This window comes from Brassica napus, chromosome C2 (assembly GCF_020379485.1).
Source record: "Brassica napus cultivar Da-Ae chromosome C2, Da-Ae, whole genome shotgun sequence".
NCBI lineage: Eukaryota > Viridiplantae > Streptophyta > Magnoliopsida > Brassicales > Brassicaceae > Brassica > Brassica napus.
The window spans coordinates 24,436,161-24,558,056 of NC_063445.1; the positions used below are offsets into that span (position 1 = coordinate 24,436,161).

The 121,896-nt window shown below is 35.2% G+C and overlaps 6 protein-coding genes, 1 long non-coding RNA gene and 5 pseudogenes across 10 annotated transcripts; 5 read left to right on the forward strand and 7 right to left on the reverse strand.

Annotated features, from left to right (window-relative positions):
- LOC125581728 overlaps positions 1-2,946 on the reverse strand; it is a 2,993-nt pseudogene extending 47 nt beyond the window's left edge.
- Positions 2,947-9,120: 6,174 nt separating this feature from the next.
- On the reverse strand, positions 9,121-10,794 carry LOC106416170 (60S ribosomal protein L6-3-like). The gene is made up of 4 exons (XM_013857008.2): positions 10,433-10,794; positions 10,016-10,122; positions 9,554-9,735; positions 9,121-9,463 (listed from the first exon to the last, which is right to left on the reverse strand). The coding sequence occupies exons 1-4, from the start codon at positions 10,687-10,689 to the stop codon at positions 9,311-9,313; spliced, it is 699 nt and encodes a 232-aa protein (XP_013712462.1). The 5' UTR covers positions 10,690-10,794; the 3' UTR covers positions 9,121-9,310.
- A 6,295-nt stretch (positions 10,795-17,089) lies between these two features.
- Positions 17,090-18,449, reverse strand: LOC106416296 (peptidyl-prolyl cis-trans isomerase CYP26-2, chloroplastic-like). Its single transcript, XM_013857153.3, has 3 exons — positions 18,096-18,449; positions 17,451-18,025; positions 17,090-17,370 (listed from the first exon to the last, which is right to left on the reverse strand). Exons 1-3 carry the CDS (start codon positions 18,363-18,365, stop codon positions 17,262-17,264), a joined length of 954 nt encoding a protein of 317 aa, XP_013712607.1. The 5' UTR covers positions 18,366-18,449; the 3' UTR covers positions 17,090-17,261.
- Positions 18,450-21,788: 3,339 nt separating this feature from the next.
- On the forward strand, positions 21,789-26,049 carry LOC106379414 (transcription factor MYB122-like). The gene is made up of 3 exons (XM_013819372.3): positions 21,789-23,352; positions 23,584-23,713; positions 24,091-26,049. The coding sequence occupies exons 1-3, from the start codon at positions 23,220-23,222 to the stop codon at positions 24,749-24,751; spliced, it is 924 nt and encodes a 307-aa protein (XP_013674826.1). The 5' UTR covers positions 21,789-23,219; the 3' UTR covers positions 24,752-26,049.
- An 11,731-nt stretch (positions 26,050-37,780) lies between these two features.
- On the reverse strand, positions 37,781-39,251 carry LOC106415773 (cytosolic sulfotransferase 16-like). The gene has a single exon (XM_013856546.3). The coding sequence runs from the start codon at positions 39,066-39,068 to the stop codon at positions 37,920-37,922; it is 1,149 nt and encodes a 382-aa protein (XP_013712000.2). The 5' UTR covers positions 39,069-39,251; the 3' UTR covers positions 37,781-37,919.
- Positions 39,252-57,270: 18,019 nt separating this feature from the next.
- On the reverse strand, positions 57,271-77,561 carry LOC106414744 (annotated as a pseudogene).
- Positions 77,562-87,236: 9,675 nt separating this feature from the next.
- On the forward strand, positions 87,237-90,155 carry LOC106414601 (annotated as a pseudogene).
- Positions 90,156-91,620: 1,465 nt separating this feature from the next.
- On the forward strand, positions 91,621-93,418 carry LOC106413510 (annotated as a pseudogene).
- Positions 93,419-95,177: 1,759 nt separating this feature from the next.
- LOC106415326 (protein LONGIFOLIA 1) lies at positions 95,178-99,995 on the forward strand. Of its 4 annotated transcripts, XM_013855992.3 has the most exons (6): positions 95,296-95,591; positions 95,945-96,268; positions 96,654-96,724; positions 96,797-98,608; positions 98,701-98,836; positions 98,928-99,995. In XM_013855992.3, the coding sequence occupies exons 2-6, from the start codon at positions 96,133-96,135 to the stop codon at positions 99,767-99,769; spliced, it is 2,997 nt and encodes a 998-aa protein (XP_013711446.2). In that variant the 5' UTR covers positions 95,296-95,591; positions 95,945-96,132; the 3' UTR covers positions 99,770-99,995. The 4 variants fall into 4 exon arrangements, with proteins under 4 accessions (XP_022551899.2, XP_013711446.2, XP_022551898.2 ...); XM_022696178.2 differs by having other exon boundaries at positions 95,178-95,300; positions 96,654-98,608; XM_022696177.2 differs by having other exon boundaries at positions 95,331-95,591; positions 96,654-98,608.
- Positions 99,996-100,326: 331 nt separating this feature from the next.
- On the reverse strand, positions 100,327-105,041 carry LOC106413511 (annotated as a pseudogene).
- Positions 105,042-114,161: 9,120 nt separating this feature from the next.
- LOC106413512 (receptor-like protein 15) lies at positions 114,162-121,282 on the reverse strand. The gene is given in 7 exon segments (XM_048747658.1): positions 114,162-115,652; positions 118,059-118,347; positions 119,302-119,876; positions 119,974-120,048; positions 120,196-120,270; positions 120,338-120,493; positions 120,709-121,282. Coding segments are annotated over 7 exon segments (2,697 nt in total). The 5' UTR covers positions 120,902-121,282; the 3' UTR covers positions 114,162-114,318.
- LOC106412044 lies at positions 115,633-117,799 on the forward strand. The gene is made up of 3 exons (XR_001282481.3): positions 115,633-116,078; positions 116,391-116,620; positions 116,715-117,799. It is a non-coding gene; the product is annotated as an uncharacterized LOC106412044 (long non-coding RNA).
- Positions 121,283-121,896: the final 614 nt, after the last annotated feature.

The window sequence follows — 121,896 nt, forward strand, 5'->3', positions numbered from 1 at the left end:
GACCATGATATATGGTTGTGACCTTTGACATTCAATAAAAAAACAAACTTCACATATATGGTAAACACCGGCGGCCTTCAAATCAGAGATCTAACCATACTTTTAAACAAATTTAAAGCTTAAGAACTCCAGCAAAAGGGCCAGTGAGAGTCCCGATGTATAAACTACCATCGAATTCGTTAACTTCGCTAAGCAAAGTGTCCCCAAATTGATCTTTTAGAGGAATTGTTTGAAGCACTTCACCATTGGAGTTCACTTTGACCGCTGATGGGTTTGTCGGCACAACGATCTTGTTCACAACCGAAGCGATCCAAAAGTTTCCTGTAGAACCAATCCTCTTGATATTGTCAGGGTTTGAGACCGAGTTTGTGAAGTCTTCAGATGAACCAGCTTTAGGTCCCTTGATCCAATACCTCTTGATGTTACTCTTTGTGAACTGACTGAGAAGCACGAACGAACCATCCGAGCTCACGGCACAACCAGCTGAGCCACTTAAACCTTCCATTAATACGGTCACGACCTTTGTTGATGGATCGTACTTGAAGAGTTTTCCGGTCGCGTCCTTTAATCCCAATGCAATCAACACTTGACTACATACATAACCAGAAAAAATAAGTATGTTATATAACAAATGGCTAGGTGATAATCCGCGCCGGATGAATTTACTAAAATAATTATATTTGGTGATTATAAACATTAAGTATTCTACTATACATTTTTTTGAATTTTAATAATAGTAAACAAATATATACAATGCCGAATAATAACCACTTATCCGCACTTTTCCCCCGGTATGAACATTGATTACTTTATATATTATTACTTATTTTACGCTTTTTAATAAAAAATAAATATATATATTGGTGCAAACACATAAATCAAATAAATTATTTTTGTTTATTTACCATCATTTTATCATAAATAAATATAAACAATCAAATTTGTCTGGTTTGCATATAATTAAATTTAAATGATATTAACAAATATATATATATATATATATATATATTATATTTTAATATGGTTATCTATTAAACGAGACTTTATAATTGTATAGTTTTATGATCAACCATATCTTTTTAGAACAAATTTTTTAAATCATTGATAACAAAAATTTTAATGTGAGACATTTAATAAGTTTCAAATTTATAAATGTTCTTGAAAATTTATTACAAATTTTGAAATTAAAATATTTATGTATTTATATATATATATATATATATTATTTCAAATGTATATTAAATAAGACTTTTAACTCATAAGATTTTAAGATTATGTGTATCTTGTTATAATAAAAATATTAAACCATTGATCATAAAAATTTTAGCATAAGACTTTTAACAGTTTTAGTAATTTATAGTCTTTCTAAAAAAACCAAAATATAACATATATGAAAAAAATCTATATTTTATTTTTATAATTAATTTGATTGTTTAATTTATTTTAATCATATAAAATTAAACGAAAATGATGGAAGATACACAAATTGTGATTAAATCTTAATTATTAAAACTATTAATTTTCAAAACACCATTTGTAAAAAAGTTTCATAAAAATATTTTGGAATTAATCCTTATTCTATTTTTTTTCTTTTGAAATTACTAAACATGTCATAAAGTCAAAGATATATCATTTGTTACCTTAAAATTATGTTAAAAAATCTATTTGCCATAGACACTTTTTGTAAATATAATTAGGAGGAAGAAAAATACATTGGGGTATAGCGTGAGCTGAAGAGAGAAGAAAAATACATTGGGGTATAGCGTGAGCTGAAGGAAGTGAAGTAGACGACACCAGTAGTTGGATCAACGTCAAGACCGTCGAGAAATTTAAAGGGCTTTCCATCAACACTGTCGGCGATTTTTACGGCCAAGCCACCGGCGGGAGACACAACGTGAAGACCCAACGGTGCATCGGCGACGTAGAGCTCACCTGTTTTTTCATTGAAGGCTATCCCCGCCGGTCGACCGCATCTTCCGGCTAAAGCCGTCCCAACTACACCATCGCACCATGAAGAGTTCCTGAATAAGTAAATAACAATCGAAAACAAAGAAATTAAAATATATAAATTACGTTAGTACTACGTAACATATCTCTAGTTTTGTTTGTGTGTGTATGTTTAGACTTTTGGTTTTGACTTGTTTCAGGAAAAGGCATGTGCGCCGGTCGTCGATAAGCACGAGGGAGAGGAACTTTATGGTTGCATCTCGTCCACTCATCCCCTAGATGTTAAGTTCTTAATCGTTCATCAAATTTTACCGGTGGATAAAATAAATAAACATTGTTTCTTTACAGTTTTTACCCCATTTTTGTGAAATACGCAACACATGTAGCAAGACTATTATATGCATGTGAAATTGTCATCATTTAGTGAAGTCTACGTTTTCTACGTATACTTGATCATGATCTAAACCAAATATTCCAAAACAAGGGATTCAAATCCAATTATGATCATCTTTTTGAAAAAAATTAAAGTAATGAATTAACACCTCTAATCACTCGTAATACCAAAGTGGTTTCCAAAATTTGCAGTAAAATAAGGAAATGATAACGATTCACTAGATATTAATCACAAAGAAATGGGTGATATGTTAATGACCTTAGATTCTAATTTCAACCAAACCCAGAAGAAGCATATATTGTGATTAAATTACTATGAAAATATGATATTTGAGATCAAAAGAAAAAACTTACGATGATTCTGTGATCTGTGCAAAATCGACATAACCCGTCTCAGGAGTATACTTCAGTATTTTTCCACCAGAGACTCCGGTGTAGAATCCTTTTCCGGTGGAGTCAAAGGCGAAAGCTTCAGGGCCTGACCTATTTTCCGGCACCGGAAGTTTCTGAAAAGACTCGCCATCCGAGATAACCACCGACGACAGAGAGAAAAAGAAGAAGCAAGAGAGAAATTATGGAGAAAAATGACATCATATCGTTTCTTTAGTTTTTGTTCTGTTTGTCTATTATTATTACATGAGGCTATGTAATATGTATGTAAGCCTATTTATAAGTTTTATTTTCTTTTAAATTATATATAATATTTATTTATCTATATATTCCTATATAAATTGGACACACACGTTTGACCAAAAAAAATGGAGACACATATTTCTTTATCAGATTTTCCAGAAGTGTGAAAAATTCAAATAGTTGTAAAATCCAAGTACATTACTGCGTATTATGGTAAAATATTCACAATAGTAGTTGTATTTATGATGACGTCGTGTATTCATTTTTTTCAAAGCATATTCTAGATTGTTTGGTAAATTTTTGTTAGGGCTTTATGTAATCATAATTAATGATATTTATTCTACATTCTACTGTGTGCGTTTACACTTACAACTGTTGTTCGAGACAAACACACGATTTCCTAGCAAATGATTTGAATTTTTGAAATTGCCAGTTTCGTTATTATATTATACCGGCTAATATATCTGGATCGCTATGTGCTCCGTTGTAACGTGTAACTTATAGACCGAAAATAATTAGTGGAGTATAAAATTTTGTTGGGTGCACAAAAAAATTAATCAAGAAGGTTTATCTGAGTGATTTCCGACCTCTCAGTTTGTTTTGCAATAAATATATAACGATAATGATAAAATAGGTTGCTGTCAAATTAGAGAGAGCTAAAATAAATTGGCCACCTAAGATTTGGTAGCCACTTTTTGTTCTCGTAGATTTTTCTAAAACATGGTGGCCTGTATGGTGGGCCCTTTACTCGATATTTGAAGTCGCACCCGAATCCGACTTGAAAAACCCGAACCGAAATCCGAATCGAAGTAGCAAAATATCCGAACGAGTATTAAATTAGGAGAGATTGGATATCCGAATCCGAATGGGTAATATCCGAACCCGAATAAATATCCGAAGATAATCAAAAATATATATACTTACCCTTATATTTCTAGTTTACATCTCTCATTTTTTTTAAAATATTTATATTGATGTTACACATACTTTAAGATCATAAGTATATATATAATTATGGAGAAAATGATTTGATATTCATTTAAAATGCATGTCAAACTTTTTGTTTCATGTATTAACAAAAGTTACATTCAAAGTTTAAAAACAATACCCAAAGTATATCTATTTGTTTTTGAAATATTATCTCTAAACCTATTAATCATTCGATCTATAAAAAAATAAAAAATCAGTTAAGTGAAATCTATATTTTTAAATACAAGAAACTTAAAAATTGAAAATTTTAATTTTTTTTCTTTTTAAAATCTAAATATCTGAACCCGATTCAAAATAACCGAACCCGAACTAAAAATATCCGAACCCGAACTAAAAATATCCGAACCCGACCCGAAGTACAGAAATACCCAAACGGGTTCTCTATCCCTATACTGAAATACCTGAAAATTCGAAATACCTGATCCGAATCCGAACGGGTATCCGAACATCCACCCCTAGTAGCCTGGTTGGCTGACAATTTAGAACCAGTTTATCATAATCGTTTTTAGTGATTGTCAGCTTAAAGCATTATTATCAGTTAAAAATCTTAAAATATACATAATATTGGTATAATTTTATTGTTAACTTTTAAGTATAATTGAACCAATCAGAAAATAACACATATACAGTATATGGAAGTTCTTAAATATTTTTAAAGGTACTCAACTAAGGAACATTTTTCATACTTTTCAATTTCTTCTAGCCTTTTTTATTATTTTAACTTTAATGTTGATTGAGATACCAACAATTTGAATATTTCAATTTGCAGATATATTACACAATTCCCAATTTAATTATGTGTTTGTGTTCTCACTTTTCTCATAGACAATTTGAATTTCGATAGGTAGCCGGTTAGACTTCAACAAGATTTTAGAATTTAAGAAATATACGAATACTATATAGCCAGCCCATTGTTTTGTTTTGTGTGTCCAAAGTCAATTGTTTAACTTAGGACCAAAATCTCATATGGACCAAAAGGTCAAAAAATAATCTACAGCATCCAAAAAAATCTGTATGGACCTCTATCATGTAAATTACTTTAACACCCTTAATGAAACTAAATTAAAATAAAATTAAAAACACAAAATTAAAAAAAATTGTGGTCGCCGGCGTAGGGTTTTCTTCTTCCTCATTCTCTGCGTCTTTTCTTCTACTACTCATCGTCTTCAACCATGTTCCACTGCATCGGCATCAAAGATGAAGCTTGTTATCCACCATGTTAAATGGCGTCAAAACTCGTGACATCCCTTGCTTTATCTTGAGCTCTGATGCCACAACCTCTTCTCAGCTTTATTCTCCAACTCCTCCGCCGGTTTGGTGAGCCACAACCAAACCTGATTGAGACATCGATCCCAGCGATCCCAACAGCTTCGGTGCTCAGCATGTATTCGACTCCATGACATCTGCATCGTGGATGAAGCTCTTTATCCACCGTGGCCTTCTCTCTTCCAAGACCAGAGCTTGAAATCTTCACTGAACCCATGTGCCTTCACCACACTACGATTCACCACCACAGCTTGTCCTCTCTAAGTTCTCTATCCGTCACTTTTCCCTCATCTCTCTTATGTGACCTCTGGTGATCCCTTGTGTCAAAGACGAGTATAGCATACTCGACATGCATGAAAAATCTTGCTTTCAAGGCCTAAGTATTGAGAAATGGAAGCTGAATCAACAGCTTTTTCAGGTCCTATACCAAGACTGAGCTCTGTCAAAGATACATCTTCAATAAGAGTGGGATCAGTCAGAGTTTTGATGTTAAGCCTCTCGAGATAAACACTTCACTGAAAATTCTTATAAAAATTAAAGTGGCCTTTTGCGTTTTTAACTTATGATGTGTATTGAAATCTGCAGCAATTGGATGGTCTCTCTGTGGAATGTAGGAAGTTTAAAGATGTTTTGGAGAGTAAAGTACTTATAATCTCAAAAGATATGAAAGATGACAGGTCTAGTAAAAGCAGCTAAGTGATCAGTGTTGGCTTACCAGCTTATGAAATTATCTATGAGATTTTATAGTCTGTCAAAGTCAATACATCCGGCTTGTTACTTAATAAAGTCTCAACCTTTTATTTTGTTTTCTTACTTTCACTTCTGATGATTTTTTTTTTTGTCATCTACTTCTGATGATTAAACAAAGAACATAATATTTTATTTATCGGCACGACACTCCCAATGTTTTACGTGACTGCATTTATGCTAAAGACACAAAAACAAAATAATTTAATGATTATCATTTACGTAACATATGTAACTATAACTTTTATGAATATATTTGATTTATCTTTACAAACATCAAACATATTTTTACATGTGAAAGTATTAGTAAAAGCCCTAAAACTAGATATATAAACAATTGATATACTTTTATTATATATTAGATGAGTATTACTGGTACAACTGGTACAAATTTGACATTCAGAAATTGATAAAATAAATTTGGCATTCTACATGAGAAAACAATCTCATTCCCAATTGGTATGTATTCAAAAAGTTTCTCTTAATTTATTTGAAATTTTGGAAAAACAATTATTGCATAATTTCATAAGTTTACATGATCTACCTTATACTTTTAAGGTTTGTTAACTTATTTGTCTACATAATTTTTGGAAAACATACATGAAATGTATTTATACGAAATTGATGATTTCATTGTAACCGGGCAATGTCATGTAAACATAAAGAAGTGGTACAACTAAGGTAATTGTATTTATTATGAGGTACAACTAATATTTTTAGATTTTACTGCCAAAGTACAACTATGCACAAACTGGTACAACTAAAAAACTAGTACAACTATGTATCGTCGGTATAACTAGAAAACTGGTACAACTATTTATTGTTTTATTTAGTATTGTTTAAATGTGTATTACGTTTTAAACAAGTATCATGTTTTAAACATTGTGGTTGAACACTGACCTCGAGTAGTTGTACTAGTTGTACCATTCATATATATCATTATCACTTGTCATTATTTGTTTATGCAAAAAGTAGTCAAATGACCAAATTAGTGTGTGTTTATAATGGTCTCTCCTAACAATTTTATTTTTTAAATGTTTTTTGGCAATTATTTACAATATCTCATAAGTTTCCATGTTCCACCTTATATTTTAAGGGTTTGTTTACATGTTTGTCCACTATATTTTTGAAAACATACACCGAATGCATTTTAACAAAATTTATGATTCAATTATATGTGATATCAGATAGTTAAACATATAGAAGTAATACAACCGGGGTATATTTATTTTTAATGTGGTACAACTATTTTTTTTCAATTTCACTGTCAAAGTACAACTATGCACAAACCATTACAACTCAAAAACTAGTACAACTATGTACAGTCGGTACAATTATAAAGTGACTCTGAAAGTGATGATACACATAATTTACAACAATTCATTTAGTAATTGATGTAAAAATATAAATTATTTGCATCAGTTCATTTTACAAAAAATTAGTCTCAACTTAAGAAGTTATTCAAAAATATATATCATTTAAAACTACTGATTTATATCATTTACTAATTAAATGTAATTTTAACAAAATTATTTGATTAAAATGATTTATTTTGTTAAATAATATATTCTTTTTCGACTTGTGATGGCTTATGCATCATCTTTTGTTTTCTCGGTGAAAGTATATTTCTATTGATAAAATCCAGAGTTGGTTGGATGGCTCTTTGAGACATGCATGCAGGGAAGAGTGAATTTTGGAGATTTTTTTTATCTAAATCAGCTTTCTCAATTGGATCAGCCGCTATGGTGATTGAGATTTTTAAGGAAACTTCCAAAGTATTTAGGGATTTATCGTAAGGATCCATTCTTTTTTAAGGATTTTTTAACTCAACTTCCAGATCAATTTTTAAATCTAAACTATAAATACAAACTTATAATAGGTTATTAATAACGAAAATAAACTAATATTTTCATATCAATAAGCTTTTTTATATTTTCATTTTTATTTGGATAACTTAATAAAATTTCATAATATTCTAAAGAATCACAAATTTATGTAATGTTAAAAAATATATGAGTAATTCCATCAATTTTTTTAAAAAAATACTATCAGATATTTTGTGTTTTTAGCGGGTTAATAGTGAGTTTTTGGATTTTTACCGGGCTCTATCTAATTTTTAATTAACGTTTTTTTTTCATTAAATATGAACCGGATTATGTATAATGTATCGGGTCTATTGATTTAACCACGAATCCAGGTCGGATATGAAAAAAATTCTTAAAACTCAAATATTATTATAATCGGTGTTTTACACTTTCTATTTAAAAACAACAATGCCACAGCTATTATAAATTGTATAACTAGTTCAAATGTACAATTAGTACTGCTAGTACAACTGATATAACTGTATAACTAGTACAACTGATAACTGTACAACTGGTATAACTGTACAACTGATATAACTGTACAACTAGTACAACTGGTACAACTGATAAAAATAATTTTAAATATTTAAAGTTAAATGAATATGGGCCGGGTTTTGGGTATTGAGTTTGGGTTCGGATTTAGTTGGTTGGGTTGGTAAATAAGTTAAAGTTTTTAGGTTTGATGGACATTTTGCTGACTTTTCATATTAAATTTAATTCTAAAAGAAATTCAAATTATAAGGGGTCCATAATAGATTTTTTCAGATGCAAGTGGTCCATTATAGAATTTGATCCTTTAACTTATGACATTAAATCAACAAACTCTTTGAATCATGGAATATTGATATCACTTAAAAAACATTAAATTTAAATAGCTTACCTAAGAAATATATATAGAAAAAGTAATATGTAATCATTAAGTCATTAGTTATGGGGCTGTCTGTAGATTGCGAATGTTTTGAATTTTGATTACACACAAATCAAAGTTGAACACGAAACACAACTTACATGTGACTCAAATGTTTTCCCCATTAGGCCATTACGTGCTACTATGGTCAGCTTTTATCCTTTTAAAGCTAAAAGATAAACAAACAAATTGGGGTAAAAGGAGAGTAGAACTCGCTCACGACTCGTTTCCGGCCACAAGATTGTCAAAAACTCCGAGCTATGCATCAAAAAGATAATGGTCGACAAGTGTCTATATTAGTATCAATCACATTACAACAAAAGACTCAAAAGTGGAAAAAGCTATGCTCTCATCTAAGTTAGTTTTTCAACATAACAAGAGTACTACTATCTATTGAAATATATTGCTTCAAAGTTTACATTAAGATCGATTGTTTATACCAAATGTGAAAACATAAAATATAGAATGTATAAGCCAAAATTCTAGCAAGTGGACAAGAACAAAAACAAACGTTGAGAGTAAACAATACTCTAAACACACACATAAAAGTTTATATTGAAATCTAGAAAACAAGCTCATGTGGCTTCATTCCTTGTTTCAGTGAAAACCTTGCGCCAAGGTAAGTCTTCAACTCAGGAACTGACTCAATGGCTTTGATCAATGCTCCATCCACAGCTTTCTGGTCATCTTTCTTCCCTTGTGGGAACACCTTCTCCTGCGAAGGAAATATTATATATTTTAGATGTGTCATATTATATATTCATCAAAGTAGCTGATATAGAGATATCCCAAAGAAGATGATCACCTCTTTCTTTACTTCGAAGAACTCGCCTTCTCCCTTCTTGTTCTTTTTCTCAGCCACCTTTCCAAAATACTTATCATCGAATTTCTCAAGGCTAACACCAGAAACATCAACCTTTGTGGACGTTCCGATCACGTAAGACTGGTTAACACGTCTCAGAGGAACACCATTGATCTTGAACGGTCCTGAAGGGTCAATTACAAAACAGAAACAAGTTAGATGACAAGAAGTAGCGATCCGAAGGAGCGATCCGAAGGAATACTTCGGATCGATAATCAGGGCCGGTATAGATGAATATTCAAGGCAGCAAAGCCTAATGAAACATAAGGTTTAACTCCCAAATTTATTTAAAATTAATATACATAAAGTTTTTTAGTCTCTAAATAATATATATAAAAAATTATTAAAGCTCATCTTAAAATGTTAATGGTCGGCAAAGATCATGAGAAGTAGAAAAAAACTCACCGGACACAAGAAGCAAACCAGAGGAAAGCTGCTTCAAGAAGACAACTCTCTTGCCCTTGAACCTACCAGCAAGGATGATCAGCACTGTTCCTGGGGTGATGCTGGATCTGCAATACAGTCACAAGGAGATTGGATTAAATCAGAAACATAACTAAGAAAAGCTGAAAGAGATTACAGCGTATAAATATTCAATATACATCTCATCCTCTAGTTACATATACAAATTAAATCAAATTAATTTGTCTTCACATCATGGAACAAAGCCTAATAATATACATGAAAGTATAACCAGACCAAACAATACATGTCGGACTTTTAACTTAACTCCACTAACCAAACAACCTAACACATAGAAGACAGTTACATCGAACTAAGTTTCTATCTAAGACAACGGGACAGTGTGTATGATAAAAGTACCTGAGCTTGGTCGGATTTGCCTTGCGCCTGTTGGCGAGAGGTTTCTTAACATCTTCAGCTGGATAGAACTTTGGTGGTTTCTCAGCTACAGCAACAACCTTCGATTTAGCGTCGTGGCGAGGGAAAACGCCGCCGTTTTTGGCCTTGATAGCCCAAAGACCCCTCTTGTGGTACATCTGCGACCTCGAGTATTTACCGACTCCCCTGATTAGATCAGGGTTTCTGCTGACCTTCGGCGTCCTCTGCTTTGCCGGCATCGTTGCTTCCTCTTGGCGCTGATCGTAGAAGGAGTGGTATAATTTCCGACTGCGAAAATATAAGGGAAATGGAGAGACGCTGAAAGTGTGAAACCCTAAATTAAGGTGGGCCTTTTGTGGGCTTTGAAATTATGTTGGGGTTTAGATGTGAACCAGTTTTTATGAGCTTTGTTTTTCAGTTGATTTTTGTGTAAAACTCGTTTGAATTTTACTTTTTTGTTTTTTTACAACGAAATTTATTTTTTGTTTAGATAAATTACTTTGTACTTATTTATAAGTTTTTGTACAAACTTCCGATTTATAATTTTTAAAAATTTTATTTTAAATTTGAAATTCATATAACAATAGAAAAAAAAAACATGCAGAGGGAGACCCACCGAAGAAAAAGATGGGTCAGTTGACACAGGTTAAATCTCAAATACATTTGTTTTTGAATTAGAACACTATAGAATCAGCGGGTACTGACACACCTTAACTCGGGTTAGAATCTCCGTTCGATATTTTTGTTTTATAACACAGGTAAAAGTAAATGCTGGGTCTGTCCGCCACTGGAAACATGGCCATCAGATTATCCGTTTTCAAATAGTTTTGACCGTAAGCTTCAAAAAGTGATCCCGCCACTGGAAACATGGCCATCAGATTATCCTTGGACGTAGCCTGGCATCAAGTCAGATTTTGCAAGAAGTATAGAGTGGACTCTGCATACTCAGTGCGAATGGTTGTGTTACCAATGTGACATTAAGGCAGCCAGCTTCATCAGGAGCTATTGTGACATTACATAGACGTTTTGAAATCCTTTCATTGCTTGGTTCAATCTTGCCTCTACCAGCACCGATTGGCAGAACCGGTCTGACCATTTACTTAGTCGGACCTCAAGGACAGCTTGTTAATGAACTTGAGATAATCCTCTAATTTAATACGATACTTATTACAGTGTTTTGTTCCTGATGAGTCCCAACTGAATGTTCTCCAATAATGAAAGGCATAACATAACAAGATGACTACTATATTACATGTGAAGAGTCATACAAACTGGTGATTTCTCATGTTTATGATTGGATACTTTCATGTGCAAATGCAAAAACTACCCCTCTTGATATCTCCAAATGGTGTAGACTCATACTCTCTCTCTCTCTCAGCACCTTGTATCCTTCTTCTAATGGAGTCTTGACCTTTTTACTCCCAAGATTTCCCGCCTCACTTAAAATATCAAGTGTGTACTTCCTTTGAGATAAGAATAACCCCTCTTTAGAGCGGCAGATCTCAATCCCAAAAAAATACTTCAACTCTCCCAAATCTTTGATATCAAAGGCATTTTTAAGAAAAAATTTAGTTGAGAGAATACCTTCATTGTTGCTACCAGTGATGATAATGTCATCCACATAGACTAAGATGACCACAATACCTTGCTTACTAGTTAATGTGAAGAGGGTGTGATCAGCTTCTGACTTTACAAAGCCTCTTCCATTGAGGGTGGTGCTCAACTTATGGTACCAAGCCCTTGGAGATTGCTTCAAGCCATAAATTGTCTTCTTTAATATGAGAACATTTCCTGGCTTCACCATGTTCTCAAGACCAGGAGGTGGTTTCATGTAGACTTCATCCTCTAATTCTCCTTGAAGAAAGGCATTCTTCACATCCATCTGCCATAAATCCCACTCAAGGTTGACAGCAAGAGATAAGAGAATCCTTATAGTGTGAAGCTTGGCCACTGGTGCAAAAGTGTCTAGATAATCTTCACCATATACTTGAGTATATCCCCTTGCAACCAGTCTTGTATTCTTTCTTTCTGGTTTTCCATTGGCTCCATACTTGATAGTGTAGAGAAGCCGGCTTGTCACTGCCTTCTTTCCTTTTGGAAGTCCAGTCTCAAACCATGTATCATTCTTGATCATGGCTCTCATCTCATCTCCAACAGATTCTCTCCACTCCTTGTGTTGCATAGTTTCTTCATATGTTCTTGGAATGTATTCCTGATCCAATTCACTGATGAGGACTTGATGCTCTTCTGGATATTGAGCAAGGGAGCATACTGCATTTATTCGGTGAGCTACAGCTTTAGCATTGAAGTAAACTTTTGTGTTGATCCACTGTGAAGGTTTCCTGATCCTTGTACTCCTTCTCAAAGGTTGTATCTGCTCAGGTTCTGCTTCATTTCCTTCACTTGGCGCCTCTACTTGAGTCTCAACATCTGATTGTGATGGCATCTCATCTTGATCATGAGCTACTGAGTTCTCTTCAGGTTGAGCTTGTGTAGACTGCTCAACATTTCTACTGCCCCCCTTATGATCAGGATGAGTGCTCTCAACACTATCAGCTGCAGTAGATGGTACATTTTCAGGGACAGGTTCCACCCTTGGTAGAGAAGGCATACTGATTCCCAGGCTCTCCATTACTCTCCTAAGGTTGTTTGCTCTATCTAAGGCTGATTGAGAAAGATCTTTGAGCTCATCCCAACTCTTTCCATCATAATAGCCTCTGGATTCTACAAAATTCACATCCCTTGAGACAAGAACCCTTCTTGACTCTGGATCATAGCACTTATACCCCTTCTGAGTTGGAGAGTAACCAATGAACATAGCTTTTGAGATTTTAGCATCAAGCTTTTTCCTCAGCTCCCCAGGTATCATCACAAAACAGAGGCATCCAAACACACACGAGTGGTCCAAAGATGGATTGGTCTTGTTTAGGACCTCAAAAGGAGACATGTCGTTGAGGACTTTAGCTGGAGTCCTATTGATCAGATAGGTAGCAGACATCACAACATCACTCCAGAATCTTTTTGGAACATTGGTGTGGAACATCATTGATCTTGCTACCTCCATCAAATGTCTGTTCTTCCTCTTAGCAACTCCATTCTGTTGAGGAGTGTAAGGACAACTTGTCTGGTGAGTAATCTCATGTTGAGCAAGATATTGCTTGAATGCATGACTTGTATACTCTCCACCATTACCTGACCTTAGAATTTTCAGCTTGGCATTGAAATGGTTGCAGATATGGGTCTGGAAATTCTTGAAAGCATCCAACACCATGTCCTTAGACGGAATCAGTGTCACCCAAGTGTATTTGAATTTCTCATCAATAAAGGTGACAAAGTATTTGTGGTTCTCTCTGGACACACATGGAGCAGTCCATACATCAGAGTGAACTAGGTCAAAACATCTTTCATAGATGGTGCTAGACTGTGGGAAGACTGTTCTACAATGCTTCCCCAATATGCAAGCTTCACAATCATCATTCTTGAAGACCACACCTGGAAGCATCAAGTTTAGGGCTCTTGTATGAAGATGTCCCAACCTAGCATGCCATAGTGTGCTATCAACCCCGCTGGATGTACTAGCCAAACACTGAGAAGTAGATGGTCCGGACATCTCTGTTTTCTGAAGATGATAGAGTTCGTTGTGAACGTGCCCCTTTCCAATCACTTGGCCTGTCTTTAAGTCTTGGAATTCAACCACATCTGGTCTGAAGACAACCTGACAACTCAGATCAACAGTAGCATTTCTCACAGATAGCAAGTTTCATGTAAACTGAGGTATATACAAGGTAGTAGATTCCCTATCAAATAACCTAAGGTTCCCTATCCCTTATATCTTAATCTTATCACCATTTGCTATATGAACATTCCCTGAGGCAGGTTGGACATCACTAATCAAGTTCCTATCACTAATCATGTGATGGCTTGCTCCTGAATCTATAATGACAGGTTTAGGGTCAAGAGAGTGTGTACCAGCCTTCTTGAATGAGATAAAGGCTTTGATAAGGGAATGTAGGTCACTCATGGTTGTTGGACCATCAGTGTTGGCTGCACTATCAGTACTTCTCTATGTTCCTCCTTCATTTGAACCACCAATAACAGATGAATACATGGTTCGACCTTGAATCGATGGATGCTCAAACTCCTTGATTACATTCCTGGCTTGATTCAAGTCACTTCTTCTTGGCATATTGCGCTTCTTATGTTGTTCCTTAGCCTTCTTGTACTCTGGAAACAACACCATGTTGGAGTTCTCCCTCTGGAGAGATATGGTGGACCAGTGGACAATCTATTGTTCCTACTGGTTTTGAGATAAACTGGTCTTTGATGAAGCTTTTCCTGATATGGTTGAAGCTTTCTTAAGTTCCAGAGAATAGGGTACTCCTCTTTCTTGAGTTCTGATGAGGTTCTTCTCTTTTGAAAGACCTTTGGACCAGTGGATAAAATGATGTATCCAACAGATTTTGAAGATAATCTGAGAAAGAAATAGATTTGCAGAAGCTTTTGTGAGGTTCAGGAGCTTAATGCTCTGATACCATGTTAGAATGAGAGAATTATTGAGAGTTTATTTCTAAGAACATGAAAAAGATGAGAGAAAGAGAAAGAATGAGAGAGATGTAGATTTCAAAATGTAAGAGAGAGAAGGAGATAATAGTTTCCTTAGATTTAGATCTGTGTACAAAGAGAGCTTTTATAGCCAAATACATAGACATTAAAGATATGGAGAGAAGGCAAAGAACTGAGATTCCAACAGCTATATTTTTGAATTTTGAACTTCTTTTGGACTGTAGTGAACAGTGCCGCGAACAGTGCCGGCCCAGTATCATTCTATGCCTAAAGCAAATTTTAAAATTACTGCCCCTTGTAAGTATTGAACCCATCACCTAAAATACATTTTTAGAAACTACAAGCAACCATACCAAAAGAAAATGCATGTAAATGATGCCCCTAAAATGGTTATAAACCTTGGTGCCCAAAGTCCATGCTTCATGAGCTTTATCTCAGGGCCGGGCCTGGCCGCGAATCTCTACAGCACCAAAGTGCTCAATGCAGGTTTATCAAAGCTCCAACTTTGGTATTGTAGGTAATCTGCTTTTTTTCTTCAAAGTGTTCAATGTAGCTTTTTCAGAGTGCCCACTTCATTGTTGTAAGTAGACTCAACGTCTTTAGTTATTTTCTTCTTCTTTTGCTTACATCTCAACACTCTTGCTCTTTATTTTCTTCATGTCAACAAAGTAGAACTGTTTGCTATAGTTTTAGTGCTGCGAACATCATGTCCAACATTGGTAACTAACATGTAAAAAATGTAAATCAATGTGGTCATAACACATACTGAGATTGCTGAAATTGTTATTGGGAGAGTTGATCATCATAATTAGAGGTAATTAAGTTAATAGACCATAATAAGATAGGTTATAGTGTAGACGAACAAAATAATATTCTTGTTAGCCAAAATAATTCTTAAGCCATTAAAATGTTGACCGAGCAATGGCTTGGCACTAAGAAAATATTGACCCAACAATTAACATGTACATGCTAATATTTTTATAACCAAATATTAATGCATACATATCTAGTCATGATCTAAAATTTTCTAATATTAACTTTTGCATTGAATTGTAGTAACTGTAATATTTTGTCAAAGATAAAAATCCCATTTTTATTTTTATTTTTTATTTTTTCTTTATTTTTTCTTTTTTAAATATATTTTATATCTTACTAAAAATGGAAATCTATCTTGGATTTTTCACTTTACTTTTTGATGTGTAGAATTCAAAGATTTCCTGAGGATTTTTGTTGTTGAACATATCTCTTACAAAATAACATTTGTAGAAATTTAAGAGTACTTTTGACAGTCATATAAATAAAGCACTCCCACAACAAAATCGACAGCAGTGCTGATCGCAATGCAACCACTCCAGAATTCTACAACATCAAAAACTTGTCTATAGATGATGATTGGGGTACTTACTTGTTCTATGGAGGTCCAGAGTTTACTCGTGTGCAGCTTCTCTAGCCATGAGTTCCTATTTTTGTATTAGTTTCATCATTTTCTTTATCATTCAGATTATTTCCATATCCTATTTTTGATTTAACCCTGAGTTGTAAGTTAATTGTAACAGATTTAGATGTAATATGAAACATGAAATTATTTTGTATTGAGTAAAGTTAAAGTCTGTTTACAATGTTGGCGAACTGGTATATAACACAAGTAAGAAACTCTCAGGTTATTTCCTATTGACGTCGATCAATTAGAACAACCCTTGTCCCAGTTGTTCACCACACCCAATAAATTTTCCAAAAGGGCCACAACTGATGGTGTAACATGTTTCTCGGCTCCAGACTCATAACACTATGCGTTCCACGCTTGTCTAGTTATTAAAAAATAATTGATTCCACTGCCCCACATGGGAGTTGCCTTCGTGAAGATCATGCCATGAACACAATCTCTTCACTTGCGCTCCACCCTGATTAGAATCTTCTATTGACGGCCACTTTTTCTTTTTACGTCAGGATCGGCTCTTATTGGTTATCTGAATTGTTTTAGATAACTTTTTTATATTGTTGGCAAAAAACGAGTGATTATGCTAGTATTACATTCATATTATCGATTCAAACTCGAAAATATGTGCCAGTGAGATATAGATGGAAAAATAGCAATTACAAGCTAATTATATAGATTTTTCTTTCAGGCAAATCATGAAGTTAATCCATTTATCATACATTTTAAATCTCAAAAGAGAAAAACATTTCAACAATACCACACAAAAAAAAAGTCCCCAATAAACAAGGATTTGACCGAATGCATGAGAGACTATTGAGACTCAATGAGACCACAATTGGTGACTTGAACCTTTGTATAAGGCCGATTAAACCCTCTCTCCGCCACCACGGCTCTCTTATCTCCGATCACCTTAGCCACCCTGTTTCACCACCAAAACCACAACCATTAATCTCAAAAAAAAAAAAAATTCAAATCCAACGGTCAGTGTCCAATCGTTACTTGAAGTAAGGAGAACTCGTGTTGTCCCTCACTGTCTTAACTTCCCTCATCTTCTCCACAACTCCCATCCCTTCCAACACTTCCCCAATCACCAACACCGACTCCTCCAGCTCCGGCGAATCCACCGCCGTTATAACAAACTCCGTTCCGTTAGGCCCCACCGCTACCTCCTCCTCCTGCACCTCCAGCTTCCCGTTAGTCGCCACCAGCTTCGTCTTCGGCGGCGGCTTCGACGGGTCCCTCACCACGATCCCCACGCTTCCCGCCTTCACTTCCTTGCATCTCTCTCCTCTCCTCCCTCTCTCCCATTCTTCCACTAGGTTCTGCAGACTCCCAGCTGCTGCGGTGGCTCGCTCTGCGTCGGCGCCGTACGACTTGATCCCGCCGTGCTGGACGTAGCCTGGCATGATCTTCACGAACTCTTTTCTCCGGTAACTGATTCCGGCTTTCCCGCTCACAATGCTGCAGAATCTTGCCGTTCCCGCCGGCACATCGTCGCCGTATAAACCGATCACGATACGTCCAACTGGTTCTCCGCCGATGGAGACATCGAGGAACGCTTTCTTGGTCGGAACCTTACAAAGAAATCGAATTTAAGACATTTTCTAAAATTTCAGACAAAAAACTGAAGTCAAGATTCCTTACTCTGTCTCCACAACTTGTCGGATTATCAGTTACTAAAGAGATTGTATCTGCTTGTGCTTTAGAGAGATCGAGCAATGGCGTCAGAGTAGTCTGAGTGCCGAGGAGTAGAAGCAACGAGGATTTACTTAGATTCCGGCGTGATAATTTACAGCTCAGTTCCAGCGACGGAGAAGCTCCTGCGGCGGTTCGACGGCTGTGCTGCGGTGGCTCTATAGGCGGCGGTAGAAACTTTGAGGTCGGGGTCGAGAGTTTTGCATTGGGTAGCATCATTGTCTTTCACTTTCTTTACTTGATAAGTGTGTGTGTGTTAATTAGGCTTTGGTGGAGGAACAAAGATGGTTTAAAGATTTTTTGGATAAGAAATCGAACATGAGCCATATATATATGTGACATCATCATCTCATTCATCATCACAAATTCACAATAGTCACACCCTCGTCCTTTGTTCTTTTTAAGCCCAACCCAAATTAGAGTAGTTCATGTCCATGCTAAAGCCCAACCCAAACCCAAACACAAGCATGGTCAACCAAATATGTAATTTTACAGTACTTAACAATGCCGGTCAGGTGAGGAAGAAGACCTCAAACAAACCGGTCAGGTGAGGAAGAAGACCTCAACTGTTTGTTGTCAAAGACTTTGGTGGTTTTAGGACATTGTGACGTCACACTGCATGATGCATCTTTTGGAACAAAAATGTTTCAGAGCTGTACCTCCAAAAGAGACTCCTTGAAAATTCTTCATTAAGGAAAGTTTATATTATTTTGTAAGAGTATCTCCAACCTCACTCCATAAATTACTGCAAAATGGAGTGGAAAATGGAATGATGAACAATAAAAAAACCTATTAGTCCATTTATACAGTAATCACTTTTTTGTTTGTTCATCACTCTATTTCCCACTCTATTTTGCAGTAAATTATGGAGTGGGGTTGTAGATGCTTTAAGTCCATATTCTACGTAAGAATGTGGAAAATATTTCTAAAGCAGAAACTGATTTAACTATATTTTATGATTTCCTTATTGTTTTCATCCCATGGATATCGATATAATTATACGTACTTGTCCAGGTCCATTGTTTTTAAGACAAAGTTTGTAGGTTAGTAGTTTCTTAAAAATTGCAACGAAGTAGACTTTATAAGTAGATTTACCACTTTCCTCGAATTTTCAAGATTTGTATAACCAGTCCAGACCGCCAACTATTTTCTTAAGCCGTTTTGTATTTCTTATTTTGTCAGTCGTGTAATGATTTTTTTAAAAGTATAATGGTTTTGATTCTCAATTCGGTCAGTATAGAAAAGTCTCTCGCACTCCATCTTTTACAGTTGATTTTATTGTGACAAGGAACTTTTAGTACACGTACTTGTTTGGCTTTTTTGCTCTGCATATCTCGAGGTAAGTTTATTTTCTCCACGATTCGTGAGACATCAGGCCGTGGTAAGCTATGACTTTGGCCAAAATTTGAGCACAACTAGTTGATATTTATTTATTTTTGCTAACTTTTGGGACTAGTGGATATTTATTTGTCTGGAAAGTATCTAAAGACTGATGAGAATATTCAACCAAAATAAAATATGCAAGAGTACTATAATACATTTGATGTGTTGACTGACTGTTCATTCGGATCACTAAACTCAGAGGGTCCGCTTTTATTATTTATGGTAGAAGTGAGGGGTGGAGCAGAACAAATACAATCAAATTCTTTAAGTATTTGTGATTTGATTTGTATTTTATACAATCAAATTCTTAAGTATTTGTGATTTGATTTGTATTTTATAGATATCTATTTTTTCAATTTTTTTCTTCTGAAAATACAGATTCCGAAAAACCTGATGTTTGAAAATTTATAGATATTATGTGGATATTACAAATAATTACAGATATTTTATCAGATTTTCTTAGTACAAATAATCTAGAAAAATATGATAGAAATTTGTTCTTAAAACAATATTTGCATGATATATAACCTAAAATCAAAAGTAGTGAAGTTATATGTTTTTTAAATTTTGAAATTAGTTAAAAATATAGAAAGACAAAACTTAAACAAAAGTTATAGTTGTCATGGAGTTTTTTTATTTATTTAATAGTTTTATAAAGAATAATGTGAATAAATTTTATCAAATCATATGTTAGAATAATAATTATATAAGATTTTTGGTCATAAGTTTTTATATTTAAAACTCTACATTTAATTTAGATATATATGTACTTTATATATCTGTCAGAGCAGAGCGAAGCCAAGCGAATATATGCTTTCTATAATTTTATTATTTGTGATTTATTTTGCTTTAAACAGATAATTGGTTTTAGTATTTGATTTGTTTCAAAAATTTGTGAATATTCATTTTTTTTAAACTGAGTCGAAAAAATATTGGATGAAATTAAATTTAGCGGATAAAATACTTAGTCCTAGTCTTTATAAAAGTTTGCAGCAGCCACATGCTGAATAGTACATATCCACCGGTCTCATATAATTTTTTTCTAATACTGTATCTCAAACCACGTATAGAAAATAGTAAATTATATAAGAGTTGTGACATATAAAAAGGTACAAATATTTGATGTTCCTATTTTTATTTGTCCAATGATTCTCAAAGTTTGGATTCAGAAGAGTAGAAGACTAGTCTCTGTCTCTCTTCTAAAACGTAAGATGTTTTTGGTGAAATACAAATATTTTAAAAGAAATTATTTAACTTCAAAATAACACTAAAATATAAATTAGAATTAATTCAACTAATTAGAAAATAGACTGTAAATATAATTTTTTTCATAGTTTGTAATAAAATTGAAATTTATCTAAGAAATTAAAAAATAATTTATGTTTTAAACGAGAGAAGTTTTCATATTACCAACCTACTAGAAGATAACCCGGGTGCATGCGCAGAGTAAAATTTTATACTAATATTTATTCATTAAATGGTTATAACATTTTGCAACACTATAATCTTTATCGATTGTAAAATGACGAATACAAATGTTGGTCTCTTAAATGTATCATCGTTGTTGAATAGTTAACGTACTACAACTCACGTTAATTATTTTAAGACTTCATATGCACAAAATGAATTTAAGTTTTGCGACTGACACAAATCACCAAAACCAGATAGACAACATCGATTGTAAAATGACGAAAGAAGATTAGGTTTTCTACTCTCGATTTGTTTACTATTGACTCTCCATAAGTGATTTCATTTTCTACCTCTATAAAATTTTGCTTTCCTTCTCGTTTATGTTTCACTGATATGAGTTTTGTTTTTTTTTTAATTTCTTCTCTGAATTACATAAGTGTTAATTTGAAACAAAAAGATGGACATCTGTAAAAAAAAATAGTTCAATTCGAGATACATATCTAAGAACCAAAATTTTGAAGAAAGTCACTGGCAAACTCTATTCACAGGTTAGTGTTCAAATCTAATATATCAAACTTTTATAGAATATAAGTACAAACTCGAAATATAAATGGATGTCTAATATATATTCATCAGTTCGGTCTAAAAATAATATATTTTTCTATTAAAGAAAAACCATCATGAACTCTAACTCTATTATCTTTTGCAATCGTATTATTGTATTATTCAGATTTAATCTTCGTGTTTTCTTGTGTTATGGCTGAGTATTCATCTTGCTTAGTCTAGGGTGTTAGGGTGTTAGATACGTGAACTAAACATAAATAAGTTATAAATCGATTGTCTTTATTCATTGTTGTGATTAAAGCTTGCATTAAACTGATCACTTAGTTCATGACCCTTGGTTAACTTATTCATCAAAAGTGTAATAGGCTGCTAGACATAACTTGAATGAGTATTGCATCCATAACCAACGAGAGTAGATGTTAGGGTGTATTTTGAATAGATCAGACTTGATTCCTAATGTTTGTTATCGCATCTCAGTCCAGATGAGAGTTTAGGTATTGAGATCGATCTACAAAAGGTGAAGCTCCTCGAGAGTGCGCTGATTTACTTGTAGTGTTCCGAGTTCCAAACTTGCTTTTTTTATTGAACTTGAATAATTGTTTGGCTCACAATTGTTTGACACCCGATGAAAAAATCCTAGGCTAGCATCTTAATCATCGGAGAACCACCAATCAAACCTGTTATTTGTTCTTTACGCAATCTTAGTTTAAATTCACCAAATTGTTTTAGCTTGACATTGATATCATATAAGTAAAGTGTAAATTAGTCCTCTGAAATTGAATCTAAAATATTACAATTACTACTATTAACTTGACAGTGACAAAGATTCAAATTTAATGTATCACTCATCTTTTATATATATATGTGCGTGTGTGTAATCTGACTATATCAAATAAAACTTCATTTATTTTCATATGGTTCTATGATCATTTTGATCTTGTTATAATAAAAATTTTAAACAATTGATCACAGATTTTTTAATACGAGACTTTTAATAATTTTGTAATTTATAGTTGTTTTAAAGTTTAAAATGATAATATCTAAGAAAAAATCTAGATTTTATTATATGGTTAATGTGATTTCATATATCTTCTCTCTTTGTATAATAGTTTTCTGGCTCCACCAGTGACAATATTGTTACTATAATTTGGAAAGGCTATGAAAAAAAGACAGAAAGAATTGGCTAGGAAAATAAGATACGTACAAGAACCTCCATCTCAATCTTTTCCACTGAAAAATTCTACACCTTTAATAAAAAGTAATATCTATAATCAATAGAATTTAAAATCTATGTGGCAAACACTGAGAAACGATGCCGTCGGCTGCACATGATCCATGCACGCATACACAATATAAAGCTCTCTGCTCCTTCCACAAATTTCTCACTTGCCTTAGCCAGCCAGTGAAAACAAACAAAGCTCTCTCTTCTCTCTATGTTTTTCATCTCAAAATACGAAATTATATCAATTTTTTAGAACAATATATCAAATATTATGAAAAAAAGAAATAGAGAGTCTCGAGCAAGAACGAGATGTCGATAAGACGTATCTATCGATGCCTTACTGTTCTCATCAAAAGATCAAGTCCTTCCTTCGTATGATCCAACACAAAACCACAACACGTTAATCTCTCTCTCTCTCTCTCTCTCTCTCTCTCTCTCTCTCTCTCTCTCTCTCTCTAACTTCAGTTATTACAATCACGAATCAAGATTCAAGAATGGTACGGACACCGTGTTGCAGAGCGGAAGGGCTGAAGAAAGGAGCATGGACTCAAGAAGAAGACCATAAGCTCATCGCCTACGTCCAACTTCACGGTGAAGGAGGCTGGCGAACCCTTCCTGATAAAGCTGGTATACCTTTTTATTTTCAAAACTTCAAATTTCTTCGTCAACAAAATGAGTTCATATGCAAGTAAAAGATAAAAATAAAAACAAAGATTGAGGATTAGTTGAATAACTGATCATAACAACTCAGCTTGTGCATACTTTTCCTCTCTTTTTTTTTGTTCCGCCAGTTTGGAGCTTTTCTTTGCATTACTGTTTTATTAACGTTTAGTGCTTTCAATCATAACAAAATTATAGGTCTCAGAAGATGTGGCAAAAGCTGCAGACTGAGATGGGCCAATTACCTTAGACCTGACATTAAGCGTGGTGAGTTTAGCGAAGAGGAGCAAGATTCCATCATTAGACTCCATGCCATTCATGGCAACAAGTAAGTTAATAAGTATAGAATATTACATTTGCATCAAACTTGACTCGATTGTTTCGGTATTTGCCTTCCTTATATTCATTAAATGATTCTCTACATAGTTGTTTATGATATCATATCATATTTGAATTTGTCAAATTAAAATATATGTCAGTTAAAAACTATAAAAGCAAATACCTAAACCAAACACATTATATCATTGTTATAAAATTAAAAACATTGAACATCATAATTTAGTTCGTGTAAAGGTGAACAAAAATGAAATAAAACAAATTATCCCCATATCAATACTCATAAAACATTGTGTGTTTCCATCACCGCCACGCTATTATAGTGGCGATTTGGTATCACTTGGTAATAAATAATGCTTTGTTGATCAGATGGTCGGCGATAGCTCGTAGATTACCAGGAAGAACAGATAACGAGATCAAGAACCACTGGAACACTCACATCAAGAAACGTCTGGTCAAGAAAGGTATCGATCCGTTGACCCACAAATCACTTAATGGTAAATCATCTGACCATACCGAGACACCACCGGATAAAAGCAGCGTTCATCAGGATGATGATGATCAGAAGTCAAACAAGAATAATGCGTTAGGATCATTATCAGCTCGGTTCTTGAACAGAGTAGCAAACAGATTTGGTAAGAGAATCAACCACAGTGTTCTGTCTGATATTATTAATGGAAGTGGTGCCCCATTTACTAGTCACACTACTCCTACTACAAGTGCTTCTGAATGTGAAAAGTCATCGAGTTCTTTCTCCACACCAAACTCTTCAAATCTCCTCATTAATGAAAACATGGTCCTCGATGCAACATCTTTGTCCTCGTCCACGTTCTCTAGCGACACCTCTGACCCCTCAGTATACGACCATATCTTCGATGACTTAGAAGATATGACCACATTTTCATCAAGATTTTTGAATGATGTTGTATCTCATGATGATGTAGATTTCTTGATGTTGGATGAATCTTGTTTGGAGAATACTTCGTTCATGAGGGAACTTACAAGGATTCTTCAAGAGGACTACGTTTAGTGATAGTCGTGTGACACCGATCAGTGAAGTTGATGTCTCCTTTGAAGGGATTGACAACTATTTTGGATAAATTAAACATAAATGTCAAGATTTTAATACATTTATAATGATGATGATGAAAATTGAGTTTGGCATGTAAAATCAATCATAATTGATTTTGCTGTGTTTTTTTAAGTTTGTGTGGTTTTCTGGCTTATAGTGATGTTGTTCGATTGGTAGGAACTAGGAAGCTACGAATTGATAAAACTAATGTCAAATGCATGGTATGTCTGAAACGGAAGAGACATTCAAACACTGATTAACGAAAGAGTTAGATTACACTAAGGAACACTTTTTGACTTTCTATTACTCCCAGATACACTTCTGACATGTGACATATTTTGTTGTGGGTCAGCGACAGATTGTGGATAATTTTGCCCTTAATGGAAATAACAATTGTGGATGGGTGATTTGGGGACGAGTGATGGGTGATGAGTGGTTGGGTGATTTGTGGACGGGTGATGTGTGGATGAGTGATGAGTAATGTGTTGACATGTAATGTTAATGTGTTTATAGTAGATAATGTGGACAAACTCTCTGTTTTGATTCCATAAAACTATACAATAATATGTGGACATGGTCTCATGTTACTAAAATTATACCATAAAATGTGGACACGGACTATGTTATCTCCAACACAAGCACTTGGCTTCTTCAATCTAATTGATAAATTATATGCAATTAAACTTCAATCAAGATGAGAAAGAGATGATATTGTGAGTATGAGCGGAGAAGAATCGAAGAAGCGTCTACCTTATGTCGGAGAGCAATAGATCTTACAGGTCAGAGATTTCCGATCTAAGGAATTTGCGCTTTGTCGTGATGTGGATCGATGTAAATTTGATTAGAGTTGAATTTAGATCCCGAGATGATGAATGAAATCGAAGGAATATTGTCCATGTCCACAACTAGTTTATAATTCTGTTAAGAAGTCAATGTCCACAACTAATTTATAATTCTGTTATCCTTGCTTTGGTGTCCACGTCCACATTTATTTTTGTTTACACATTAATATATATGAAAATGGATCTTAAAAGATAGAGAATTTTATATATAGTTTATTATGATAATTATTTTTGTTTAATATATTTTAGAACTCGAAATAAAAGTAAATATAAACTTAAAGTAGAATAAGAAAAATAATAAATTAAATAAGAAGAGGAGATATGTTTTCTTTAGTTTAGGGTCATAAGAGTTTTTTTGACAAAAGAAAGTGTGTCTCATCTGATAATTGTCTCGTAATATAATTTGAACTAGGGGGGGTGTCCGCGCTTCGCGCGGAATATTGTTTTATTATTGTTAAGAGCATGATTTTTTTTGGATAATGTAATTATGTTATCGTTTTTATTTGTTAAGATCATTATTTGATGTTTTTAGTTTGTTATGTAGTAGGTGACAAGTTAATAAATATATATATATTTTTTTTGAATAATGTGTTGTTGTGTGTATAGTACTTGTTAGTAGTCAAATGAGCCTCTAACGTAAACTAATATTGAATTTCAATAACTTTGCATCTACGCATTTGTTGATTCTAAGATTAACGGTTTCATCGTCAAAATTGTATTATATTTTTTTCATATTTTTAAAAATTATAATTTTTAAGATGTTTTTTGCCCTCTCCCCATGTTTTAAACTTGAGCCATCACCATCTATGTATTTCGTTACATTTCTGGTGTGCGGTGCTTCTCACCATCACCGGAAAAAGACTCACATTTTCTCTTGTTTTTCTTGCCTTCTTCACCTATGAGATTATATGGTATTTGTTGCAGATCGGGTTTATGAGTTTTCAGTTGTTCGGTTGCTTCCCACGGCATTGTAGGCTGTTCCAGTCAATATTGATTGCTCCTCTTCTTCCTTAGATTTCAGCTGATGTTAGGAAGTGCATCTCCTTGGTTGGGTCATAGTTTATTCGTCTTTGATTTTGTATTCCTCGTCGTTGGCTTACCGTCAATAGTCTCTGCTCGTTTTGGTTTTCAAGATCTAGTTTTTGGTGTTCTGATTTCTATGCTCTCTTTCATAGCGTGAGGACGGCTCCATAGTTTTCTGATTTCGCTCTGTCTCCCTTTCCCTCTTTATTCTTGCATCTCTTTGCAGCTTTCATCGCATCTCTGGTGGCTCTCCCTTTCACCATGTTTGCCACTCGAGATTTGGATAATGTTTTCGTTCGTGTATGCTATGTGGGCTTGGAAGGTTATTTCTGGTCTCAAGTTTAGTCTCTGATTTTTTGGTGGTTGTCTTCCATTCTCCCTCTCTCAAGTTTTTTTCTTTTCTTTCCATGTTTTCCTTGGTATAGGTGTGCGGAGTTAGTCTCTTGGAGCTTTGGTCCCTTCTATCCAGAGCTTTGTGGTTTTTCAGTTGGATGTCGTCTTGTATGTTCTTGTTTAGTCTGTGAGGTGTTTCTTACTTTTTAGCTACTGGTTGTGATTCCGGTGTTTTAGGCATATATTTTCCTGCTTTTTGGTGGCTTTGGCCTTTCGATTATTATTCTCCCTTTGACCCGCTTTCTTAGTTTATGTGTTGGTTGTCTAGTTTCTTATTCTTAATTTGATTATCTTATGATACTAATAGTGAAATAAATATAATTTGTAAATGAAATAATAAAAATTAGTAAAAATAATAAAATGATGAAAAGTCTTGCTATTTTTAGGTGTGAATAAATTAAATATTTAAAATATATTTATATTATTTTATTTATTTCTTGAATTTTAGAGACCAATAAGTGTGAGAAGGATTAGATAATACACAATTAGAAATTGATGGAGAAAATTACAATAATTTAAAAGAAGAAGAATTTAAATACAAAAAAAAAACATGAGGACACATGTCAACAAACCCCCCTTCCACATGTCATAAGAAGGGAAAAAGTCAACTTTATATATATATATATGTGAGAAAGTGTCTCTAGATGTAAACACACTACATCGTTGAGTTCATTTAACATTCTCGGAGATATCCATAATTACTAGTATTATTGTTTTGGTGTACTATGCATAATTTTCATTCCACTACTGCTTTGGTGACTCATATGTGGACAAGCTTAGCTAACTGCTGCTCGCCGTCGGCAAGCAGGTGAGATTCATGATAATTGATTTACATATTTATTTTAATATGATCCTTTCCGTTCCACTTATGTATATTTTAAACCGGTTCCACTTAATGTTTTGACCAAAAAATGTCGGATTTGAAAAAAAAAAATCACACAAATAATATAATTAGACTGATTTAATTGTTTTTTTAAAGGGGCATAAAACTGATTTAATTGTTGTAAATGAATCCGAATGAATGTGTTTAAGAAAAATGTTATGTGAAATGATATGATTGTTTTCCTCGTAGAGAAAATAACGAATTAAAAACACCACATAAAGAACAAAGGGAACAAATCCTTTGTAATGCTTATTTTTTGTAACAAGTAAAAATGACCTCAACAATGGCCGCATGATCTTATTACCCAAGAGGACATGCTCTAGATGTCACATGTTAATCATATTGACTTGCTCGTGTACACGCATTGCATAGACACGAACATACTTGCAAATCACATTAAATGTGGTCATGTCTTACGCCTAAGTCCTCCACTTCATGTGGAAGTACGGGCATGACTTCTATATTCACACACGACGGATTCCGCAACCTTATTTTGTCAATAGGAGACGCGCAATATTCGACTGTGTCAAGAATACTCGTATCTTCTATTTAACCTATCACATCAAAATTGTCTTCAGTTCATCAATCCGTGTATGAATATGATAACCTGGTCAACACGCCCTAAGTCATGTTATCCTCCATTTCGTACAAACATCGTCTTAGTCATCTTAAGTCTCAGATCGAACATTGAACATTCTTGAGCTTTTAATCCTCTTTTATTGACATTTTTTCAAACATACTATTCAACAACGGCAGTCGGCATGACAATTCATCAAACTTCATGTGAACTCGTATTCAAAAAAAAAAATATCACTTTATTTGATTCACCCATACAATTAAACTTTTTATATATTCATTACTCAATCTCCATAAACACCAATAAAGGCAACTATATTCATAACTTTTTTGTATCTCATTATTTTTTATCTCACGTGTTACCAAGTTCAGTATCATTAACGCAAGCTATGTTAAAACCTACAACAGCCATATTGACAAAATATGTTCAAAAAAAAAACAGCCATATTGACCGACTCATGAAATTCATCTTCTATTTAAAACAATTTCTCATTTTCATGATTTTCCAAAAGAAATTATAACTTTTTAAAATAGTATGGATGCTACAAGTACGTATGACAAATATAATGTTATATGTCTATATATATAATGTTATTTTAACCAAGTCAACTTGGCTTAATAGTAAAGAGGTTTCAGCTGAAATTTTTGCCATGGGTTCGAGTAGTAGTATTGGCTATCCATAGACATTTTAAATGACAAAAAACTTGAATTTTTATGGACCTCGTGGAATTAGTCTTTGAACCTAAAAATTTTTTACAATCTCCGCAATTATCAAAAAAATAAAATAATATATATATATATATATAATGTTATTTAAATTTAGTTGAAAATACACTTTTAGATGATATTTTGATAGCTTTTAATATCATTCGCGAAAGATGCGGAATTTGACCCTAAATTTTCTGCCAATTTTAACTTTACATTCTCTCCGTTACACGAGCGTTTAACAAAGTAAACAATTTTAAAGTAAATAAGTAAAAAAGTTATTGTAATGTAATTGTGATATTCTGATACATTGACATAAAGCTAGCAAACTAAACGGAAGGTGTCATTTGTTTGAGAAATAGTATAAAAATACTAGTATCCCACTAGAAACAAAACAAAACTGTTTTTTTTTCTCATATTGAAAGGATCACATGATTTATGCCTAACCTCTTCAGTTCACCTAAGGGGCGGTAAAGATTCCAAAGTAAAGAACATAGAAATGGGCAATAGTCGCTTAATAAAAACAAAAAGCACAAATGCTAAGATAGTCCAATTCCAACGGCAACGTGAGTGTTGATTAATTAACTGACTACTGGTGATAAACGATACGAGATATGCCCACTTTTAGAGAATTAGACAAAGAGTATCTAATATATAAAGAGATATCCAACGCTAATTTATAATTAGTACGAAACCTTATGGGATAGAGCCTAAAAGTAAATTCATGCGGGCAAGCCTCTTAGACCCAAAGTGGACAATATCGTTCTAATCGGATAATATAGAGTTGGACATGGATTTAAACAATTGCAACAATTGGTATCAAGAGCGGTTGACGAGAAATCTGCAAGAACACCAAACTACCTTTTGAGTAGAAACGGGACCCATCGAGTTAGGATTGAGAGATATGTGGCAGAGATCAAGTCAAAAGATCATAAAATTGGTTGTGAGACACGTGATGAATATGGTCCTTAGTTTGAGGGGGAGTTTATGAGATATCAAACTAAGTTCCACATTGGAGAATTAGACAATGAGTGTCTAATATATAAAGAGATGTCCAACTCTAATTAGTACGAGTCCATTTGGAATGGAGCCCAAAAATAAATTCATGCGGACTAACTTCTTAGGTCTAAAGTGGACAATATCATACTAATCGGACAATATAGAGTTGAACATAGATTTAAACAATTCCAACAAACAATATTATTACATCCTGTCAACGTTTTACAAGGTAAATTGGTTATTTGTATCCTCTTAAAAATTGTTAAAACGTCGTGAAACTCTCGGATTTACAGTAAAAACTACAAGATGATGTGAAAATGTGTATGGAATATATTAAAGGAAAAGGCGAAAATAATAGTGAATTTAATAATGTTCCCTTGCGGTACTTTTGAGGTGCGGTGATAAGTGTGTAAAATCTTCATATTGACTCAATATCGCTATGAGCTGTGGTGCTAAATGTGCTTAAGATATGGTACTGGTTAAAAGCAAGAGTTGGTACTATTGCTTTTCTGTTTCAAATTTTCATGGAAGGTTTGTTTTATGCGATATTTAAGAATTAGCATATAATAATTTTAGGTCAGAAAAGACTATCCCTAAACCCAAACTCTTCCTTATTAACAGAAAAAAATTCATATTGACTTCAAAGTTTAGATGCGTCATTTGGAGAGAAGATCCCACATTCAAAATAGTTAAAAGATTTGAGTAATATATAAGAGACTTGGTCACTCCACTTTGTTGACATGAAGCAGAATTAAGTAGCTAGACTTGAGAATTAAGCTGTCAAACTTGAAAATACTTATAAGGTTTTATATGGTCTTATAAAGGTTTTATAAGGTTTTATAAATGTTTTATAAGGCTTTATAAGAAGCACCAAACTTAAGTTTAGAAGCAGAAGACCAGACTTGAGAAGCAAAGAAAAAGAAGAAGAAAGAAGAAGACCGTTGAGTATTTTTAAACAATAAATATTTTATTGTATTATGTATAGAGGCAACTTGCCTTTAAAAGACTTGGATCTAGATCCACAATTTGAATTTTAAGGGAATAGACTTTCTCTCTCTCTTTCTCTCTCTCTGTTCTTCAATGTTCTTCATCTATATCTCTTTATCCTCACATTCTTTCATAGTATCAGAGCAAGTAAGCTCCTGAGATTCATTCTTATCTACTCTATTCTCTTTACTTCCACAAATCTCTAATTTTCCCTTTCTATTTTTCGTAAAGTTCATCCTGTTCTTGAGTTGTTCTTCATTCCCAAAAAAAAAAAATGGAAAACTCATACACGGATGTCTTTAAATCCGTGTCTATTCTGGTTACCCTCAAGGGAACCAACTACTTACTATGGTCTAGACTTGTCAAAACCGCTCTTGGAGGCAGAGGTCTTTGGGAGTATGTTGTTGACGACAAAGACACCAAGAAGACCATACTAGGAGAGGATAGTAAAGAAGTTGTTGCTGCGGCTAAAGGAGGAGGAAAGAGAAGTCAGAAGGATCTCATGGTCCTTTCCATCATTCATAATAGTCTTGAAACCTCTATCTTGGAAGCTTACTCCTACTGTGAAACTTCCAAGGAGCTGTGGGATACTCTCCAGAAGGTATATGGAAATATATCTAACATCAGTAGGGTGTTTGAAGTCAAGAGGGCTATCAACACTCTCAGTCAAGAGGACACTGAATTTTCCAAGCATTTTGGGAAGTTCATATCGTTGTGGGCCGAGTTAAAGATGCTAAGACCGGCCAGTCTTGATCCGGATGTACTTAATGAGAGAAAGGAGCAAGACAAGGTCTTTGCTTTGTTGTTCACTCTCAACCCGGGTTATAGTGATCTAATCAAACACATTCTAAGAAGTGAGAAGCTTTCATCACTTGAGGAGCTTTGAGCTCAGATTCAAAAGGAGCAAGGCTAAGTGGGACTCTTTGGTGGCAAAGGAGACCTTATCATAGCTAACAAAGCTGAAGGAAATGAGCACAAACATGAGGGCATAGCTAACAAGGGGTATTACAAGCCAAAAGACAAGAAAGTGTGGGTGTGTGACCATTGCAAGAAAAAAGGTCACGTCAAAGACAAATGTTGGATCCTTCACCCACACCTCAAGCCTCAGAAGTTCAGGACACCTTACTCTGATGCAAGGGGGAATTTCTTTGGTGAAATGGGCGAGCCATCTACTCCTCGTCCCATGAACTCGGTTGCGGCTGGAGAAGGGAAGACCTTGGGATTCAGTGGCTGTTTTATCATGAGGACTACCCAAGATGAGACAATCAAGAGGTCTGACCTTGATGCTCTCATCAAAGCCCTCAAGGAGAACTCTGGTAACACACTTGGTTTATCTTTGAATGCCTCTTATAAACTGTCCAATGCTCTTGTTACAACCTTGAATGCATCTGATAGCTTTAAGCCAGTAGTTATTGATTCTGGAGCTTCTCACCACATGATTAGTGATGCTAGGTTAATCAGTAATGTTAAGCCTGCCTTAGGCAATGTTATGATTGCAAATGGCGATAGCATACCAATAAAAGGTGTAGGAAACTTGAAACTATTTGAGAAAGATACTAAAGCATTTTATATGCCATCTTTTGCATCTAATCTATTATTGGTCAAGAAGGTTGCCACTGATCTTAACTGCAAGGTTATTTTTAGTCCTAATGATGTCGTATTTCAGGATATTGAGACTCTTAAGATGATCGGAAAGGGTGTTACTAAAGAGGACTTGTACCTGCTTGAAGACACCACGACTAGATCATGTTTACCTTATGCTTTTAGTTCAATCCCTGTCTTAAAAAATGATGTATTGTGGCATGCTAGGTTAGGCCATCCCCATTCTAGAGCACTGAACCTGTTATTGCCTAATGTTTATTTCAAAAATAATGGATGTGAAGCATGTATTCTTGGCAAACATTGTAAGACTGTGTTTCCCAAGTCATCTACTATCTATGAGAAATGCTTTGATCTTATACACTCTGATGTCTGGACTGCACCATGCACTTCTAGGGAAAATCATAGATATTTTGTCACCTTCATAGACCAGAAATCTAAATATACATGGCTGACTATGATACCATCTAAAGATAGAGTACCAGATGCATTTATAAACTTCCAGAGCTACATAACTAATCAGTTCAATGTTAAGATCAAAGTATTCAGGTCAGATAATGGAGGGGAATATACAAGCACAGCTTTCAAATCCCACTTGGCCAAGCATGGAATAATCCATCAAACCAGCTGCCCTTACACTCCACAACAAAATGGTGTAGCTGATAGGAAAAACCGACATCTGATGGAAGTGGCCAGGTCCATGATGTTCTACACCAACATGCCTAAGAGGTTCTGGAGTGATGCAGTCATGACAGCATGCTATCTCATCAACCGAACTCCAACAAGAGTCCTTGATGATGCCACACCTTATGAGGTATTGAACAAAAGAAAACCATTTATTGATCATTTACGGGTATTTGGGTGCTTGTGCTATGTATTCCAAACAGGTGATCATAGGAACAAACTTGAGGCCAGAAGTATAAAGGCAGTGTTCATTGGGTATTCTACCACTCAAAAAGGTTACAAATGCTACTCTCCAGAGACAAGAAGAGTCTTAGCATCCAGAGAGGTCAAGTTTGTGGAATCTAGAGGCTATTATGAGGAGAAGAGTTGGGACAATCTCAAGGATCTATCTCAAGGGGCCTCAGATAGGGCAAACAACCTACGGATTATCATGGAGAGCCTAGGTATCATCATGACACCAAATGAAAGAACTACTAGTTCAACAAATAGTTTAGATCAAGCCAATGGTATGGATGCGGCTGAAGAGGCTGCTCATCCTAATCCTGAAGGGGGGAATCAAGAAGATTCGTCTACTGGTCAAGAGGAACCACACATGGGTCAAGAGGATCCGCAGACGACTGATCAAGAGCAAGAGGTTCATGATCAGGATGAAAGCCAACAACAAGAGGAATCAGATCAACAAAATGAAGTTGAAGCTGAGATTGTTGGAGAGGTCCAACCGCTTAGGAGAAACACAAGGGTGAGAAAGCGTCCATCAAATTGGAAGTATTTCAACAGTGAAGCAGTAGCCCATCCCACTCAAGCAACTTGCTCTCTTGCTTACTATCCAAGAGATCATCAAGCCTTCATCACCAATATAGATCAAGAGTATATTCTGAACACCTATGAGGAGGCAATGGAGATAAAGGAATGGAGAGACTCAGTAGATGATGAGGTCAGTGCCATGATCCGAAATGGAACTTGGTTTGAGAGTGAGCTCCCCAAAGGTAAGAAGGCTGTCACAAGCATGTTACTATTCACTATCAAGTACTTGGCTAATGGGCAACCAGAAAGAAAAAAAACCAGACTTGTTGCAAGAGGCTATACTCAAGTCTATGGTGAAGATTACCTTGACACCTTTGCACCAGTAGCTAAGCTTCACACGAATTGTACTCTCATTGGATGTGAACTTAGAATTGGATCTGTGGCAAATGGATGTCAAGAATGCTTTTCTACAAGGAGAGTTAGAAGATGAGGTCTACATGAGACCACCACCTGGTATGGAACACCTTACCAAACCAAGAAATGTATTGAGGCTGAAGAAAACCATCTATGGTTTGAAACAATCACCAAGAGCGTGGTACCACAAACTAAGCACCACACTCAATGGAAGAGGTTTTGTCAAGTCTGAAGCTGATCATACCCTATTCACCCTCACTAGCCAGCAAGGAATCATTGTCATTCTCATCTATGTTGATGACATTATCATCACAGGCAGTGACAAAGAAGGGATCATCTCGACCAAAGCGTTCCTTAATGCTTCATTTGATATCAAGGACTTGGGAGAGCTCAAATACTTCCTAGGGATCGAGATGTGTAGGTCTAAGGAAGGGTTGTTTCTATCTCAAAGGAAATACACCCTTGACTTACTAAATGAGGCTGGAGATCTTGGTGGAAGAGCTGCCAAAACACCTCTAGAGGAAGGATACAAAGTGATGCGTGAGGGGGAGATTGAAGACAAGTCATATGAAGATGTAAAGCACTATAGGAGAATGGTGGGAAAACTCATTTATCTTACCATTACCCGACCAGATGTATGCTTTGCAGTAAACCAAGTAAGCCAACACATGCAAGCTCCCAAGGTACACCACTGGAACATGGTTGAGAGGATTCTCAGGTACCTAAGAGAGGCACCAGGCCAAGGAGTATGGATGGGATGCAATAGAAGCACTGAGATTGTTGGGTACTGTGATGCGGATTGGGCAGGAGATCGAGTTGATAGGAGATCAACTACTGGATATTGTACCTTCATTGGAGGCAATTTGGTAACATGGAAGAGCAAGAAGCAGAAGGTGGTGTCTTGTTCCAGTGCTGAGGCAGAATATAGAGCTATGAGGAAGCTCACAAGCGAGTTGATTTGGATCAAGGGACTTCTTAAAGACTTGGGAATTGAAGTTACAACACCAATCACGATGCATTGTGATAACCAGACTGCTATACACATTGCTAGCAACTCAGTCTTCCATGAAAGGACCAAACATATAGAGGTAGATTGCCACAAAGTGAGACAAGCCGTGGAGCAGAAGATCATATTGCCGTGCTACACAAGGAGTGAAGATCAGCTAGCTGATATCTTCACCAAGGCAGCAAACACTAAGGTATGTGAGTTCATTCATCCAAAATTGGGACTCACAGACCTATCATGTCAATGATCTATCTTTCATGAAGTGTTCTACTCTTTTTTCTTGACTTGGGTTTTCTCCCAAAGGGTTTTACCTAGTTGAGATTTTAATGAGGGAATACTTCATGGCTTCCAAGCTTGACTTGTTCCACATGGTCAAGCTTGAGGGGGAGTGTTGACATGAAGCAGAATTAAGCAGCTAGACTTGAGAATTAAGTTGTCAGACTTGAAAATACTTATAAGGTTTTATAAGGTCTTATAAAGGTTTTATAAGGTTTTATAAGGTTTTATAAGGTTTTATAAAGGTTTTATAAGACTTTATAAGAAGCATCAGACTTAAGTTTAGAAGCAGAAGACCAGACTTGAGAAGCAAAGAAGAAGAAGAAGAAAGAAGAAGACCGTTGAGTATTTTTAAACAATAAATATTTTATTGTATTATGTATAGAGGCAACTTGCCTTTAAAAAACTTGGATCTAGATCCACAATTTGAATTTTAAGGGAATAGACTTTCTCTCTCTCTGTTCTTCAATGTTCTTCATCTACATCTCTTTATCCTCACATTCTTTCATACTTACCACCAATTGGTTTTAAGTTGGAAGCCCAAGAAATTTGACATGGTATCAGAGTTGATCCACGTCCTAATAGTTACACACACCATTATTTCTAGAGAAAGTGTTGGAGAGAAGATCTCACGTTGAAAATATGTAAAAGACTTGAGTAATATATAAGGGACTTGAGCCACTCCACTTACTGCCAATTAATTTTAAATTGAATCTAGAAAAATCTGTTCATTTGAACGAAATTTCATCTTCGGAGACAAGTAGTAAAATGATCTCAAACATTCGGTTCACTTAAATCACATTTGCCCGTTTTCGATCATGATTAGGATCAGATCGGCTCTAAGGGATACTAGCAATTTCGAGAGTTAGACTTATCTCCATTTAAATTTGAACCATACCATCTTTAAACAGACAATAACTAATATGATTAACCTATTTAGTGTATATCATTCTTGAATAATAAGGAGCATAAAATGGACGATTACATATTCTACAAGTACTGTTTCATGCCCACACACTTCGACCTACTTATAATCTTATGCTTAGATTAGGATGTAGCTTTGATATTCTTTTTTGAAACCTTTATTTAACCTTGTACCGTTATTGCAAGTACCTCAACTTCTCAAATCCTCTCATCAGCTCAAAGTTTGACTAAAGAGCATGTGGATGGGCATTTGGGATAAAATGTTTCCAACCTGATAGAAGCAAACGTGACTGCTATCATTACTGGCAAGAGAGGAACTCCTAAGAAACGCTATGGAAACCCTGGATGTTTCCTCCGGGGATATAAAATTTATACGGTGATAGGAACTGGATAAATTCTTTTATTTAAAGCATTTTTTGATTCTTTAAATACAAAAAAAACTGATGCACTTGATGTAAATAAGTTTTTGGTTGAATAAATTTTACATTCATTCAAAAGAAAAAGAACATCAACAACATGATGACCAAGAGAGTGGCTGTGATTCACTACAATGCGAACAACCGTGGCTAAAATGTTCAATTACTAAGTAATTAAGCATAAACCTTACTGGTACAGAAAACTGAACCGGGAGTGGAGCCACTAAGAAGCTGAAAGACTTAGACTTGGTTTTCTTAATCAAGTCATTATGGAAACATACATTACATATAGTCACGTAAATTCTTACACAGCTTTATTAAAGAATAGCAGCAGACTGTGCTAGTGAAGACTCAAGAGTGTACTAATATGTTATATACTGAAAGGATTTGGCTTTGTAGTCATCCATCTTTGCTAGATGTGTCTTGAACTTCTTTTCTATTATATATATATTTTTTTTGGCAGCACTTCTTTTCTATTCATGCACAGAGGTGAAGTAGCTCTGAATGTTTATTAACTCAAGCATCAAAGATCTTTCTCTGGTTATAAATATGATGATACAAATTACAAACAATACAGAACCGAATAGAAAATCAGAGCAACCTCTGTTTTGTACCAAACAACAAAAGGACCAGAAGAGATCAAAGAAAACACATTTCACTGATCATGTTCAAGCAAGCCAGTATCTCTAAACTTCTCTTCCACTAACCCATCGATACGAGCAGCCATCTCCGGAGTCAGAAAATTCGCCCAATCTCCAACCTTCCCTTTCCTAAAATAAGCACTATTCGCATAAACAGCAGGACGGTCCTCCCTCTCCTTATCACCTTTATTAGCTTCAAGATTCTTCAACGTCTCGAAACTACAAAGCTTCACAACATTCTCAGCAACCCCTTTCTCCTCTTCCTCAGCACTAAACCCATAACCCATGAACTCAGCCAACCTCTTCACAAACGGCAAAGGATTAGCTCTCATCGTCTCGTACCTAAGGAACAGAATCCTCTCGGGGTTCTCTTGGTAAGCCTTCCAGTAACCCAACACATGATCCAGATAAGGACCGTACACCGACAAACCTTTACAGAACATATCAAAAGACTCTTCAAGACTCGCGAGTTGACCTTCTTGAGACTTCTCCTTGTGTAAGAAAGTCCACATGGAGATGAACGTGTCCTTGGGGTCTCTCCAGATGTAAACCATCTTGCAACCGGAGTTGACAATGGACTCGGGTAACGACCCGTTTGGGATATGGGTTGAGAATAGTGGGTTCTTTTGGTCTTGAAGGACGTCGACGGTGGGGTAAAACGCGAAGTCTATCTCCACGTAAGGCACGAACTCGTGAGGGTTCCGTTTGAGGAGTGGGTTCGTGGCGTCGTCGAAGCGAGAACGGTTGACGATAGCGTAAGTCAGGGCTTTGAGCCAGGTGGTTCCTGTTTTCGGGTAGCTGCAGACGAGGAAGTCGGTGGGTCGTGCTTGGAAGTGGTCTTTGGCGTGGAGGAGGCCTTCGAGGAGACATTCTTGCCACCAGTGTCCGCCGTGTTGGATGAGGATCTCTTTGGGTCTCCAGCCTTTGCTCTTTGGAAGGGAAGCGATGAAGTCTTGGTACTTCTTCTGGGTCTTCTCGAACTCCGAGAGTTCGTGTTCGGATCCGTTCTGGGTCGTGGTTGGTTCCATTTTTTGTTGAAACAGAGGATGGGCTGTGTTGTAATAAGATGAGAGAAGATGGAATGGGATTGTTGGGAGATGAGAAAAGGTTTTTATAATAGAATAAGATAAAGATATTTTGGTAGGTGATGATGGTTTATGCATTACAAACTAAAAATAAACTGGTTTTAGTGTTTATAAAAATTCAGCATTGCGTTGGAAAAAAAACATTTTTTTTTTGTTGGTTTTCAAATTCGTTTTTAATTGTATTTGAAATTTTATATATTAAGTCTCGTTTGATAGCTTAAAAATAGATTATATATTTGTATGTAAATAAACTGAATATTTAATTACGTGGTTGTTGTTGGAACTAAAAAACACGTTTTAGAAATGGACATTTGTAGGTAGAAGCTTGGTTGGTCTACCGAGTTCGGTCAACGTTTGTCTCTAGCCAGATGCTGAAGTTTCTGTGCAGTTTCCATAGCCTGCAAGTTGCAGGCTGCAACACTTTAGTCTCTAATAAAATAAACATTTTTCTCACTGAATTGTTAATGCAGTGCGGCCCAAAAGGCCGATATATCTATGTACAGTATCACATATTTCTTTTTGGTGAGGAATGCTAAATTTGTCGAAGAAATTCCATAGTACTTCTTTTTTAGTTTTTATCGTAAAAATAGTCTTCAACGAAAAAAAATAACCAAAAGAAGTTTTATTAAAAAATAGGGTACATTTTTGAATTTAGTGTTTCAAATTTTAAAAAATAAAAAATAAATATTAAAAACTTTAAAATAAAAAAAGCTATTTTGTTCATTTTTTTACTGAAAGCTATTTTGTGACAAAAAAATTTAAAAATAACTATTTGAGAAAATTGCCCAAATTTATTCATCAAAAACCTTTTTGTACAACATGTATAACTTGTTTGAAAGAAGAAAAATAATAATACTTTTGGTTATCCTGATCAAATTTGTTTACACCTTGTTGAAGATTTCTTGTAAGATTTTCTTTTGTAGTCTGCATTAATAAATCAATTTTCTATAATCTGCAAAAAAAAATTGCATAGTATGGGATTCGAACATTAAATTTGGTGTTGAAGTCTTTAAACCTTAAACAGTTTGCTACGGTGCTTACTCAATTTATTCTTCAAATCATAGTTGATGACACTGGTTTTAGTGCATCACATATTCACATTCTACCATATACTTATTCAATTTATTCTATACAATTATTATAAACAATATACTTTTTATATACTAATATTGCAATATACATTGGAGGCAATATACATAATGCCTCCAATGTATTATTTCCTTTTTGTCAACATGTGAGAATCAAGTTTTATGCTTATCCATTTAGTTAAATGTATTTTAGTAGTTAAGTAATTAGAAAAAGTTTAGCCAAGCACGAATTAAATAAAAATTCAATACGGAAACATTTTACTATATTTGAACTTTTGGAAAAACACTAAAGTTGACATTGCGATCTCTTTGAGCTATTCCATATTTTTAATTCATAAAAACATAAATGATGACAAAAAAAAAATTCATAAAAACATAAATTACAAAGATTCACATAAATTCAGTTATATATTTGTAAAAACCTATAAATCTATTTAGTTATTTGATCGCATATAAGAATTTATTATACTAGAAAAAGTCCAATAAAATTATCACATAGATGATTTAAGTAGAATATTCTTAGATATTATTTTAACAAATATATTATTCCTTATATATAAGAGAATATACAGATCAAAATTTGATAGTATTTGTTACTAGAAATCTATGAATCATTTATTAAATTTAAATTTAACAAAATTCTGAACCTAAACTATTAAAATATAAAATAATATTCTTAAAATAAAATTGATATTATGTGATATATTAATAAAATTTTATAATTGTGTGTTTATTAATAATTTTGAAATTCTATAAATATTTAGAAATGTATATTTTGTCATTAATATATTTTTAAGAGAAATTGCCAAAAATACCACATTCATAGTACTACTTTTTATGTTTACACTAACCGTTTTTACCCTCACTTTTAATGAAGCATATGAATATTGTTAACTAATCTAGATTTAGGGTTTAGAGTTGAGGGATGACGTAGGGTTTTTGGAATGTAAAATTTAGATTTTAATAAATATATAAATACATTGTTAAAAAATGGAATTAAAAAAAAATAGTTTCAAAAATAAATTTTGAAAAATAAAGTTCGAAAAATCATAAAAAAATATAGAAAAGTTTCAATTTGAAAAATTATAATTCGAAAACATAAAAAAATTATTATTATTATTATTTATTTATTTAAATAATTATTTATTATATATATATAGAGAGAGAACAAGGGTATAAAAATTTTTTGGCACTTAATGAAGAAGATATTTTTAAAAATATCTCTTTAGTGGTGATAAACATGAATAAGTGGCAAAAATGAAAGTTTCCTTATTTTTAATATAATTCGGATTAACATAACTAATTCTCTTTTTAGAAAACATTATAATATATAAAAATTATAAACATAATTAAATTATTATATCAATTAATAAATATAGGTAAATCACGTAATGTAAACATTAATTAATATCAGTAATTATATATAAAATAATCACTTATTCGCCGATTCACATATTTAGAAGGAAAAATCGTATTAGATCTTTAAACTAAATTGGTGTAAACGGATCCGGGTTTAAAATTATGTGGCTCTTAAATGAAATGTGTTTAAATAGAGCGGGTTTACTTATTTTAACATCCATAAAAAAGTATTTTGTATGTTTTTAATAAATTTTTACAAAGTAAAATATCTTACTTTAAGCGTGAATTAAAATCTAGTGTATACTATTAAACATAATATCTACTAAGATTCTTCCCTTGCTTTTTAGAGATAATTACGTTACCATGCCACTGTTTTTTTAGAATCAACACAATAATTAGGCTTGGTTCTCTCTAGAGCATGACACATCAGACTTTAAAATGCATGAGGAACTGACATGTCATTAACTTAAAAAACTTGGAGAACCAATTAACTTATTTCGTTTCTACACGTCATTTTTTCTTCTCTATTGAAATCAAAATCATATCCTCAAAGATGGTGGAGTGAACAGATTCGTGGGTCTCTTGATTCATCTTTAGTTCACTTTCTCTGTCACCGGATTTCATAGTTCGACTCATCTCTTCCAGCCTTGTGGCCAGCTTCATCTCCTCATAATTCACCTCTGTCTCGAGCTTCCTCTTCTCCGTCGCAGTTCGTCGTCTGTCTCGGGCCTGAATCGTGACCTCCATCTTCTTCTTCTTCTCAGGCTTGGCTCGTGGTGGTGGTTCGGTTTGTGGTCCAGCCAGCAGCACCGTACTCGTCTTCTGCAACTCCGGTTATCACTCCGTCGTGGCTGAGCTTCCGATTGAGAAGCTCGACAACTCCTCCAATGGGTCTCTCTTCCAAATCGCCTACTCCGTCGTACTCTCAGCCATCGCAATTGTCGGAAACAGCCGTGGTAATCGCCGGAATTGTCGGGATCGAAGTGAAGAAGAACGACAATGGTGATCTTTAGCTGTTTTGCACATATAGTCCTTAACGTTTTCGACTATTCACGATTTGACCCCAAAACTCTTGATATTGCAGATACACCCTCTCAAATCAACCTCTGTACTTTCGATTGTGAAATTTAACCCAACCAAGAATTGTGAATTTGCAGCGCTGGTCCCTGAACTTTTGTTAAAATCACATTGGGCCCAAGACTTCCATAATGTGCAATTTAACCCATGATTTTCGCCATAAACTTCCAAATGTTCATTCCAAACTCTATCAAATGCAATTATGTATGAAAATGCAATATAAAGACCTAAATACAACCTAGAATGATTAGAATGAGCTAAATGATATCCTAAATACCATTAAAATCATGTTATATCATAGATGAGAGAACACGATCCTCCTCCATCTTCTTTCTCGGAGAGTGAAGAGATTCGTGAATAAGTGTAGAGAGTTTTGGGTGGGAGTTCTAGGGTTTATGGTAACGGTGCAGATCTCTGGTGGATTGTGAAGATTCCAGCATCCAGTGATGGTGAAGAGCGGCAGCTCCGACGTCGCTCTCCTCCACGTCTCGGTTCCGCTACATAATACCAACAAGAGTAAAGATGAGATGACTCTATCACTCTAAGGACAACAGTGGTGGTGACGATCAGAGATGAACACAACGTCTTTTTCGCATACATGAACGGAGAGGAGGATTTGAGGGATGAACCAAGAACCATACGAAGTCTGAAGGAGGGGAAGAAGAGAAGATAAGAAAAAGAGGTGCTGGTGAAAAGCATCAGTGTTTACAATATAAAGAAGATGATAACTTGGCTTTAGGTAGAAGGAAATATATATGCTTACAGAAATATACGGGTTAGAAAGTGAATAAAATAATTGAGTTTTGGTTTGATAAAAATAAATATAATAAGACAAACCAAACAAATTATAACAAAACCAAGTTATTACAATTTATTACTAAATTAGTGAAATCGAAGACCATATAACAATCGAAGACCATATAACATAAGTAACATTCAAACATGAAGAAGACCACAGATTCACAATCCGTAATTCCATCGGGTGAAGAAGCCACAAACAATCAAACCGATGATGGATTATTTGATGAGTTGTTAAGCTTAAACTAAGCTGAGATTTCCCCAAGAATAATTTTTTTTGAAACTCAAGAAGAGTCGAAAAAGCTAGCTTTGGTTCTAACTGCTAAGAAGAGTCGATCATACTAGCTCTGGTCTAATTCTGATGCAGATGGTCGGTCTCATTCTCAAAGTTGGTTGCCAAGTTCATCAAAATGAAGGAGCAACTACATTAACAAATAAATAATGCACAAACATTTATGTGACAAATTTTATCAAAAATATCACATAATATATTCTATGTAAAATATTTTTCAAAAGCCAATACTAATATTGGTGATAGAGAATATTTACTGAATCATTTTACAAAATATATTATTTTAACAAAGGCTAATTATTTTACTACAATATTGAAATTTAAATTTGAAGTGAAGTGAAGGACATTTACTACAATATTGAATTTTCAATTTCGTGAACCAGAAAAGCGTAGGAAAAGAAATGAATTGGACTTCTATCTTTAACCTTAAACTCAATTGAAAAATAAATGAATAATAAAGTATAAATATAAAACTGATGTAAACAAAAATTTAGCATATATAATTTAGTAAGAAAGATAGAATACGAAATCAAAATAAGGATCAAACACATAAGTGTGGTTATAAGATGGCTGTCAAAAAAATATATTAAGAAAATGCTTTAGTTCTTTATATTATTTTTAATTGGAAGTCCACATTATTTTTTTATTTGATCAATACAAAAGGTAAAAACAAGGATTAAACCGATTTTTTAGTATATAAAAATGTAAAACTGATATTTATATTGAAATAAATTTTAAAATACAAAATACTTTTATGGAATGGAAAGAAGATATTATTAGAGTCTTTTAAACTACAAACTGGAACCTAAAACCCAAAAAAAATAGTGAGATCTTACACCACCAACTTGAGAGTAAAGGTGCGAAAAAATTAATTTGGAAGCTAATCTGTTAAAGATTATATCAAATAAATAATTATTATACAATAACCAAAATATAAAAAATACAATATATGTCTAGATTATAAATATTTAGATACAAAAATTATATTAATATAATTATTCATTTATAAAATGAAAATATTTTATATGAAATAAAATTTAAAATAAAAAAAATCCCGCAGCGTAGCGCGGATAATTACCTAGTTTTAATTAATGTCGGCAACTATAGCGTCCACCAATCAAAAATAAGAGTTTTATACCGACCAATGACAGGCCCTATCAAAGCCCACTAAGGCCATAATATATGAATCTATGATCCCTTCTATTTTTAACCCGTAAAACTCACTTCGTATTAATAAAGAACAAGGGAGATAAGACTTACCAATCTGTCAGTTGGCAATCTTCCAAGAAATCCAAATGGTCATCAAGAGAAATTTAATTTATTTATTTTTGTTTCAAACAGATTAAAGTGTTGAAGAAGACAAAAAATAAATAAATGCAGTAAATGTTAATTTTGTCCGGAGATATAAATATAAATGGGCTGAGCCAATATTCTTTGAAAAATATAGAAGACTATTATTATTTTTAAAATATATATAGAAGAACAAAAAAATTAAAAATCTTTATATATAAAGAAATGTTTTTTTCTCTTTTGGTGCTGACACCTAGGATTCCAGGTCATAAAATTATTTATCGAGGAGCCCACACGTGTCAATCCGCGCCAAAACACACCCTATCATTTAACTTTGTCGTCGTGGGCTTTGCTAACGTTTTGTGGGATTGGACTCTGAAACTGGAAGATTTATTGGGCCCGCTGAGATGAATGTGGTCTCTAACCCTAAACGAAGAAACGACGTTCGTATGTGTGATACAGTACGTTGCAAATCGTGATAAGATTGCTTCGAAACGTGGCGTTATGACTTTTTGTTTCATCCATCTCTCACCTTCGCCGTATCGATACTAGGGTTTTGATTAATCTATTCCTCTTCTTCCGGCCGATCCAAAGATCAATCGGTTACAGATTCAATCCTCTTAAATTCCTTCTTCAATCCACACACACAGTTCTAAGGTATTTCGTTCTTGAAACTCATAAACATCTTACTTTATATAGATTCTGGTGATTATATACATAAATATTCAATACTCTGTATTAAGATTTTAATCAAACTCTTTTGAATGTTGAATCCTTAATCTGTTTGTTTGTTTCTCCGTTTCACACATGTGTTTCCGTCGACAGTCATGGCAGCCACCGTGAATGTCAACCGTCGCGGCACACTTTCCTACACCTTCTGAAGGCTGGTTCACTGTTCACCTTAAGCGGATTCGATGTGACACGGTGCAATCAGAATTTTGGACTAACCGACACTTCTCTAACAATTCGGTTCAGTGATTCAACCACATTTGTTGAGTTAAACGAACCCGTCTCACCGATACCTCAAGAGCGGTTTAGGTTTCGTGCTCACGATTCGATGTATGGCCTAGCCAATATAAACACACATCTTCCAAGTACAACCACTTATTCCTGTGTCCTCCCAGCTGCGTAACTGTAACTGATAAATAATAAACCTGCCAATCGTCTCTCAGATATTCTTCAAGGACTCACTGCTGTGAAAAGTATAGTGTGTGACGTTCCACAGGGAAAGGAACGTGTTATGGTAATGATCAAAATGGATAAGTTAATATCTCTTCAAATGATGCCATTCATCATTTTCCTAATTTTTCAAAATTATTCTTCAGATTATGCATTGATCATTTTATTGGAAGGCTTTCAAGGTGATCCAAGAGTTGTTGTCACGACTATCGATCCTAAAATTGTTGGAGGTACAATTCTTACTGTGATTTAACTCGATAGTGTATGCGTTTTACAATATTAATTGTGTTTCTTAATACTTTTTATTAGGAAAAATTGAATTATCTAATAGTTGTTGAACACACACATTAAATCTGTGTTTTGTAGGATGTCTGTTTTGAACGCTACGTCTGCAACACAAATTTTTCGATAAAGAGACTTATGCACGAGGGATTTTTTTCTACTAAGTATCTAATGGTGAAACTTCACAATCATGTAGACTGGTCTCTAAAGAACTGGGAACACTCCAGTACCTACATTGCTCAGGAGATACGCCAAGGTTGAGCCGTTGAGCATATATCTGAGCTGAATGAGTTCATCATCACCACCCAACCTCAGGTTGTAGCATAAAATTTTATATATATAGATTCCGCAAGTTTATACTCCGTATGTGATTCTAATAATTATGCACCGTAGGAAATTGAATTCGTCTGTACTGGCAAGGTCACTGAAATCAATGAATTGTGTTGTCTTTTACTTGCGTAAGCTGCAATAACACCAACGATGTTGTGTGCTCCAGTATTATGAACCACTTGCCTCTTTTATTCCTTTTCAATTTAATCTCATAAAAACCTAAAACATCACCACCAACCCACAACCAACACGGTTTTCACAGATTGTATCTACTTTCATAGGTATCGTGTGGAGATGAGCATTGCTAATGACACTGATGAGGGTCTTTTTGTTGGTTTCGATGGAGAGATGACTAAACTGCATAACATTGCTATGTCGGCAATAAGATTCTTATGGTATCCATACATTGCATCACATAGCATTGTGTGACATATTCCATATACTATGTGTTATGAACTTGCAACAGATACGTCCAACACATAGGCTGGACAGGGAGTTAATCCAGATGAGATGCAGCCACCGCCTTTTATTGCAGTGGTAATACATACAGCTTCCAGGTCAGGGTAAGCCAAACAATTTTACTGCCAACCATCAGTCATTCACAATCTCTCGCATCATCTGCCACTCGCCGACTTTGTTGCCGACGTAAGTTCAAACATATATTCCATTATCATTCTTTTGTAGAATACAAATAGTGATATTTCAGATTAACAGGAGGGTGACGATGATAATGAAGTCCTCTCTAAGTTTAAATTTGGTGGTACTAATCGTGAGGAGTCATCTATTCGAAAGTGGCCAAGAAGGCATGGAAGAAATAAATGGAGTTGATATAGTTTTCTATTTTGAATATTTGAGTCAGTTTTTAATATTTGAATATTACTTCGGCATCTGTGCTGGTTTTATATTTTGTCATCTTCTAAAGTTTGCTGTGTTTTAAACCTATTATTAAAATGCCTTTTTGGGCTTTTGCAATAATTTCACCTCTCATTAAATAACTAAGGTTTTGGATAATAACTCCTCACATAGTTCTACTCGATAAAGTAGTGCATATAAGTAATATCTCTTAACTGTACAATGTATTTAAAATGACCTTATTGATTAAAAATATGTATATATATAAATACTTTTTAAATTAAGTTTTATAACATTAAAATCCATAACTATTTTCATTTTAAGTTTTAGAAACAATATCGTACTTGAATTGAAATTTACAATAAATATTTAACCGATGTGTTTTTCTTTACTTTTTATTTTAATTGTAACATAGAGATTTAAAATATTTTAAAACCATTCAGTTCAGTTTAGATCGATGACTGTAAAAGTCACGGTATGAGATTAAGTAAGAAGGTCTTTACTTAATCTAGACAAAAATTAATATTAGAAAATTTTAAAAAAGAATAAAATAGAAAAAAAACAATTTTGGCATTGCTCACAAAACCGCAACAAGGACTAAACATCTACGTAAATGGGAAAATAACAATTGTGGTAAAAGTAACGATCTCTATGCCATAATTTTGCTATGCATAGAATAACATGCAGAATGCTTGAAATTTATGGTTAGCCATGAACGGTTAACCAACATGTTTTGAGTTGACAAATGCTGGAAATAGATCAAACGTCCATTATGCAATGTCTTTATATTGAAAAAGAGGTGTTATGTAATCAATATGATTTTTATAATGCCACCAAGAAATTAACATCTCAATAATTTGGAAAACAAATGGAGAAGTTTTTAGAGTTGGTTTTACGGTGACTAACAAGTTCCTACACTCATCGACCACTACTCAGTTTTTACACTTTTCAGTTTCAATGTTTTCATATTTTGATTATTTTTTACCACCTTCTTCACATTCAATATAACATTCTACATTTAATAAAAAATGCAACTTCAAATAAGTACCACTTCCACTCCAATAGCATGTCGAAAACTATAATTTCAACATAAAAAGTAATTACTCTAATAATATACACAAAAAATTACCCAAAAACCAATCCTTCCAAACCCAAATTACTACAAACCACAAATAACGCACACCGAATATGGGATAAATGTCTTGTAAAAGGAAACAACTTGAAGACTATTTGAAGCTCTCACAACATATTAAGGATTTTTAACATAAAAACCCCTCAAGTATGTTTCATTTGGGTAAACCCCTCAATTAAGAACATGACATAGAAACCCCCAAAGTCAGTTTTTTAATGAATCAACCCCTCCTTCTACCTGAAGTTAAAAGTTGTAATTTGTCGTTAAATCAGAAACGCACCGGTTCATTGAATTACCAAAAATGTCACAGCTTTCATATCTCTTTTTTTTTTATCTATTTCCAGAATTCCCAAATCGGAAAATTTTAGGGTTCTTGTAAATTTTCTCCATTCTTCTCCGTCCAGGGAAGTAAACAAAATTATTTTGGTTCTTATGTTTTCTATTTAGATTCTTATGTTATCAACTTGTACGTGATTTGCTATTTCTTAGAGAAAAAATTTGATGGAGCTGAAGAAAGCCTTTCATATGAAGAAAGACATTGCAGAGATTATTAGTGTCTTGGAGAGTATTAGAGCTAAGTTTTAGAAGTGTTGTTAGTTTCTTTTGGTCAAATTGTTATTCTTAGTTGTTGGTGGTGTATGATTTGTACCTTGTTTATGTCTTATGCTCCAGTTGTTTGTGTCATTTGGCCAAGTTGTTGTCGTAGAGGTGTTGTTGGTCTCGGTTAAAGGTCATCAGACTCATCTTTTACTATTTACATTTTGTCATATATGATCCACAATCAAGTCACTAAATTATTAGAATATATACAAACATGAATGACGACTATCTTGTTATGGTTGAGGCTTTAATGGCCAACACCTAACTCTTGTTATGGTTATTAATATGAATGTGTTTCAAAAAAAAAATACACAAACATGAAAATTTCATCATAAATATAGAACTTATAAAAAGACAAAACACACGAACATGAAAATTTCACACAGACTCATCTTTCACCCTTTTTCCTTTTTCTTCGGTTTGCCACGATTCCTTCACTGTCGCTTTTCAATTTCCACACAGAACACACGAACATATAAAGAGTCTATAAGCTTTTCTCGAATTCACCTCTCTCACATCTCACAATTAAAACTCGGAAATCTCAGAATTTGAGAAACTAGGGTTCATCATCTCCATCTTGATGGTATAAGTCGTAAGCTTAAACTAATATTAAACTACATGTTGTTCTAAGCTAATGTCGTGTACTCGTGTTGTTTAATTAAAATATCATGTACTAGTTTACAAGATAATCAAAACACATCGTTATTGCTTAAACGGTTGAATTAACGGAGGGGCTCTTTCATTCTCATATATAACGTTAGGGGTTAATATATTGAATCATTAATTGAGGGGTTTCTACCCAAATGAAACATACTTGAGAGATTTTTACATTAAAAGCCCACATATTAATGCCACAACTCTTTGATATACAAACAACTATTATAAACAAGTAAAATATATCTTATCACATATAGTTTATCCTCGCTTAAAACTTTCTAAAAAAATAAAAATCATTATCATACACATCACTTGGAAATGGAAACCTAAAACACAAACTACAAAAATAATAACTTACATCACAAATACAGTATTCCCGCCCGTAAGGCGGACCAACCCTAGTAGAAGAATATTAAAAACTACTTTTAAAACCCATTTGAAACATTTTAATATGTTTGAAGTGTAAAAACAAATACATTACATAAAAATTACTATACAATAAAATTTATATTTATATTTTAAACTCTTAAATTTAACTTTTATGTTTATAAATCTACAACTATTTATATCAATTTTAACATATATGAATATTAAAAAAAAAACAATCAACACAATTGTAAATGATTATATAATCTTATATAGAAACACATAATGTTGTTATTAGCATATATTTATAAAAATATAAAAGGTAACAAATAGATCAAATTGGATATTAATTAAATTACAGTAAGTGGATCAGATTTTAATAGATCAAATTGGAGAATTAAATGGAGTTAATGAAATTAAGCTCATGATATTGATTACATCCCTTATATATTAAAGAAAGAGCATTTTTAAGAATAAACCTTAAAAGTGTAAGTTAATAACAAAATTGATATTATGTTTAGGTGTCAACATATTAGGTCTTTTCACATCCCTATTTTAAAAACCCTGCTCTTACTAGATTAATTACAAGATATGCCATTGTACATCCATATGATATTATTACTTAATCATTTATATTATCATATAAAATACATCAGTTTACTCATGTTAATGAAATTATCATAATGTTAAATAACTATAATATGAAAATACAAACCTAGATTAACATCCGGTTTTAGTAATATTTGCTGCTTGAAATGTAAGAAATACTTTTATAATGATCATATTAATTTACACACATATGTACTAGCAAACACCGTTTCTATGAGAAGTTTAGTTCTATAGATATTAACCAAAGAACTTTGTGTGTATGATATCATAGGTGTAAGAACTGTTTATATATGTATAGCAATATAGTTATATATGCTTTGGGTATACTTCTTAACCGACCATCTTTATAGTTCACAAATAATGAAGCATGAAACATATGGTTATTGTTCTTTTTTATTATATTCCAACAACTATATATACAGTATGTATTGTCCATAATATAAACTAAACTTTGATCCGCGCGCTCGCGCGGATATATTTTTCAGAAATATGTTTCTATTTGTTTTTCATATTAATAATATAAGGGCTATGCAAAATACCCGAATCGGAAGAACTGAACCGATCTCGATCCGAAAAAGTAGTATCAAACCCAAACCCAAACCGAAATTGATTAAATATCCGAATTATTCAAAATTTTAATTTTTGGAGAACCAAAATCGAATCCGATCCGAACCGAAGTATTCCGGGTACCCGAATATATCGGAAATAGATTTATATACTTATATATATTAATTATTTTTAGATTTAATATATATAAAAACATCTAGAATATATATGACACTTTTAAGATGGTTTAAATACTTGAAAATATATACAAATAATCAATAGTTAATATATTAAATAGTAAAAGGATACTTAAAACACCAAAAATACTTAAAATAATTATTGATTCTCTATCCAAATATTTGAACTAAAATAATTTATATGTCAAATTTAGGTATTCTGACATATGTTATTCAAATTTATATTTAATATATTATTTTTTTTTATAGTTTTAGAGAAATTTAAAGTATATAAATATATAATGAATTTTAAAATTTTAAAAGTAATTTAAATGGGAAATCTGAACTCGAATCGAACCCGTAAAAATCCGAAGCAAACCCGAACTGAAATTTAGAAATATTAGAATGAGACTGAAATCTTTGACCTTGGAAATCTGAAACCCAAATAGACCTGAACCGAACCCTATTAGGTACCAAATAGATAGTTTCTCATAATATAATGGACTTCCAAATTTTTTTAAAAGTATAAGCCTATTACTTTTTTTCTCTTAATATACTGCTATCCATGTTTCCAAACAAACCTATTTTTTAAAACTACAATCCATATTTCCAAACAAACCTCTTTTTTAAAACTGCAATCTATGTTTCCAAATAAATTTTTTTAAAAAAACCTGCAATCTATGTTTCTAAATAAACTTTTTTTAAAAATTGTTATAAATGTTTTCAAACAAACCTAATTTGTATTTGAGTTTTAATAAGATATAAATCTTGCATAGTCTACAGTGGCATTTTATCAAATGTATAGTAATGATTTTACCGTTTGTTTTCTTATATTCAAACAACAATATATACTATGAAAAGTGCGGTTTAGGTATATATTGTACGTATATGGTTTATGGTATATCTTGTATAATATACAGTGATATTTGATAAAACATATATGGTTTATGGTATATTTTTATTACCATTTATATTTATTGTAATGAATGTAATATTACAAGATTTTCACTTTTCCGTATATGCATGCGTATTATTGGCAGTGTCTACAATTAAGTTCAATCAAATTTAATGGCACTTTATATATTGGTAGTGTCTACAATTAAGTTCAATAAAATTTAATGGCAGCTTATATATAGTAATGAAATTACTAACATTTAGCTCCTTCAATATTTGTAACACAATACTGTATGATATCGTACCGCATTTTAATCTTTCTATTCTAACCATGCTTTAGTTATATATTTACATAACATGCTTCGGAATTACCATGCTAAAAATTACTTAATATTATATATTTTCATAAATACAAACTAAGTTATCTAATATAATTAAAAATATATGACAATTAGTGATTTTCAATGATAAATATTTGATAACAATTAGTGTATCATTTATAATTGTTTTAATCTTATACTATTAAATAAATTAAACAATCACATTAATCATATCAGCAAATTTTAGAATTTTTTATATGTTATATTTAATTTTTTAAATGACTATAAATTACTAAAACTGTTAAAAATCTTATATTGAAAATTTTGTAATCAATAATTTTTTTTTTCGTATAGCAAAATACATATGATTATAAATATATATGAGGAGGAAGTTTCATTTGAAACATATATCATATTTAAACTGCTAAAAATTAAATATTTTACAGTTTTAATTTGATCAAATTGTTTAAATATATTTTACATATCTTTTGCTATTATAGAAAAAATTCTAAAAACATATTTATCTAACAAATATTTTTAAAAATATCTCAATCTACGAAGGCAAGTAGATGTTTTTAATATATTTATATTTTGTGTAAAGGCAAGTTTTTAATATAAATTGGAGCTAATTTTTGTGATATTAATTTGTGAATATTTTCTATAATTAGGCTGATTTGATTTCATCAGATTAATCCTAAACCCGCATCATTACGTATAGAAATATGTAGCCTTGAGCACATCTCTTCACCACAATCTTCTTCCCAAATCATCATTACCAAAACCATTTTCGCAAGTTGTGATTTTTTCAGTATTTTATTTATTTTGTTTCCTTATAATTTGTTCTTTTCATATTTTATTATTTTATTGTTTATGTTTCGTTTTATCTTATATTCATAATTTATATTATGAAAGCAATAATTATATTTCACGTGTTCCATTTTATCTTTAATTCATAACTAATTTTATATAAGTTTTGCTTACTCTTATAGATTTACTTCCACAAACTATACTTCAATTACACAAAACCAATAACACAATTTCGTTCAATCATTCATTATATAACATGTAATATTTGTGTCTATGACTTTTACTTTTTTAATACCTATAGATTAAAAGTTATAATCTCTTTTAATCCACTCACTCCGCACCGGACGCGAATTATCACCTAGTAACATTATGAAATTGAATGATATTGTCATACATCCCCTATATATTAATCCTGGAGCATTACAACATGTTTTTGTAGCCACGTGTTATCACGAGGATGATTCTTAGAATTCTTAGAAAAATAAGCTGGTCCACAAAAACTTATACTTTGATTTTTATTAAACTAACTATCCAATTAATTATTAGTGTACCAATTTTTTTTTTTGTTTCCTTAAATAAAAGCTACGGAATTACCTAATATGGTTAACATATATATGACATTTAATGATTATGAATAAGACATATTTGATAACAATTTTTGTATCCTCTCTTTTTTTGTTTAATTTTATATTATTAAAAGAAATTAAATAATCACATTAAAGATATAATAAAAAATTTAGATTTTTTTCTTATATGTTATATTTTGAATTTTTAAAAATGACTATAAATTACTAAAAACGGTAAAAGTTTCACATTGAAAATTTTGTGATCAATGGTTTAACATTTTTTTTGTTCAAGCAAGATGCAAATGATCATATATCGTAGGGGTGAGCATTCAGATACACGTTCGGGTTCGTATCGGGTATTTAGGATTTTTGGATATTTCAGTATAAATGTATAGAACCTGTTCGGGTATTTCTACACTTTGGGTCCGGTTCGGGTATTTTATGTTTAGGATCAGATATTTTGGGTCGGGTTTGGATATCTAAATTTTGAAGAAAAATAAATAAATTATTCATTGTTTAATTTTTTTGTATTTAAAATATATTGTTAACTTAACTAGTTTACTAATTTTCAAAAGATTTATCTTTTAATAGGCTTGGAGATAAAACTTTAAAAACAGAAAATCACTAATTTAGTTGTTGTTTTGTAATTTTAGATGCAACTTTTGTTAATGCAAGAAACAAGAGCTTGATATGTATTTTAAGTGAGTAGCAAATGATTTTGTCCACAATTATGTGTATATTATCTAATTTTGAGCAATGTGCATCATTAATTTAAATATTTTGAATAAAATGAGAGGAATAAACTAGAAATATAGGGTTAAGTATACTTATGTTTGGTTATCTTCGGATATCATTCGGGTTTGGATATTACCCGTTCGGGTTTGGATATTACCGGTTTGGGTTTGGATATCCAATCTCTCCGAATTCAATAACCGTTTGGTATTTTGCTACTTCGGATCAGATTCAGATACGGGTTTGGGTATCAGATAAAATGTCCAACCCTAATAAATCGTATGAATATAAAGTTTCATTAATAGATATTCATATTATATATATTAATATCATTTGAAATAAATTATGTAATATATACAAATAAATAAATATGTTAATTTTAAAATGTCCAGTGAAAAATTATTGAGATCTTAATATTTTTATTTTGAAATTTGTATTGAAAATTTTCAAATTAAAAATTTTGTGATTAATAGTTTAAGTTTTTGATACCAAATATACAAATGTTAAAAAATAATATGAGTAGGAAGTGTCAATAATAAATATTTATATTAAAATATAATATATATCTATGTCAATATCAATAAAGTTTAGTTTATATCATATAGAGTAAATAAAATGATTGTTTTGATTTATTTACCAAAAATGTGATTGTAAATTAACAAAGGGTATTGATTTTAATTTATGTGATTACTCTAATGTATATACTTTTATGTATACAAATTTATTTTTGAAATATGTGGTTTCTGATATCTTATTTCATCCTGAGAATCCGAGAAACACACTTCTTCAAATTGAAGTGATTTTTAATATTGGAAGCACTATATATATATATATTATTTCATTCAGATTAAATAAGTTAGTCTTGATTTTTATTCCTAAAATGTTTTTAATGAAATATTATGACAAGATTCCAATCAGCTCATTTTGAGTTTGTTCGAAGAATGAGAGATTTGATCATTCGTCTAATATTGTTTCTCCATAATATCCTATCTAACTATTATAATTGTAAGAATGATAAATTTTAACTATTTATTATAAGTTTTCTTGTTTATCATTTAATAAATCAAACAGCTTTTAGTTTATACATAATTTACATATACTAGAATGGTAAAGTATTATATATACTTTTATATGTATACTCTTAAGTAACTAAACCTCAAAAGCCTAGGCTACTAAAATAAGTAATTTGTTTTGTTATTCTAGAATTAAATGATTTTTAGACCAAACTGGTGAATATATACTAGACAGACATTTATATTTTGCGTCTGCACTTATATTCTATAATAACTTGATATATTAGATATGAACACTAACTTGTTAATATAGTTTGCCGGTAATTTTCTTCAAAATTTTGATTCTTATATTTGTATCTGGAGTGGAACTAATTTCTACAGATGTCCATCTTTTTAAATTAACATTTATGTAATTCACCGAATTCATAGAAGAAGTTAAAAAAAGAAACTAAACTCATATCAATGCAACAAAGACGAAAACGAAAGCACAATTTTATAGAGGTAGAAAATGAAATCACTTATGGAAAGTCAATAGTAAACAAATGGAGAGCTGAAAACCCAATATGTCATTATTCAATCGATGTTGCCTATTTAGTTTTGGTGATTTGTATAACCCACAATAATTAATTTATTTTTGTGCATATGAAGTCTTAAAAATAATTAAAATAATATGTAATACGTTAACTCTTCAACAACGATGATACATTTAAGAGACCAACATTTATATTCGTCTTTTATAGTCGATAAAAATTATAGTGTTGCAAAATGTTAAAATCATTTAATAAACAAACATTATTATAAAAGCTCACTCCGCGGATTACCATGTAGTCATATATATATTTTGTGTAGTTAGCCTCATTAGTTTATTCTACATCGATAGCTGTACAGTGGTCAATAATGACATTTTAAAAAAAAATTATATATATTAATAATGAAACCAATAAACTAATGTAGCTAATTTATAGGTAACTACATTAGTTTATTCTACATCGATAGCCGTATAGCCTTATAGTGGTCAATAATGACAAGTTTATGTGCATACACCTGTGTATATGGTAGTTTTGGTAAATACTTATTTCAAATGAAATTTCTGATGTTATTACGAAAATATCATGTAACATATTAGGATATTAAACCATGATATATAGTATTAGATTGATTTAAAGAAGAAGTTGAAACAAAAATGTTACCATATATTGGAACTTTTATTTAGATATAGCTACGGACAAAATGAAAATAAAGCAATAGGAAATCAAACAAAACCAAGATAGAGAGAGATAAGAATAGCATAGTTTGATAACCAACGAAGCCCTAATTAAACCCTAGGGATTGCCTAGCAAACAAGAGGGTTCTTCATCTCCAAAGAGAGCTTCAAAGTCTCGCTCAAATCTACTTCACCACAAGGGACCCACTTGAAGCTACCTAGCAACTGAGCCAGCCATAGCTCCACTGTGGCTATACCCATAGACTTACCAGGACAGACCCTACGCCCTGCACCAAAGGGAGCAAGCCTCAAATCAGATCCCATGATGGGGAAGTTACCACTTTCGGGCGCACCAAGAAACCTATCTGGCTTATACTCGTGAGCCTCCGGCCAAACCTTTTCATCATGCGTTATAGCCCACATGTTAACCATAGCAGTGGTCCCAGCGGGAATAAAGTGGGTCCCAATCTGAGTCTCGTGAATGGTGAGACGAGCCCATGCGAGGACCAGGTGGGTGCATCCTTAGGGTTTCCTTGACGATGGCACGGAGGTATGGAAGCTTGGGGAGGTCTGAGACTTGACGTCCCGATTCACCCACGATAACATCGATCTCGGCCTGCGCCTTGGCTTGAATGTCAGGGTGAAGAATCATTCTCGCAAGGATCCATTCCAATAGAATGGCCACGGTGTCTGTTCCCCTAAAAATCATTTCCTATACAGAAAAAAACAATTTTTATTTTTGTTATCCATGCACAAACACATACATACACTCCTACTTACCATAACGGTCGTCTAGTACAGTAGTACTATTAGTATGTGCAATTGGAATTGGAGGCGTCAAAAAAGTAACAATTTTAATAGAATTTTTTAAATATATCCAAAATAGATGTGTAAATCAGTATTTAGAACTCTAGAATTTTAATAACAATTCTAAATTTAGAGGTTCTAAATTATATTATTAATTGTTTAATACTCCCTCCGTTTCTAAAAGATAGACTTTTTAATATTTTCACACATATTAAGAAAACACATTAAACTACTAGTAAATGTATCGTTTTCTGTAATTTTCAGTTTTCAATAACTTTTAACCAATAGTAATTCAATAAAGTCAATTAATTTTCTTGAAGTTTACAATTTTTTCATAGAAAATACAAAAATACATCATTCTGAAACAAACTTTTTTTAAAAAAAGTCTATCATTAAGGAACGGAGGGAGTATACGTTAATATTTTTTTTAAATATAAATTAAAAATAACTTGAGACAATAAGAGCACCCGCAATGGTGTTACCCAAAGAAGAGTCCTTAGAAAAAATGTATTTTGATTTTTTAAGTATTATTTTTTTTTCTTTTTCAGATAAAAAAAATATATCAACCAATCGCGGATCACCACATGTCGTGGGGACCCGTAAATAGTGCAAAGATTCACTAAGAAAGAGTCCTTATTTAAGAATTTTAAAGATTGAATCATTAGCTTTTGGTGGAGTCTACTGATTATTTAATTATTTTTTCCTTAAGGACTCCTAATTAAGGACTCCCATTGAAAGATGCTCTAATACTAGTACCTACTTACCCAAAGGACGGCAATCATATCAGAGTTGGAAAGTTTGCTGTTGCCTTGCATGCCAAGTAAAACATCAACAAAGTCATCCTCATCAGTGATTTCTTCTTCTTGACTATCATGAAGAGACCTCTTTGATATGTGGTCATCGATTATATTTCCGACAAACACATTCACCTCACCGACAAGGCTACGGCATCTTCTCCTCACGCCTTGTAAATCTAACCACCTCGCTCCCGGGAAATGATCACTCCAGTTAAATATTCCGAGAAGCTCATAGCCTTCGGACACGAAGTGCTCCAACTCATTGGTACCATCGTTGAAATCATATGTTCTTACGAAAACGATAGACATGACGTTGTTGACTGATCCAAAATGCAAGATCACTACAAGAAAACAGCGGCATACTGAGGAAAAAAATCGACGGTATGTAGTCGGAATAACGCTATTCCGACGACATACCGACGAAAAAAGTCCTCGGAAATAACTCTTCGGAAATCCCTCGGAAATTTCCGAACGGAATTCCGAAGAACAGAATTTCCGAGGAAACTCCGAGGACCACTAGATCGTCAGAAAGTTCCTCGGAATATACCGAGTGAGGACTTCCTCGGAACGTGGCCCTCGGAAATTTCCGAGGAACGTAGCCCCTCGGAAAATTCCGAGGAACATTCCCTCGGATTTTTTTTAAAAATTCCGACGACTTATTCTGAGAAAAAGGTCGTCGGAAATTTCCGAGGGTTCTTTTCCTCGGAATTTCGAAAAAATTAATTTTTTAAAAAAAATTATTTTTTTTAAAAAATTAAAATTTTTGAAATTTAAATTCGAAAATATAAAATTAAAATTAAAACTGAAACATATTAGATAATTCGAAGTTCTACAAATAAAAATAAAACATTCCGAGTTTTTGGTAAAAAAAAAAAAAAATACGGGTCTTGAATGTTCGGGAACACCTCGTTCGGGTACATCCTCTTCATCATCTCCATCATCTGCTCGTTCAGCCTCTTATGTGTCTCATAGCCCGCCTGTTGAGCTGCCATCTGGGTCTCCAACGCATATATCCGATCATCCTTGTCCTTCAGCTGAGCCGTAAGAACTTCTGGATCAACATATGGCGGTGGTGCAGAAGAAGGAGCAGCCGACCGGGAGCGACGACCCAAATCGACCAAACGTCCCTTCTTCTTTGGAACCGACTGAAATATAAATAGCCAAATTTAAATAATATAAACTAATGATAAAATAAAAATCAAGAAATAAATAAATTGAACTTAAAAAAAAAAGACTTACCGATTCAACGATTTCGTTGATTCGAAACCGGGACAAGTTGGTCGAAGCCGTCGAAGCGTCATCCTCGGTTTGAAGCTGAGACACTTCGTCTACCACCTGAGTTTGGACCAGGTCGACCACGTCCCTCACAAGACCGTCATCAATCTGGCCGGTCTTCTTGTTGGTATACGCCATCCTCATTAGGGCGAGATCATCAACCGGCTCGCCATCATTTTCTTCCGCCGTGAAAAAAAACATAAATTAAAGAAACATTAGAAATTAGACGAAATGCACAATAAATTAAAATTCTGAAACTCAAATAATTGAAGAAAAAGCGGTTGAACTTACCATGCGATCTCCCAGAGTGGCAATAGATTGAGCACCTAAGTTATGCTTGTAGATGCCCTTCCCTTTACGGTCGCTCATGCGGTTGGTGGAGTTGGTGGAAGAAGTTTCTTTCGTCTCTTCCTTATCCCAATGCGCACACAACTCCTTCCAGACCGTGTCGTTCATCGACTTTGGGACCTTTTATTAAAAAAAAAAGGAAATTGTTTAATAAATAAAAAAATAGTTTAATAAATTAAAAAATTGTTTAATAAATTAAATCGAACCTTATTGATTTCCCACTTCTTCTTCCACTCGTGGATCTGCTTCCCATAGTTGTCCATAACTTTATGGACGAAGTGGTGATAGATAAAGAGCGTCTCATCGGAATTCCAGTTGAACTCTTGCTGAAAAAAAAACACAATTAGTAGAAAATTTATATTAAAGATTAAAAATATAAGTAAAAAATTAGAATACTTACCGCAAACTGACGAAACCACAGATGCTGCTTGTCGGTAGGGAAGTGAGTGAAAGTCGGATGTCCCCTGTCGAGGGCCGAGTACATCATACGGTTGATCCATGCGCTGATCCCGTTCCCGGATCGGTTGAACCTAATAAAAAAAACAAACGGTTAATAATGAATCCAAATTTAAAGAAAAAAAAATGTTTAATTACCATGTTTGACCCCGTCCATGTGGATACGGAGTGAGATACGGAAGATGGTCACGACCGGGCTGTTGAACAAACTCCGCAACACTCATCACTCCCGGAGGACCCTGAGGAGCAGGATCGGATGCAGCAGCGGGAGCGAGAGGAGCAGGAGCGGGTGCAGCAGAGGGAGATGTATGGTAGGAGCTGTGGGGCGAAGGGGAATCCTGAAAATGGCTGGAATCCCGAGACTGACTCCCCGTACCACCACGACCACGACGCTGTCGAGGCCGGGTCTGATCATCATGAGACCTATAAATTAAAAAAAATATATTTAATAAATATAAAAATATATAAATTAATTTTTTTTTAAAAAAAAAATCCCAAATAATAGTTTTTAATCACAAAAAAAAGATTAATAGATATTAAAAATGTTTAATAAATATATAAAAATAGTTCTAATAAATAAAAATAGTTTTAATAAATAAAAAATAGTTTAATAATTACAAAAAATAGTTTTAATAATACATATATTTTTCCCAAATAATAGTTTTTAATCATAAAAAAAAAAAATTTATAATATTAAAAATGTTTAATAAATATATAAAAAGTTCTAATAAACAAAAAAAGTTTTAATAAATAAAAAATAGTTTAATAATTACAAAAAATAGTTTTAATAATATATATATATATATATATATATATTTTTTTTTTAAATCCCAAATAATAGTTTCTAATCACAAAAAAAGTTTTATAGATATTAAAAATGTTTTGTAAAATCCAAAAAATCGAATTTATATACGAAAAACATTTTGTAAAATCCAAAAAATCGAATTTGTATACAAAATTCGTTTTGTAAAATACAAAAATCGATTTTATATACAAAAATCGATTTTATAAATATAAAAAAAATAAAAAAATTGTAAAAAAATTCTAAATCAATTCAACAAAACAAATTATTCAACCAAATCACAATTCTAAACCTATTATACAACCAAATCACAATCCTAACCAATCACCCTAACAAAAATCTATCAAAACTACACAAAAACTTAACAAATAGAACCGAAGAGAGTGGGATAGGGTCCTTACATGATTTGTGTAAGAGAAGGGGGAGATCGCCGAAGATATCGTCGGATTTCAGGGGGAAATCGCCGGAGATGAGAGAGGAGTCGCGCAGAGGAAGAAGAGAGAAATGGGGAAGAAGAAGCGGCTCGTGGTTATAAAACCTAGGGTCCGACGGATACTATCCGTCGGAATTCTAATTTCAATTTTCGCGAAATATTTGCCCGGTTAAATGAAAATATGCCGAGGAAATTCTGACGGATAGTAAAATATTCGTCGGAATTCCGTTGGAATATTCCGAGGAAATACCGAGGAACTAGTGTTTGGGGTTTCAAAACATCAATTTTTTTTACCGTATTTCATTTCTTATACAATTGTAATGCATACCATTGAGGATTCTTTGTATAGATGAGCATAAACCATGAAATAACAAAATTTCAAAACAAATTGTAAGTAGTCCCTTTACCGTTCATTAAAGTGTATAAGTGTTTCTCTTATGTTGTGGGAATTTCGTTCATACAATCGGAAAAGTGTTTATTATAGGGTAAGAAACAAATTTTTGACTACATAATAAGTCTAAGACACTTAATAAGGGTTATATAAGTGTTATTCGAACCGAAAAACGTTGTTTTTGATTTAAAAACCTTGTTTCCTCGGAATTTCCTCGGAATATTCCGAGGGAATTCCGAGGAAACCCTTATCTTCCTCGGAATTCCGTCGGAATATTCCGAGGAAATACCGAGGAACTAGTGTTTGGGGTTTCAAAACATCAATTTTTTTTGCCGTATTTCATTTCTTATACAATTGTAATGCATACCATTGAGGATTCTTTGTATAGATGAGCATAAACCATGAAATAACAAAATTTCAAAACGAATTGTAAGTATTCCCTTTACCGTTCATTAAAGTGTATAAGTGTTTCTCTTATGTTGTGGGGATTTCGTTCATACAACCGGAAAAGTGTTTATTATAGGGTAAGAAACAAAGTTTTGATTACATAATAAGTCTAAGACACTTAATAAGGGTTATGTAAGTGTTATTCGAACCGAAAAATGTTGTTTTCGATTTAAAACCCTTGTTTCCTCGGAATTTCCTCGGAATATTCCAAGGAAATTCCGAGGAAACCCTTATCTTCCTCGGAATTCCGTCGGAATATTCCGAGGAAATACCGAGGAACTAGTGTTTGGGGTTTCAAAACATCAATTTTTTTTGCCGTATTTCATTTCTTATACAATTGTAATGCATTCAATTGAGGATTCTTTGTATAGATGAGCATAAACCATGAAATAACAAAATTTCAAAAGGAATTGTAAGTATTCCCTTTACCGTTCATTAAAGTGTATAAGTGTTTCTCTTATGTTGAGGGGATTTCGTTCATACAATCGGAAAAATGTTTATTATAGGGTAAGAAACAAATTTTTGACTACATAATAAGTCTAAGACACTTAATAAAGGTTATATAAGTGTTATTCGAACCGAAAAACGTTGTTTTCGATTTAAAAACCTTGTTTCCTCGGAATTTCCTCGGAATATTCCGAGGAAATTCTGAGGAAAAACAAATTCCTTGGTATTTCTTTAAAAAAAAAAAATGTGATCGATCGATCGAGTATATCAAGTTTTCCTCAGAATTTCCACGGTATTTCTTTTTAAAAAAAAAAAATCAATGGTAGTCTGTTTCCGAGTCGTCATCACCAGATGAATCTGAATCTGAATCTTGGTGAAACTCTCCAATCACTGGTTCATCCTCTACGTGAACGACAGCTTCCTCTCCGAAGTCGGTTAAATCGACTACAAGGCCAACTCCAGCTAAATCTTCTGCTGCACTTAAGTTGCCGGATGTGCTTGGTTGTAGTGGATCTTCCAGCTCAGAACTTCCCTGAACTCGGCCTCTCGGGTTGAGTCTTGTAACAGTAACTCATGGATCATCTCTGTTCCTTACCCGGGGGTACTTGGTATAACAAACCTGTAACATTTAGAAAATTCTTAGTAAAATTATAAATTAATACACATGATGATGAATCATTCTGAATAATTAACATTTAATTACCTGATCGGCCTGAGAAGCAAGAATGAAAGGATCATAATATTGCAGCTTTCGCCTCGAATTTACTGATGTAACACCAAATGCATCTGTTCTCACACCTCGGTCTGGAGTGTTGTCGTGCCAATCACAATAGAAAACAATACAGCGCAATCCAACCATGCCCAAATACTTGATTTCCAAAATCTCATGTATGTGTCCGTAGTATACATCATCTCCCGATGCAGAACAAACGCCAGCATCATAAGTCGTACTCGAACGTCTCCTCTTCTGAGTTGTGAATGCATATCCTCGAGTACAAAATCTCGGATATGACTTCACAACAAAGTTTGGTCCAACGACCATCTCACGTATCCAATCGTCAAATGTTTCACCTCTGGCCAAACCAGCAGACACCTATTAATAGCACATATATATATGTTATATCAATAAATGTGAATTAGTATAAATATGTGATAAAATATATTTTAATTTGTTTAAAGCACTCACATAAGTAAACATCCATCCAGAAAATTCTCTCTGCTTCATTTCTTCTAGTTCGTCCTCTGTGGCGTATCTATACTCGAACCGCTTTTCTGCCATGAAAATCCTGTATATGATGACAATAATGTAATTAATTAAAATTTAAATTTCAACTTGTTAAAATAAAAATTTGTAAGCTAATTTATTTACCTCTCATATTGAAGAACATCTTCGCAGTTGGTGAGCAAATATGTTTGCAAATGACTGCGCTCCTGCTCAGTAAGTCGACGGTCCTTTGGTTTTCCGCTAAGTCGTCCAACGTCTGTGAAAATGTCCGGAACCGTAACATGATATGTTGCCCGTTCGCCTCTATCATCATGCCGAGCAGGTCTTCTGTTTTTGGTCTGAACTTCTGCTGGAAAGTAGTACTCGGCAAAGTTTGAAGTTTCTTCATTGATCATCTGTGCGACTATAGAACCTTCCACCCTACTTAAATTTTTCACCATCTTCTTCAAATGGAACATATACCGCTCATACAGATACATCCATCTATACTGCAGAGGACCACCAAGTTCCAATTCTTTTGCCAGGTGAATAACAAGATGCTCCATAACATCAAAAAATGAGGGAGGAAATATCTTCTCAAGGTTGCACTGAATCACGGCTATGTTAGTCTTCAAATTTTCAATACCTTCAAGAGTCACTGATCTCGTGCATAAATCGCGGATGAAACCACTTATCCCTGCAATTGCTTCATGAACATTTCGTGCTAATAGTTCCTTGAAGGCGAACGGAAGGAGGCGCTGCATCATTACATGGCAATCGTGGTTTTTCAAGCCAGTAAACTTTCCTTCCTTTTTGTCGATACAGTTACGAAAATTTGATGCGTAACCGTCTGGAAATTCCACATCGTTTGAAATCCAATCAAAGAACGCAACTTCTCCCTATGCATCAAGTCGGTATATGGGAAAAGGAGCCCTACCATTCTCATCAACATGAAGTTCTGAACGAGCACATATATCGACTAAATCCAGTCTTGACTTCAAATTATCCTTTGTTTTACTTTGAACATTAAGGATCGTGTTCATGAGATTGTCAAAAACGTTCTTCTCAATATGCATGACATCTAAATTATGCCTTAGCAGATGATCCTCCCAGTATGGCAGATCCCAGAAAATACTTTTTTTTGTGCCAGTTATGTAGTTCTCCAGCAGCATCTACCGGAAAACGCTCATGTCCACCGACGTCTGGCGTCCTTTCTGCACCAAAATCTCTTAGTTGTATCTTCAAATCTCTCCCACAAATTTTCGGAGGTGGACTGTCAAACACCCTCTTGTTCTTCGTAAACAAATTCCTACTCCTACGATATGGATGATCAGGTGGTAGGAATCTCCTGTGACAGTCAAACCAACACGTTTTCCTTCCGTGTTTTAGTTGGAAAGCATCAGTGTTATCTTGACAATATGGACATGATAGCCTTCCATGCGTTGTCCATCCAGACAACATACCATATGCTGGAAAATCACTTATTGTCCACATTAGTACTGCCCGCATTTGAAAGTTTTCTTTACACGAAACATCGTATGTTTCAGCACCTTGAGCCCATAGTTGTTGCAACTCATATATAAGTGGCTGAAGAAACACATCAAGTGATCTCTTAGGATGCTCTGGTCTGGGAACGAGAATCGAGAGAAACAAAAACTCTCGTCGCAAGCACAAGTTTGGGGGTAGGTTGTATGGTGTAAGAATGACGGGCCATAGAGAATACTGTCTTCCACTCTTCCCAAACGGACTGAAACCATCAGTACATAATCCAAGGTAGACATTTCTTCTCTCATACGCAAAGTCGGGATATTTTGATTGGAAATGCTTCCACGCTTTTGCATCTGAAGGATGTCTGATCTCACCATCTGTTGAGTGCTCCGCATGCCATCTCATTGGTTGCGCTGTGCGTTCAGACAGATACAACCTCTGCAACCTTTCCGTCAAAGGCAAATACCACATCCTTTTATATGGCACTGGAACTCTTCCACTCGTATCTTTATAACGAGGCTTTCCACAAAATTTGCATGTAACCCGCTGTTCATCCGCCCTCCAATAAATCATGCAGTTGTCGCTGCATACATCTATTACCTGATACGATAAACCAAGACCAGCTACGAGTTTCTGAACCTCGTAGTATGAACCAGGAGCTACATTATCCTCGGGTAGAATACCTTTTACAAAATCAGCAATCGCATCCGCACAGTCTTCAGCCAAATTGTATTCTGTTTTAATGCCCATCAATCTTGTAGCAGATGATAAAGCTGAATGACCATCTCTGCAACCTTCGTACAATGGTTGCTTTCCAGCATCCAACATATCATAAAATCTCCTAGCTTGTGCATTGGGTAAATCTTCCCCTCTAAAATGATCATTTACTATCTGCTCAGTACCTACACCATAATCTACATCCGTTCTAATTGGTTCTTCTAATCTTACCGCTGGCTGAGGTTCGCTAGTACTACCATGTTCATAATCAGTTTCCCCATGATGATACCAAATTTTGTAACTTCGTGTAAACCCACTCAAATATAGATGAGTCCAAACATCCCACTCTTTAATAACCTTTCTATTTTTACAATTAGAGCTAGGACATCTTAACATACCTGTTTTTGCTTCCGGTTGTCGGTGAACTAACCCCATGAATTCGGTTATACCTCGTTGGTATTCTTCCGTAAGCAATCTCGTGTTCGGATCCAAATGAGGTCGATCAATCCAAGAACGAAAATAATTTGAAGAAGACATGTTTTTTATGAATCAAATTCGTGTGTAAAGAGAGTAAGAGGGAGGATGAAGATATGGAGTGAATGAAGAGGAAGAGGGGTGCTTGTATTTATAGTTGAAATCCTGCCGACAGACCGAGGAAATTCCGACGGAATTCCGACGGAAACGGCTAGTTCGTCAGAATTTCCTCAGAATTTTTAAAATCCCCCAACGGCTCTCTAACGGCTATAATATATCCTCGGAATTCATCGGTTTTTTCCGAGGAATACGTTTTTCCTCGGTATTCCATAAGAATATTCCGACGGATTAGTATTTCCTCGGAATTCCGTCGGTATATTCCGAGGAAATTCCTCGGGATATTCCGAGGATTTCATTTTCCGTCGGAATGTCCGTCAGAATACCGCTGTTTTCTAGTAGTGGATTCTTCTGATCTGCACCTCTCCATAACTCGCCATTGTGCTGTTGATATCTTCTCCCATACTATTCCCGATTTTTCTACGGGACTCGCAAAACCGGAGACCCTCTTAGGGCTAAAGAGATGAGTAGAAGAGATTCTCCTCAGCTCTCTCCAGTAATCACCAAACGGAGCAAACCCCATAGATCTGTGAAAAAGCAGCTCGTAAGCAGACTCTTTCACAGGCATGTCCGCAAAAGCAGAGCTGTTTAAGAGCTCTTTGGCGGTCTCCGGTTCGCTAGTTATAACAAACCGGGCCGAACCTGAAAGTTCAGGAATTACCAAATAAAGGAACACACAAAAGATACCAAGAACTCTTTCTTGTATATTAGAAACCTTCTAAACAATCCTCTTAGATCTGTTTAATCCGATTTACCTCAGTCACACACGAATAGAGACGGACCAGTTTCTAAACTCTCAAACACAAAAGCCGAGCTGCTCTCACCAGACACTCGCCTTTGTTAACTCTTTACTTGACAAGAACACACCTCTTGCTCAAGCTTTTTCTCAATTGAACATCTAACCTAAATCTACCCACAGTAATCTAGTTATATACGTTTCCCACAATATTCTGTTTCCTAATATTGTGCTAAACCCAAATCTTCTTGGCTTCATACCATTGTAATATTTTGGGCCCAATAGTTATCTGACACGTCATTGGTCCATAACAAACTCGTAATCGTGTGTCACACATAGATCAGTATGTGTGACACATTCCTTTGTTCCACGTAGTCGAGCTCATCATTCTTGAGCTTACATTCTCCCCCTTTTTATCTGAATGTGACATCCTAGGCTACCTGCACCAACAAGCATGACATAGAGTATTCCAAAACAAGGATAGGCATATCATTGGTAATCCCACAAGCATCAAATCATACTACATCAAGAGTCAAGCTTAACACATTGTTTTGACTGAAGCCTTAGCACTACATTCCGAACATCAAGTCTAGATAGAGGCATCAAAATACTGAGCATAGCTAAAGACACACAACAGCGAGTAATAGCATCTTCTTCATCACCATCTTCATCCTCCTCTTCATTCTCTTGCTGAGTTTGTGCGTACTGGGCATACTCTCCCCCTGCTTAGGTGCACATTTAGATAAAAATTATCTGTTAGCAACACACACATAAGACATACACAATAAGATAGGATATTCTTACTCCTCAGACGAATACGAATTGCCTTAAGGCTTTCAATGGTTCGGTTAATGTCTTCCTCAAGACTAGCATTACTCGATTCAGCTCATGTGCCTCTCCCAGCCTTCATGTCTTTGACAACCAGCTTTGGAAGTCCAGTGAATTCATCATTTCGAGTGTCAGAAGGAATGATTCGCTGAAAGTGAATAACTTGCTGAATCAAGGTAGGAAACATGATGCGCGGAGTCCTTTTTGTCTTAGTGTTCTCACCCATCGCAATAATCTGATCATACACTAGCTTTCCGAAGTCAAAACCAACTTCGTGATGGTGAAGCATGTAGACAAACTTGAGACGCTCTTGATTCATGGATGTGTAGTTCATCGAAGGGATCCAGTTTGAACAGACCAGCTTATACAACACTTGATTTGTTTTTGTGAGGTACTTCGAGCTCATGTTTTCCCAACGATTGATCTGACCATTGGTGAGAAAACCACATACTTCATCTATATCTTCCTCCATCAAGTTGGGATCTTCCTCGAACTCAGGAATACAATACAAGGAATTTATCAAACTCGGAGAGAAATCAATCAGAGATCCTCGCACATACACAGCTACACCATCATCTCGTTCCTCAGCTTCATAGAGATTGGTAATAAACTCTCTTACCACATTTGGCTGATACGCGTCAAAGTCGATGAGAGTGTGAATCAATCCAGCATCGGTCACAATCTTCCTGACATCAGCTAGTTTCTCATCCAAGAGATCAAGGCGTTGTTGATTGATGACCTTCCTGCCTCGCAGACCTTGGTACCTTTCAGTCGCCGCCATACTGATGAACTTTGGGGTTAAAGGCATGCGCTTTGGCTGCAACAGATCAGGGTAAAACTGAGCCTTAGTTTGATACATGCTTCGGCTTTCCTCATATCTCTGTTCTTTAGACAGGTTCGCAGGAGTCTCAGCTTCCCCAAGCGAATTGTTATCATTGTCTTCGGAGGAATTTTCAGATAGAGATTCAAATTCTTGTTCAGTCTGTTCCGGCGGAGGCGGAGAAACAACAGGTTGAGCACGGAGACGAGAATGATTCCTCGATTGTTGACTCGAGCCGGTGGCTGTCAGATGAATATCCATCGGAGCTGTCTCGGTGAGCTAAGAGAAAACGATTGCCGCTTCCGCAAGATTCTGGAGTCGCCTGCTTCGTCTTGATGGTTGCATGTTGTTTTGAGAGGGGAGAGTGTGTCGACCAAAAGATCTCAGATGTGGCATAAGGAGAGATAACCCTAGCAACAACTTAGATGGGCCATTAGTAACACAAGTAGACAGACCCGAATTGCACACAAAGAATATAAATGCACAATTTTTTTTTAAATTTTATTTTATAAGAAAACTTAGCACTTAGAAATATAACCAGTAATGCAAACATCTCTTACTGCCGTGAAAAGAAATTGGGAGTATCAACCAGACCATGACGAGCAACGTATCACAAGAACCACCACTATATATATATACAATAGAACATGAAGACACTCTCTTTTATGCCTTTTGTTTGGGAGAAGAGTCGCAGAGAACGTGTACTAAACATAACTTGTCACCAAAATTTTTGTAGAAATCAATGAAACTAACCCAGTAGTTATTTCTCAGCCGAGTAGCTGTCACAAGCGAGATTCTCCTAGGATTGCCATCCAAGTTCAATTCCATCGTCACACTCATCTCTAAAGTCTGGAAACACACTTTAGACGTCTTGTGTCATCTATCTCTCCAACCCGATAGAGAAATAATAGACACATTTTTTTTTCTTTCAAGAACTGAGATCCAGGTCTGCCTAGTCCAGGTAGTGATCGAAGTCAGAGTCAAAGTGGAGTGACACCCATCTCCAAAACGAGTACCCATCATTCAAGGCCTTTTTCCTTTTTTTTTTTTTTTTTTTTTTGTAGCACTTTTCAGTTGTTTAGTACACAAACTTTTCCATATCAAGCACTCAGCCTCTTTTGTGTTTCCTTATTCAATCCAGACAGTGATCAAGACTCAAACCGAAAATGATGTAGCATCCTGGTCCCAGATGAGTGCCTTTCACAAGTGAATCACACGAGTGTGAGATCAGGAATCGAAATGAATAGCTTTCCCAGAGAGAACTTGTCGGTTCAAAGTGTTGATGTTATGGGGTGACATCGAAACATGTAGTATCACATATTTACAGCGACTCTCCTCTCAGAGATGAAATTCTCAGAGATTCACGATTCCCAACGCCTTCCGGAGGCCCAGAAAGGTGTTGTAATCTAGTGGTTTAGTAAACAGATCAGCTAGTTGCTTTTCAGATGATACGTGCTCGAGGATCACAACTTTTAACTCAACCAATTCTCTTACAAAGTGATGTTTGATATCCACATGTTTGGTACGTGAGTGCTGAACAGGATTCTTAGACAGATTTATTGCACTCATATTATCACAGTGAACAAGTATAGGATCAGAGGTGATACCATAATCCACAAGCATTTGACGCATCCACAATAGCTGAGTACAACAGCTTCCCAATGCGATATACTCGGCCTCAGCTGTCGAAAGAGACACACAATTTTGTTTCTTGCTGTGCGACACCATGTTATTTCCAAGAAAGAAACAACCACCAGAGGTGCTTCGTCTGTCATCTAAGCAGCCCGCCCAATCAGTATCACAATAACCTGCAAGGTTCACGTTAGTTTCAAAAGTGTAATGCAAACCAAAATCAAGTGTAGCCTTCACATATTTTATAATTCGTTTGACAGCATTGAGATGCGGTTCCTTAGGATGTGCCTGGTAGCGTGCACATATCCCCACACTCAAGCACAAATCAGGACGACTTGCCATTAGATAGAGAAGAGAACCAATCATTGCCCGGTATAGCTTCTCATCCACTGATTTTCCTTCATCATCCCGAGAGAGCTTAGTCGTGGTGCTCATAGGAGTTCTTGATATCTTACTCGTTTGCATCCCAAATATTTTGACCAAATTCTTAGCATATGTGCTATGTGACACCGTGATACCATCCTCCAATTGCTTGATCAGAAGTCCAAGAAAGTAGTTCAGCTCACCAACCATGCTCATCTCAAATTCCCTGGTCACTGTTTTGACAAACTCATCTACCATTCCTGAGAGGTTCCTCCAAATATGATCTCATCTACATAGACTTGAATGATCAGAATTCATTTTCCTTTCTCTTCAATGAACAGAGTTTCGTCAACTCTCCCTCGCTGAAAACCGTTTTTGAGAAGGAAATCAGTCAACCTCTCGTTCCAAGCTCGAGGAGCTTGCTTCAGGCCGTAAAGAGCTCTTTTAAGCTTGTAGACGTGATCAGGGAAATGAGGATCTTCAAACCCCTTGGGCTGTGTCACGTAAATCTCTCCTTGTAAAACCCCATTCAGGAACGCACTTTTTACGTCCATTTGATAAAATTTGATTCTGAGATGACAAGCTATTCCGAAAAGAAGTCAAATTGACTCAAGTCGAGCAACTGGTGCAAATGTCTCATCGAAATCAATGCCTTCAATCTGAGAGTAACCCTAAGCAACAAGTCTCGACTTATTCCTGACCACATTGCCTTCTTCATCTGTCTTGTTCTTGTAAATCCATTTAGTCCCCACAATGTTCACATTTTCGGGTCTAGGAACTAGCTCCCAAACTTGAAGACGATCAAACTGCTCCATTTCTTCATGCATTGAGTCTGTCCAGAATTCATCATCTAGAGCTTCCTGGATGTTCTTTGGTTCAATTAGTGAGACAAAGCACTCCAATTTCTTCATCTCAGCCATGAAACACGCCAATTTGACCATATCTTTGAAGTTAATCTTCTTCTTACGTGTGACTCAATCATCAAATATTCCTCCAATAACATCAGCAGACAAGTGATTTTTATGAACTCGTCCTTCATCCAGATTGACTTATTCACCATCGGGCTCGCTTTCATCTTCAGACTCATCCTTAACCTTAGCCTCAAGAGGTGCAGCTGTCGTCTGTGTAACACACTCCATGCTTTGTGTTACTCTTGTCTGATAGAAACCAACATTATCATCAAACACAACATTCACACTATCTCCAATAAACTTAGTGCGTTGATTGTAGACTCTATATGCTGAGCTGTTTGTCGAGTGACCCAGAAACATACCAACATCGCTTTTAGCTTCAAATTTCCCTAAATGTTCCTTGTCATTGAGAATGTAGCAGAGACAACCAAAAACATGCATGTGACTGAGATTGGGGGTTTTTCCTTTGAGGATCTGATATGGCGTGGTCTTAGTCTTAGGTTTGACATACACTCGGTTTATCACATAGCACGCAGTAGCAACGGCTTCTGCCCAGAAACCAGATGGAACATTGTTACCACACAACATTGCTCGTGCCATCTCTTGCAAAGTTCTGTTTTTCCTTTCCACAACTCCATTTTGTTGAGGGGTTCTGGGAGCAGCATCCTGATGTCGAATGCCTTGACTTTGACAGAACTGATCGAAATGTTCATTCTGAAACTCACCACCATGATCACTCTTGATCTGAATGATCCCGCCTTTCTGTTGTTTCAGTTGCAATGCTAAGATTTTGAAACTGTCTATAGCATCGGACTTGTTACGGAGAAAGTCCACCCAGGTGTATCTTGAAAAGTCATCAACCAAGACAAAAATGTATCACTTGCTGGCAATACTCTCAGGAGATATGGGACCCATAAGATCCATGTGCACAAGCTCCAATATGCGTGTGGATCTGATTTCAGCAATCTGTTTGTGTTGTACTTTGATCTGTTTTCCTTTGCAACACGCTCCACACACTGTGTCTGTCTCTCGTTCCAACTCTGGTACTCTTCTAACCACTTCAGCATTCACGAGTCTTGTTAGTCCATTAGTGTTCATGTGCCCAAGTTTCTTGTGCCATAGGTCAAGAGTTGATTCCCTGGCAGTAAAACACGTTTGTGATGGCTTCCACATATAGCAGTTGTTTCCCGAACGGACTCCGCACAACACCAGATTGCCCTTTGCATCAATTGCACGACATTCTTTGTTGTTGAAGATAACCTCCAGCCTTCGTCACAGAGCTGACTTACACTGATTAGATTAGCATTGAGTGCATCCACAAAGTATACACTTATAAGACGAGGAAGATCATCTCTCTCCATTACACCAACTCCTCGAATTTTACCATAGCCTCCATCACCAAAAGTAACTTTACCACCTTTCACACACTGAATTTTATCGAGGTAGTCTTGATTTCCGGTCATATGCCTAGAACATCCACTGTCGAAATACCAAGGAGGACTGTCTGGATTGTTGTGTTCAGTACTAGTATAGGCGACATGGCTAATCAGAGCCGGCTCCTCATGTATGTGTGCTATATTACATACTGGATTGTAATCTGTCGTAGTGTTTGACACAACAGGCTCCATGTGTGACACCTTTTGAGTGCGCTCCTTGTAGTTAGGATACAAGTCTCGTTTTGCTATCCAGACATGACCATAGTTGTTGGGTTCTATATGGCAGAGGTTTAGTCTCCAAGCTCGTTCGTACTAATGCATACGAAAATAGCAAAACCTGACATTGTGCCCTCATTTTCCACAGAAAAGACAGCCATTCCCTTGTCATTTTGACCCAGCCCTGTTTTCGGTTCTGACATTCACTAAGGCAGGTTTAGCTTCTACGACGTTCTTCTCAAGATTTTCGCTTGGTGCCTCCTTTATAAAGACGATTTGCTCACCTGTTGGATACAGCTCCTTGATATCCTAAGCCCCAGTGTGCTGTCGAACTCTGACCCAAGGTTAGTAGATGATCGAGAGTCGAGGTACCCGTATTGAGCATCCTCAGCTTCTTATAGTTTTCAGTGAGTTGACTTTCAAGTAATTTGCTTTTATCCATCTCTTGAACAAGAAGATCATTCAGTTGCTTAAACTTGACCTCAGATTGTTTCTAATTCCTTTCTTGGTCAGACACTGTTTTTCGAAGAGACATAATTTCTTGATAAGATTCCTTTGACCCAGATTGAGAAGATGACTGAATGCTGGGTTGCTCCAACTCCAGAATGTTGACCAGCACTTTCAGCATTGCTATGTCTTTCAGTAGTTGTAGATTCTCATGACTTAGCTCGGTAAACTTGTCAAAAAGTGATATGTATTCTGCTTCAAGATCTTGAATAAGATCATCATCATCCTCTTCATTGTCAGGACCCTCAGCTGGTTTATTAACCCCCGCATCATCTTGAGCAACGAATTCTACAAAGTTTAATAGTAGTTCTTCACCATCACTGTTACTGTCTGAGTCTGTGTCACTGAAACACACAAGCGATTTGTCCTTTTTCAGATTGTTCGGACATTCACTACGAGTGTGTCCAAAGCCTTTGCAATCAATGCACTTAAGCTAATTTCTCTTAGTTAGAGGACACTCACTCCGAAAGTGACCAAATCCTTCACATTCATGACACTGAAGTTCTTTCCTTCTTGAAGTTTTAGCAGTCTCAGACCTTGAGGTTTGAGAATTAAAACGCTCAGATTCATTCTTGTGAAAGCGTCCATTTGATCTGCCTCCACTTTTCTCCATACGCTTAACAAACTTGTTGAAGTTCTGTGCCATTAATCCCAAGTTATCCTCAATCTTTGCAAATCTGTCATCTCCTTTAGATTCAGCCGAGAAGGCTATACTCTTAGGAGTGTTCGATAGTCGATCAGTCTTTTCAAGATCATGTACCTTCAAGATACCAGATAGTTGATCAAACTTCATCTCGTCAGTGTCCACAGCGATGTTAAGCACAGCTTTGTAAGCTTCAAATCGAGGAGGCAGACATCGCATTAGCTTCTTCACCAGATCCTTTTCTTCATACTTTTTTCCGAGAACAGAAGACTCACTGGCTAGCTCGCTGATTTTGGATATGAAACCATCAATGGGTTCATCATCTCCCATTCTCAAGTTTTCAAATCTTGAAGCCAAATGATCAATCCTAGTTCTTCGCACACTGGTATTTCCTTCGAAGTGATTGATTAGAGTATCCCAAGCTTCTTTGGCTGACTCACATCCTTGGATGATCTTGAATTGATCCAAGTCTACAGCTGAGAATATGACAGTGAGAGCTTTAGAGTTGAATTTCGAAGCTGCCTTATCAGAGTCGGTCCACCTATCTTTAGGTTTTAATCCCATAGTTTTGTCATCCATCAACATCGTGGGTGCATACCAACCTTCTTCAACCGCAGTCCAAGCATCTTCATCAATTCCTCTGATTATGTGTCGCATCCTTGCCTTCCAATGACCAAAGTTCCCACCGTCCAGCATTATAGGCTTCGGTAAAGTCACCAGTTCCTTCATGGTTTCCATGAAATCCACAGGACCTCAACCTGTTAGTCGTATTCGATACCACAGAGGTTTGCCGCTCTGATACCAAATGAAAGTTCAGGTATTACCAAATAAAGGAACACACAATAGATACCAAGAACTCTTTCTTGTATATTAGAAACCTTTTAAACAATCCTCATAGATCTGTTTAATCCGATTTACTCTCAGTCACACATGACTTGAGACGGACCAGTTTCTAAACTCTCAAACACAAAAGCCGAGCTGCTCTCACTAGAAACTCGCCTTTGTTAACTCTTTACTTGACAAGAACACACCTCTTGCTCAAGTTTTTTCTCAATTGAACATCTAACCTAAATCTACCCACGGTAATCTAGTTATATACGTTCCCCATAATATTATGTTTCCTAATATTGTGGTAAACCCAAATCTTCTTGACTTCACACAAAAGTAATATTCTGGGCCCAATAGTTATCTGACACGTCATCGGTCCATAACAAACTCGTAATCGTGTGTCACACATAGATCAGCATGTGTGACACATTCCTTTGTTCCACGTAGTCGAGCTCATCATTCTTGAGCTTACAGAACCGATAGAGAACGCCATGAGAGCTTTTGCATTGCAGGAGTTAGCAATACTGGCGAGGATTCTGTGTGTTAAGGCGTTATTGACGAAGGCCAAGAGGAGGCCAATGATGGGGTGACCTGCCGGGCCAGGAATGGCGGCTCGGGTTTTGGATTGTACCCGGGTATGGAAACGAGCTTTGTAAATTGCCCAGGCAAAGCCACCTGGGGTCAACCAGAAAACGAAAAGGGATATCAAGAGGACAATGCTGAGACAAAGGTCCAGACTCAGAAATGGAAATGATCCAGTTATAGAAGCCAAAGAAAGACTCGGATCAATAGCCATTTTCTCGTCGAAGAAATAATGGTTAATTATTGCTGGTGAGCGAAAGAGAAAGAAAGAATTGATAGTTATGATGATGATGATATGGGATAGTGACACTCCTTATATAGTGGAGGAACTTCACTATTGTTAGATGGGTTAGCAAGTATAACATTTAATAACTAATTAGATTTTAAACCATAAGATTATTTTCTATAAAACCTAATATAATGAGAATTAAATTTCATATTTTGCTTTAGGAATATGGATTATTTAGATTTTTAGTTATAATTATTATTAATTATTTTTTCAAATTGTAATCTTGCAAGTGCAGATATTTTAGTAGATCCAAGACTCATATACTCTTAATTTGCCAAAAAGTATTTAGTACATTTAGGAATATGATTTGTAGTTGTAATGTTTGTTAAAATTTACATGATTTTTTATAATACAATGGTGTTTTATTCTCTTAAATAACATGTACTATAAAATAATATCATAATTTTTAAAAATAATAAAAATAATATTTTAATTTAGAAGTGTAGTCATATAAGTTTATTATGTATTGCGTTAGTTTATCATATTTTTATTTTATGGAATCACCTATGTTGATATAAAATTTATTCGTGTGTATATGTACTTTAATTATTTTATAATTTAAACAATAACATTTCAACTATTTTTTTTATTATTTTGGTATTTAATATTTTGTAATGCTATTAGTTTTTAAATATATATATATATATATATATATTATAAATTTATATTGTGTATATAACTCAAATCTAACTAATTAATATTAAAGTATAGTAATAATTAGGATATTATTTATTTATTTAGCTATTTATAAAGTTTTATTTTGTACTTTTTTTTTGTATATTTCTATTTTGGTAAAGATACAATTTTTTTTAGATTACAATCTTAGAAATATGTAAATAAACATCTTTTAAATTATTTTATTTTTTAAACATTTTATATTATCATCTATTCTATTAAAATAGAAGTCATAATTTTTTTATATGTAATTTTTAAATGGGACCATCCTTAAGAAATTTTATTAAATGTATTTTAAAAGACTAATAACATATAGAATTTTTGAACTACTTTAATCATAATATCTTCTGATATATTTTCATTTATAATATAAATATAGGGGGATTTGCCAAATATGACTCAAAACTTGACTTTGATCGCAAAAGTAAACCCAAACTTGAATCATATGCAAAACTAACCTAAAATCCTTGTGAAATTACAGCCAGCCCCTTGTGACCAAACAAAAAAAACATAAGCCATTTTTACGAATATAGCCCCAGTAAGTACTCTGAGTCGTCTGAGATGCTGGAAGTCGTCTAGGCGACCTACAAGTAAGTCATCTCGTGTAGTTGATCTTAAAAATAATTTTTAATTTTTTTAAAAAAAATTTGACAAATGAAAAATTAAAATCATGTGATTATAAACTGTTTTAAGTAATGTAAATTAAGATATAATAAAATTGAATAGTTTTCAGCATAGATGAGCATAGATGAGTGAAAGTAGTTAATCATGATATTCTTTGGTTTTATGGTTTGACAACATATGTTGTAGTATTTTATGTATTCTTAGGGTTAGATTTTGGAAAACTTTAATGTTTTTTAAAAATTAAATTTTTACCTATAAGTGTTTATTTTTGTGTATAGTAAACACTTTTGAAGTTTAATTTGATTTTACGAAGTGTTTAGTTAGTTAATTAAGTTTAGGGGTTATGTTTAGGGTCTAGATGACTAACTTGTAAGTCGTCTGGTGAATAATTTAAACCAGTCGCCTTACATGTAAGTCGTCAAAATATTTCCGCCTAAAATGTTTAAAAAAAATATTTTCCCGCTTAAATAATTTAAACCATACGACTTACTTGTAAGTCGTCTAGGAAGTCTTCTATTTAAGTTTCCCGCTAAAAATATTAAAGTCTTCTGGGTGACTTACAAGTAAGTCGTCGAGGAAGTCATCTGAATCAAAAATATTTAACCTAATTGGATTTTTTGTCTCCCTATATAAAGAAAAAGTTACACATTCTTTCTCCTTCTCTCAAATGGCTGCAACAAAAATGTAATGTTCATCATTCTAAAACTCTTCGACCTCTCTTTAATCTCTTTGAACTTATAAACAATAAGCTTTATATCAATTTATCGTTTTTGTCTCATGTCTTTCTCACTAATTTATCTTGTTTTTGCAGGTTTTTCATCACATGGTTCTCATCTTCCACTCATTTAAAGGTAAATTTATTAATTTTAGATATGTATTTTTGTGTGTTCTATAAAGGTAGATTTATCTAATATTCCACTCATTTTCTCTGTTTTTAAGTCATTTGAACGTTTTTTGATATGCAGATTTTTCAGATTTGGATTTGGATATGCAGGTTTTTCAGATCTGAAAGACGTCTGGGACGACTTACCTGTTAGTCGTCTAAAATATAATGCGCTAGATGACTTCCAGGAAGTCTTCCAGAGGACTGCCAGGAAGTCGTCTGACGGAGTCTTCTCCCTTGTCTCTCCCTTTCATAACAGGTTTGGGTGTTTTGGTAAGTTTTTATGTCTGATTTTTCTTCATTTGGTAACTTTCTGTTGTATAAAGTTCTTACTTTTTTTCCTTACTAAAACTCTCCAAATCCACTCTAATCTTTTTTACTTGAAAACACCAAACTTTATATGAATTTTTCAGTTTTGTCTCATGTCTTTCTCACTAATCTATCTTTTTTTTTTTGCAGGTTTTTAATCAGATGGTTCTCATCTTCCACTAATTTAAAGGTAGATCTATTAATTTTAGATATGTATTTTTGTGTGTTCTATAAAGGTAAATTTATCTAATCTTCCACTCATTTTCTCTGTTTTTAAGCCATTTGAACGTTTTTTGATATGCAGGTTTTTCAGATCTTGATTTGATATGCAAGTTTTTCACATAATGATTTGATATGCAGGTTTTTCAGAACTGGAAGACTTCTGCGATGACTTACCTGTTAGTCGTCTAAACTATAATGCACTAGACGACTTCCAGGAATTCTTCCAGGAAGTCGTCTGGACTTCCTGGAAGTCTTCTGAGAAGTCTTCTTCCATATCAAGCAAAGTCCAAGCTTGTATTTGTAAAATAATGATCTATAATAGTTTTGTTTGTGGTCTGTTTTGTGATTTGCATGTCTACTCTTTTAGTTTTGAATTTTTTGTAAAATCAGTAATAATCTTTCCCAAGATGTAATATATGTGCTAACAATGTATTTACACATTTACAAATCAATGAAATAATATACTTCAATAGCCTTTTTCTTATCTTTGGATCTCCATATGCAATAATAAAGTCCAATGTTGGTAGCTTCATATTGATACAACATTTTAAGAAGCATTTAACCCTTTTTACAACTCCTAACAATAATCATCATTGGTGTCTACAACAATAATACTTAAGAGATGGAAACAAACAATAGTAACTAGTCAAAGCATATCACATTTTTTACAAGTTTGTGTTGAAAAACTTAGTCAAATTTAGTAAAACTAAAGGAGAAAATATATTTTGAAAATATGAGTTTTACATATCTTAAAGTTACTTATCACTGTTAAATATACAAGTTATTCAAAAACTAGTGTAGAAGACTTCCATGGAAGTCTTCTCGGATCAGTTAGAAACTTTAATTAACGTGAATGTTGGTAACCTCATAAATATCACCTATTAAGTTATAAATTTCATTCAGTAGCCCTAATATTGACTAATATACATGAATTAACAAAAAAAATATTAAAAAGTCCTTATAGGCTTAGAGAAAATGAAAGTTTATTAAACATTGACGCAGACGACTTCCACGGAGGTCGTCTCATCCATTTAGGTTAGTTTTGCAATTGATTTTTAACCTAGACGACTTACAGGTTAGTTGTCCACCTTTGTTTGATAAAAAAAGGCGAGAGTGTAAGTCGTCTAGGAAAAACGGATTAGTTTTGCATTTGACCGGAATGTGTCAGAAATTTGACTTTTCCTGGACGACTTACAAGTTAGTCGCCCAGTAGAAAATTAAAAAATTAATATTTATTTTTTTTCTACACGACTAACTTGTAAGTCGTCTCAGGTTAGTTTTGCAATTGAATTATTAAACAAAAAAAAAAATTCTAGAAAAAAAAAATTTTTAGACGACTTACACGGAATCTAGACGTCTAGAAAAAAAAAATCTTTTTTGTTTAATATTTCAATTGCAAAACTAACCTGAGACGAATTACATGTAAGTCGTCTAGAAAAATAATATTAATTTTTTCATATCTTAATTTTCAAAAATTATATGTAAATATTTTTACTAATTTTGTAATTAGTTTTGAAATATTATTATATATTAATATATCTAGTTATTGATCATAAAATGAAAAATAAATATTATATCGTATTTTTATCTATTATATAATCACAATCATTCAAATTAAAAAAAAAATACTATGTTGATCTAAATATTTTAACAATATCTTAATTTTCAAAAAAAAAATTAAGTATACATTTTCACTAATTTCTTAATTAATAATGAATTACTATTATGCATTAATATATATTCAGTTATTATTTATAAAATAAAAAAAAATCCATCTTACTTTTATCTATTTTATAATCGTAATCGGTAATTTAAAATTGTTATATTGAAATAAATATGATAAAATTATATTAAATTGATAAATTTATAAATTTTATTTTAATAAATATAAAATATATACGTTAAAAATCTAATATGATGACAGAACGGCTTAACATTAGCAGAATATTTAATAAATGTATAGAAAAATAACATATCTTAAATTTTTGTATATACGATAATATATTATGTAAAATGAATAAACATAAAATATTGATAAAAGGAAATCCATTTTTGAAGGGCATGTAAAAATTTAATATATATTAAATATGAAATAATGTTCAAATATGGATTTTTCATGCACATATTATTTTGTTTAATAACTAAATGCAAATGCAAAAATATAATATATAATAAAAACAAAAAAATACATGTGACGGTTTTAAACAATTGGTTATTTATGACATGTAAACTATAAATTATTGTATTTGAAATAGTTATATAATAATTTAAATATATTATTAAAATTAAAAATGTATACCATTAATGACCTAAAATAAATACATATGAATATAAACTGAAAATAACATCCATGCGACTGCGCGGATCAAGATCTAGTTATGTCTTAATAGTATAAATGTTACTCATGATGATGTTTATAGATGGAGCATTGACTGTCCCGTAAGCTTGAAGAAGATTAAATATTTGTCATATTCTTTGGTAATGTATGAAAAAGCTGGCATAATATTAATTATGTATTAGATTTGATCCGTGCTGTTGCGCGGTATTATTTGTATTTATAATTTGTGTCTTTTAATTAAAAATATTATAATTGAATGAATTTTTTTTTTAAAATTTGTTTTTCGTCCAGATTGTATTTTTGTTTTTCGGTTTGTATCCGGTTTGTTTGTGAATTTTGGTTTTCGGTTCAAGAAATATAATTGTTGTTCAGTTATTTATGAATTAGGGTTTGATTTTGATTTAGTTACACAACTTTTTGGTTTGATTCTAATAACAATGTTAGGAACATGATAAAATTTTGAATTCAATTCAGGTGTGTGAGTCTGATTATTAAAAATTGTATAATCTACGTGTGTATCTTACTTACCTACATTAAACACAACTAAAAAAAAAACAAATAAACATTTTGGTTGAGGATATGAAATTTCAATCTTGATTCTGATTTAGATAGCTATATTTTTTGTTATATTTTTTTAATTTTTATTTTGTGTTATTGAATGTTTTTATATTTTAAATATGTTTAAGAAATCAGTATATCTCAAAAATATTCTCAAAGTTGTTATATTGTTTTTAACTTTCTATAATTTCAATTTAAATGGCTGTACCCCCCCAACTTTGTTTAAAGATCTCAGTTAAATAGCATAGATTTGATGTACATTAAAAAGGTATATATTAGTTTGAATTCCGAACTTTTAAAAATAGTTTAGTTTGAATCTCTAAGATAATCTTAATACAATTAAGTGTTATTTTCAAAATTAGTTAGTTAGGATTCGAACCAATTGATAGGAATGAACTTAACTCCGCAATCATCCTAAACCCACTTTCTCCATGTTTTTTTTTAAAAATAGAAAAGGTTAAACCCGGATCTATTAAAGACACAGACCTAACCCCCAGGTGGGAGGTGAAGCCCACGACAGGTCCTCTCCCGGGTTTTCATACAGACGTATCCGCAGCCGTGGTGAGCAGAACAATGTGACTTATTTTCCGCAGCAGGAAGATCGAACCCGGAATGTGTTTGCATCCAAAGCCCGTCCACTACCACTGGACCACAAAGCCCGCTCAACTTCTTCCATGGTATACCAATTTTCATTGGTATAACATGGAGAAAGTGATACTAATTTTCATTGGTATCACTTTCTCCATGTTATACCAATGAAAATTAGAAACAAAAATCATCTCCATTTACTTAATAGTTATTCACCTCTGTCTCCGTGGGATTTGAATCCTCAAATGAACTGGAATCATTCGAGTACTCAGACACTGACTGAGTCTTTAGTTTCTTGCTGCACGTATGCCTACAAAGCATTTAACAAATAGCATGAGAAGAATCATCACATGAGCGATGGCATGTTGCCCATGTCTATCTCTCCTACACTTACCATGGGAACTTATATTTGAAAAGTATCTGTTGAATAAATATTAATCAGTCTCTCACCCTCAAAACTGCAATAAATAAATACTCGAAAGAGAGTCACTCAAAATGAACGTCCAAACCAGTAACTAATTCCCATAAAACTATTCCAGACCACATGATTTGACTAAAAAAAATTTAGGAAATGAAGGAATATATGAAAAACTATCGAATAAATAAACAACATACATAGAAGAGAAATCTAAGTGTAGGTTGGTTTAATTTAAGTATATTGGTTGTCATATATAAAATTATATAAGAAGCATATTTAGACACAACATGTTTAAGAGGTCCAAATTTAAAATATACCAAGGTAAATTTTAAATAGGACTCTAAATTAATATATTAAATTGTTGAATAGAGAGTTGAGGGTGATGATTAATGGATGATTTATGGACAAATCAGATCGAAAATCTCGTTTGTATTAAAGTAAACGAGGGTCAAAAAGTTATTGGGTGTTCGATTGGGTGTGGATGGCTAAATGTCTCTAATTTATTTTCTCAAATATTTCATTTTATGTTTACTACCCATTACAACGGTTTCACTGCAATAAAGTTTACACAAAGATTTTTACAAAAAAAAAGTTTACACAGAGAGAAAAAAAGAAGGAAACTTGGGTTGTATAACGTCAAAACAAACCATAATTAAATATCTAACAAAAAGTACATCTATTATTTCTGTAATACTAGGATAAGACATGCGTTTTGCGCATGGCGAATTTATAAGAAAATTATTTAACAAATATCGTATGGAAAAATAAAATTTAAATTCTTGATCGAATAAATATTTTTGGCCCTTAAATAATTTTTAAAATTTTTTTTTTGTTAATTGTATAATTTCTTTACTAATGAGCTGATCTCGTTTTAAAAATATTTTGGGTCAAAAAATTATTTATCGCAAATAACCTAACGTTTAGGCCGAAGAATCTCAGGCCTACTATTTGGTTACAGTAAAAATATGAGAACTCGATTTTATATCATGATTTAGCAATTTAAAAGTTAATTATGTCTATGAGAAGTTTACGTTCACTTGCCAATCCTAAATATCTTCAATATTTTCTTATTTTTTGTCATTTTTTGTCATTTTGGTTATTGCTCGATATAAATATTGATTTTTGAGTTTATTCTTGTTTCGTTATATTGTTTTGGCCTGAGATTTAGAAAATGTTTAAGATTTAAAATTATTAAAGAGATACATACTTAGGTTAAGATTTGCGCCTTGAGCAGAGTAAATATTGCACATTTATTACTTATTTTATGTTTTTCTGCATATTATGAAATAATAAAATAATAATTATATATTAAATAATTAAGAAATCAGTTACAAATAGTAAATAAATTGGTCTGCGCATATAAATCAAACAATCACTGTTGTTTATTCGCAATCATTTTATGGTAAATAAATCAAAACAATCAATCTTATCTATCATATATGATATATAATTAAATTTAAACGATATTAACATAGATATATAGTATACTTTTAATATGGATATTTATTAAATGAGGTTTCTACTCATATGATTTTATGATTATTTGCATATTTGTGTAACAAAATTTTACACCAACAAATTTTTTTAATGTGGAATGTTTAGTGGTTTCAATAATTTATAATCATCAAAAAAATGAAGATTTCAAAATTAAAATATTAACTTTTCAATATATGTTCAACGTAGATATCAAAATATAAGTATGTATCTTCATATGATGTATATAGTTTAATTTAAAAGAAATGAAATATATATATATATATATATATATATTAACATAAATACCTATTAAAATAAAATTATTTATTCATATGATTTTATAATCATTTTATCTTATTATAGAAAAAAATTAAACCTTGATCACAAAAGTTTATGTGAAACTTTTAACAGTTTTAGTAATTTATACTCGTTTTGAAAAATTCAAAATAGAGCATATACAAAAAAATCTAAATTTTTATTATATGATTAATGTAATTATGTAATTTATTTTATATAATAAATAATTAAAAAAAAATTATAGAAAATATACAGATTGTTAGCAAATTTTTATTATTTAAAATCATTAATTGACATATATATCTTAATCACATTAGGTAATTCTGTATGTTTTATTTAAGGAAAGAATTCAATTTGATAAATGAATGGTCCATAATGGACATACTATATAATATAACATTTCCTACCAATTTAATTTTTAATTTTGGACTAACAAAATTCTTAATTGATTCTCAAGCCGCCACGTAAGCAAAATTAGCGTTTTAATTACCTGACATCTCAGCAGTGCATTTTTTTAATTAATACAAACAACAGGTTATAACTTTTTAAATGTTTCTCTATTAATATATAAGGGATATACTATATATTGCCTCTAGTCTCCCGGTTAATGAAAGTAAAAAATATTTTCTTCTTCTTCAATTATCAACTACCACCATTTTTCTTCCATCCCCATCACCTTACTCTCCGTCGGATCATCACCAACTTCACATTGTATTTTGTATTTATCTGTCTCCTTAATCACCACCTTTTTTCTATAATCAATATCCATTTTTTTCATAATCACCTCTCTCCTCATTCATAATCACATTCATCATAGAGCCATCATCACCGTAGCCACCACAACCACCTCCAAATCCATAATCTTTGCTACAAAGTCGTCTCCACTTCTGAAATCTACATACCATGGCGGTGTTACGGTCGAGACGTCCTTGTTTGTCTTGTAAATTTCCGGTTTTACTATGTTGTTTGAACATAATGTACTATGCTATTTCGTTTGTTACTATTCTATCTTTATAATATTTCATATTATGTACTATGTGCATATTTTGATATTTGGATTAGGATTTACATTTCTCTTTAGGATTTAATGATTAGTGTTTTTGGTTTAGTTTATGGAAGGTTTGAGTTGAGTTGAGTTTGGGGTAAGCATTACCTCCTTCACTGCAATCATAGACATTTCAAAATTTGAAGATTAGTATGTACTATGCTATTTTGTTTGTTACTATTTTATTTTGATAATGCTTCATATTATGTATTATGTGCATATTTGATATTTGGTTTAGGATTTATATTTTCTTTTAGAGTTTAGTGAATAGTATTTTAGGTTTAGTTTATAGAAGGTTTGGGTTGATGTTGGGGTAAGCATTACCTCATTCCGTATAATTACAAACATTTCAAAATTTGAACAATATGTACTATGCTATTTATTTGTTACTATTCTATTTAAATATTTTAATATTTGAATTTATTTTGATACTTGAGTTAGAGTTTATATTTCTTTTTAGGATTTAGTTATTAGTGTTTTGAGTTTAATTTATAAATTTTTGGGTTCACATTGAAATAAGCATTACATCCAATATTATTAAACCATTTTAAAATTTCAGGATTATGAACTATACCATTTAGAATATGTTCTTTTCCATTTACTCTATTTATATTCTTCCATAACATTATCTCTTTTCCAATCATTGCAGTCATACCATGACCAGCGTTGCAGTCATAGTAATCTCTGTTTGAAAGATGACTGATTCTTTTGGATCGACGACGTATGTTTCATCCATAATCACTCCAACCATAAGAAAAGATTACTCATTGGATTTAACCCCAAACGCGTAAAAGCCCCGTTTGCCACGTTGGCGGTTACCATCGTTAACAAGAAAAAAAAACTAAAACAGAGAAACACCTTTATCCTCTCTTCAATTTTTCCTGCACTTTCCCCAACTCAAAGGAAGCATCTTTTCACTCTTTTCCAGGAAAAAAAAAATGAGATGGGAGAGGGTCCAACGTCAAGCGGGTCTCTCTGATTCTTCTTCTGGGCCGGGAAAGAGATGGGGACACACTTGTAACGCCGTTAAAGGAGGCAGATTCGTCTACGTATTCGGTGGGTTTGGTAAAGACGGTTACTTTACAAATCAAGTTCATGTCTTTGACGCTGGTGAGTGTTCTTCGGATGATTCTCGTTAATGGGTTTTGCAAAAGTCTCAATCTTTGTTTGATATGTTGTAGTGATAATGTGTAACCTTGAGTGGGATTCACAAAAGTCCCAATCTTGATCTTTGGATGAATGCGACTTCATGATTCTGTTGATGTTTTGTGGTTACTTGCTTGCTTTATAGTCCTGTTTTCAGAATCTTTGGTTGTTGCAGGGAGGCAGATATGGAGTGAGCCGATGATCAGAGGGGTACCTCCCTCTCCGAGAGACAGTCACAGCTGCACAACTGTTGGGGATAACCTTTTTGTGTTTGGTGGTACTGATGGGAAACATTATCTCAATGATCTGCATGTTCTAGATACTTGTAAGCTCCTTTCGATCATCGATCATCGCTTCTCTTTTTGTGTTGTAATCAAGAAAATGCTTGTGTTAATCTTGATCTTTGTGTGTGTGTTGTTGCTAGCTTCGCATACTTGGAAATGCCTTGAAGTTAGAGGTGAAGAACCTGACGCAAGAGAGGCTCATAGTGCAACGCTTGTTGGCAAACACATTTTTGTATTTGGAGGCTGTGGGAAAGTTCCTGGTTTGGATGATGAAGTGTTCTTTAATGACCTTTACATACTTAACACAGGTACAGCTAGCTTCAGGCTGCGCTTTAAGTTTCTGGTCTGGTCTGGTTCTAGTTAATTGAACTGGCTTGACTTGAATCTTGTTTAGAGACTATCACGTGGCAACGAGCTGTAACAACTGGGACGCGTCCCTTTGCACGAGATGGCCACACTTGCTCAACCTGGAACAACAAAATCATTGTAGTAGGTGGTGAACATTTCGAGGGCGATTATCTCTCCGATGTTCATATCCTTGATACAGGTGCATTCTTGAATCACATCTTCTTTAAATGTGTTTATGTGTTACTGATATTTTTCTGGTTCTGTAGTTTCAGATACGTTTGCATGGAAGCAGCTGAAAACATTCATGGCAGCCATTAACACCACGAGCTGGTCATATCACTGTTGCAATTGAGAGCAACTTATTTGTGTTTGGAGGGTTTAGGGATCCTCAGAATCTTTACAATGATCTCTATGTGCTTGATGTTGGTATGTAACGGAGACCTCAATTGCTTTACCTGTCTGTCTTCTGATATATCTAAAATAAAAGTATAATTGTTGGCTTTGTCTCTATAGAAACGGGTGTATGGTCCAAAATAGTTGCCATGGAAGATAGGCCACCAGCTAGATTCTCTGCTGCAGCAGTTTGTTTAGGTCCTTACAAGGCTGGTTCCTTTTTCTTTTTTGGTGGCTGCAACAAGAATCTTGAGCCGTTGGATGACATTTACTACTTTCACACAGGTTTGTTTTGATCTCTCTCGGTTGGTTATAGTGCATGGTTTCGCTAATTATCCTCTTTGCTTATGGCTAATAGATGGTGTATACGAAGCACGGTCTGCTCAGAAAGAAGCACTAAAATGCAAAGAGCAGCAGAAAGAAGCTGTGGAGCAAGGGAAAACGGTTTTTCAAGCCAGGGTTACTGAAAACTCCCCCTTAGGCTACTACACTATAGAAACGACAATTGATGGAAAGGTGCTTCGTGGTGTTTTGCTTTCAAGCAGACACCCCAGCTCTGTTCAAACGGCTGATCCAAGCTCTACTAGTAGGCAAGTGTGTTGGTTGTAGTTTCTCTTTAAGAGCATTTGTTCTAAAGCATGTTTGATTGTCAGCAGGAAACGGCCTGCTATGCTGGATGCTGATTGTGATCATGGAGCCAAGATGCAGAGAACTTTGAGTAAGGATACAGCAGGTAGTAGCCAACAAGCTGGTCCAGTGGATCCTTCTGATGATGCTTACAAGAAGGTTGCAGCTTCAAATGATATAAACATTGCGAGAGCACAGGAGGCAGAGCTGTTTTTCACCAAAATTTGTGCTGAATAATCTGCAGGACGCAGAGCCATCACTACCGGTTACTCTTGATCAGGCGAATGTAGAGCCTTTGAGAAACGAGATGTCAACAGACGTTGGTGCTGGAGGAGATTCATCGCCACAAAAGCAAGGTGACTCATGAACAGACATGATTCAGTATTACCCCCCCCTAACGATTGGATAATCAGTTTAACTTATTTTGTTGAACAGATGAGGAAAGAGTTGCCGCAGAAGATGCAGAACCAAAATAGTAACCTCAAAGTACATAAAGGATCTTTTTGGGGGTGTACAGTAGCAAGTAGATGAAGGCAGGATTTGGTTTTAATAGCTAGTGTAGAAGAAGAAAGTTGAGGATGAGTAGAAGAAACTAACTCTTGTGTTAGGGCCTTTTGTTTTTGTTTTGCATATTTGAAGCTCTTCAATACAAACAGCTTTAACTCTGTTGTTAATTACCTTTTGGTTTCAATTTGCAAAGCCTTATGGAGTTTTTGTTTTCTTCTAACAAATCATAAACTTTGAGTAGTTACTCTTTTGAAGGTGAAGGCATTTACTCTTCTCGTGACTCTGTTTCTTCACAAGTACGTTTTGCATTAGAGAAAAAAAGTTAGTCTATTTATTGTCTCTCTCTCATTGTTTCACCAACTATAAAGATTACGTTTGACATTGGTCTCTCTAATGACTAATGACAGTAAATGTAAAGCATTGATCAATGCATATAATATGCGCATGTATGGTATGTATGTGTGTTTATGCAGATAAAGAGACAAAAATGCGATGATTACAAGTTCTTGACAAATCATTAACGCCGTGAAACCATGTGCCTCGATAATCGATCATTCTTAGTCTTTGACCAAGACCACCTTTAACTTTACTTATACTACAATTAATTTTGCATATAATATACTGCATTGTAGCTTTGGAAATTGTTAATTTGTGATACCATCATTCTTGTATGATGCGTGCATTAATATACTGTATACGCATACACGTATACAAGTACAGAGATACCCATTTGGATCCAACTACAAAGACTAAATGCTAAAGAAAGTAGTATATTAATTACGAAATAATCATATATTGCCAACCGTAATTATTTCTCTGATGATATGGTAATTATTCATAACCATCTCGTTGACGTGTGATACTTTTGTTTTTAACGAGTATTTTTTTAAAAAAGATTTTTTCTTGTACCATTCTCGTGGGCAAAATGTTACAATTTTCAACAAGCATTTTTTCAAAGATAATAAATTAAAATGCAGTCAAAACGAATTCTAAATTTCTAAAATATGTATCATTTGGAGATCATGTTAATGAAAAATCCAAATTGTCCTTGTTGGCAATCCAACCACTAAAGCATGCACTCTCCAACTAATTTTGCGACTAATTAATTTATTTAGTAAGTGTATTTATAAATTCATAGTTTCTCATTTTCTTGTACTTTTTTTTCATTTTCTTATACTTAATACTTGGGATTTTCCAATTCCAGTTATATTTCCTTTCTTTCAATAAGTTCATTGCAACAAAACAATACAAAAATTAAAAGAATCAACACAATAATGAATCAAGGTTCTTTCTAGAGCATGACACCTCAGCTTTTAAAATGTCCGAGGAGTTGACATGTCATAAACCGAAAAAGTTGAAAAACCAATCGATTCATTTTGTTTATACAAGTCATTTGTCTTGTGCCAAACCTTTTCTTCTTCGTTTAGGTTTTTTGTCAGCCTTCTTCGTTTATCGCGAAGTTAGAGAGATATCATTGTTGACGAAAAACTCGAGATCAGATCGGAAGTAATAGCGTCGGCGGCGGATTCTGAGATCATCACAGGTTAGATGAGTCGACTAGACCGATGATCGATCCCACCCCTATTCAAAGCTATTTGCCCTAGCCCATATTCTTCTTCGATTGTCTCTTCAGAAGGTTTCGTAACGGGTCCGCGACAAAGCCGAGTCTTGAAGCGTTTGAGCAGAAGGATATGATCTTGGGTGGCTGTGGATGGTGTTGATTTGATGGATGAGGAGCATCAAGTCAGAGAATGCAAGTACGGCTCCGGTCATCGACGCAACGATGGTAAATCTTCCCGTTTTGAAAATGTCCACTTATGCATTATTTTAGTATATGTATGTAGTTATGTTTTAAATCATTGAGATTTTATATAGATATTGGTGGCTTTCTATGTTGTTTTGTTTTATCTATTTTTTGTTCCGACATGCGACATCAGTTTTAGATATTTTGGTCGGCTGATGTTTGTAGTCTATATGTGTTCTTGATTTTGAAGTTTTTGTTTGTTTGTTTTTTGTTGTACTTGTCAGGTAGTTACATCTTTAACCTTGGCAATACATGGGAGAAGCTGCAGATGGCTGCACAAGTTATCGTTGCTATTGAGAACTCACTAGAAATCATTATGCAGTCTGCTAAGCCCTATGGTCAGAGAGCTATTTTAAAGTTTGCTCGGTACACTGGAGCTAATGCAATTGCTGGAAGGCACAATCCTGGTATATTCACTAATCAGATGCAAACATCATTCAGTGAACCCATGCTTCTGATTCTTACTGATCCACGTACCGGCCACCAGGTAAAGTCTTTGAATTGATGAGTCTTTTTTCTTATACAGCTGATGGTTTTGTCTTAACTTGGATCTTGTGTGTGTCTGTGTGTTGCTGATGTTGCAGCCTATTAAGGAAGGTGCTTCGGGAAACATTCGAATCATTGCTTTCCGTGACACGGACTCTCCCATGAGGTTTGTTGACATTGGTATTCATGCGAACAACAAGGGGAAGCAGATCATTGGTTGTCTTTTCTGGCTTCTTGCTCGCATGGTCCTTCAGATGTGTGGAACCATTCGCTTTGTTCATAAGTGGAAAGTCGTGGTAAGGAGAGTAATATCATTTTTGAAATACTGCAATTTCATTCTTATGTTCATGTTTGGTGTTTGACTTCTTTTTATGTTGTATTGTACAGGTTGACCTGCTCTTATACAGGGAGCCCGAGGAAGCCAAACCAGAGGATGAGGATAAAGTTGGGCAGACTTTGGATTACCTGCTCCTAAATATGGTGGTGGAGACCAATGGACCACTGCTGCGATCTCTGATGCTGCATGGCCATGAGAAGCCCAAGTGCGAATCTCTGCTGCTCCTGCCGCTGCTTGATGGAACGATTCTGGTGAGTCTTAGTCTTAGACATAAACAACATAAAACATATATCTTGGCACTCTGTGTGTTTTAATTTACGATCTTGATTTTAATTGTCTATTCTTTGCTGAAATTGAACGCAAATGGGTCATGTCAAAGGCTCAAACAAGTATTTTATGAGTGTTAGTTCAAATTTTTTGAGTTAAGGTTCTAACATATAACGACACAACCAGTTAGAGTTAGCGTATGTGTTTTCATTGATAGCCTTAGATTATGGTTATGTAACTTATGTACAACAACTCTTTCAGGTATGCCAAAGTTATTTAGCCAATGTTTAATCAAGTCTAATCCAAGAAAACCAATTTCGAAATCAAACCGAACCAAAATAATAGATCTGGAAGCCGAAACTAATTTTTCATTTTGTCTTGGCTGGTTAATACAGGAGGAAATAAAACCAGTTTTAACTGAGAAACAATCCAGAGTAAATTAAAATGTACTGAGCCTTTGTATAAATTAAAATGTTACTAAACCTGTCTTAACCAGCTAATAGAGAATGATATAATCTTTGACCCCAAAAAAATAATATACAATCTAGAACCAAAAAAGAATAAAAATAACAAGGTATACCACCTAAATTTGTTCAAGTTTTAAAGAAATCATGCTACGCATTAAAAAGTTAATTTAAGTGGTATTTAATTACATATTGTGTAAAATTTTATAAAAAGTATCTTAATTTGATTAAATGACTTATTTTAGTCTGGACAAAAAATTATAACATGTAACCAACTAATATCAGTAACAAAACAACCAACACAAAATAATATATAGTAATTAATTGTAGAGAGATTGGTCAAGAAAAAAAATTAATTGTAGAGACTATCGGAAAATGTATATTTTAAATCATTTTTTTTTTAACAATTATGCAGTTATATAAACTATAGAAAGTAAATCTTTTGTAAACTCATACATGATTTATAAATTTTATATAATCATTTACAATTTTAAAAATATTTATGATATTTTATAAATTTATTTATTAAGATTTATAAAATTACTTTAAAATTTATAAAAATACATAAAACACATAATCCGACAATAGAAGTAGTATCATGCATATAACAAACATATATATTACAAGAAAAAACACCCTTCACCTACAAAACAACAAATTAACAAATATAGAGATTCTAAAAATTAAAAATAAAAACATTACTATAAGTTGAAATATAAACTTAAGTCTACTGATATCTACTAATCAAAATTTTCATTAAAATACAAATAACATTAAATTTTAACGAAATAAACAATTATTGAAATAAACGCATTTTACTAAAATATAAACATAAAAAATCTCCGCAGCGTAGCGCGGCTATTAACCTAGTTCCACTATAAAAAATGAACAGCAATTATAATTACTTTATTATGTTTACACGACAATTTAGATCCTTTATCTTCATGCTGTCGCTCGAGACATCTAAAAGATACTAGTATTTTTTCTTTTTGGTAAAAAAGATACTAGTATTTTATTGTAAAGTGAGCTGTAAATTAAATTTATAACACAAAGATTTTTCGTATTGAATCATTTTAAGCTAATGCGTTTTAGTGAATATTATATTATCTTCTTTTTAATTTATACTGCTACCAATTTTTATTATTGTGAGTTTATAATGACAAGGAAAAGGAACAACATGAATAAGGTGGTGAGATGAAAAAACTACTCTGCATATATAAAGCAAAAGGGAACATAGAAAATGACAAGTTTTCATTTCAATGAAAGAAAGAAGAAAAGGACGTCTTCTTACAAGAAAAACTGCCGAAGATGTTAATGTGTTTACTTGGTTACACATTGTTTTGTTTTACTTACCTTTGCGGATAGGTATTTAATGCAATTCCGTGACCTTACCGGCAAAAATTGATGACAAATATTGCGATATTTTTCTAACTAGATTCATGTACCGCACCTCTGACTTGTAGATTGAAAGATGAAACACCTTTGCTTGCATTTAATCAGTGACCAAAATTAGCGTTAAGATGAAATATAAGTGTGGATTTGGATATGGTTCATAACAAAAATCTCATTTGCTCAATGGAAAACAACCTCACTAATATGATTTATTCATAAATTTTAAAGAAAATTGTGTCAGTTATGGACATTTAAAAAAAAAATTCAGTTACATAAATTCTCAACCTTTTCGAAAAATTTATTAGTTAAATACTAATATAATTAGTGAGAAACTGTGGTAAAAACTCATCGATGATAGTTTTATATATGTTTTATACATCAGCTGGTGACAAGAAATTAAGGTTAAAAGTAAAAAAAAAAATGAAAGAACTGAATCCATTATGTGGATATCTTGATGACCTGACACAAAGGTCACATGTATAGATAGGGAAGTCAAACCAGATCAACACACTCACATGCTTCTGCTAGATGGAGAGCCTCTGTATCTCCACACACCTCTCTTCCAATGTTTTTCTTTTATTTTTTTAATAATCTAATAAATAATCTACCAGAAATAATCTAAAATCTCTTGGGCTTTGGGAAAACTAAAGAGCAGAGAGGTAGGTTTTGTTTTACTTACATTTTTCTCTACATTTTATTTAGAAAAAGAAAAAGAAAAGAAAAAGAGAAGAATACTCCCATTTTCCAATAAGCATCATGTGGCTGTATTTCCGGTTTGTTCTCTGAGCAGTTACCAGTAAGTACAAACAGAGAGGAACATTTAGTCTCTTCTTGGATCTGTAGTGAGATTCCTTTGTTCCTTTCTTTAATCTCCTCTTCTTCCTCCTTCCTTTGGCTGTTTCTCTTCATCTGCAACTCTTCCTCTCTTCATTGGTTCTGTAATTTGTAAGGTACATTCTCTGTTTAACACTGTTTATTTCTTCAGACAAAGGGTCACACATGTTCTCTAATGTGTCTGTTCATCTTCTAAGTTAGATTCTTGTAAGATTAGATCTAATTACCAAAAGGGTTTCTCATCTCTCTTCCTTTTCCTTTTGTCTTGAGTGGAATTTGAGAATCTAGCTCTGTAAAAAAGGTGGAAACTTTTGCTTTCCTTTTAGATCTGTAGGTGTGGGACTCAAAACTCTGTTTAAAAAGATTAGTTTTTTCTTTTTAATTTTTAATTTTTTTTTTTGAGATCTTGAACGGCTTTCAAGTTTTCTACAAAGAGAAAAGGCTAAAAATTTGGAGTTTTAAATGGAAGGTTGCATCATTCTCGTCATGGCTTTAATGGTGGTCACTGCTGAATGATGGAGAAAGAAAAAGAAAGCTTTAAAAGTCATCAGTGAGGCTAAAAGTTAGGGTCTTTGGAAATCAATAAAGGGAAGAGCACCACAACAACACACACAGAAGAAAGTTTCCAAGCCAAAAAAAGAAGAGAACTTTTTTGAAATGGCTGCAAAGCTTCTGCATTCGTTGGCAGATGATAGTGCAGATCTGCAGAAGCAAATTGGTTGTATGAATGGTATTTTTCAGATCTTTGACCGTCACCATGTTCTCACCGGCCGGCGAAAGAGTCTTACTTTAGGTAAATATATTTGATATTTTTTTTAACACATTTGTTTTGGTCTCTATGGTTTGTGTATTGTTGTCGTTGACTTGGTGTAGAGATAGATGGTCACTTGTGTAATTGTTAAATCATATCTTTTGCTTTCCTTTCTTCTCTATTTTCTTTAGTTAAACCAGGTCTTGTTACATTGTCAGAGATCTAATTTTCTGGTTTTTGTTTTCTTTCTCAATGGTGTTGATCTGCCAAATCTTTTGGTTAGATTTATTTTTCTTGGTAGATTTTGACTTCTATTAACATTAGTCTCATGAAGTTTCCAACCAAATGTGATAAATAAAAGTTTGACTTGCAATGCCTCATCCTTGTTTAAGACTTGTGATATGATCCTCAAGCTTGTTTATTGCAGGTAGTGGAAATGCAAATAGCATCAACATTGAGAGAGACTCCGTTGATACATTTTATCAAGCAAAAGACACTGTAAGTTTATTCTTAAGGGTCACTGATCTAATGTTGTCTGTAAGATCAATCCTAAGGCTTTTTGCATTTCAGTTTCAGGACACAAACATTGGTGGGAATGTGAAAGAGAAGCAAAGGGTTTCAACAGAATCATCCAGGGTTTCTTTCTCATCTTCCTGTTCGTCTTCCCCATCATCTCCTGATTTGAATAGAGTTCTACCTGAAGCTTCTGCCTATGACCAAGCCCATTTTCCTGAATCTCCTACAAGTGACTCTGAGATGGCCGAAGGGAATGGGTTTTCACAGCTAGGATTTGACCTCAGAGATGTTGTGAGAGACTCTATGTACAGAGACGCAAGAGGGCTTTCGCTCAAGACTCCTATGACAAGAGAGGAAGCAGTTAGACGCAGCAGAAGAGAGGATTCTCCAAGGCCTTATGGTTTGAAGCAATCCACACCTGCTGATCTCAGTGAGTCCTTCAGGTTTCTTTCCAAGCTTAGAGAATCACCACATCATTATAATGAGGTTGGAGCAAAGGGTGCACCAGCACGTTACTCTGTTGATTCTCATGATACGCTGAAATCAAGACAGAAGTTGAAAGAGCTGCCTAGGCTTTCGCTGGATAGCAGAGAAAGAGTGGTGCAAAACTCTGTTGTTGATCTTAAACCAGTTAAGCTTCCTGAAAGTTGTTCAAGCAGCAACAAGAAACGGCCTCCAAGTGTTGTTGCAAAGCTCATGGGGTTGGAGACATTGCCAGGTTCTCCAGTGGGTAGAGACATCCATAAGCTTGGTTTGAACACTTTTGACGATAACAACGATCCATTCTCAAGATCATTGAGGGAGAAAAACCTGAACCGTACAATAAGGTTTTCTCCTAGCTCACCAAGAAGCTTGGGGAAGGACCCTTCTTCTCCAAGATGGAGAAACTCTGATTTTGTTATGAAGCCTCTCTCAAGTTCTAGGTTTCCCATTGAGCCAGCTCCGTGGAAGCAAGCTGATAGAAACAGAGTTCTGCAGAAGCAGCCTGTGAAAGCAGCAGCACCGCCTGAAGTGCCTAAGTTTCCTCCTACTGTGTACAGTGAAATGGAGAGGAGATTGAACGATCTTGAGTTCAAAGATTCAGGAAAAGATCTGCGAGCTCTTAAACAAATATTAGAGGCTATGCAGTCAAAGGTTTTGCTGGACACTGAGAAACAACCAGAACCCTCAAACATGGCAGCTCAAAGAGATTATGCAACTTCTAACCAAGAGATGACATCAAGAACTAGAGTTCCCTCATCTTCATCTAACCAGGTGTATCAATCTCCGATTGTGATTATGAAACCTGCCAAACTTGTTGAAAAGGCTGGTATCCCTGCGTCATCTCTTATTCCAATTCACAGTCTATCTGGTGGGCTTAATAAGATCCGTAGAGAGAAGCCTGATGAGAAAGGAGCTTCAACAAGTAGTAAACGGGTGACAAAAGACAGTAGTACTGGAAAGGGAAGAGCTGAATCATCAACCAGCTCTGTTGATAAGAAACCTAACAGCAGAAACGTGCCGTCTTCTTCAAAGAAGCCTCATAAGGTTTCCAAAGAGAGTGGTACTTCAAAGAGTTCAGGTTCTGTAAGTCCAAGGTTGCAGCAGAAGAAGCTTGAGCATGACAAACGCTCACGGCCACCGACTCCTCCATCTGATTCTGCTAAATCAAGGAAACCGTTGAACCGACAAATGGCGGAGTCTACTTCTCCTGGTGGCAGACGTAGACCCAGGGCTCAGAAGAGTTTGCAGCAAAATGATGACCAAGTTAGTCAAGGGAGCAATGAGTCGAGGACGTCGAGTCATGAAATGTGTACTCATTCTGAAGCAGAAGCAGCATCTGTAATTGAGGCAGCCAAAGCTGTGGTCTCCAACTTAATGCAGAATGTGAGTTCTGTGCCCTCCTTAATATTTCTCAAGTGTGAAATGATTTTGAGTTATTAGTTCTCACAAGTTTTTGTTTGTTTTGGTATTTTCAGAAATCCAGTCCAAGGTTTAGTGAAGATGGATCGTCAGCAAACCTTTCACTAGTTGCTTTGGAGCATCCAAGTCCTATTTCTGTTCTTGACACCTCAATTTACAGAGAGATGGAACCATCTCCTGTGAAGACACAAGGTACTAATCATATTCTATCTCCACTGTTCTTATTGTCTATCAACACTGAAAAGCATCAAAGTCACTGACTCAGAACTGATCCTGTCATTAGGTTATGTTGTTGCTCATGACTCTGGTGATGATGAACATTGTGAGGATCAGTGGAATCCAGCGTACAGTTTCTCTGAGACAACATCAACCTTTTCGCCAGAGATAAACCGGAAGAAGCTTCAAAACGTTGAGCACTTGGTTCAAAAGCTAAGACGTCTGAACTCTACCCATGATGAAGCCAACCAAGACTACATTGCTTCCCTCTGCGAGACCCCAGATCCCAACACCGATCACAGATACATCTCCGAGATTCTATTAGCCTCAGGTCTTCTGCTCCGAGATCTCGGCTCAGGGTTAACAACGTTTCAACTACACCCTTCAGGACACCCGATCAACCCAGAGCTGTTCTATGTTCTTGAGCAGACAAAGGGAAGCAGCAACACGCATCTGCTGCTACACAAAGAAGAAAGCAAGGCTCTGAACAAGGAGAAGCTCAACCGCAAACTTGTGTTTGACACGGTTAATGAACTTCTTGTGGAGAAACTAGCATCGGTTGAAGCCACAACGAATCCGTTGATGAAGTCATCTGCTAAGAAAGTAATGAGTGCGCAACAGCTACTGAAAGAGCTGTGCTCAGATATAGAAACACTGCAAAGACAAGCCACAAAGAGATCTGAAAACTTCCTGTTGGAGGAAGAAGACGACTTCCTGAAGAGTGTACTTGCGGAAGATGTGATGATTCGGTCTGGGAACTGGGTGGACTTCAGTGGAGAGACCTCAGGGTTGGTGCTGGATGTGGAGAGGCTTGTTTTCAAGGATCTGGTGAATGAGATCGTGCATGCAGAAACTAGCCGTTTGCAAGCAAAGTCGGGAAGACGAAGAACGCTTTTCGCGGAACAGTAAGCTAAGGCTGTTGAAGAAACACTAATTATATATATACTCTATGGTCTTTTCTTTTGCCCTGCTGATTCAACATGCTTGTTTTTGGTTCTTCAGTATTATACAGCAGGATAATTATTATATGGTGTGTTATGTAATAACTGAAGTTCTTGAGATTGGTTATTCGGAAAAAACCTGTAAATCAGTTTAGGTTAAGAGAATGCATGATAGCAGAAATATAATTAACACGTACGGAAGTTCTCTGTATCTATTGAACAAAGCACATCTGTTTAGGGGGAAAAATGTTTTCAACCTGAAATATATGTGTCGTGTTTATTCATTTATAAACTTTGCGGTAGTGCGTATTCCATACTGAACTAAACAATCTGAACTTTACGGATCATTCCCGAACTTTATAGTAGTGTGTATACTGAACACTCTCAAAATCGTGCTTATATATATTGACCGTCAAAAATGATAGTTAATTTTACAAATAACATCATTTTGGATAAATTCTGTAAAATTAAAAATTACTTTTTCGAAGGTTCAACCTCTCAAACTGGTGAACAAGTAAGAGCATATTAACTACTAAACCAAAATAACTTTCTTGTATAAATTGTGTAAATATTAACTTATATATAAGTTTTAGTTTAATCAAATAAATGTTACCAAATTTTTATTATTTTAGTTTTACCAAACAAATCTATAATTATTTATGTTTTAAAATTTAACTTTTAAAATCATTATTTTATAAGTTTAAATTATTTATTATTAATTCAAATATTTTATATTTGTCCACCAGTGTGAGAGTTCGAATCTCCCAAAAAGTAATTTTAATTTTACAGAATTTATCCAAACATGTTTTATGTTTTGATAAAATTAACGGAAAACTATCACCTTTAAAAGTCAATATATATAAGTACGATCTTGAGAGTTCATATAGTATTTTTAAAATTTTAGTTTATAGAATTTATTCAAATGACGTCATTTTGATAAATTAACAGATGACTAACACCTTTGATGGTTAATATATATAATAACACGATTTTGAGAGTTCATGTAGTATTTTTGTTTAATTCAGTATGAAATACACACTATTAAAAATTCGGAAATGAAAAGGCATGATGCGTAAAGTTCATGTAGTATTTTTGACTTCTTGTTTAGTTCAGTATACAATATGCACTACTGCAAAGTTCGGGAAGAAATATGCACGAACGCGTGAAGTTCTGGTTGAAATAGTCACTTTTCCCTCTGTGTAGGACATTACGTTACATGTTTGGACATTACATATATTCAAATACAGGGACAGTACTCAAAAACCTCAGTTGCAAAACAAAGCAGGAGGTTTTTTGAGAAGAAGAGTAACAGATGGATCTGGCACCAACCTCAGTTGCAAAACAACAATTTTCTCACCTTGTGGATGAAAACATCAACCTTATAGAACCAGAATCTGCTCCAAGGAGAGTCAAAAGTAAGAGATGAGATTATTTCAAGAAGTATGGTGACATAAGCTCCAGCAAAGCTCCAATAAAAAGATATCATGTTGATATGGCCCTCATCTTCCTCCACTTCATTATCTGGTTCTTGAAAGAAGTTACCACTGTTGTAGCAGCTTGTGCTGGTTGGTAGTCCACATAGAAAAGGATTACCTAAGAAGCTTTGTGAATCAAAGGTGTTAAACTGTTTTCCTTGTGGAATGACTCCTGATAAGTTATTGAACGAGACATTGAAGACAGCTAGGCTGCTCAGCTCTGCTAGTTGTGATGGGATCCGGCCTTGTAACCTGTTGAAGGAAAGATCAAGGCTTTCCATGTTCTTGAGACCTGAAAAGCTTTTTGGTACCACTCCTGATAATTTGTTGTGAGATAGATTGAGAGCATGTAGTTTATGAAGATCTCCAAGCCCAAAAGGGATCTCACCACTCAGCTCATTTTCTGAGAGATCCATTCCAATCAATAGTTCGAGATTTCCACCCATGTAGGAATCGTATCGGTGTTTTGTTGCAAACTCAATCTTGGTCCTGGTGGATTTTTCCATGATGCCCCCAATGAACGGATCTAGCACAAGAAGAGAATTGAAAAAGCCACCAACACCTTTTTTTGGAGTGGAATCCTGTTCCAGAGCATAGCCAAGCTCGAAACTAGTAGACATTTCACCTGACCTCAACTCAAATAAATATAATGAATCCTCTTTTCCCAAACCAAATGATGCATTGCCAAGACATGAAGGTGTGGGTCAATTCAGTCTGTTGTTGGCAAGATCCAGGAGGTGGATGGTTCTTAGGCCACACAGGTGGCGAGGGATACGACCTGTTAAATCATTACCCCGTAGAAGAAGAATACCAATGCTTTGGATGTTGGTGAACTCCGGGATACTCCGAGACAATCTGTTATTTCTCAGATCAAGTACAGTGACATTCATTAGCAATGTGTCTGGAATAATCCCTGATAAATTATTATCTTGCAGGAACACAATTGACGGCATTGCAGATATGATGTGTGGAGGAATGTCCCCAGATAAACGGTTCGCTGAGAGGTCCAGTAGATACAGATTAGACATATTGAACAAAGACGTAGGTATATTACCTTCCAGCGAGTTGTTTGAAAGCAAAAGCGCAGTTAGTTGTGGAAGTTGGCCAATACAATTTGGAATAACACCTAAGAGACTGCTGTTTGAAATATCAAGCACTAACAAGTATTGCAAGTTCCCTAAACCTTTCCCAATGTTTCCTGTAAACTGATTGTTATCCATAAACAACTCTGATATACCAGAAAATGCTGGCACTTCTTCTGGAAAAACCTCTCCACTGAATCTTTTATGTGACAACTTCAAACTTCCTATGAAATAACATTCCTTCAAAAAGCCTCGTGGTATCTTCCCCTGGAAATTGTTGTGAGATATATCCAGATATAAAATCTCTGTCATGTTACTCAGAGAAAATGGCAGATTGCCTTGAAAACCATTACCTGATATATTCATAATACTTAACTGAGGAAGTATCCATCAAATGTTTTCAGGAAACAGATGATTGAATTTATTCACTGACACGTCTAGGAAACCAAGACCATGAGTAGATTTTGGTAGCTGAAAATTCGTGAGATAATTATTCTCTAGACGCAAAACTTGAAGTTCCTATTGTTCTCCATTAGCCAAGTGGGAAAGTTTCCAGATATTTTATTGTTGGAGAGATCAACTTCACGCAAACCTTTCTGTTGCCGGAGAAAATGAGGGAACTTGTCCAAGTTGCTAGATCCTAGTACAATAGCATTCAACTGAAATTTTGGCTTCCAAGAACCTTCAGACTCTACTACTTGAAGTGATTTTGATTTGGAGCCAAGTTTTATCACTCTAAGCTTTGGGAGGTTGGAGAGCGAACCAAGTGAGAAAAGGCCTTCGAAGTTGTTATCAAACAAAGACAAGTACTCAAGCGATACAAGGTTGCTGAGAGCAGATGGTAGCTTCCCAGTCATTTCGTTGGATGAGAGATCAAGAACTCGAAGTCCAGTTAAGCCAGTTAAACATATGGGAAACTGGCTTACAAGTTTGTTTCGACTTAAATCAAGCTCTTGCATATTTTTCAGTTTGCAAATCCCTACAGAAGTTATATATAGAAACTTAAGTCATTTACATTAATGTGAATTCAACCACAACATCTTAATCAAAAACTGAAGTACTTTGAATTTGCCTTGCAATTCAATTGATCCAGAAAATTCATTATCACTTAGATCCAGAGCTTTCAGCTTCTCAGGGTAGATAACTCTGCCACATAGGGGTAAGAACTTTTAAACACGAACATGTTCATCCGCAAACTAGTACAATAATGTTGTATTCTTATAAAACTGCAGTGGAGAAAAATGGACAAGTACCTTTTATTGTAATGGTGCCATTAAATCTGTTAATACTGAGGTCCAGCAGTTCCAAGTTTATCAGCTCTTGAAGCTCTAAAAGAACGAATATAAGAATGATACAGTTTGACTATATGACATAAAACTGCAGCATTATAAAATGAATAGAAGAAAAAAATACATTAAAACTTCTATTAGTTAATACTCAATAAATTAATAATCACTGTAAATTAATAAATTGTTCAGTGAGTTAGAGCAGTTTAAAATATGACACAAACTGATAAAATAATATATTTTTTTTAAAAATTCTATGTAAATACTACGATTCCATTAAAATCATAACTTAATAATATATATATATATATATATACATATATATATTTTTTTTTTATTTAGTACAAACAAAAAATCATTTTGTTTATTTTTTACTCACAATAGAGTTTATCTCTGTTTTCTCTTGAAGCTTAAATATATTTTTTACAATATTTACTAATATTAATATCTAAAACAATATTTAAATTCTATGAAATGTAATTCATATACACCAAACAATATAATAAAATAATAGAAAAATAAACTTTTAAAATTGAAATTAATATATATACGGTAAAATATGAAGAAAAAATTTGAAAATTAATAGCTTTATAAATTAATAATATATTATAGTCCTCATTATTATCAAATTTACTGAGTTTTTACTGTATACCTTTAAGACGACGAGGGGCCACCCATGTAGTTATCCCGAAGAAATAGAGTTCTAAGTGACGTGGCGGCGTTAAGAAACGGAAACATGCTATTGCTGAATTTATTTGAAGAGAGATCCAGAATCTCAAGGTTTCTTAATTTCCCTAAGCTTTTATAACCTGCAAATGGAGCATTTTCTTTGGATAATACGTACAAGAATCTTGCTAAGCGTATCTCTATATATCCAGTAACTTTGTATATTATCAAAAAAACTTTGTATGCATACAGATAATGAACTCTACGCACCAATAAAGGCATAATAAATGAGCGTACTATGTATCAAACTTTTGAGACGTTAACCACAAAATTTTGGAATAAACAAACAAAATCCATATAGGTTCTTTAGAGACGTAAACCCCTAACGCAAGGAAAGTATCAAACTTCCAAGGAAAAAAGGATCAAATTTCCAATGGGAAAACAAAAATGTTAAAAACTAACCACTAGGGGAAAGCCTGGCCTGGTATACCTTCAACATCATCAAAGAAGCCAGCAAATTGGTTGTTTGTCTCTTCATGCCATCCTCTCTCTTCTATCGGGTATAAGAAACTGAATTTGGACTTGGATAAGTACAGACTTCGAACTTCTTCAAAAGGATGCAGCAGAGAAAGATTCAGGAGAGAACTCTCTTTGAGTTTCAGTTCACCAAAGGCAATCTCGATTACCCGTTTGCTTGTGTGCTTGCACATAACTCCCGTCCACTGGCAGCAATCGCTCGTTGTGTCATCAGTCCAAGAAGGGAGATGTTTGGACCGAGACTGTCGATAAACTAGTAAAGAGAAAGGACGAGTTCTCGTCGGTGGGTCAAGACAAAGACGTGTTTTATTAGATCAATGAGTCGAAACAGTGTTACGAAAGGGTGAGAGAACAAAGGAATTAGTCCGGCAAAAGCTGGTTCGTCGAACCGTACAAGTCGGCGAGAAGTAAGATATGAAACCCTAAATCTAGCCGAAAGTGAGTGTAGTAGTTTGCGGATCCCCTCCTTGTTGCCTTTTCTCCTCCTTTTATAGACACATGCTCGTTAACCTAATGTGCTCTGTCCTGACGGGCCTCCTCAAGTGGTTGGGCCGAAGTGTCGAGCCGCTGACTCGAGTCATCGAGCCGACGACTTTTGGTTGGTCGTCTCGCCGATCAAAAGCAGTCTAAAGCCAAGTCGATCACCGGCTCGCAAGTCGACGAGCCGACTTTCTTTGTTGTGATCATGTATCTGGATAATTGTCTTGTGGGCCTTTTTGGAGGGCTAAGCCCATACCCAGCAGTAAGTTCTCCCAGTTCGCTGGTGAGTAGCGTAGCCGACTCAGCGAATTTGGAAGTAGGGTTTGCAAGACAATTGTTCCAGGTTTATGATCTCACTCGATTCCTCGACTGTGTGAGCAGCTCGTTTATTCTCACCCCGTGATTTGACCGATTCGATTTGGACCGGCGGTTTCTTTCGGTTTTGATTTCGACTGTTGGTCTCGATTCAAACCGGTCTTGGTTTTCCTCGAGAAGTCGAAACGTCGCGAGTCGTGGTGAGTTTCACGCGCCCAAATGGGCCGGTCTAGGCCCATCTAGGCCTAATGATGACGCCTCGGGGTGCGATGCGCTCCTTCCCTTATAAATACCCCCCTCGCATCTCATTTTCTCCACTCTTCATCCGGTTCAGGTACTTTCTCTCTCTTGCTTTCCGCTTCTCTCTCTAACTTTGTAGTCTTAGTCCTTTGAGCATGTCGTCGGGCAGTAGCGGTAGGCTTTCCAGGGCACAAAAAAGGGAAGGCTGTGGCAAGAACGACCGAATCGAGTCATGCTCGTGTCGTCGAGTCGAACTCTCCCTCTGACTTCGAGACGATTCATCGTGAAGCCATGATGGATACGGAGAATATTTATACGCCTCAGCGAGTCCTCGTTGCTGAGTCGGCACGTCAACTCCGCGAGGAGAGAGAGGCTGCTTCGTTGATTGCGAGAGACGGTCAGGGTGGAGCAAGTGAAGGAGAGGCTTCTCTCCCTGACTTCGTTCCATGTTGTTATCACCCCGAAGGGATCTTCGAGGATCTCCCGGCTTTGGCGCCGGAACAGATGCGTTCTCCTGTCGTGGAAGGACAAACGTGGGAGAACGTCGAGGAGACTCGTTCGACTCCTAGCAGCGTGAAAGCTTTGCTGAGAGAGTGCGGAGGAGTCGGAGTGATTATCCTAATCCCGACGAGGTCTCAGAGGCCGTGGTCCCCTCCGTTGGGGTTTCAGTGTGTCTACGAGTCATACTTTCAGAGCGAGACCAAGCTCTGGTTCCCGATTCCTCGACTCATCACATCTTATGCGAGACGTCGTGAGCGGCGATGAGCCAGTTCTTGAATGGCGCGTTACGTATTTCGGTAGCGTTGATGGTGACGGTGGCGGAGATTGATATCTCGATGAGCGTGCGGACTCTTGAAGAGCTGACCTACGTTAAGTCTATGGGGGACGTATTGTTCTCGATTCAGATGAGGCTCAACTACAATGTGATTGTTGACCACCCCAGCAGGACGACCAATTGGCAGCGCTTCTATTTTTACGTCAAATTTGATGGTTTTGCCTTCGAGGAGCCGTCCGGCGATTCCTTTTGATTTTTATGGAATCATAAGCTCGGTAGAGTTGTTAGCTTATCGACTATTTTTTTTTTTCGTTTTCTGACTGACGAGTCCTCATTTGATTGCAGTCGATCACCCATATTCGGCCTCCTATCCAGAAGAGTTCATTGCTAATGCTCGTGCCGTCGTGTCGCGTGTTCAAGTAAGTTGGAAAGACATCACGGTCGAGAGGATTCGAGGAGCCATCGATAGGATTTCGAAGAGTAAGTTTTCTTTTTGTGATTACATATTTTTCTTGGCTCGCGTCTGTTCACTCGAGGCCTTTATCCGGAGTTGACTCGTCGACCTCTTGCAGGGGACTGGAGATCCGATTAACCAACTTTGATTACCGGCAACAAGCGGCACTTTTCGATATTCAATCGTGCCGAGCAAAAGGTGATCAAAGCAGCTAGGGAGATGAAGGAACTTCCGGACTTGAGCGCACTAATCAAGAAGAAGCTGAGCGGAGGGAAAAAGATGTCTTCTGCGACTCCTGGTGAGACGACTCCTAGTAAGATGACTCCTGGTGAGACGACTCTTAGTGAGACGACTCCTGGTGAGACGATTCCTAGTAAGACGACTTTTGGTGAGACGACTCCTTCAGGGCCTCCCCCTCCTGCTGTTTCCTCGGGACCACCTGTAGGCCCAATCAATATCGAATCCTCGAGGGAGGATCTCGTGCAGTCTTCTGAACGAGAGATGCCGAGCCATCTGTGACTGACGGTAACAAGAAGAAAAGGTCTGCTCCGGATTCTTCTGCTTAAATCGACGCCCAAGCGAGGACCGGGTCTGATGAACCTCCGAGGAAGAAGAAGAAGAAGGAGAAGAAAAAGAGGAAGAAGTCTACTGAGGGGCAGTCGGAACCTATCGGGGACGCCGAGGGTCACGAACCGGTTGTTCATGAAGGCTCTTCTCGTGATGCTGCGACTCGAGCTGTCGTTGAGTCGAGCGGTTCCCCGAACATTCCGCTAGAGAAGAGGAAGAAACCTTCCTGTGGGAGTGACGCGTCCGCTTCTGCTGCAAAGACTCCTTCGGTGGCGCCTCCGACGACCACAGGGGGGGGGGGGGGGGGGGAGGGGGGGGGAGGGGGGGGGGAGGGGTGGGGGGGGGGGGGGGGGGTGGTTCAGCCTCGGAGGAGCATCAAATCAAATTCTGCGATCGCGTTGAATTCAAGTATGACGGCGACACTCCACTTGCTTACGCTCCGTCGGAATGTGCTGAGCTTATTCGACAAATTCGAGGTGGCGCCAAGGATATGCCTCCAGTTAAAGATCTCTTCAAAGACGCATATGTTGATGCAGCGAGGACCAAGGTTTTGGTAAGGATTACTCTCCTCGTCTCGCCTTCTCTATATTCTTAGTTCTGATCCTCCCCTTTGTTCATGCAGAGCGATGGGAGCATGAACTACGTCGTTGAGTTGTATGACACAGCCCTTAAAGAGACCATCTCCAAGCTGAAGCAAACTGACAGACTCGTGCGAGGGAGGGACACGGTTCTCAACCGCAAGACGAGTGAATTCAGGGCGGCGATCAACAAGGCAGAAGCGGAGCAGAGTCGGTTACTCGCAGGAAAGAAAGCTCAGAAGGAGAAGTTTATGGAGAAGTTCGGGGAGCTGAAGGACAAATTCAAAAGTGCCGGTGAGAAGATCAGAGGACTCGAACGAGAGAGAACTGCTTTGGAAAAAGAGAAAACTGCTTTGGAGGAGAAGAGGGTGGCTACGGCTTTAAGGCATCTTAAAGAGGTCAACCGGTTGAGGGACTCTCAAAGTTACGAGGTTACACATGAGCGAGTCTGTGTTCAAACGGCTATGATTGTAAAAATCAATCATCGTTTTGCTAAAATTCGAGACCTCGAGAAGCGTCGTGGTGATTTCGAGACGGCGAGATCCCTGCAGAGCCAAGCCTTTGGAACGAAGAAGTGTCTTGAAGCGCTTAAGGATAGGGGGATTGATATCCCGCAAGAGATGATCGACCTGTTTGCTGAGCAGGAGAAGGAGTTCGAAGCTGAGGCTAAACGCTTAACTGTTGGTGGGATTCCCGAAGAGCTTCTCTATTTGTCTCCGCTTCATCTCCCGTCCACCTTCTTGAACGAGGAAGATTTGGCAGCGATTGACCCATACGGGTCGAACACAGGTCTGATTGACGCAGGACCGCGGCTTCCCTCCAAACTCCAACTAGATCTCAGGGAGATCATGCGATCGAAAGGTCGAACAAACCGACCGGGAGAGAGCTCGGGGAGTCGTCTGTTCAGGGACATGAGGTCGTTAGCAGGGTCGAAAGGTCCGAGGATGCAACTGCTCCACTTGTACTGGACCCTGCCCCGTCAATAGCCAACCTCGTCGTGAGTGAGGAGTCATTGATCCCGATACTCGGAGTTAGCGACGCGAATCCGACTCTTCCTTTGGGACTCGCGGAGGCTTTGGGACTCGCGGAGGCGGGATCGGAGCCTGTTGACCTGCTTGAACTCTCAGACTCTTCAGCTGAAGAAGAGGGTGGTGAAAAATCAGACGAGCGGGTCCCCGGGGATAATCCGCAAGGAACAGAGGAAGGAGTGGTCGACGAAGTTGAGAATCTGCCTGCTTCGACAACAGACGAGGCTGGAGGCACCTCAGATCAGCTCGAAGCTCGAGTCGTCGAGGAAGACCCCGACCGTGCCGAAAACTAACCTCATATGTTGTTGTTGATTTTCTTAAGCTTTCTGTTTTTAGCCCTTTGAGGCTTTTGTTGACGTAATTTCTAAACTCTTTACTTTGCGGCTGTTTTTCGTTTCAGACCTCCAGCAAGCCTTATGGTTTGTTTTCCTTTTGGGCCTTAGAAGTTGTCTTTTTTTTTAAAACGAAGTTTGCCTTAGTCGTGAAACACAGTCTCGTGGACTCGGAAGTGCTAGTTGCCTTTCGACGAGTCGCTGAATTGTGTTTCAGACATTTGATTCTAACGATTTTGACTTGGCGATTCGGTCAGTGTTTCGAATTAAACCGGAGAGTCGATTGTCCAGTCTTATCGAATCTTGACGCGTTATGCCGTCAGTTCGAGTCCTCGAGAAAGTATAAATGTTCGACTTCGAAGATCATCGTTTATAGTTTCGAGCGACAGCGGTTCTCATTCGATCTTAAAGTAATCCTAAAAATGTTAGGTTGGCCAAACCTGGCTTTAAAGGATCATAAGATGATTGAAAGCTGTTGTCTCGATCGCATCGACTGAGACCGTGATACGACCGGGGATCCCTCGAGCACGTGTCTGATCAGTACATGCTCGTTAGTGGGCACGAGTGCTAATACGTTCGTCCGAGAGACAAGGTCGTGCTTGTGCGTAAGCATCGTTCAAAACAATTCGCGCTCCTACTTGTTAGGAGATTGTTTTTTTATAGGTGGACCATTTAAGGCTGCCTACGTACCTCTAGGAGAGGATCAAGCCATTCGTAGGTCATAGGCTAAATCCACCCCAACAGTAAGCCCCCCAAAGTTTGTAGAGAGAGATGAAACCGATCTCTGCGAACTTTACGAATAGGGTTTATGAGACATTGAACTAGCGCATTCATGCCTATGACGCTTAGGCGAGTTTACATTGAACTTGTGCCTAGTAAAAGGCGAGTTTGCTTTAAACTCGTGCTTAGTGAAAGACGAGTTTACTGGACTCATGCCGAGAGAGAGGCGAGTCTACTGAGAACTCGTGCCTAGTAAAAGGAGAGTTTCTTTAAACTCATGCCTAGCCAAGAGCGAGTTTTTGTAAACTCATGTCTAACAACAAGCGAGACTACCGCAAACTCGTGCCTAATAAAAAGCAAGTTCAATTTAAACTCGTGCCTAGAATACATGTTTACCGAGCTATTGCCGACCCAAAGTCTCGTGTTGCGATCGTGTGTGCCGAGCAAGTTGTTGGCGTGTATGCTTGTAAGGCTATGATAATGTTGATGAACGCGCTGTGGAGTTGTGGGGTCTGTGATGAGTAGGCAACAAGCTTCCGTTAATGGAGCTTAAAGACGTCATGGTGGTGAAGCGCAAGAAGCCTCAATTTGTCGAGAACGAGAAGCTGAACACCTACGGAGGCGGAGCCTTGATGCTGCAATCCCAAAGAGAATCTTGTTCATGTCCAACTTGTTGCAGTAGTCTCGTAACAGAGGGACAGAGCCGGTCACTGCTCTTTGCCAAGAACCTGTGGGCTTCATAGTGTCTCGTTGGTAAGCTCACGAGATGAGCGACGAGAAGAGATGAGAGAGATTGGTTAATGCCGAGACCAAGTTAGGGTGAGCTTTTGGTCAGCAAAGGCTTTTAGTCGTGACAAATGATGGATGAGATGAGAAGAACTTTGAGCAGAGCCTGCTCGTGACATATACGTCGAAGAGCTTGCTGGAAAGAGCAGGGCCTTGTTGGAGAGTTTCAGGTCGACAAGAAGCTTCGCTTGATGGAGCTTTGAAGACGTGTTGTCGACGAGAAAGACATGCTATAAGTCTGCCAATTCCTTGCATCTTTAGCTCTTCATCCTTTAGCACTGTCGGAGTACTGCGATGGTGATGACGTTGGCTCTTGCTGAGTAGAGCACAAGACCATTGTTTGGCTTTAACCGTATGAGCTCGAACCTTGTTTCGATCGTGACGAGTGGTGACGTTGCTGACCAAGAGAGCGAAGAGTGCTTTTCAAGGTCTCCGACTACAAGCTTACTGTCGCTCAACGTCCATCACAACTTCAAATAAAGCTCATCCATTGATACTCTTCCCCTTGTCCGTGGCACAATACTCTTTAATCGGAACAGACGAGAGAGGAGGTGGTGACCATCGTTGCCAACTGAGCTGAGATCTCGGTTCTCCGTTGCGAGCTTTAAAGATGATTGGCCGACAAAAACTCTAAATCGCAAAGCTTTTCAAGATAAAGCTGAGAACTTTCGAGTTCACAACTGCCGTTAAGGTAGTGAACGATCTTTCTCTTCTCTCCTTCTGTCACAGGCTAGAGCCGTCGCTTGTGAGCTTGGGCGCTTCTCATCTTGTGGAATAGGAGATGACGTTAATGAGTTACATGGAACGTGGCTTGTGAGCTTGGGCGATCTCAAGTGAAACTGAAGAGTTGTCTGAACCGAAAGCTCAAGCTCAGTGCTCTCGGATGGAAAGCTTGTACCTTTGAGGTTCTCTGGTCCGGAGATACTGAACTGACCCACTCGCTGGGTGTCTGGTGAAGACTGGAGATGGAGCTCGACGGATCTGAGGAAGCAACGACGACCTCGTCCTTTTACAAACTCGCCGGAGATTAGAAGTTGTCTGAATCTTGTCAGCTTAAGGATCGACCCGCGACTACCTCTGTTTCCTTTGCCGAAGCTCTATCTGGACGGTACGGCTACTGCAGGAGAGGCCTTGTCCATCGACGGAACACAACGAAACGGCTCTGCTTGATCTCTCCTTCCATCGCACGCCGGGTTGTCGTCGGGACCATGGAATGGATTTCAACGGATCTCCGTTTTGACGGTGACTCCTAAATCCAAGATAAGTTTTTTTTTTTTAAATTAAATTTATTTTCATAGATTAAGCACATGTATATGCTGTGGTCAATGAATCAAAATTTAATAATGAAATATGATTGTAAACTTATCTTTTAGACAATGACTTTGATAGCTTGTCGTCTAGATGAACCAAGATCGATAGATCCATGAGTTGTTCCCAAGTTCGATTCTTTGAGGATAGTTTTCCTTGCCCCCTCTTTCTAGCGCCAACTGTTTGACCCAAAAACGGTGTTTATGCTGGTGTTGTTTGTTGGAATCATACAATAAAGAATCTAAGAATAAAGATTAAATTCTTGAGGTTTAGGAGAAATCTTCATAGAAATTTATCCTTAGATTCTTGAGGTTTAGGAGAAATCTTCATAGAAATCAAATGAGAAAATGGAACATCAAAGAGATTTATTGATTAAAGATCATTACAAAGATGATATGTAAACTGAACTTTAGAATCTATAAATCCCTATAAAAAAAGTGTTCTAGATTAGAATGAAGAAGAGAGAGTCCTCTCTAATAAGGAGATATTTCCTTATTTATAGAAGAGAGATGTAGGGCTTCCCCACTTTATGGGCCTAATTCATTGTCTTAATGGGCCCTGAGAGAGGGTCTAAATCCACCCCAACGGGAGATAGTCTGTCTTTAGCTCGAACTCTTCTTCTTCTTCAGAAATTGAGATTATGTATTTCTTGAGCTCGAACAAAGCCTTCCTTTCATTGTTAACACAGCTTTTGTATCCATGTAGCTGCCCCAGCAGTAAAATCACACATATCAAGTATTTTCTCAAGAACTCCTTCCCTTCCATTACAAGTAAAAGGAAAACCAAATGAAAGAAAATCAATGGGTCTGTTTGTTCAATGCAGATACCTCCTCATTTACAAGATATTTTCCAAATTTGCAGAGGAAAACACCAAATTAAAAAATAATTGTATAGCAACAAAGTCAACTAAGGTCCCAGTGGTAGCATGAGTGATCACTGTCGTCTATCGTTTACTTTGAGTCGTATGATAAGAGATTCGTTTGGCATTTCAAAGTCAAGGTCTCTGTCGAATATGAGTGGTCGACCAAAGCTTTATGTCATAGGAAAAATGCTTAGTACTAAGCAATATAGTTGATGAAAATACTAAAACAGATTGGAAAAGAATTATGTGGAATTCCCCTAAGATTTTTTTATCAGCCTACCAAGATAGCCAAACAATAGGATTTAGTTACTAGTAAATTGACTAAGGTTTTTGTTATTTACTGAGGTAAATATTACCACACGACCATTATAAGATTGTCGTAATAAGAAAAAGCTTAGAGGGATTATCGGTAAACTTGTTTTTGGATTTTTTAATCTTTTTTTTTAATTTTATTAAAAAAATTAAAAAAAAAAGTAATCAATCGCAGACCGCCACGTATATGTAGGGTCCGCAAACAGCACAAGAAACATGCAAAAGTCGATCACTCTTTCACAACTTTTGTTATCGATTTTTTCTAAAATGGTGGGACCCGCGCACTACTTTTCTTCCTAAAACCATCTTAGAAACCTACGATAATAGACCAGCATTATAGGTTGTAACCGGTAAGAGTTTCTAAAACAAAAAGTTAATGCTATTATAATAATTTAATTATGCATTAATTCTAAAAAAAAAAAAAATAAGGAGCTGCTCTTAAAAAAACAGAGTAATCTGTTTGATCAAGCACCTAACTTAGAAGGGCGTGAGACTAAAGACGGGAAAACATGAATGGATTGAGTTAAAAAAAAAAACATGAAGGGATTGTAACGTAAATAATGGTTTCATAAATATAAGTAAATATCAGTAGTCACAATACATAGGATTATAGGAACCAAACACGAAGTTTTTATTTTCTGGTTCGTTTTACACAACAAAACCTGGAGGGGTTCTTTGTGAAGAACATAGACATATTGGAACGACACTAATGGTTTAACACAACAAATTTCTCACCTTGTGGATGGAAACTTCAACCTTATAGAACCAAAATCTGCTCCAAGGAGAATTAAAAGAGAGAGACGTGAATAACCCAACAAGTATGGTCACATAGGCTGCAGCAAAACTCCAGTAGAAAGACTCCATGTCGATTGTGCCTTCTTCGTCTTTCACAACATTATCTGGGGAGTGGATTGAGTTACCTCCGCAGCTTGTGTTGGTTTGTTGTCCACATAGAAAAGGATTACCTAAAAAGCTTTGTGAGTCAAAGGTGTTAAACTGTCTTCCTTGTGGAATGACTCCAGATAAATTGTTGAACGAGACATTAAAGACCGCCAGGCTGCTCAGCTCTGCTAGTTGCGGAGGGATCCGACCTTGTAACCAGTTAGAGGAGAGATCAAGGCTTTCCACATTCTTCAGACCTTGAAAGCTTTCTGGTATCACTCCTGATAGCTTGTTGTGAGAGAGATTGAGAGCTTGTAATTCCATAAGAGCTCCGAGCTCTACTGGGATCTCACCACTCAGCTCATTTTTAGAAAGATCCATTCCAAACAATAACTGGAGATTTTCACCTATGTAGGAATCATATCGGTGTTTTATTTCAAATTCAATCTTGGTCCGGGTAGATCTTGCCAAGAAGCCTGCATTAAACGGATCTAGCACAAGAAAGGAACTGAAATATCTACCAGCACCTTTTGTGGAAGTGGAATCTTGTTCCAGATCATAACCAGCCTGGAAACTACTAGAACTTACACCGAAGCTAAAATCAAAAGAGGAAAATGCATCCTCCTCTGATCCCAAACCAAATGATGTATTGCTAAGGCATGCAGGTATGGATCCATTCAACTTGTTGTTGGCAAGATCCAGAAGGTGGATGTTTCTTAGGTCACACAACTGTCGAGGAATAGGACCTGTTAAATTATTCCCCCGCAGAAGAATAATGTTGATGCTCTGAGTGTTGATGAACTCAGGAATATTTCCAGACAACATGTTATTTCTCAGATCAAGTACATAGACGTTCATTAGCAGTGTGTCTGGAATAGTCCCTCATAAATTATTATCTTGTAGAAGTAATACCCACGTCAGTGATGATTCAATATGTGGAGGTATTCCCCCAGATAAAATGTTTGCAGAAAGGTCCAGTAGCCAAAGATTGGATTTGTTGAACAACGACATAGGTATCTCACCTTCTAACATATTGTTCGAAAGTAGTAGAGCGACTAAAGATGGAAGTTCACCAATCCAGCTTGGAATAACAACCGTTAGACTGTTGTTCGAAATGTCAAGAATTACCAAGGATTCCAAGCTACGCAATCCTTGTCCAATCTTTCCTGTAAAATGATGAGAAATTACCTAGAATGACTCAAATCATACACGTAATTACTAGACTAACTCATAAACTTTTGTAATTATTAGACTAAAGCACATGGCAACCGAAAATACCAAAAAACCAGTCTCTCTTTCGTATTTTCACGAGATTGCCATTGGAAATTATTAATAGGAAAATGTTTATTTTTTTTATAAAGAAAAACAAAACCTTTTGATCGAGACTGGAGAAAGTCGTCTCCTTCGTTTGCGACAACACCAAATCGACAACTTCTTCTCTGCCAGAGCCGCCTTCCATTTCGTCACCTCCACCCGAATCGCCGTCGTCTCTGTAAGACAAGAGGAACCCTGAATCCGATTTCACCTCTGTCTCCGCCTTTAAATCGAAGAGACGAAACAATTGCTCGTTTTCAACCAAGAGTGATTTCAAGGTAAAATCCTGTGTCTTTCTTCAACCCTCAATCGATTTTCAGAGCTTTAACCCTCAATCGATTTTCAGAACTTTAACCCTCAATCGATTTTTAGGGATTGTGTTCTGTTAATGAAAGTATCGTGCTTGGAATGAGTAAAACTGCATATTTGAATTGGTCGGTAACAAGTGTGGTATAGTTCAATATGTGTCTTCTAGATCTTGAACTTGAAGTTACTACTTGTTTCGTGTCTGCTTTGCTTGTTCGATGTTTGCATTAGAAAATAATTATATAGATCTTTGGTTGGCTTCATAGGGTGTGATAGTTTTGCAGGGATGGAGACCATACATGAGCGTTGTGGCCAGTTTACCGACAAACCCGTTCTTCTAAATTGACTAGGAGAGGCTAGTCTGATCTTTATCAATTTATACAATTATACCTTGCATCAATCTCTGTACACTATGCGGATATTCACTTACTCTGCATTCATATGTGCCTCTTTCTGGTCAGGCAAGCGCTTGGACTTTCAACAGAGTGGTCTCATCATCCTCTGTATTCTCCTGGTTAGACGAACAAATAAACCAAATCAGTTGCTTGTGTTTCTGAGTTTGCTCTTTCTCAAGAATATCTGTTGTGCAATAATACGTGTGAAAACAGGAGGATTAGAGGTTCTGGATGGTGTGGAGAAAGTATTGGTTGGTACTTGAGTCGCGATGGATTACGCATTACCTCAACATGTCAATGCCTTATGGAGATTTTCCATTGCAGACACTCCAGGGATAAGTTCTCCTAAGAACAATCTTAGGCCTCTCTGAGTTCAACCCAATACTCTTTAACTTCGCTTCTTGTTCTCTGTAAATAGATATCTACATGTTTGCACTCTTTAGTGTCTGTATAGTGTTTATTTAGAAGTGGAAATACCGTTAAGGTATTGGGTGGAAAGTGGAAGTCGGTTATTAAATACTTCGGTCGGTTATTAAATTCTTGACAAATTGTAAACGTGAGACAAATCAATAAAGAACAAATTTCCCAACCGTTTGATTGAGTTGTTCATGAAAAATGCTATTATTTACAGCTTTAACCTGTAAACGAGATGAAGAATGAGAACAAAACGTTATAGGTACAATTAGGTTTCAACGTTAACACGGTTTGGCCTTTTGACCATTAGTATTGTTTGACCGACCCAAACAAATCATTTCCTCCGTACCTCAACAAGCAAAATCATTCCTTCGTAACAAGATGTATTTTTTTTATTAAAGTGATACATGTAAATCATTCTCTGTGTAACATAACAAGATGATTTCATATAAATGGTGCATGCGATATTTTCTTCTATTGACTTGTACATGTCAGAAGTTAACGTCAATTTCAAAAATTTAAACATAATTCTGATTTTAGTTACACTAGAAATAAACCGGATTTAAAACTAAAGAAAACCAAATTAAATTCAAAATTAAATTAAGTTTGGTTTATTCAAATCCGGATTTCCTTATAAAAATCTGCCCCTTCATAAATAAAAAAATCTGACATAGAAATTTAAGTCTAACACAAAACTCTACAATTTATAATAAATCTATTATCTCATTTAAATCGGATACGTAAATCTGCCATAAAAATTAAGTCTAACAAAAAGTTCTATCATTTATAACAAATCTGTTACCTCGTTTGGTAGACTTATCCTTAAAAATCTGTTTTCAACTTAAATCGAACAAACAACTCTGTCGTATAAACAAATCTGCCATTTTAAAGAAAATCTGACACCACTCTCTTGACAGATTTGATTTTCTAAACCGATTTAATTAGCAGACTTAATATCCGGCAGATTTATTTTTTTGAAAATAAATTTTCCAGCGATCAATTATTAATGGCACTTTTGTAATTCTGATTTTTTGATATAACTATGGAGAAGGGTAATTTCGACCAGAAAAATATTCTAATAATTTTTTAAAAATATGAGTTATTCTAGTAATAACCCAATAAATTTGTGTCACTTTAGTAAACTAAAATGATTGTTGTCCAGCAACAAGTCAGATATATTAGAATAGGGTACTTCTCCTTCCGGAAAAACCTCTCCACTTAGTGTATTGTGTGACAACGTCAAAATTTGCATGGAATAACAACCCTTCAAAAAGTCTCTAGGTATCTTCCCCTCGAAACTGTCGTGAGATAGATCCACATATGAATTATCTTTCATGTTGCCCAAAGAAAATGGCAAGTTTCCTTGAAAGCCGTTACCAGATATATTCATAGAAACCAATTGAGGAAGTATCCACCCAATGTTCTCAGGAAACTAGGGTTGTTCAATATGGTAAAACCGAACCGTACCGAACCATACCGAACCGAACCAAACCGAAATAGATAATATGGTTTGGATTTGGTATATACCATACAAACCGAATGGATATGATTTTTAAAAAACCGTAGGATTTGGATATGGTTCGGTATATAACCGATAAAACCGAATAAACCGAATAAAACCGATCAAAAAATAGAAACATGTAAATATGTATATATTTTATAACAACGTATGAAAATCATAAGTTAATTTTTTTGCTAATAACTATTACCATATTTTTTACAGTAATAAAATAGTCCTGATTTGTAAAACACTTGAACTATAATTAAATAACAATTCATCGCAAACATGCTTCTTATTTTCTTAGTCTTCTTTTGATCTTTTTGCTTTAATTTAGCATTGACTAAATTGAAATAAAGATTATAAATTTGATGATAACAATTAGTGGAAATTCTTCACAATTTTTTTTAATCTATAAACGAATAGAGTTTCGTGTTTAATAGAAGAAACATGACTTTGATGAACGCTAAATATGAAAGAATATAATAACTTATTTTTTGTGCTTCGTGTTTCTGTTTTATTTTTTGTTTTTTATTTTTATTATCAAAATTTTGAGCTTTGATTTTAATTATAGATTTGATTATTTTATTAGATGATAGAAACATTTTTTATTTTTGTTCTTTTATTTAAACTTATAATATTTTTTAATAAATGAATGTGCTGACAACAAGACTCTAAAATTCATATAATATGATCCCAAAATAAAAAATTATGTTTTTTGGTATAAAACCGAATAAACTGAAAACCGATGGTATATAAACCGAACAGAACCGAAATAAATATGGATTTAGAATGGTAGTTATATTTTACTAACCGAAATACCGAAATACCGAAAAACCGAAAAAACCGAACCGAAACCGAACCGATATCCGGATTGAATACCCCTACAGGAAACATATGATTGAACTCATTCATTGACACGTCCAGGAAAGTCAGCCCATGAGTATGTTTTGGTAGCTGAAAGCTCGTGAGATAATTATTTTGTAGACGCAAAACTTTGAGTTCTGTATTGTTCTCCATTAGCCAAGAAGGGAAATTTCCAGATATTTTATTGTCAGAGAGATCAACTTGATGCAAACCTTTCTGATATAGGAGAAAATGAGGAACCTTGTTCAAGTTGCAAGATCCTAGTAGAATAGCTTTTAACTGAAATTTTGGCTTCCAAGAACCTTCAGACTCTACTTGAAGTGAGTTTGATTTTGAACCAAGTTTTAAGACCCTAAGCTCTGAGAGGTTTGCAAGCGAACCAAGTGAGAAGAAGCCTTCAAAGTTGTTATCAAACAAGGATAAGTACTCAAGCGATTCAAGGTTACTGAGAGCAGAGGGTAGCTTCCCAGTCATTTGGTTGGATGAGAGATCAAGAACTCTAAGTCCACTCAAGCTAGTTAAGCATGAGGGAAACTGGCCAAAAAGTTTGTGTCGACTTAAGTCAAGCTCTTCCATATTCTTTAGGTTGCAAATCCCTGTGGTAATCAAATGCAAATATTCAAGTAATTTACATGAACGTGAATGCTACCATAACACTTCTATTTAATCAAAATTGGATTTGAGTAAACTTGCCTTGCAATTCCATTGAGCCCGTAAATTTATTGTCACTTAGATCCAGAGCTTTCAGGTTCCACCGGGCAGATAACTCTGTAAACAAAGGTGTACAACACTTTTATATTCGAACATTTTCATCTCAAGGATGACACGAACCGATACAACAATGTTGTACGTAGCCATTGAATTGATTAAACTTCCAGTCCACCATAGAAAAGAACAACATCTATGGACAACTACCTTTTACTGGTATGGTGCCGTTGAATCTGTTTCTACTCAGGTCAAGCAGTTCCAAGTTTATCAAATCTCGAAGTTCTGAAAGGGAATCCAATAAATATAAGAAAATATGCATTATAAACTTAAGTGATCAAACAAAAGATACCTTTAGCAGGAAAAGGGCCATCCATGTGGTTATCCCGAAGAAAAAGAGTTGTAAGTGATGTAGCAGAACTGAGATAGGGAAAGATGCTCTTGTTGAATTTATTCGAAGTGAAATCCAGAATCTCAAGGTTTCTTAATCTCCCTAAGCTTTTATAACCTGCAAATGAAACTTTTATTTTTGTGTAAAAGCACACAAGAATCTTGCTAAGCATATTATGATTAGCATATCTCAGTCCAGTCACTTGGTCCGCATGCTGATGGACTCTATGCACCCGGAAAGGTATAGTAAGACCGTATAACGATATTTTAACATAAATCATGAAGTAAATGCCTATACAAGGAAAATTCATATAGCTTCTTTAGGAGGTATACCTTCAACAACAAACAAGCCAGCAAATTGGTTGTCTTTCTGTTCATGCCATCCTCTGTCCTCCTCTCGGTCTAAGAAGCTGAATCTAGACTTGGATAAGTTGAGACATCGTACATCTTCGAAGGGATGCATCAAAGAAAGATTTAGGAGAGAATTATTTTTGATGTCCAGCGTACCAAAGGCAATCTTGGTCATCCGTAGGCTTGTTTGGTTGCACACAACACCCTCCCACAGGCAACAATCGCTCTTTGTGTCATCTGTCCACAGAGCCGGACTTCTCTTCTTTAGTAATTGAGAATATGTATTTCTTGAGCTCTAACAATGCCTTCCTTTCATTCTCAACACAGCTTTTGTATCCATGTAATCGCCCCAACAGTAAAATCACACATATCTAGTTTTTTTTTCAACAACCCTTTCCCTTCCATTGCAAGTAAAACGAGAAACCAAATGAAAGAGAATCCAACGACTATTCGTTCAATGCAAAATAACAGTTCAAGAAATAATTGTATATTTACTTACAAGTCAGTTGAGGTCGCAATCATCGCTTGAGTGATCTCTGTCGTCTATCGTTTACTTTGAGTCGTGTGATAAGAGTTTCGTTTGGCATACAAAGACAAGGTCTATGTTGAAAATGTGTGGTCAGCATCTCTTAGGTCGACCAAAAGATTTATGTCATAGGAAATTGCCTCCTAAGATCAAACAAAGATTTTCGAAGAAACAAAAATATAACTCAAACTTAGACTGATTTTATTTATGGAGGAGTTTACATAATTATATTACAATGAGTCAAAAAAAGACTTAAGAGTTTTGTAGAAAACTAGAAACTTAGAAAACATAAACAAAGACTAAAATTTTTGACTAGAAATAAGTGGCACTATTTCAGGACAAGTTCACTTCAAGAGACTAAAACATAAGCTGGTTCAAATTAGGGTTCTTCAAGTGGTATCAGAACCACTTTGGCTGGTTTATTTTCATTTCATCTTTTCATCTTCTTATCTCTCCACGATTTCTTTTCTTATTTCTTGTTGGATCTGGACTGTTCTTTTACTCCCTTGTTATCGTCAGTTATTAAAAAAATGTTAAAAAAAAAAGTTTTCGGCTTGAATCACTTCTGAAGAGAAATCAAAGGGGAGTGGTGGAAGAGAAACTCTGCTGGCTGAAGAGAAATCCAGCCTTAGGACAGTTAAGGC

Coding starts and splice junctions, on each gene's coding strand:
- LOC106416296 (XM_013857153.3), bottom strand. CDS start 18,365: ATGATGCTACCCAATGCAAAACTCTCGACCCCGACCTCAAAGTTTCTA. Junction 18,026..18,095: donor CGACAAGTTGTGGAGACAGA/GTAAGGAATCTT, acceptor TTTCTTTGTAAG/GTTCCGACCAAGAAAGCGTT. Junction 17,371..17,450: donor ACGAGTTCTCCTTACTTCAA/GTAACGATTGGA, acceptor GTGGTGAAACAG/GGTGGCTAAGGTGATCGGAG.
- LOC106416170 (XM_013857008.2), bottom strand. CDS start 10,689: ATGCCGGCAAAGCAGAGGACGCCGAAGGTCAGCAGAAACCCTGATCTA. Junction 10,123..10,432: donor GCAAATCCGACCAAGCTCAG/GTACTTTTATCA, acceptor ACTGTATTGCAG/ATCCAGCATCACCCCAGGAA. Junction 9,736..10,015: donor TGGTTTGCTTCTTGTGTCCG/GTGAGTTTTTTT, acceptor TTGACCCTTCAG/GACCGTTCAAGATCAATGGT.
- LOC106379414 (XM_013819372.3), top strand. CDS start 23,220: ATGGTACGGACACCGTGTTGCAGAGCGGAAGGGCTGAAGAAAGGAGCA. Junction 23,353..23,583: donor AACCCTTCCTGATAAAGCTG/GTATACCTTTTT, acceptor ACAAAATTATAG/GTCTCAGAAGATGTGGCAAA. Junction 23,714..24,090: donor CATGCCATTCATGGCAACAA/GTAAGTTAATAA, acceptor TTTGTTGATCAG/ATGGTCGGCGATAGCTCGTA.
- LOC106415773 (XM_013856546.3), bottom strand. CDS start 39,068: ATGCATAAACCATCATCACCTACCAAAATATCTTTATCTTATTCTATT.
- LOC106415326 (XM_022696178.2), top strand. CDS start 96,133: ATGGCTGCAAAGCTTCTGCATTCGTTGGCAGATGATAGTGCAGATCTG. Junction 96,269..96,653: donor GCGAAAGAGTCTTACTTTAG/GTAAATATATTT, acceptor TGTTTATTGCAG/GTAGTGGAAATGCAAATAGC. Junction 98,609..98,700: donor TCTCCAACTTAATGCAGAAT/GTGAGTTCTGTG, acceptor TGGTATTTTCAG/AAATCCAGTCCAAGGTTTAG.